The following is a 121,896-nucleotide window of genomic DNA, read 5'->3' on the forward strand; positions in this document are numbered from 1 at the left end:
CCTGGGGAATAGACCTTGGAGCTGATTCACTCCCTATCCTATCGCCGCCTCTCTGCTCTTCTGGGGTTACTGTCTATGATATGGGTGGCATGGTGGCTCAGCACTGCTGCCTCACAAGCGCCAGAGACCTGGGTTCAATTCCTGTCTCAGGCTTGCATTTATCTAGCACCCTTCATGACCTCAGGATGTCTCTAACTCTTTATTGGAGGAGAAAGTGAGGTCTGCAGATGCTGGAGATCAGAGCTGAAAATGTGTTGCTGGAAAAGCGCAGCATCCAAGGAGCAGGAGAATCGACGTTTCGGGCATAAGCCCTGAAGAAGAAGGGTTTATGCCCGAAACGTCGAATCTCCTCTAACTCTTTATTGTCAATTAAGTGTTTCTTGAAATGTAGTAACTGCTGTGTGAGGGAGCTTTCAATGTGTGGAGTTTGCACATTCTCCCCGTGTCTGCATGGGTTTCCTCCCACATTCCAACAATGTACAGGTTAGGTGAGTTGACCGTGCTAAATTGCCTGTAGTATTTGGTGTAAATGTAGGGAAATGAGTCTGGGTCGGTTGCTCTTTGGAGGGTCGGTGTGGACATGTTGGGCCGAAGGGCCTGTTTCCACACTGTAAGTAATCTAATCTAATCCTCTCATCTCAGGGATAGTTGAGCATTACACACCATTTAAGGATTGCATGTTTGGATAATTATTTTGAAGCATCATTGAATACAAGGAGGCAAGCCAGGTGCTGGAAAATGGGATGAGAGTGGATAGGTACTTGACAAATGGCATGGACATGATGGGCTGAAGGGCCTCTTTCCATGCTACGAAAGCCTATGACTGCTTTATGCTTTCTGACAGTCAACGCTACATGAACTAAAATTTCTCTAAAGTGTTTTTTGGTTAAACCACCATCTTCAACACTTGTTCTGGAGCTCCATAACCCCGTCCCCCCTTCTACCTTCCAATTTCCAGTCCATTGCTCCCATCCTCAGCCCCTGTCTTGGGCAGAACCAAAACGTGTGAAGCCCAGGAACCCTGTGTGACACTGAGCGGAGATAACGTGTGGAAGAAAGAGAGAAAAAGGTCATAGGAGATGTAGGAATAGAAGCAGGCCATTCAGCCCATCAAGCCTGCTCCATCATTTGATGAGACAGTGGCTGATCTGATTATCCTCAACTCCACTTTCCTACCTTTCCCCTGTAACATAAGAACAGATGCAAAGACAACTTGCATTTATCTAGCACCCTTCATGACCTCAGGATGTCTCTAACTCTTTATTGTCAATTAAGTGCTTCTTGAAATGTAGTAATTGCTGTGGGAGGGACCTTTCCGTGTGTAAATTGTTTCTTTTCATTACAAGGATGGCTACGTTTGAAAAATACATCATTGTCTGTCAGTTTCTTTGAGAAATCACTGACACTTTGTAAAAACAATTTCTTTACTGAGTTCACAACTGGTGAAAAAAGCTGTGTTGCTGTAAATCAGTCCTTAGTCATTGAGAGAACCAGGAAAACAAACCTTTGCGTGTGTCTGTCTGTCAGTGTGTGCGTGTGTGTGTGTGTTTTTCCTTTTTTTAAAGAGTGTATCTGTTTACATAATAAGCTGGTTAGACTCTGTGTGTATTTGTATTATCACTGGGATATGTTTCCATTTGTCTGACACAGTTTCTGGTCAGGCAAAACTCTCACACATCGCTGACATCACCTCTCCAGGCAAGAGCATTTCAGTCCATGCAATGGGGTCCTGTTGTGTGTACAAACTTAATTTTGTTTGTCAAGGTGAGGGGATTGGGAAATGGAACAGCACTTTCACCTTGAGATCCAGTGCAGAGCGCTCAGGGAACTGTATTGATAGCAGCTGTCAGACTTGGCCTGCAATGCTGTCTCCCTCATGTCAAAAGGCATAGACACCTGAAATACCAGAGGCACTTTACATATGAATAAGCTACATTCCCCCTAGCCTGTGGTTGTGAATTCAAGCCCCCTCAGTGGGGTAAGGGTTAGGGTGTGGACATCTTTGGCAAGGCCAACAATTGTAGACCATCCCTAATTGCCCTTGCACTGAGTAGCTTGCCCAGCATCTCAGAGGGCAGTTAAGAGTCATGGAGCTGTACATAATGGAAACAGACCATTCAGCCCAACTCATCCATGCCGACCAGATATCCCAACCCAATCTAGTCCCATTGGCTAGTGTTTAGCCCAAATCCCTAAATGTTGTAACTGTACCAGCCTCCACCACTAAGAGTAAAAAAGATGTACAGCACGGAAACAGACCCTTCGGTCCAACTCATCCATGCTGACCAGATATCCCAACGCAATCTAGTCCCACCTACCAGCACCCGGCCCATATCCCTCCAAACCCTTCCTATTCATATACCCATCCAGATGCCTTTTAAATGTTGCAATTGTAACAGCCTCCATCACTTCCTCTGGCAGCTCATTCCACTCACGTACCACCCTCTGTGTGAAATCTTTGCCCCTTAGGTCTCTTTTATATCTTTCCCCTCTCACCCTAAACGTATGCCCTCTAGTTCTGGACTCCCACACCCCAGGGAAAAGACTTTGTCTGTTTATCCTATCCATGCCCCTATGATTTTATAAACCTCGCTAAGGTCACCCCAGAGCCTTTGACGCTCCAGGGAAAACAGTCCCAGCCCATTCAACCTTTCCCTATAGCTCAAACCCTCCAACCCTGACAACATCCTTGTAAATCTTTTCTGAACCCTTTCAAGTTTCACAACATCCTTCTGATAGGAAGGAGACCAGAATTGCATGCAATATTCCAACAGTGGCCTAACCAATGTCCTGTACATCTGCAACATGACCTTCCAACTCCTGTACTCAATACTCTGACCAATAAAGGAAAGCATACCAAATGCCTTCTTCACTATCCTATCTACCTGCGACTCTACTTTCAAGGAGCTATGAACCTGCACTCCAAGGTCTCTTTGTTCAACAACACTCCCTAGGATCTTATCATTAAGTGTATAAGTCCTGCTAAGATTTGCTTTCCCAAAATGCAACACCTCGCATTTATCTAAATTAAAGTCCATCTGGCAGCTCATTCCATACACGCACCACTCTCTACATTGAAAAGTTCCCCCTCAGGTCTCTTTTAAATCTTTCCCCTCTCACCGTAAACCTATGCTCCTCTAGTTTTGGGCTCCCCCACCCTGGGAAAAAGACTTTGACTATTCACTGTATCCATGCCCCTCATGATTTTATAAACATCTGTTCGGGCACTGCAGGGAAAATAGCCCCGGCCTATTCACAAACCACGTTGCTGTGACTGAAGTCACATGTAGGCATGGAGCAGGTAAGGACGGCAAATTTCCTTCCTCGAACCACATTAGACAGCCCAAAGACTTTTACTCAGGGCTTTAGTTCCACAGGGCACTAGTGAGGGATTCCATTTGGAGTGCTGTGTCCAGTGAATTCATGTATAAAACTCCGTTATCTCACTTTTTAGATTAGAATCAATCTAAACATCATGGCATAGACAGAGAACACAGGGGGCCAACACCTTCAACATATTGTCTAGCTATCACCATTGTTAACAGCTAACCTGAGAATGCAACTTTTTAAAAAAAGGTTTTGTGATTCACACATGAAAGAAGTGAAACTATCATGGTATTCAAACAGATGAAAGGCTTAACAGACAATCAATTTTTCAATGTATAATTTCAGTTACATTACACTGTAAATATTTGCAATAAATTCTGTGCGTTAGGATTGAGCCCTCCACTATCACCTGATGAAGGAGCGACGCTCCGAAAGCTAGTGTGCTTCCAATCAAACCTGTTGGACTATAACCTGGTGTTGTGTGATTTTTAACTGTTGAAAATGTGTTGCTGGAAAAGCGCAGCAGGTCAGGCAGCATCCAAGGAACAGGAAATTCGACATTTCGGGCATAAGCCCTTCATCAGGAATCCTTCATCGGGCTTATGCCTGAAACATCGAATTTCCTGCTCCTTGGATGCTGCCTGACCTGCTGCGCTTTTCCAGCAACACATTTTCAGCTCTGATCTCCAGCATCTGCAGTCCTCACTGTCTCCTCGAAGATTTTTAACTGTGTCCAGTATGTAAATGTGTTGGAGGTAGTTCAGAGAAGGGTCGTTGGACCAATATCTGGCATGATAGTCCTGTCTAAGGAAGAAAGGTTGGATAGTCTGGGTTTGTATTTGCTGGAGCTTGATTGAGAAAGAGGTCACTTGATTGAAACATACAAGTTCTGAGTGGGTCTGAGTCTCAGAGGAAGGGTCACTGGACCCAAAATGTTAACTCTGCTTTCTCTCCACAGATGCTGCCAGACCTGCTGAGCTTTTCCAACAATTTCTGTTTCTGTTTCTGATTTCCAGCAGCCACAGTTCTTCTAAATTTTTCTTTAAGATTCAACAGGGTGGGTGTGGAGAGAACTTTTCCTGTTATGGAAGAATCTAGAACAAGGTGTCGCTGTTTAAAAATCAGGCATTCTCCATTTAAAAGAAGGACGATGGGAATTTATTTTTTCTCTCAGAGTCTTGAGTCTTTGGAACTGTGTTTTCCCAGAGAGGTAGTGGGAGCAGAATACATTAATTTTTTATAAGACAATCTGAGTTAAGTATCAAATGGATGAAAAATTAACAGAGAGATTCAAAGTGGAGGTTAAAATCAAATCAGTCACAATCGTATTGCTCTTGGAATAGGCTTAAGGGACTGTATGGTCTACCTTTGCTGTGTAGTTTTACAACAATTGTCATCTACCCTCTTACTTTGAATCTCGGATTTATGAATTTGTTTTAAATTTGATTTGAAATCATGTTAAAGAATGTTATAGCCTCATTTTGTGAACTGTTAATCCAGAGAGATTACCAGCACAACACCATCGCTCCCACCACAATTCTTTACCAATGACAATAAAAGGGATTAGATAGATCTTTTTTATATGTAACTGGAGAATTGTGTTAGCGCCTGGAGTTTTTCCTGGCCCTTGAGTAGACTGCTCTGTGTTGGTCTCAATTCCTGTAAACTCCAGGGCCGTCCTGGTGAGGTGGAAGTTTTCTAATATTTTACAAGCACCTGATCCTGTTGTTTGTGGGATTTATTTTCCACTGTTTTGCTGTCCTTTAACAGAAAATCAAATGGAAGTAGTAAGGTGTGGGATCTTGTTGTTGCCAAATTCAAACCGAAGTCAGCAGCTGATCGAAAGTCCATAGCCCCTTCTGGTTTCTTCAAACATTTATGCAAATATTTAACTGCTCTCTCACGCAGGAGGAGTGAGAACCTCAGAAGAGACTGAAACATGAGAATAACCCTGCCATAAGTTACTAGGATACGAGGTTTCATTTTCACTGTTTGTGTCATCTGAAATTTTATTAAAGTGGAGATGTCGAGTTAACCTGTCATGAGCGAAATGGCCAAAGCCATTTATAATGAGGAGATTCTTCGTCTTTAACTACAGAGAAAACGTTTGTAACTTTTAATTTGAGTTTTTAGGAGCACATATTTACATTAGATGATCTCACCCACAAGTGGATAAATTTACATTTATCTTACCCAACCAACTTGTCATCTTAAAGCTCTCTCTCTCTGTCAGTATCTCCGAGCCCCAGTCTATGTGTCGTTTCCTGTTTAGTTATGAACCTCATTCTTTTACGCAGTTACTGCTTCTTTTATAATAGCACTGAATTTTTTTATAATTTGGAGATCAGAACTGTGCAGGTTAAGTGAATTGACCATGCTAAATTGCCCATAGTGTTAGGTGCATTAGTCAGAGGGGAATGGGTCTGGGTGGGTTACTCTTTGGAGGGTCGGTGTGGACTTGTTGGGCCAAAGGGCCTGTTTCTGCACTGTAGGGAATCTAATCTCAAATCTCAAAAACTGTACACAGTGCCTCTAGGAAGGGGCTGACTAAGGTTCAATATCATCTCTCCTTTTAAATTCGATCCCTTTGGAATGGAGATTGCTTTGTGTTTAGTGGAAGCCATGGTGGAGGTGCAGGTGTGGGACTGGGGCGGACAAGGTCAGAAGTCACACGATACCGGGTTATAGTCCAACAGGTTTATTTAAAATCACAAGCGTTCAGAGCGCCGGTCCCGTGACTCCACCTGACGAAGGTGCAGTGCTCCGAAAGCTTGCGATTTCAAATAAACCTGCTGGACTATAACCTGGTGTCATGTGACATCTGACTTTGTGTTTAATGACCTACTTAACCTGTTTTACTAGTTTTAATCATTTGTGCATCTGAGCCCTCAGCTTGCTCTGTTCCTCTGCCCCATTTAGTGTGCCTGAGATTCTCTCAGTCGCTGTAATCTTCTACTGTGAAGCCTTATCCAAGGATGCCCACCTGGAAAAGGTTCTCCTCCCTCCCTCCACAAGGATCTCAGTGAATCTGTCTCTGACTGTGCCCCCGCCCCCAGCTCATCACCTCAGTCCTGAAGCTCTTCAGCCAGGTTCTGAAGCCGACCTGTTACTACAGTCACATCTCCTTCTTCAGCACCTGCCTACGCAACTGACTTATCCCCCATGGACTCCAGACTATATTCAGACTGTCTCAGTTTGGACCTGACAGGGACAACCATGACCTCCGTTTAGTATGTGCCCTGCTTGTTCCTCCCACCAGAATGTAAAATCTCCATTTCATAGAATCATAGAATCCCGACAGTGTGGGAGCAGGCCATTCGGCCCATTGAGTTCATACCCACTCTCCGAAGTGCGTCCCACCCAAACCAGCCCTATAGCTCTAACTATGCATTTTCCATGGCTAACCTAACCAGCTTACACGCTGTTGGCAATTTCCATGGCCAAACCACCCTAACCTGCTCATCTTTGGACTGTGGTAGGGAACTGGAGCATCCAGAGGAAACCCACACAGACACGGGGAGAATGTGCAAAATCCACACTGACAGTCCCAATTAAAGTAATAGAGTCATAGAGATCTTACAGCATAGAAACAGGCCTTTTAGCCCAACGTGCCCATGTCAGCTAGTTTTCACAATTTAAACTAGTCCCATTTGTCTAAGTTTGGTCCGTATCCCTTCATACCTAATTATTGTACAATTAGCCAATTTGGGGGTCAGTTAGCTCAGTCGGCTGGATGCTTGGTTTGTGATGCAGAGTGACACTATCGGTGTGGGTTTAATTCCTGCACTGACTGAGGCAACATGAAGGAATCCCCTTCTCCTCCTGGGTGGCACGGTGGCTCAGTGGTTAGCACTGCTGCCTCACAGCACCAGGGACCCGGGCTCAATTCCGGGTCTCGGGTGACTGCCTGCGTGGAGTTTGCACATTCTCCCATATCTGCGTGGGTTTCCTCCGGGTGCTCCGGTTTCCTCCCACAATCTACAGTTGTGCAGGTTAGGGTGAATTGGTCGTGCTAAATTGCCTGCAGTGTTCAGGAATGTGTAAGTTAGGTGCATTAGTCAGGGGTAAATGTAGAGTAATACAGTAGAGGAATGGGTCTGGGTGGGTTACTCTTGGGAGGGTCGGTGTGGACTTGTTGGGCCAAAGGGCCTGTTTCCACACTGTAGGGATTCTATGATTCAATCTCTCCCCTTGTCTGAGGGGTGGTGACTCTCAGGTTAAACCTGTTGTCTCACTCTTTCTAATGTGAGAGCAGTCCTAGGGCTATAGTGACTTTGCAATAAATCATGTATTTTACCATTGCTCAGTGTGAAATCAGCTTTGATCAGCAATGTGGAACAGCGTCATGGAGAATTACTTGTGTTTTCTACAGTGTATCTGAATGGGGAAGAAAGGCAGGCAGCTCACAACAAGCTCACAACAATGATCACACTCGGCTGAAATTACCAGCAGAGCTGAGAATGTGTTGCTGGAAAAGCGCAACAGGTCAGGCAGCATCCAAGGAACAGGAGAGTCGACTTTTCGGGCATGAGCCCTTCTTCAGGAATGAGGAGGGTGTGCCAAGCAGGCTAAGATAAAAGGTAGGGAAGAGGGACTTGGGGGAGAGGCGTTGGGGATGCGATAGATGGAAGGAGGTCAAGGTGAGGGTGATAGGCCGGAGTGGGGGTGGGGACAGAGAGGTCAGGAAGAAGATTGCAGGTTAGGAAGGCGGTGCTGAGTTCGAGGGTTGGGACTGAGACAAGGTGGGGAGAGGGGAAATGAGGAAACTGGAGAAATCTGAGTTCATCCCTTGTGGTTGGAGGGTTCCTAGGCAGAAGATGAGGCGTTCTTCCTCCAGCCATCGTGTGGCGATGGAAGAGTCCAAGGACCTGCATGTCCTTGGTGGAGTGGGAAGGGGAGTTGAAGTGTTGAGCCACGGGGTGGTTGGGTTGGTTGGCCTGGGTGTCCCAGAGGTGTTCTCTGAAACGTTCCGCAAGTAGGCGGCCTGTCTCCCCAATATAGAGGAGGCCACATCGGGTGCAGCGGATGCAGTAAATGATGTGTGTGGAGGTGCAGGTGAATTTGTGGGGGATCTGGAAGAAATTGCCAGCACTCCAGGATTGGCCTGGAGTCTCTCAGAATTGTAGATTATTATTCAGGAAACTGCAGGAGTCTACCCTGGGGATAATTCACAGGAATATAATTAAGCTGGAGAGGGCTCAGATGAGATGTACCAGGATGTTGCCGGATATGTACGGTTTGAGTTATAAAGTTCGGCTGGACAGGCTGGGACGTTTTTCCTCTGGTGTGAAGGAGGTTGAGAAGTGATCTTATTGAAGTTTATAAAATAATGAGGGGAATCGATTGAGTTAATGATAGGTGACTTTTCCCTAGGATGGGGGGGGGGATTTCAAGACTGGGGATACATATTTAAGGTGAGAGGAGTGAGATTTAAAAAAGACATGAGGGGGACATTTTTTATACAGATGGTGGTTCATGTGTGAAATGAACTACCTGATGAAGTGGTGCATGTGGGTACAGTTACAATGTTTAAAAGAAATTTGGATAAGTACATGAGCAGGTAAAGTTTGGAGGGATATGGGTCAGGAGCAGGCAGGTGGGGCTAGTTTAGTTTGGGATTATGGGCAACATGGACTGGTTGGGCCAAAGGGTCTGTTGCCAAGACTCTACATTAGAAAGGATCAACATTTTCCAGTCACTCTTATCGAAGTTTACCAGGCGTAAAAAGATTGCAAATGGGGGCAAGGAAAGGCCATTTGATTCTCAGTCAAACATCATCCGAATGGACAATGCTTTCCAATTGGCCTAGCAAAGGAGGTACATCACAGGATTTGGGGTGTTGGCTGAATGACCGCAGGAGCATTGGCAGGTTTGGTGTGGGGGGGAGGGGTCATCATGTGACAAAATCTCCAGGAATACGTCAAATCACACATGGCCATCCCAAACTGGTCAGAGATTTCTTTATGTCTAACAGTTTGTGGTAGCTAATGGTACTAGCCATCTAACTCGTATCCTGCACAGCATCAAAACTCAACAGAAGAAGGCAAACAAATGTAAGAATTAGGAGCAGAAGGTGGCCATTTGACCCCTCCACCCTGTTTTATCATTTGGTGCTACAACAGACCTAGATATAGCTGTGGCCTCAGCTCCACAATCCATGTCCAAAACACATTGACTCCTTCGTCAATCGAACATCTGTCTAAATCGATCTTGACTCAATGCTCCAGCCTCTACTGCTCTCTGGGGAAGAAAATTCCAAAGATTCCCAATCCTCTGAAAGAGAAACAATTCCTCCTCATCTGCACTTTAAATGGGAGATGGCTAATATAATTACACCTGGATATCCCCATGAGTGGGAACATCTCTCAATAGCCACCCTATAAAGACCTTGCTGAAGAAGGGCTTATGCCCGAAACGTCGAATCTCCTGTTCCTTGGATGCTGCCTGACCTGCTGCGCTTTTCCAGCAACACATTTTCAACCCTATAAAGACCCCTCAGTAAACAGATTGGTCAACTATACAGTGAGACAGAGATACTGCAAGAGACAAACGTGCATTTGTCTAGAGTCTGTCACATCCTTAGTGTGGATTTAAGTGCCTCACATTCAACAACATTAGTGAGGCCACTTTTCAAGTATCGCATGCAATTCTGGTCTCCATGCTTTGGGAAGGATGTTGTGAAACTTAGAAGGGTTAAAAAAAGATTTACAAGGATGTTGCCAGGGTTGGAGGGTTTGAGCTATAGGGAGAGGCTGAAAGGCTGGGCCTGTTTTCCCTGGAGCATCAGAGGCTGAGGGGTGACCTTATAGAGGTTTATAAAATCATGAGGGACATGGATAGGATATATAGACATTTTTTTTCCTGGGCTGGGGGAGTCCAGAACTAGAGGGCATAGGTTTAGGGTGAGAGGGGAAATATATAAAAGAGACCTAAGGGGCAACCTTTTCACACAGAGGGTGGTACGTGTATGGAATGAGCTGCCAGAGGAAGTGGTACAATTAAAGCATTTAAAAGGGATCTAGATTGATATATGAATAGGAAGGGTTTGGTGTCTAATTGCTGGCAAATGGGACTAGATTAGGTTAGGATATCTGGTCGGCATGGACAAGTTGGCAAAAATGAGAACTGCAGATGCTGGAGATCAGAGTCAAGATTAGAGTGGTGCTGGAAAAGCACAGCAAGTCAGGCAGCATCCAAGGAGCAGGAGAATCGACATTTCGGGCAAAAGCCCTTCGTCTGGAATCAAGTTGGGCTGAAGGGTGTGTTTCTGTCCTGTGAGACTCTGTGATGCTAAAGCACTGCTGCTCACTGTGTGGGCAAACACAGCAGCTACTCTATGCACATCAAGCTTCCACAGGCGTGATGATGACCATTTAGCAATGATGGTTAAGAGGGGAATGTTGGCTGGGACCCTGGGGAGAATACCCCTCGCCCTTTCAGGGAGTTGTGGGAGAACTGCTGCAGGACCTTTGACATCCAACTGAAAGGTCAGAAAGCAGCCTTATTCAACAGCAATATCTAAAACATGATGTCTCTGACAGCACACCTCAGCGCGATGACTTGATTTTCTTAGCTGGAGGCCTGTGTTATGACAGGGAATCACAATTTCCCACCATTCCGCCTGTGTTGGCAGGTTAAGGCACTAATGAGATAAACAGAGATCAACTTGGCAACACGTGCTGCAGGATTGTGGTTTTTTTTGTAACAGAGTGAGGGTGGAGTCACTACAATTCTGGCCTCACTTCTCTGAGCGAGAGAGAGAGAAAAAGGTTGACTCATTGTTTCAAAGAACGTCAATGACATCACTCATTTGTTAATCTGTATGTGTGAAGCGAAAACAATAACAGCCCCTGACAAACAACACTGAGATCATGGTTTAATTTAAACTGTTACTGAGTGCAGTTAATGTGAGGTCATTCATTCCCCAGGTGATTGGCTGAGGATTGAACCTCTGCTGTATCTATGGCTTAACAAGAGTCAATGAATTTCTGATTCCGAGAGAGAGAGAGAGAGAGAGAGAGAGAGAGATAGACAGAGAAGGAAGAGAGATAGAATGAGTGAGAGGCTACCCAACAAAGACACACAGAGAGAAAGAAATGACCAAGTACCTCTGACAGTGATACATCAGGAGATAGACAGAGAGAATGAATATAGGGAGACAGGGAGACCAGAGGGAAGCAGAGACAATCAGAAGACAGGCAGAGAGGGGGAGAGAAAGAGAGAGATAGCACAACAAGGAGAGAGAAAGTGACATCAGATACAGGCAAAGTTAACCAGAACGACAGCGAGAGAGAGGAGTGAGATAAAAAAGGATAGAGAGGGGGAGAGAAGATGCATAAAGAGAGATAAACAGATGAGTGAGAGGAAAGGAACAAACAGATAAAGATAGAAACAGAAGTGAAAGAAAAACAGAGAGATAGTGGGGGAGACTGAGTAAAAGAATTACTGAGAGGCAAATACAGAGAGAAAGAGGGAGAGCATTTTGCAAAAATTGTAACATAAAAAATAAAGCCGTCAGCCCAAAGTGTTTTTCTGTACAATGCCTTCATCAGATCCTTGCTGTTCCAACAGTTTTCCCTGTTCCCTCCTGAAAACCCACTCCTGAAACACATCATCCTGAGTGACCATTGCTATGTGGGAGCTGTGGCTGGGAGAGACAGGGGTGGGGGAAGGGGAATGAGTCTGCCATTGATTGCAAACGAGTCTTCAAGATCCAGTGTATGGGTCTTCCCCCCGCACAGGGGTCTAGCGTGGAGGCAGGGGGCGGTTGGCAGGGACTGGGTGGGGTTTAGCTTCTTGCACGGTGATCAGGAACAGCACCCCATAGACTGTCTAGTCTCTCGGTCGGCCTTAACTCAACGAGGGTCTGCGCTCCAGCACAGAGTACGTTTTCCAAAGATGTGGAGCTGCCAGTGTTGGATTGGGGTGGACAAAGTTAAAAATCCCACAACACAACGTTAAAAATCACACCATAACAGCAGCACTCCGAAAGCTAGTACTTTTCAAATAAACCTGTTGGACTATAACTTGGTGTTGTGTGATTTTTAGCTACATTTTCCCAGTATGGTTTTGTGAAACTTAAAAGGGTTCAGAAAAGATTTACAAGGATGTTGCCAGGGTTGGAGGATTTGAGCTACAGGGAGAGGCTGAACAGGCTGGGGAAGGTGATAGGTCAGAGAGGAGGGTGAAGCAGATAAGTGGGAAGGAAGATAGACAGGTAGGACCTTTCAAGAGGGCAGTGCCGAGTTGGAGGGTCGGATCTGGGGTAAGGTGGAGGGAAGGGAAGTGGGGAAACTGGTGAAATCCACATTGATGCTGTGTGGTTGGATGAGGCTTGTGATCCAAGGGGACCGAGTCCAACTACACGGTGTCAATGTATTGATACCGTTACCGTTACCACCTGATGCCTGGAGGAAGAACGCCTCATATTCCGCCTTGGGACCCTGCAACCACACGGGATGAATGCGAATTTCAACAGCTTCTTCATTTCCCCTCCCCCCACATTATCCCAGTCCCAAACCTTCCAACTCAGCACCGCCCTCTTGAACGGTCCTACCTGTCCCATCTTCCTTCCCACCGATCAACTCCACCCTCCTCTCCGACCTATCACCTTCCTCCTCCCACCTTCATCGACCTATCACATTCCCAGCTACCTTACCCCCAGCCCCACCCCCACCCCTTCCCATTTATCTTTCAGTCCCCTGGCCCAGAAGCCTCATTCCTGATGAAGGGCTTATGTCGATTCTCCTGCTCCTCAGTTGCTGCCTGACCTGCTGCGCTTTTCCAGCAACACACTCTCAACTCTGATCTCCAGCATCTGCAGTCCTCACTTTCCCTAGAGGAAGTGGTGGAGGCTGGTACAATTACAACATTGAAAAGGCATCTGGATGGGTACGTGAATAGGAAGGGTTTAGAGGGATATGGGGGGGCAAGTGCTGGCAAATGGGACTAGATTAATTTAGGATATCTGGTTGGCATGGACAAGTTGGACTGAAGGGTTCTGTCTCTGTGCTGTACATCTCTATGACTCATTGATGAGTGCTAGCTCACAGCTGCAGTTCTGTCTTCATTTGGGCTTTGACCAGTTTCTCTTTAGATAGAAGTTGTCAGTGTGCCCATCTGCTCCCATGAGGGGCATTTACATAACACTGAAGACTGACTAAAACCAGTGAATTGTGCAGTAATTTCTAAAAAAAAACTGATTAATCATCTTGAGACATAACGAGAACTGATATAGTTTAATGTATTAATTGATTTGATGCAATTCAATGCATTTCCCCAACGTACTGTATACCGCACTCATGCCTCATCCTCTCAGCCCAGTCTCTGTCTCAGTTTCAGAATCCCGGAGACCATAGCCCAGGCAGTCTGTTTGAATGCAGGATCGAGGGAGTACTGCTTTGCTGTCTTTCAGGGGGGAATGTTGAACAAAGGGGAGGTGACGGCCTGATAGTTTTACGGCTAGATTATTCATCTTGAGACCGAGGTAGTGTTAGACCATAACATCACAAGTAATAAGAACAGAATTAGACCATTCAGCCCATCAAATCTGCTCCACTGATCGTGGTCGAAATGTTTCTCAACACCATTCTCCTGCTTTCTCCTGTAACCTTCAATCCCCTTATTATTCAGGAACCTATCTGTCTCCATCTTAAATGCACCCAATGAATTGGTCTCCACAGTTCTCTTGTGGCAATGAGTTCCACAGAGTCCACACCGTCTGGCTGAAGAGATTGTTCCTCATCTTCACGCTAAAGGGCCGTTCCTTCACTCTGAGGCTGTGCCCTCGGATCCTAGTCTCTCCCACTATTGGAAATATCTTCTCCAGGTCCACTCTGTCCAGGCTTCTCAGTATTCTGTAAGTTTCAGTCAGACCCCACTCCCCCCCCCCATCCTTCTAAACCATTGAGTACTGACCCTGTGTCCTCAACCACTCCGCATATGACAAGTGATTCATCCCCTTGTAAACCACCCCTCTAACCCTTTCTTCAGTATCCTTCCTGAGATACGGGGCCCAAAATTGCTCATAATATTCCAAATGCAGTCTGACTCAGAGCCTGATACAGCCTCAGCAGTGCATCTCTGCTCTTGTACTATAGTCCTCTCAGAATGAATGCTAAATAAATGTTCTGGGGACCGAGGTTCAAAGAATCTGGAATTAAGAGTCTAATGATGACCATGAAACTGTTGTCAACTGTCAGGGACAAACCCATCTGGGTTACCAATGTCCTTGAGAAGGCAATCTGCCATCCTTACCTGGTCTGGCCTACATGTGACTCCAGTCCCACAGCGATGGAATTGACTCTTAGTTAGGGACATGTAATAAGTGCTGACCCAGCCAGGGACTCCCACAACCCTTCAGCAAATTAAAAGTTTTTTTTAGATTAGATTGCTTACAGTATGGAAACAGGCCCTTTGGCCCAACAAGTCCACACCGACCCGCCGAAGCGCAACCCACCCAGACCCATTCCCCTACATTTTAGCCCTTGACCTAACATTACGGGTAATTTAGCTTGGCCAATTCACTAACCCGCACATCTTTGGACTGTGGGAGGAAACCGGAGCACCCGGAGGAAACCCACGCAGACACGGGGAGAACGTGCAAACTCCACACAGTCAGTCGCCCGAGGCAGGAATTGAACCCGAGTCTCTGGCGCTGTGAGGCAGCAGTGCTAACCACCGTGCCACCGTGCTGCCAAACAAGTCCGAGCTGCCACTTCAGGATATAAAGGGCTCGTTGTCACTGTTTGACAGATAGGGGTGGGGTTTCCAGTGACCAGGTCAATGTTTACCCCCCAAAACTGTCCAGCCATTGACCACATTGTGGCTTATGGGATCTTGCTCTGTGCATTTGCAAACCCGCCTTTGCAACATGGACTCCATTTCCAAGCCAATTGGTTGAGAAAGCCCAGTGAACAGCTGCACACAAATGCAAACCTCTCATTCAATGTCTTGCCATTCTCACTCCCCAACTCCCACCACCACCACCCCTGGGGGGGGGAGCATCTGCCCGCCCCTTGCCATCGGCCCCCAACCACGTGGTGGAAATCAGGAAGAGCAACTGTGTGGGAACAGTGGGTGGTAGCTTTTTAAAGAGGAGTCCCTTGGGGAGGTGTGATGCGGACACGCCGACCTTTCAACTCTTGAATCTGTTGTGAAATCCACCCAACCCCCAACTGAGGAGCTGAAACGTACTGAGTGACTACTGCCCAGAAGGGTGCCATTTGGCCCACTGAGTCAATGCCAGCCCTGATCAAGACGTGTCTCTGAGCTGCCCGGTCCATTTTTTCTTTTCACTCAGAGGATGTGGTTGTCTCTGGCTAGGACAGCATTGATTACCCATCTCTAATTGCTCAGAGGGGCAGTTAAGAGTCAACCACATTGCTGTGGGTCTGGAGTCACAGGTAGGCTAGACCCAGTAAGAATGACAGTTTCCTTCTCTAAAGGAGATGTGTGAACCAGATGGGGGTTTTTCCAACAATCGATAATGGATTCCAGATTCTAATTTGAATTGAAATTGCACCATCTGCTGTGGTGGGATTTGAACCCGGGTCCCCAGAGCGTTAGCGGAGTTTGCTTGATTAATAGTCAAGTGGTGATACCAGTTATCCATTGCCTGTCTCTAACGAGCATTCCCGTATTGATAGGTTTAGGGAAGGAGTTGCAAAGTTTAAGAGCACGGATAAGTGAGGGCTAGACTGTCCTCACTGGTACAAGTAAAATCAGTGATCAGATCTTATTTTTAAAGCATCCATCTCTCCTGTGCCTTTCAAGAGTACAGGGAGCTGAGAGGCGCCTATCAGCCAGTGACGTATAGTCAGTGTTGCAATGTATGAATCACAGCCACCAATCCGTGCACAGCGAGATCCCACCAATCTCGGTGTGGTAACAGCCATATCAACTGTTTCTGTGAGTTTGATGGAGGGGGAGGGGGATCTTCTACTTGTTTCTGAAATAAGGAGATGGGCCAATGGGACTTTGGTTTAACATCACTCAGCCATTTCAATAAGAGGAGACTACTTTGAAAAAGTTTCTAACTTTACTGAACTGTGAGCCATCTCCAGTTTCCCAGGGAACCCTAGCCCTCATTGCCTATGTCCACACCTCTGTGCGGCGAGAGAGGCCATTCTGTTGTGACAGAATCAGCCTTGAAACTTATCCCCTCCTGAGATTGTAATGCAAACCTAATAACAGAGCACTGACAGGAAGCTAATGGGTTGTTGACGGGTACTGACTGACAGCTCTCTGACTGACTGACAACATATTTGGTGGTTTGGCTGACGTACAGTAACATCTGTAATATAACCTGTCATCTGTGAACCATCTTCACTCCCACCCCTGAGTCCAAAAGTTGGAAATTCAAGACCCACTACAGCGTCAACACCAAAGACCCCTCCTACTCTGGTTATGATCTCTTCCAACATTAGATTAGATTTCCTACAGTGTGAAACAGGCCCTTTGGCCCAACGAGTCCATACTGACCCTCCGCAGAGAAGCCCACCCAGACACATTTCCCTCTTACTAATGCACCTAACACTACGGGCAATTTAGCATGGTCAATTCACCTAACCTGCGCATCTTTGGATTGTGGGAGGAAACCGGAGCACCCGAAGGAAACCCACACACACATGGGGAGAATGTGTAAACTCCACTCAGACAGTTGCCCGAGGTTGGAATTGAACCTGGGTCCCTGGTGCTGTGAGGCAGCAGTGCTAACCACTGCACCACTGAACATCTTGTGTTGGGCAGAAGATACAGAAGCTTTAACACACGTACCACAGAGTCAAGAACAGCTTCTTCCCTGCTGTTATTACACTGACATTTCACATCTAATGTTGATCTTGGTTTGTGCACGTCCTGTACAGCTGTAACTCTGTGTGCCTTGCTCCATCGGAACACCCAATGATCTGCATCTCCTTCTTTGCTATGGTCTGTCTCTTAAAACAAAACTTTTCACTGTACTCAGGTACATGTGACGGGAATAAATCAAACCAAAACTGATCCTACTATTGTGTCACTGTGGGACAACTGCTTCGTTCGAGGAGTCACCTCATCGATTAAACCAATTTGCCCTGTGAATTGACTGTAAAAGATCCCTGAGCACTCTTTGAGAAGCAGTATGGTACCCGCCACTGTCATGGTCAATATGAAAGCTCCTTTTCAATCATTGTAATAGTTATTTTAATGATCCAGAACTTCACATAGCTGCAATTCCAAAGCCAGTGTGTCACTACAAAGCCTTCCGAGGTGGTTATATACAAATGAACTGCACATGTGCAGAAAGGAAACGCAGTATTGAAATGATCGACCAGACAGGGGGAGTGAGGAGGGCCAAGGGGAATGAGGGTGTTGGGGGGGCTTAGTGAGTGAGGGGAGTGGCTGAATCCCCCCACGATCAACATCCTGGGAATTACCATTGACCAGAAACTCAGCTGGACTCACCACATAAACACAGTGGCTACAAGGGCAGGTCAGAGGCTGGGAATCCTGCAGCGAGTAACTCCCCTCCTGACCCCCCAAAGCCTGTCCACCATCTACAAGGCGCAAGTCAGGAGTGTGAGGGAATAATTCTGACTTGCCCTGGATGGGGGCAGCCCCAACAACACTCAGGACGCTTGACACCATCCAGGGACAAAGCAGCCCCCACATGATTACCACCACATCCACAACCACCCCCTTCCTCCCCCACCGACACTCAGTAGCAGCACTGTGTACCATCTACAAGATGCCCTGCAGAAATTCACCAAAGATCCTCAGGCAGCACCTTCCAAACCCACAACCACTTCCATCTAGAAGGACAAGGGCAGCAGATACATGGGAACACCACCCCCTGCAAGATCCCCTCTGAGCCCCTCACCATCCTGACTTGGAAATATATCGCCGTTCCTTCAGTGTCACTGGGTCAGATCCTGGAATTCCCTCCCTCAGGGCATTGTGGGTCAACCCACAGCAGGTGGACTGCAATGATACTCTGGGGTAATTTAGCATGACCAATCCACCCTAACCTGCACATCTTTGGACTGTGGGAGGAAACTGGAGAACCCAGAGGAAATCCACGCAGACACATGGAAAATGCACAAATTCCACAGAGACAGTCACCTGAGGGTGGAATCGAACCCAGGTCCCTGGCGCTGTGAGGCAGCAGTGCTAACCACTGAGCCACTGTGCCACCCCAATGTAAGTGTTCATTCATCAAACTGACCCCTATGTACTCTCCTCCACCACGCCTCATCAGCACAGGAGAGACATGGGTAATATTGCTCCCAACAGACAGTCCCTGCGTCTGGGGATATGGGTTCAAATCCCACCACAGTAGCTGGTGAGGTTTGAATTCAATCAATAAGAGCCTGGCATTGAAAGCCAGTCTGAGTGACTGTGAATGTATTGTTGTAAAAAATCCATCTTGATTCACTAATGTCCCTGTCAGGAAGGAAACCTGTTGTCCTTTATTCAGAACAGAGATTGGTAGAGAAACTCAGTAGGCCTGTGGACGGAGAGAAACAGAGTCTGATCTGCCTCTTCTTCAGCATACTGCTGTATTTCCTAGGTCTCGAGTACATGTGACTCCAGCCTCACACGGATGGGGTTGACTCTTAACTGCCCTCCGAAATGATTGGGCCATCCATTCCATTCAAGGGCAATCAGGGATGGGCTGCAAATACTGTCCTTATCAGTGACACTTTAATCCCAGAAAAAAATGTCCTTCTATTTCTTTCTCCCTTGTGTCCTTCAACATACAGACACAGAGATATACCGAGCAGAAACAGACCTTTCTGTTCCACACGTCCATGCTGACCAGATAACCTAAATAAATCTACTCCCATTTGCCAGCACTTGGCCCATATCCCTCCAAACCCTTCCTATTCATATACCCATCCAGATGTTTTTTAAATGCTGTCATTGTACCAGCCTCCACCACATCCTCTGGCAGCTCATTCCACACACGCACCACCCTCTGTGTGATAAAGTTGCCCCTTAAGTCTCTTTTATATCTTTCCACTCTCACCCTAAACCTATGCCCTCTAGTTCTGGATTCCCCCACCCCAGGGAAAAGACTTTGTCTATTTATCCTATCCATGTCCCTCATGATTTTATAAACCTCTATAACGTCACCCCTCAGCCTCCGACGCTCCAGGGAAAACAGCCCCAGCCTGTTCATCCTCTCCCTGTAGCTCAAATCCTCCAACCCTGGCAACATCCTTGTAAATCTTTTCTGAACCTTTTCAAGTTTCACAACATCTTTTTGATAGGAAGGAGACCAGAATTGCACACAATATTCCAACAGTGGCCTAACCAATGTTCTGTACAACATGACCTCCCAACTCCTGTACTCAATACTCTGACCAATAAAGGAAAGCATACCTAACGCCTTCTTCACTATCCCATCTACCTGCAACTGTACTTTCAAGGAGCTATGAACCTGCATTCCATGGTCTCTTTGTTCAGCAAAGACCTAAATTAAGTGGATAAGTTCTGCTCTGATTTGCTTTCCCAAAATGCAGCACCTCGCATTTATCTGAATTAAACTCCATCTGCCACTTCTCAGCCCATTGGCCCATCTGGTCCAGATCCTGTTGTAATCTGAGGTAACTTTCTTCGCTGTCCACGACACCTCCAATTTTGGTGTCATCTGCAAACTTACTAATTATACCTCTTATGCTCACATCCAAATTATTTATATAAATGACAAAACGTAGTGGATCCAGCACCAATCCTTGTGGCACTCCACTGACCATCTGATCAAGAGCCCATTATACTCTTCTGTAACCCTCTTTGCTGTCCACTACACCTCTACTTTTGGTGTCATTTGCAAGCTTACTAACTATACTTGGAGAAAGTGAGGACTGCAGATGCTGGAGATCAAAGCTGAAAATGTGTTGCTGGAAAACCGCAGCAGGTCAGACAGCATCCAAGGAGCAGGAGAGTTGACGTTTCGGGCATGAGCCCTTCTTCAAACGTCGACTCTCCTGCTCCTTGGATGCTGCCTGACCTGCTGCGCTTTTCCAGCAACACATTTTCAGTACTAACTATACTTGCCAACATTTGGCCCATCACCCTCTAAACCCTTCCTATTCATATACCCATCTGGATGCCTTTTAAATGCTGCAATTGTACCAGCCTCCACCACATCCTCTGGCAGCTCATTCCATACACGTACCACCATCTGTGTGAAAAAGTTGCCCCTTAGGCCCCTTTTAAATCTTTCCCCTCTCACTCTAACCTATGCCCTCTAGTTCTGGACTCCCCCACTCCAGGGAAAAGACTTTGTCTATTTATCCTATCCATGTCCCTCATGATTTTATAAGCCTCTATAACGTCACCCCTCAGCCTCCAACGCTCCAGGGAAAACAGCCCCAGCCTGTTCAGCCTCTCCCTATAGCTCAAACCCTCCAACCCTGGCAACATCCTTGTCAATCTTTTCTGAACCCTTTCAAATTTAACTACATCCTTCATATAGCAAGGAAAGCAGAATTGAACACAGTATTCCAAAAGCGGCCTTACCAATGTCCTGCACAGCCGCAGCATGACCCTTCCATCTCCTGTACCCAATACTCTGACCAATAAAGGCACAAGTGCAAGTTCCACTTAAGCCCATTAACAGTAATCAGCTCAACATTGTGGGAGTAAGTTCCATTGCCCACTGTCTGGGTAAAGATGTCTCACCTCAATTCCCAATTGGATTTATTTGTGACTGTCTTTAGATTTAACCCCACACCACTCCCCAACCCCCAACCTCCAGGTTCTCATCCTCACCTCCCACCAACCTGTACAAACATTGCTATTTCCTGAGTTCTGTCTGCGTCAGCTGTTATTTTGATATTGGAAAGATGTCTGAACAAGAGAAGACACTGGTGAGAGAGGAGGCACAGGGTTATGTTGTGCTGTTGTGGGCGTGTTATTGATCTGCTAAGAATCCCTCTTTGTTTTTTCGCACTCAGACACCTGGACCATGTAAGTCTATAATGGGAACAAGTGACTACAGCGTGGGCTTGACGGAGGATATTTTTGAGCTGCTCTTTGGGTAAAAGCCGTTAAACCATTTCCTCAGAGTCAGGCCAAGCAACGTGGCTGACCTGTGACCCCTGTGGTCACCAAATGATTTGAGTTAAACCGATGACTCGTAGGTAGGAAGTGATATCACACTGTGGTCTGAGTTTGTGTGATCGGGAGTTTCATGATTTCACAAGAAAGGTGAAAGGATTTTTCACAATAAAAATACAAATGCCTTAAAAAAGTTGCATTTTTTTTATTGAGAGTATTGTGTGAGAGCTGTTTACTGTCCACGGCATAAATACATGAAATATAATTCACAACAAACTAACCAATAGCCACTTTCCAGTAAATGACTTGTTTCCAAAGTGCATTAGAACTTGTGAAATTGGCGATAATGCTGTGCACATTCCAAAATCCCAGTAATAGGATATTCACAAACGATGCCCACAGTCCTTTCTCTTGTTTGACCACAGGTCTTTTTTGATATACATTTACGGGATAAGGGTGTGACTGGTTTGGCCAGCACTTACTGTCCATCTCTAAATGTCCAGAGGCCAGTTCAGAGGCAACATATTGCTGTGGGAATAATTGTGGGAAACTGCTCTGTTTTTCAACCGTTGTGCTCTGGAATAATTTCTGAGTAAGCATTCCCAGCTGCAGGGAGAAAGCCTCATCAAAACGATGCCATCGCCTGCAGTGTGGCACTCCCTCAATCGCACATCGCTGTGGGATGATAGATTTCCACAGGGCTGGCAGTGGGGTAGTGAATCTCGATGCCACAGCCTTCAGATTGGAGAGTGTGACTTACAGATCTAAAAGTTTGAAACAAACTGTGTGCACTGAAATGTCACACACTAGGAATGTCTGACAGCAACCTAACGGACAATACAGGCCAATTCTTCATTATGGGCACTCAAGGAGTACCACTGACTGCAGTGGTTCAAGAAGGTAGCTCACCACTGCCTTCTCCCGGGGCAGTTAGGGATGGGCAATAAAGGCTGGCCCATCTGGCATTGACCACATCCTGTGAACAAATGTCAGCAGAAAAGAAAAATCACAAAACACAACAGTATGTGGTCACTTTGTTTGGTTGTGGGCTCTTACTATGCTGCCATTGTTTCCACCTTCTCCGGGGGCAATTAGGAACAAGCAATGAATGCTGAACCAACCAGCGACATCCACAGCCTCTTCAACAACTCCAAAAAAAATCACGAAACGCTTCACTTAACTTGCTTGTGGGATCTTGCTGTGCGGCCCTTGTTTGCTGCATTTCCAGAGTGCCTGCACTTCACTGGGGGGGCTGTAATGAAGCTCGGTAAGGTGTCTGGGCATGGGATTTGTGACGTGAATGCAAGGTTTTATTTCATTGGAAGTAGAGGGTCAGTGCAATCGTTAAAGATAGCCCTGCTGGGGTCACTCACCTGAGGTGCTCACAGGATTTTAAAATTTTAGCTTGGACGATTATTTCAGTATCATGTTGACACAACCCCACACCCTGAGCTCCAATTCTCAGTCTGTCTTCGTTCCTCTTTTTGCCAAAGAATGAGGATGTTTGTCTTGCAAAATTGTTCACTATTAATAACTTGGGAACTAATAGGTTCTGACCTTTTCCACACTAATGAGTCATGGGGTTTAGGAAAGTACCAAACTCAATCTTGGCCTATGTTGCGTTGTTGGTCCTAGTAAGCATGGGATTATTCAGATTTTCTTAAAATTAGACCCCTGGACTCAAAGGGAGAACATAATCTACATAATCCACTATAGGATTATAGTGGTATTATTCCTGATGGATTCCTGATTAGATTAGATTACTTGCAGTGTGAAAGCACACCCTTCGGCCCAACAAGTCCACACCGACCCGCCAAAGCGCCACCCACCCAGACCCATTCCCCTACATTTACCCCTTCACCTAACACTACGGGCAACTTAGCATGGCCAATTCACCATTTTTGGACTGTGGGAGGAAACCGGAGCACCCGGAGGAAACCCACGCAGACACGGGGAGAATGTGCATGAAGGGTTTTGGCCTGAAACATCGACTCTCCTCCTCCTCGGATGCTGCCTGGCCTGCTGTGCTTTTCCAGCAACACACTCTCCACTAGCAGTATTATTGCTAGACTGTTAATCCAGGGACCCAGGTATTGCTCTGGGGACCTGGGATTGATTCCTGCCATGGAGATGATGGAATTTGAACCAGTAAAACTTGGGAGCAAGGGTCTAATGCTGACTGTGAATCCATTGTTGAGGGAAAATCCATTTACGTCTCTAATGTCCTTTAGGGAAGGAAACTGCCACCCCTACCTGGTCTGTGCTACACGTAACTCCAGGCCCACAGCAATGAGGTTGACTCTGAACTGCCCCCTGGGTAATTAGGAATGGGGTAATAAATGATGGGCCTAGCCAGAGATGCCATCATCCCATGAATGAATAATTTACAAAGAAAAAGGGTTTTTGTCTTACCCTAACTTCCACCACGACCTGTTCTTTCATCACTTTTCTGTTTTCGGTTATTCAACAGTGACTCAGATTTTTGCCTGGGATGGAGCAGTTTAGCTCTGGGATGGGGGGAGGGGGTGCGGATAGGCTTGTGTTATTTCCGCTGGAGCTGAGCAGTTTGAGGGGGTCCTGACTGAGGGTCTGTGAGGTTATGAGGGGCTTGGACAAGGTAAAGAGGGAGCAGTTGCTCCCCTCAGGTGTAGGGTCAAGAACATTTCTGAAGTGAAGGCAGAAGGTTTAGAGGGAGATTTGAGGAAAAGATGTTTCCCAGAGGGTGGGCGGGGGTCTGGAATGCACTGCCTGGGAGGGGAGTTGAGGCGGGAAAATTAACAATGTTTAAAAGGTATTTGGATGAGCACTTGGAGGGTCATAACACTCAAGGTTATAGCCTAGTGGTGGAGAGTGGGACTAGTGTAGGGAGAGGTAGTAGAGACTCAATGGGCTGAAGAGCCTCTTCTACACATTATGATGCTTTGATTCCTTCTCCATAGACCCTTGCTCTTTATGAACTGTGTAATTTCCTCCAGCCCCACAACCCTCCGAGATCTCCGTACCTCTGCAGTCTGGATGCCTGACTATTCCCAATTTGAATTGCTCCAGCGTTGGTGAGCCTGTCTAAAGTTGCCTGGGCCCTGAGCTCTGCACCTCCCTCCCCTCACTCGGACCCTCCAAATAATCTATCCATTGGAGTACATGTTTTGATCACCTGTCTTAATATCCGCCTGTGTGGTCAACTTTGGAGGAAGTGAGGACTACAGGTGCTAGATTTCAGAGTCGAGAGTGTGGTGCTGGAAAAGCACAGCAGGTCAGGCAGCATCTGAGGAGCAGGAGAATCAATGTTAAGACCTTCATCAGGAATGAAACTTCTCCTCAGATGCTTTCCCAGCAACACCCTCTTGACTCTGCAACAAACTTTGCCAGATAATGCTCCTAGGGAGCAGCTTGAGATGCTCGGCTACAGTAAAGGTGCTATACAAGTGGAAAATAGCTGATTCTTGCTATTGGTGGATACTCACGTGGGAAAGTGAGGACATGAACTGAGTAAATGGCTGATGTCCTATTAAAGTGGACTTGGGTGTCAACGATCCCATTCTGCTGAGTATCAGTCTCTAAAGTTAGAAAGGAGATGGAGGCAATAGAGGGTGGGATTCTCTTTAGGGGTGAATTAGGAGATTAGAATATGTTGGGGCTCTGTGTCAGGAGGGGACAGCTAAACAGGGGCAAATTTGTCTTGTTTGTCCCTCAAGGCAGTGAATGCCTTCAGCCCAGTAAATAACTGAAGACCACAGAGATGTACTGGGGCCCACACAGAGATGTACTGGGGATCACACAGAGACGTACTGGGGCCCACACAGAGATGTACTGGGGCCCAAACAGAGACATACTGGGGACCACACAGAGACGCACTGGGGCCCACACAGAGATGTACTGGGGATCACACAGAGACGTACTGGGGCCCACACAGAGATGTACTGGGGCCCAAACAGAGACATACTGGGGACCACACAGAGACGCACTGGGGCCCACACAGAGACGTACTGGGGACCACACAGAGACGTACTGGGGCCCACACAGAGACGCACTGGGGCCCACACAGAGACGTACTGGGGACCACACAGAGACGTACTGGGGCCCACACAGAGACGCACTGGGGCCCACACAGAGATGTACTGGGGACCACACAGAGACGTACTGGAGACCTCACAGAGATGTACTGGGGCCCACAGAGAAACGTACTGGGGCCCACACAGAGACGCACTGGGGCCCACACAGAGAAGCACTGGGATCCACAGAGAAACGTACTGGGGACCATACTGAGATGCACTGGGGTCCACACAGAGATGTACTGGGGTCCACACAGAGACGTACTGGGGACCATACTGAGATGCACTGGGGTCCACACAGAGATGTACTGGGGTCCACACAGAGACGCACTGGGGTCCACACAGAGATGTACTGGGGTCCACACAGAGACGTACTGGGGACCACACAGAGATGTACTGGGGACCACACGAAGACGGACTGGGGTCCACACAGAGATGTACTGGGGTCCACACAGAAACGTACTGGGGTCCACACAGAGACGTACTGGGGTCCACACAGAAACGTACTGGGGACCACACAGAGACGTACTGGGGTCCACACAGAGACGCACTGGGGACCACACAGAGACGTACTGGGGACCATACTGAGATGTACTGGGGTCCACACAGAAACGTACTGGGGTCCACACAGAGACGTACTGGGGTCCACACAGAAACGTACTGGGGACCACACAGAGACGCACTGGGGTCCACACAGAGACGTACTGGGGACCACACAGAGACGCACTGAGGTCCACACAGAGATGTACTGGGGACCATACTGAGATGCACTGGGGTCCACACAGAGACGCACTGGGGACCACACAGAGACGTACTGGGGACCACACAGAGACGCACTGGGGTCCACACAGAGATGTACTGGGGTCCACACAGAGATGTACTGGGGTCCACACAGAGACGTACTGGGGACCACACAGAGAAGCACTGGGGTCCACACAGAGACGCACTGGGGCCCACACAGAGACGCACTGGGGTCCACACAGAGATGTACTGGGGTCCACACAGAGATGTACTGGGGTCCACACAGAGATGTACTGGGGCCCACACAGAGATGCACTGGGGTCCACACAGAGACGCACTGGGGTCCACAGAGAAACGTACTGGGGCCCACACAGTGACGCACTGGGGACCACACAGAGACGCACTGGGGCCCACACAGAGACGCACTGGGGCCCACACAGAGATGTACTGGGGTCCACACAGAAACGTACTGGGGTCCACACAGAGACGTACTGGGGACCACACAGAGACGTACTGGGGCCCACACAGAGACGCACTGGGGCCCACACAGAGACGCACTGGGGTCCACACAGAGACGTACTGGGGACCACACAGAGACGCACTGGGGTCCACACAGAGACGTACTGGGGACCACACAGAGACGCACTGAGGTCCACACAGAGATGTACTGGGGACCATACTGAGATGCACTGGGGTCCACACAGAGACGCACTGGGGACCACACAGAGACGTACTGGGGACCACACAGAGACGCACTGGGGTCCACACAGAGATGTACTGGGGTCCACACAGAGATGTACTGGGGTCCACACAGAGACGTACTGGGGACCACACAGAGAAGCACTGGGGTCCACACAGAGACGCACTGGGGCCCACACAGAGACGCACTGGGGTCCACACAGAGATGTACTGGGGTCCACACAGAGATGTACTGGGGTCCACACAGAGATGTACTGGGGCCCACACAGAGATGCACTGGGGTCCACACAGAGACGCACTGGGGTCCACAGAGAAACGTACTGGGGCCCACACAGTGACGCACTGGGGACCACACAGAGACGCACTGGGGCCCACACAGAGACGCACTGGGGACCACACAGAGACGCACTGGGGCCCACACAGAGACGCACTGGGGACCACACAGTGACGTACTGGGGCCCACACAGAGATGCACTGGGGACCACAGAGAAACGTACTGGGGCCCACACAGAGACGCACTGGGGACCACACAGAGATGTACTGGGGACCACACAGAGATGCACTGGGGACCACACAGAGACGAACTGGGGCCCACACAGAGACGCACTGGGGACCACACAGTGACGTACTGGGGCCCACACAGAGATGCACTGGGGACCACAGAGAAACGTACTGGGGCCCACACAGAGACGCACTGGGGACCACACAGAGATGTACTGGGGACCACACAGAGACGCACTGGGGACCACATAGAGACGCACTGGGGCCCACATAGAGACGTACTGGGGCCCACATAGAGACGCACTGGGGCCCACATAGAGACACACTGGGGACCACAGAGACGTACTGGGGACCACACAGAGACGCACTGGGGCCCACACAGAGACATACTGGGGTCCACACAGAGACATACTGGGGACCACACAGAGATGTACTGGGGCCCACACAGAGACGCACTGGGGACCACACAGAGACGCACTGGGGACCACACAGAGACGTACTGGGGTCCACACAGAGACATCTTGGGGACAACACAGAGACGCACTGGGGACCACACAGAGACGCACTGGGGCCCACACAGAGATGCACAGGAGACCACGCTATGTGGAGGCTAACACAGAGGATTCAGGACTGCCTCAGACCCTGTGAACACTACACCCACCTTGTTTCGACAGTTTGATATGACTCAGCATTGTTAAATAAAATGTTCTCCACCAGATTAAGCTCATTCACAAACTCAGGGTGTCCTCAAAGGTTTCACCATTGATATTTTAACGTCACTGTTTCCATGTAGAAAGTGAAGCAGAAGATTGTACACAGCAAGATCCCATTATTAGTTTGTTGATGTTTCTTGTGGTCGGAACATCGAGCCAGCGCACCCTCCCGCCCTTCGTGTCAAGACTGCATCTCCCTCCTCAATACTGCCTTTCCGACAGCACTGACCCTCTGACAGTGCGGCACTCCCTCAGCACTGACCCTCCGACAGTGCAGCACTCCCTCAGCACTGACCCTCCGACAGTGCGGCACTCCTTCAGCATGGACCCTCTGACAGTGCGGCACTCCCTCAGCACTGACCCTCTGACAGTGCAGCACTCCCTCAGCACTGACCCTCCGACAGTGCAGCACTCCCTCAGCACTGACCCTCTGACAGTGCAGCACTCCCTCAGCACTGACCCTCCGACAGTGCAGCACTCCCTCAGCACTGACCGTCCGACAGTGCAGCACTCCCTCAGCACTGACCCTCTGACAGTGCGGCACTACAAGTGTCTGCATAAGTAAAGTGTTTAAGTGTCTCGAGCGGGAATTGAGCATGGGAATCTCAGATACAGAGGAGAGAGCACTACCCACTGTTGCTCTGGTACAGACCAGTCACCCATCCTGTATTCTGTCAGATTGTGACATTGGAGAGGGATGTGGAGATCTCTGTAACAGTGAAGACTTTATTTTTGATTAAGGCAGAGTCGAGTGTGACATCTGGGTGTTGGGAATGTCACTGTCTCAGTCTGTGGCTAGATTTAGATGCTACAGAACACAAGCTCTGTCTGTGTTCACTCAATGGCTGTCTGAAAATGTTACTGCCACAGACCCAGCCCATCCTATGGGATCTCCCTTGGTAACAGGTGGACAGCTGACCCCTGTGACCATTCACATTTTACTGAACCTCTCAGTCTGTGCCAAACACACTCATACTGACACCACCCCATCCAATCCCCCCAGTCTGCAGTCTGTCAGTGAGATACCATTATTAAAACACAATAATTCCCGATCCATTCCCCAATGTTGCACTGTGTGTGTGTGTGTGTGTGTGTGCGTGTGTGTGTGTGTGTGTGTGTGTGTGTGTGTGTGTGTGTGTGTGTATGTGTGTGTGTGTGTCTACCTGTCTGTCTGTGTGCGTGTGTGTGTGTCTCTATGTGTCTGTGTGTGTGCGTCTGTGTGTGTATATGTGTCTGTGTGTGTGTGCGCGCGCGCGTGTCTGTGTGTGTCTGTGCGTGTATGTGTCTGTGTGTGTGTCTCTATGTATGTGTCTGTGTGTGTGTGTCTCTGTGTACATTGTCTGTGTGTGTGTGTCTCTGTGTATGTGTCTCTAGGTGTGTGTCTCTGTGTGGGTGTGTGTCTCTATGTGTGTGCATGTGTCTCTATGTGTATGTGTGTCTCTGTGTGTGTGTCTGTGTGTATGTGTGTGTCTCTGTGTGTGTCTCTGTGTCTGTGTGTGTGTGTGCGTGTGTCTCTATGTGTGCGTATATATATTATATATACACACACACAAAACAACTACCTGTATTTGTGTAGCCTCCTTAATCTACTTAACATTCCCAAGATGCTTCACTGCAAAATTAACAAGTAAAATGGTGACCTCGTATCACAGAGGGAGATATTTGGTGAGATGAACCAAAGATTTAGCCGAAGATGTCAGTTTTACGTTCCTTCTCAAAAGGGGGAGGAGGGGGGTGCTCCAGAGCTTGGACACAGGCAGCTGAAGGCACAGATGCCAATATCGCAGCAATGAACATCCCAACGCCTACATAAATTCCCAAGTCCCAGACTGGCCTCGCCCTGTCCAGGCAAAGAAAGAAGGATGTGCATTAATGTAGCACCTTTTGCAACCTCAGGATATCCTTGATCACTTTCCTGCCAACAAAGTAGTTCTGGAGTGCAGCTACTGTTGGAGTGTAGCATGCACAGCACTCACTTTGAGCACAGGAAGCTCCCAAGGACAGCATTGTAGTAACAACCAAGAAAACCTTGCTTGAACCATGTGGATTGAGAATTAAATGTGCCCTGGAGCCCAGGATGTCTTCCTCAGCGATGCGATTAAATAGTGGCCATGCAATCTTTATTTTCCGCCCATCCTCACAACTCAAGAGTGTAACAAGGCTTTCACCTGAGAGTCTGGGTGTAGGTAGACATCTGCAACTGAATTGGAAATCCAGGTCATCAGAGAAGGGTGATTGTTTTGGGGGGAAAACGTGGAAGTAATGATGCCACGGTCAGAGCCACAGTTTCTCTCTAATCCTCTGGAATTTTCCTTTCCAAGCTCAGGGTGTGGTCATCTTATAACAATATGAAAGGAATGCTCCCGGGATTAGAACTTCCGAGTGAACTCATCCCTGTTCCTGAAGAAATCACCTCATTCCCTGCATAGTTTCAAAGCAAAATGCCCACCCACTGCCCCTCTGTTCCCGGATGTTGCGATGGGTGTGCATGCCACAACTATCTGCATTTGTGTACCCTCCTGAATATATTAGAACATCCCCAAGATGATTCCCTGGAACATTCTCAAATACAATGTTATGGGCGGCACGGTGGCACATTGGTTAGCACTGCAGCCTCACAGCGCCAGAGACCTGGGTTCAATTCTGCCTCAGGTGACTGTGTGGAGTTTGCACGTTCTCCCTGTGTCTGTGTGGGTTTCCTCCGGGTGCTCCAGTTTCCTCCCACAACCCAAAAAGGTGCAGGTTAGGTGAATTGGCCATGCTAAATTGCCCGTAGTGTTAGGTGAAGGGGTAAATGTAGGGGAATGGGTCTGGGTGGGTTGCGCTTCAGCGGGTCAGTGTGGACTTGTTGGGCGAAGGGCCTGTTTCCACACTGTAAGTAATCTAATCACTGTACCAAAAAGAGAGAGATTTGGTGAGGATGACCAAAGATTTAGCCAAAGAGGTCAGTTTTAAGGGAAGGAAGTTTCAAAATGGGAAGGAGCAGGAGCAGGGAATTCCAAGAGGGAATTCCTGAGCTTGGGTTCCAGGCGGCTGAAGGCCCAACTGCTAACCCTGCAGTGATTAAAATCAGAAGGCTCAAGAGTCAGGGATTGGGGAAGCGCAGACAATATGGAGGGTTTAGGGGACTGGGGATAACAGAGATAGGGACGGATGTAGGGACTGGAAAATGTTCCAGAATAAGGAGGGAGGTAGGCACTGTAGGATGTCACAGAGTTAGGGAGGAATGTAGGGACTACAGGGGGTTACAGTGTTAGGGAGGAATGTAGGGGCTACAGGGTGTTACAGAGTTAGGGAGGAGTGTAGGGACTACAGGGTGTTACAGTGTTAGGGAGGAGTGTAGGGACTACAGGGTGTTACAGAGTTAGGGAGGAGTGTAGGGACTACAGGGTGTTACAGAGTTAGGGAGGGGGTATAGCAGCTGAAGGCAGTTAAGATTTAGGGAGGGATGTTAGGGCTGGGGGGGGTGACAGAGATAGGGAGGGGGTGTAGGGGCTGGAGGGGGTTACAGAGATAGGGAGGGGGTGTTGAGGCTGGAGGGGTTACAGAGATAGGGAGAGGGTGTTGGGGCTGGAGGGGGTTACAGAGATAGGGAGGGGGTGTTGGGGCTGGAGGGGGTTACAGAGATAGGGAGAGGGTGTTGGGGCTGGAGGGGTTACAGAGATAGGGAGAGGGTGTAGGGGCTGGAGGGGTTACGCAGATAGGGAGGTAAACACAAGATCTCGGAGTGTGAGCAGATGAAGCATCAAATCAGGGAGTTCCCCAATTTCTACCCTTTGTGAGGGTTGCATTCACCTATTTGAATAATTTGGAGATCTCTGGGCTGGGAAGGGGGATACTATTGAGCTTTCCTCATCCCGATCCTGATCCATGTTTTAACTGTTTACTGTTGCTGGCATCGAGTGAGAATGTGATCACCCTGAACTCTGTTAGTCATCAGGAAATGGGCCTCCCAGGGTTCACTGCTGTGTAACCGCAAGGACTAGGGTGAGTCATTACAAAGAAAGACTGGCATTTCATTTTTGTTTTCTTTACTCTTTCATGTAATATGGGTGAGCAAAGAGCAGTGGCTGTAAGACTATAATAGGTGGGAACAGAAGCAGGCCATTCAGTTCATCCGATCCACCATTCGATGAGATCATGATTGATCTGATCTCCCCTAAGGCGAAAGTGAGAACTGCAAATGCTGGAGCTCAAAGTCTAGATTAGAGTGGTGTTGGAAAAGCACCGCAGGTCAGACAGCGTCCGAGGGGCAGGAAAATCAACATTTCAGGCAATAGCCTGATTCCTGATAAAGGGCTTTTGCCCAAAACGTCGATATTCCTGCTCCTTGGATGCTTCCTGACCTGCTGATCTTGTCTAGCTCCTTTTCTCCATAAGTCTCGATTCACTTCCTAATTAAGAATCTTGCCCTCCAAGCCTTGAATATATTGAATGACCCATTCTTGACTGCCCTTTGTGTAAAGAATTCCGCAGATTCACTCCCCTCTGAGGGAAGATGTCCTTCCTCACCTCTCACTTCAATGGGTGACCCCTCACTCTGAGTTGATACCTTCAGGTACCAGACTCTCCCATGAGGAGAAACAGTTTTTCCACATCCACCCTGTCAAATCCCCTCAGAACTTTGGATGTTTCAGGAAGGTCACCTCCCATGCTGCTTGACTCCAAAGAGCCTCCAACCCATCTCGTCCACAACCCGCACCTCTGCCCTCATACCCCACCCCTCCAACTGTATCAAGGACAGAACGCCCCTGGTGCTCACCTTCCACCCTACCAACCTTCGCATAAACCAAATCATCCGCCGACATTTCCGCCACCTCCAAAAAGACTCCACCACCAGGGATATATTTCCCTCCCCACCCCTTTCCGCCTTCCGCAAAGACCGTTCCCTCCGTGACTACCTGGTCAGGTCCACGCCCCCCCTACAACCCACCCTCCCATCCTGGCACTTTCCCCTGCCCCCGCAGGAACTGTAAAACCTGTGCTCACACCACCTCCCTCACCTTTATCCAAGGCCCTAAAGGAGCCTTCCACATCCATCAAAGTTTTACCTGCACATCCACTAATATCATTTATTGTATCCGTTGCTCCTGATGCGGTCTCCTCTACATTGGGGAGACTGGGCGCCTCCTAGCAGAGCGCTTTAAGGAACATCTCCAGGACACCCGCACCAATCAACCACACCGCCCTGTGGCTCAACATTTCAACTCCCCCTCCCACGCTGCTGAGGACTTGGAGGTCCTGGGCCTCCTCCATCGCCGCTCCCTCACCACCAGACGCCTGGAGGAAGAACGCCTCATCTTCCGCCTTGGAACACTTCAACCTCAGGGCATCAATGTGAACTCCAACAGTTTCCTCATTTCCTTTTCCCCCCCACCTCACCCTAGTTCCAAACTTCCAGCTCAGCACTGTCCCCATGACTTGTCCGAACTTGTCCTACCTGCCTAGCTCCTTTTCCACCTATCCACTCCACCCTCTCCTCCCTGACCTATCACCTTCATCCCCTCCACCACTCACCCATTGTACTCTATGCTACTTTCTCCCCACCCCCACCCTCCTCTAGTTTATCTCTCCACGCTTCAGGCTCACCGTCTTTATTCCTGATGAAGGGCTTTTGCCCGAAATGTCGATTTCGCTGCTCCTTGGATGCTGCCTGAACTGCTGTACTCTTCCAGCACCACTCATCCAGAATCCAATTAGAATACATGTCAACCTCCACTAAGCCTCATCTACAGTTACACTCCCTCCCTACTCAGAGTCAACTCAACTGTGGAGAGTACGTTTCTGCAGGGTGGACGGATCACAATGGAGGGATCAGTGTGGGGGGCATCAGTGTCAAGGGAATCAGTGTGGGGGGGTCAGTGTGGAGAGGATCAGTGTGAAGGGGATCAGTGTGAAGGGGATCAGTGCGGAGGGGATCAGTGTGAAGGGGATCAGTGTGGAGGGGATCAGTGTGGAGGGGATCAGTGTGGGGGTATCAGTGTGGGGTGTATCAGTGTGGGGGGATCAGTGTGGGGGTATCAGTGTGGGGGGTATCAGTGTGGGGGGATCAGTGTGAAGGGGATCAGTGTGGGGGGATCAGTGTGGGGGGATCAGTGTGGGGGCATCAGTGTGGAGGGGATCAGTGTGGGGGTATCAGTGTGGGGGGTATCAGTGTGGGGGGATCAGTGTGAAGGGGATCAGTGTGGGGGGATCAGTGTGGAGGGGATCAGTGTGGGGGTATCAGTGTGGAGGGGATCAGTCTGGGGGGGATCAGTGTGGGGGTATCAGTGTGGAGGGGATCAGTGTGAAGGGGATCAGTGTGGAGCGGATCAGTGTGGGGGTATCAGTGTGGAGGGGATCAGTGTGAAGGGGATCAGTGTGGAGCGGATCAGTGTGGGGGTGATCAGTGTGGAGGGGATCAGTGTGAAGGGGATCAGTGTGAAGGGGATCAGTGTGGGGGGGATCAGTGTGAAGGGGATCAGTGTGAAGGGGATCAGTGTGGGGGGGATCAGTGTGAAGGGGATCAGTGTGGGGGGGATCAGTGTGGGGGGTATCAGTGTGGGGGGGATCAGTGTGGGGGGGGTCAGTGTTGGGGGGATCAGTGTGGAGGGGATCAGTGTGAAGGGGATCAGTGTGAAGGGGATCAGTGTGGGGGGTATCAGTGCGGAGGGGATCAGTGTGGGGGGTATCAGTGTGGAGGGGATCAGTGTGGGGGGGATCAGTGTGGGGGGGATCAGTGTGAAGGGGATCAGTGTGAAGGGGATCAGTGTGAAGGGGATCAGTGTGGGGGGGATCAGTGTGAAGGGGATCAGTGTGAAGGGGATCAGTGTGAAGGGGATCAGTGTGGGGGGGATCAGTGTGGGGGGGATCAGTGCGGAGGGGATCAGTGCGGGGGGGATCAGTGTGGGGGGGATCAGTGTGGGGGGGATCAGTGTGGGGGGGATCAGTGTGAAGGGGATCAGTGTGAAGGGGATCAGTGTGAAGGGGATCAGTGTGGGGGGGATCAGTGTGAAGGGGATCAGTGTGAAGGGGATCAGTGTGAAGGGGATCAGTGTGGGGGGGATCAGTGTGGGGGGGATCAGTGCGGAGGGGATCAGTGCGGGGGGGATCAGTGTGGGGGGGATCAGTGTGGGGGGGATCAGTGTGGAGGGGATCAGTGTGGGGGGGATCAGTGTGAAGGGGATCAGTGTGAAGGGGATCAGTGTGGAGGGGATCAGTGTGGGGGGGATCAGTGTGGAGGGGATCAGTGTGGGGGGGATCAGTGTGAAGGGGATCAGTGTGGGGGGGATCAGTGTGGGGGGGATCAGTGTGGGGGGGATCAGTGTGAAGGGGATCAGTGTGGTGGGGATCAGTGTGAAGGGGATCAGTGTGGAGGGGATCAGTGTGGGGGGGATCAGTGTGGAGGGGATCAGTGTGGGGGGGATCAGTGTGAAGGGGATCAGTGTGGAGGGGATCAGTGTGAAGGGGATCAGTGTGAAGGGGATCAGTGTGGGGGGGATCAGTGTGGGGGGGATCAGTGTGGAGGGGATCAGTGTGAAGGGGATCAGTGTGAAGGGGATCAGTGTGGGGTGGATCAGTGTGAAGGGGATCAGTGTGAAGGGGATCAGTGTGGGGGGGATCAGTGTGAAGGGGATCAGTGTGAAGGGGATCAGTGTGGGGGGGATCAGTGCGGGGGGGGATCAGTGTGGGGGGGATCAGTGTGGGGGGGATCAGTGTGGGGGGATCAGTGTGAAGGGGATCAGTGTGTGGGGGATCAGTGTGGGGGTGATCAGTGTCGGGGGGATCAGTGTGAAGGGGATCAGTGAGGGGGGGTTCAGTGTGGGGGGGGATCAGTGTGGGGGTGATCAGTGTGGGGGGGATCAGTGTGGAGGGGATCAGTGTGGGGGGGATCAGTGTGGGGGGATCAGTGTGGGGGGGATCAGTGTGGGGGGGATCAGTGTGGGGGGGATCAGTGTGGGGGGATCAGTGTGGGGGGGATCAGTGTGGGGGGGATCAGTGTGGAGGGGATCAGTGTGGGGGGGATCAGTGTGAAGGGGATCAGTGTGGAGGGGATCAGTGTGGGGGGGATCAGTGTGAAGGGGATCAGTGTGGGGGGGATCAGTGTGGGGGGGATCAGTGTGGAGGGGATCAGTGTGGGGGGGATCAGTGTGGAGGGGATCAGTGTGGGGGGGATCAGTGTGGGGGGGATCAGTGTGAAGGGGATCAGTGTGGGGGGGATCAGTGTGGGGGGGATCCGTGTGGGGGGGATCAGTGTGAAGGGGATCAGTGTGAAGGGGATCAGTGTGGGGGGGATCAGTGTGGGGGGGATCAGTGTGGAGGGCATCAGTGTGGGGGGGATCAGTGCGGAGGGGATCAGTGCGAAGGGGATCAGTGTGAAGGGGATCAGTGTGGGGGGGGATCAGTGTGGGGGGGATCAGTGTGGGGGTGATCAGTGTGGGGGGGGATCAGTGTGGGGGTGATCAGTGTGGAGCGGATCAGTGTGTGGGGGATCAGTGTGAAGGGGATCAGTGTGGAGGGGATCAGTGTGGGGGTGATCAGTGTGGGGGGGGTCAGTGTGGGGGTGATCAGTGTCGGGGGGATCAGTGTGGGGGGGATCAGTGTGGGCGGGATCAGTGTGAAGGGATCAGTGTGGGGGGGATCAGTGTGAAGGGGATCAGTGTGGAGGGGATCAGTGTGGGGGTGATCAGTGTGAAGGGGATCAGTGTGAAGGGATCAGTGTGGGGGGGATCAGTGTGAAGGGGATCAGTGTGAAGGGGATCAGTGTGGGGGGGATCAGTGTGGAGGGGATCAGTGTGGAGGGGATCAGTGTGGAGGGCATCAGTGTGGAGGGCATCAGTGTGGGGGTGATCAGTGTGGGGGGGATCTGTGAGGAGGGGATCAGTGTGGGGGGGATCTGTGAGGAGTGGATATGTGCCGAGTGGAGCCGCGCGGATTAGCGTGCGCCCGGTGCGATGGTGTCGAGCGGTGCGGACTGGGACAAGGCCCGGTGCGGACTGGGACAAGGCCCGGTGCGGACTGGGACAGGGCCCGGTGCGGACTGGGTCAGGGCCCGGTGCGGACTGGGACGAGGCCCGGTGCGGACTGGAACAAGGCCCGGTGCGGACTGGAACAAGGCCCGGTGCGGACTGGGACAGGGCCCGGTGCAGACTGGGACGAGGCCCGGTGCGGACTGGGTCAGGGCCCGGTGCGGACTGGGTCAGGGCCCGGTGCGGACTAGGACGAGGCCCGGTGCGGACTGGAGCAAGGCCCGGTGCAGACTGGGTCAGGGCCCGGTGCGGACTGGGTCAGGGCCCGGTGCGAACTGGGACAAGGCCCGGTGCGGACTGGGTCAGGGCCCGGTGCGGACTGGGACAAGGCCCGGTGCAGACTGGGTCAGGGCCCGGTGCGGACTGGGTCAGGGCCCGGTGCGGACTGCGACGAGGCCTGGTGCGGACTGGAGCAAGGCCCGGTGCAGACTGGGTCAGGGCCCGGTGCGGACTGGGTTAGGGCCCGGTGCGGACTGGGACAAGGCCCGGTGCGGACTGGTACAAGGCCCGGTGCGGACTGGGACAAGGCCCGGTGCAGACTGGGTCAGGGCATGTAATGGTGATCTTTTTATTTCTTTATTTTTCTAATTTATTCCTCAGTTGTTGTACCTGGGTAACTTTGTACCTCAGATTGTGCCCTAAGTGGTGACTTTGTAAACTTTTCACCGTACTCACGTGAGTTTATGTGACAGTAACTCTAACGGTAATTCTAATTCCCTGGATTACCTTTAATGCCAGTATAAGTTCCCTTAGGGGCACAGTATTCTAGCTGTGATCTGACATTGGTGAGGCCACTTTTGGATTATTGTGTGCAATTCTGGTCACCCTGCTGTCGGTAAAATAGTGTTAAACTCGAATCTAAGTACAGAAAAAAATTTACAAGGATGTTGCTGGGACTGGAGTGTTTGAGTAATAAGGAGAGGCTGAATAGGCTGGGACATTTTTCCCTGGAGCGTCAGGGGCTGAGGGGTGACATTATAGAAGTTTATAAAATCATGAGGGGCATTGATAAGATAAATAGACAAGGTCTCTTTCCCTGGGGTGGGGGGAGTCCAGAACTATTGGGCATGGGTTTAGAGTGAGAGGGGAAAGGTTTAAAAGGGACCTAAGTGGCAACTTTTTCCACGCAGTGGGTGGTACGTGTATGGAATGTGCTGCCAGAGGAAGTGGTGGAGGCTGGTACAATTACAACATTTAAAAGGCATCTGGATGAGGACATGAATAGGAAGGGTTTGGAGGGATATGGGCCAAACGCTGGCATATAGATCTCTGTGACTCTATGACTCTAAATGGGACTAGTTCACTTTGGGAAGGCCGGTTGGCACAGACGAGTTGGGCCAAGGGGTTTGTTTCCGTGCTGTATGACTCTTTGACTCTCTGACTCGTGTCTTGTTTAAACAAAGCCTCTCTGCTTTTATATTCTATTGGTGTTGAACTAAAGGCCAACATTCCATTTGCCTTACCTCACCCCCATTAAACTTGGTTGCTGGGTTTTTTTTGTGATTCATGCACAAGGAACCCCAACGTTCCTCTGCACTGTCACTACTTGCAGTTTGACCTGGTAGAGATGGCGTGTCACAAGGCCATACGGCATGGAAACTGACCCTTCGGTCTGAACAGTCTAGGCTGACCATGTTTACAAACGAAACTAGCCGAAAATGTGTTGCTGGAAAAGCGCAGCAGGTCAGGCAGCATCCAAGGAGCAGGAGAGTCGACGTTTCGGGCACAAGCCCTTCTTCAGGAATCTTGAAGAAGGGCTCATGCCCGAAACGTTGACTCTCCTGCTCCTTGGATGCTGCCTGACCTGCTGCGTTTTTACAGCGACACATTCTCAGCTCTGATCTCCAGCATCTGCAGTCCTCATTTTCTCCTACAAACGAAACTAGTCCCACTTTCCTCTGTTTGACCAATATCGCTCTGACCTTTCCTATTCATCTATTTATCCAAATCTCTTTGAAATGTTGTAAATGTACCTGCATCCATTCCACACATGAACCACTCTCTGCGTGAAAACGTTACCGCTCACGCCCTTCTTAAAACTTTCTCCTCATACCTTAAAAATATGTCCCCGAGGGAAAAGATCCTCGCTGTTCACCTCAGCTGTGCCTTTCATGATTTTATAAAGCCCTCAACCTCCTACGTTCCAGTGAAAAATGTCCCAACCTATCCAGCCTATTTTCATAACTCAAACCCTCCATTGCCAGCTACATCCTGGTAAATCTTTCTGAATCCTCTCCAGTTTAATAATATCCTTCCTATCACAGAGCGATCAGAACTGGAAACAGTACTCCAGAAGAGGCCTCACTACTGTCCAGTAGAACCTATACAGAAACACTTGCAGTGAAGGAGGGTAGGAATGTAGCTGGGAGTGGAGTAGAACAGTTTTTACTCACTTTGGGAAATAATCCAGAGATTTACCTATTTGCTGAGTTACTACTATACTGGAATTAGCAAAAAGACATTCCAGCTCATCTTCAACTTTAGTGAAAGGATTCAGTACCAAAGGGTGGAATACTGTGTGTAATTCTGGTTTCCCTGCTGCAGGAAGGATGTTGTGAAACTTAAAAGGGTTCAGAAAAGATGTTGCCAGGGTTAGAGGGTTTGAGCTATAGGGAGAGGTTGAATAGGCTGGGGCTGTTTTCCCTGGAGCGTTGGAGGCTGAGGGGTGACCTTATAGAGGTTTATAAAATCATGAGGGGTGTGAATACGATAAATAGACCAGGTCTTTTTCCCAGAATAGAGGAGTCCAAAGTTAGACGGCATAGGTTTGAGGGCAAAGGAGAAAGATTTAAAAGGGACCTAAGGGAGAACTTTTTAACACAGAGGGTGGTATGTGTGTGGAATGAGCTACCAGAGAAAGTGCTGGAGGCTGGTACAATTGCAACATTTAAGAGGCATCTGGATGGGTATATGAATAGGAAGGGTTTGGAGGGATATGGGCCGGGTGCTGGCAGGTGGGACTAGATTGGGTTGGGATATCTGGTCAGCATGGACGGGTTGGACCGAAGGGTCTGTTTCCGTGTTTGCAGTTCTATGACTCTCTGTTGGGTATATGATGTGGAGGTGCTGGCGTTGGACTGGGATGGACAAGATCAAGAGTCACATGACACCAGGGTATAGTCCAACAGGTTTATTTGGAGTCACAAGCTTTTGGAGTGGTGGCCCTTCACCTGACGAAGGAGCGGCATTCCGAAAGCTTGTGATTTCAAATAAACCTGTTGGACTATAACCTGGTGTCCTGTGACGTCTAACCTTGCAGGAAACAGTAATGCGCAGCGCGGCGAAGGACAGGAACGGAAATGGATGGGTTTTGAAGGTGAATCGAAAACAGGCACCATTTCCGTTCTGAAAAGGGAGGAACGGATTGATGGAAGTTATTTGCAAGTTTGGCAGCCCTTCCCTGCAGTGCCAAGGCTACTCTCTCACTGCGCTGACCACAGACACGCAGAGATTGTCAGCAACATACACTCGCCCTCTCCAACCGCCTTGCAGCTGACACTGGTGTCGTCTCTGAGACTTCCACGTTGCTATATCTGGAGAAATTAACGTTGATAATCGAGATGTGGAATTTCTTTGACGGGTTCGGGGGAGACAGCAATCACAAAGAAGAGCTTTCTTTGTACCACAACGTCAGCTGTTAGTATGTGAAACAGAGCCCAGCGAAATAGCCAAGAGGGACCTCAAAGGGGACGATGAGAGTGTGGCCTTCTCTGGTCAGTGCTACCTTTGCTGACTGCAGACATAATAGAGTCATCCAGCAGGGAAACAGACCCTTCGGCCCAACCAGTCCATGCCGACCATAATCCAAAACTAACCTATTCCCACCTGCCTGCTCCTGGCCCGTATCCCTCCAAATCTTTCCTATTCATGTACTTAGCTGAAAATGTGTTGCTGGAAAAGCGCAGCAGGTCAGGCAGCATCCAAGGAGCAGGAGATTCGACCTTTCGGGCATAAGCCCTTCTTCAGGAATGAGGAAAGTGTGTCCAGCAGGCTAAGATAAAAGGTAGGGAGGAGGGACTTGGGGGAGGAGCGATGGAGATGTGATAGGTGGAAGGAGGTCAAGGTGAGGGTGATAGGCCGGAGTGGGGTGGGGGCGGAGAGGTCAGGAAGAAGATTGCAGGTTAGGAAGGCGGTGCTGAGTTCGAGATTCATGTACTTATTCAAATGACGTTTGAACGCAGCTGTACCTGCATCCACCACTTGCTCTGGATGTCCATTCCACATCCAAAACATTCTCCCAGGAAAAGAGTTGCCCCACATGTCCTTTTTAAAACTGTCTCTTTCCATCTTAAAAATGACGCTCCCGAGATGTGAACTCCCTGCCAGGGAAAAGATCCCTGTCATGACTTTATAAACCACTGTAAGGTCACCCCTTAACTTCCTATCCTCTCCTGGTCCAGAGTGGGCAGCACAGTGGCACAGCGGTTAGCACTGCTGCCTCACAGCGCCAGAGACCCGGGTTCAATTCCCGACTCAGGCGACTGACTGTGTGGAGTTTGCACGTTCTCCCCGTGTCTGCGTGGGTTTCCTCCGGGTGCTCCGGTTTCCTCCCACAGTCCAAAGATGTGCGGGTCAGGTGAATTGGCCATGCTAAATTGCCCGTAGTGTTAGGTAAGGGGTAAATGTAGGGGTATGGGTGGGTTGCGCTTCGGCGGGTCGGTGTGGACTTGTTGGGCCGAAGGGCCTGTTTCCACACTGTAAGGAATCTAATCAGTAGAGACACTATCACTGCATCATAGGAGAGCCCAAAGACAATGTTTTAATTGCTGATTTGTTAACTGAATTTAACTTCACTCAGCTGCTGTTCTGGAGTATTTGGCTTTGGACTCCTCATCCAGTGACTCTCTCACTCCATCCCTATCATCCTGCAACATTGATACTGACAAGGGTTAGTGTTGGATTCGGACACTGGAGAGCTATCCAGGGAAACAGTTGCAGGGATCTCATCCATTTAACAGAGAAGACAAATGTATCCTGTTAGTATCTTGACCAAGGCAGGTCAGATAGAGGGAGATGAATTGCTCAAGTGTAGAGCTGCAGTGAGTCAGAGGAGGATTGTGGTGATCTCTGGCCATACCAGTGTTTATTCCCCGTTCCGTATTGCCCAGTGAGTAGCTCTGAATCAATCATCTTGCTGCACATCTGGAGTCACATGTTGGCCCAGACCTGGTAAGGGAGGCAGATTCCCTTCCCGAAAGTGAAGCAGGTGGGATTTTACAACAATGGGTAAATTGAATTTGAAGTGAAATTTCACCATATGCCGCAATGGGTTCAATACTGGCTGGAGGTTCTGGATTGCTAAACCAGTGACATTACCACAACACCACTGCCTCCCCCGGAAGGATTGAAAATCCAACCTTTCCTCAGTGCCACTGCCCATCCCTGTATCTTTAAGGTCATCTGTACCCTTCTTTTCATCTATTACCCACATTGTGCTGTAATACCCCAGAGACATAGAGACAATACAATAATATCACTCATTTTCTCTCTCCACAGGTGCTGCCAGACCTGTTGAGTTTCTCTGCATATGTTTAATACAATGATATCATCAGTTGCCATCACATGTTGAGTTGTATGTGGATGGTCAGGATTAACCAGGCAATACAGCAGTCATTTTGTGGCCCTGGTTAATGTTATCTAACACCACTCCCTCTCGTCTCTCTGCTTTCGTCTGAATGAATTCTTACCTTGTTCAAATGACCCTGGTCTGAATCCCTTGAACTCAGCACCGCCTTCCTAACCTGCAATCTTCTTCCTGACCTCTCCGCCCCCACCCCACTCCAGCCTATCACCCTCACCTAGACCTCCTTCCACCTATCACATCTCCATCGCCCCTCCCCCAAGTCCCTCCTCCCTACCTTTTATCTTAGCCTGCTGGACACACTTTCCTCATTCCTGATGAAGGGCTCTGGCCCGAAACGTCGACTCTCCTGCTCCTTGGATGCTGCCTGACCTGCTGCGCTTTAACCAGCAACACATTTTCAGCTCTGATCTCCAGCATCTGCAGACCTCACTTTCTCCTCAAATGATCCAGGGTCATGTGACTGACACCACAGCAACATCTACAGAACAAAAGCTGGAGGCTTTTAGGTGGTCTCGTTCACCATCCCCTCCCACACTTCCTGTGTATCTCCTTGCCCAATCCCAATGAACGGGGAGAGTGCAGGAGCTGGGAGTGCTCGGAGAACCCAGCAAGTTCGAAGGAGATTTAATCAAGGTGTTCAAATTCATTGAAGTGAGTTAGAGAAATATGTTTTCAGTGACTTCAGGACCAGAGGCACTAATATAATTAACAGGTTAGAAACCAATGCAGAGGTAAGAGAAGGAATTTACTGAGCAAGTTGTGATCTAGAAAGCATTGTTGGAGTTTGATACAGCAGTAACTAACAAAAAGGAATCAGACACAGTCAGAGAGTCATAGAGATGTACGGCATGGAATCAAACCCTTTGGTCCAACTCGTCCATGCCGACCAGATATCCCAACCCAATCTAATCCCATTTTCCAGCACTTGGCCTATATCCCTCTAAATCCTTCCTATCCATTTTCCTGTCCAGATGCTTTTTAAATGTTGTAATTGTACCAGCCTCCACCACTTCCTCTGGCAGCTCATTCCATACACGCTCCCTTTAGTTATACCGTAGGTCCTTTTAAATCTTTCCCCTCTCATCTAAAACCTATGCCCCTCTAGTTTTGGGCTCCCCCACCCCACAGAAAAGACCTTCTCTATTTATCCTATTCATGCCCCTCATTATTTTACAAACCTCTATAAGGTCACCCCTCAGCCTCCCATACTTCAGGGAAAAATGTCCTACTCAGCCTCTCCCTATAACTCACACCCTCCAGTCCCAGCAACATCCTTGTAAATTGTTTTCTGTACTCTTTCTAGTTTAACACCATCTTTCCTACAGCAGGGTGACCAGAATTGTACACAATTATCCAAAAATGGTCTCACCAATGTCAGATCACAGCTGGAATACTGTGAACAGTTTTGGGTCCTTTACCTAAGGTCAGGCAGCATCCAAAGAACAGGAGAATCGACGTTTCAGGCATAAGCCCTTCTTCAGGAATGAGGAAAGTGTGTCCAGCAGGCTAAGATAAAAGGTAGGGAGAAGGGACTTGGGGGAGGGGCATTGGAGATGCGATAGGTGGAAGGAGGTCAAGGTGAGGGTGATAGGCCGGAGTGGGGTGGGGGCGGAGAGGTCAGGAAGAAGATTGCAGGTTAGGAGGGCGGTGCTGAGTTCGAGGGATTTGACTGAGACAAGGTGGGGGGAGGGGAAATGAGGAAACTGGAGAAATCTGAGTTAATCCTTTGTAGTTGGAGGGTTCCTAGGCAGAAGATGAGGCACTCTTCCTCCAGCCGTCGTGTTGCTATGTTCTGGCGATGGAGGAGTCCAAGGACCTGCATGTCCTCGGTGGAGTGGGAGGGGGAGTTGAAGAGTTGAGCCACAGGGTGGTTGGGTTGGTTGGTCCGGGTGTCCCAGAGGTGTTCTCTGAAACATTCCGCAAGTAGGCGGCCCGTCTCCCCAATATAGAGGAGGCCACATCGGGTGCAGCGGATGCAGTAAATGATGTGTGTGGAGGTGCAGGTGAATTTGTGGCGGATATGGAAGGATCCCTTGGAGCCTTGGGGGGAAGTAGAGTTACAGTTAGAGTTAAGTTTTACTGTCACATATATTCACATGAGTACGGTGAAAAGTTTACAAAGTCACCACTTACAACACGATCTTAGGTACAAAGTTACCCAGGTACAACAGCTTAGGAATAAATTAGAAAAATAAAGAAAAAGAAAGTTCAACATTACAGTCCTTCAAACAGACTGCACTGCTTCCTATCCACACTGAGCCTACTCAGCCTCTCCCTATATCTCAAACCCTCCAATCCTGGCTGCATCCTTGTAAATCTTTTCTGAACCCTTTCAAGTTTCACAACATCCTTCCTATAGTAGGGAGACCGATATTGAATGCCAGATTCCAAACGTGGCTTCACCAATGTCCTGTACAGCCATAACTTGACTCCCAACTCAATGAGGTATAAACAATGACTGCAGATGCTGGAAACCAGATTCTGGATCAGTGGTGCTGGAAGAGCACAGCAGTTCAGGCAGCATCCAACGAGCAGCGAAATCGACGTTTCTCTTGGATGCTGCCTGAACTGCTGTGCTCTTCCAGCACCACTGATCCAGAATCCCAACTCAATGCACTGACCAACAAAAGCAAACGTACCAAACGCCACCTTCACTAACAAAAACAGAAATTACTGGAAAAGCTCAGCAGGTTTGGCAGCATCTGCAGAGAGACGTTTCAGGTCCAGTGACCCTTGCTCAGAACTCCCTTTATTACCCTGCCTGTCTGCAATTCCACTTTCAGGGCATTGTGAACTTGCACCCCATTCAATGGGGAAAAAAAAGAACAGGGTTACAGGAAATGAGGGAGGCAGCATGGGACTATTGCGTAGCTCTTTCAAAGAGCTAGTACAGACACAATGGGTCTTGCTCCATGCTGTATCACTCTATAAACTGGTCAGTGATCTGCTCTATCTGTGGCATGTAGACGTTCCAGTGGTTGCTGTATTTGCCTAAATTACAACAGCCATCAAACTTCAAAGAGTGATTCATTGTGTAAATGGCTTGAGCCTTCGGTTAACCAGGCAACCAGCAACTTGATTAAAAGGCATGGCATTGTACAAACACAAAGTTTATTTTAGATTATATCCTAATGCAAAAACCAAATACAGTCGAGACTGGAAATGTGCAATGAGAACAAAAGAAAACTGCTGGAAGAATTCAGCAGGTCAGACAGCATCTGTACTGAGAACATAAGTTAACTTTTCAGGTTGATGGTCTTCTATCAGAACTTTTGACTTCTTTTTGTTGTTATTTTAGAAGGATTTTGTTGTTATTTTAGAAGCCTAAGGTTCACGCTGGTTTAGGAGCCAATTGCAGTAATTGTCGCCACCTTGTGGTTATAAGTAGTACACATCTCAAACAATCAGCAACTTCCAAAGTGAACCATCGAGACATACAGCATGGAAACAGACACTATGGTCCAACTCGTCCATGCCGACCAGATATCCTAGTCTAATCTAGTTCCATTTGCACCCTTCCTATTCATATACCCATTCAGATGCCTTATAAATGCTGTAATTGTACCAGCCACCACCACTTCCATACACACATCACCCTCTGTGTGAAAAGGTTGCCTCTTAGGTCTTTTTTAAATTTTCCCCCCTCACCCTAAAACAATGCCCTCTAGTTCTGGACTCCCCCAACTCAGGGAAAACACCTTGTCTATGTACCTCTCCATGCCCCTCAGACTTTCAGTAAAGTCTGATGTTACTCTGATCATTTTTCAGGCCTCTTGTTTAAATGGAGATATGCAAGTCCAGGCTCAGTAGTGAGGGAAAAAGTGAGGACTGCAGATGCTGGAGATCAGAGCTGAAAAATGTCTTGCTGGAAAAGTCCAGCAGGTCAGGCAGCATCAAAGGAACAGGAGAATCGACATTTCAGGCATCGACATTTCCTGAAGAAGGACTTATGCCCGAAACGTCAAATCTCCTGTTCCTTTGATGCTGCTTGACCTGCTGTGCTTTTCCAGCAACACATTTCTCAGTAGTGAGGGACCATATGCTTCTCACCCATTCAGGATGCTACCAGGGTTGGATGATTTGAGCTATAGGGAGAGGTTGAATAGGCTGGGGTTGCTTTCCCTGGAGCGTTGGAGACTGAGGGGTGACCTTACAGAGGTTTATAAAATCATGAGGGACATGGATAGGATAAATAGAGAAGGTCTTTTCCCTGATGTGGGGGAGTCCAGAACTAGGTTTAGGGCGAGAGGGGAAAGATTTAAAAGGGGCTTTAGGGGCAACCTTTTCATGCAGAGAGTGGCGATGTGTGGAATGAGCTGCTAGAGGAAGTGGTGGAGACTGGTACAATTACATTTAAAAGGCATCTGGATGGGTATATGAATAGGAAGGGGTTAGAGGGACATGGGACAAGTGCTGGCAAATGGGACTAGATTAATTTAGAATATGTGGTCAGCATGGATGAGTTGGACTGAAGGGTCTGTTTCCATGTTGTACATATTTTAGTCCCAAAATCAAGATGTGGAGGTGCCAACGTTGGACTTGGGTGGACAAAGTCAGAGCCGAAAATGCGCTGCTGGAAAAGCGCAGCAGGTCAGGCCGCATCCAAGGAGCAGGAGAACCGACATTTCGGGCAAGAACCCTTCTTCAGGAATCCTGAAGAACGGCTTATGCCCGAAACATCGATTCTCCTGCTCCTTGGGTGCTGCCTGACCTGCTGCGCTTTTCCAGCAGCGCATTTTCAGCTCTGATCTCCAGCATCTGCAGTCCTCACTTTCTCCTGGACAAAGTCAGAAGTCACACAACACCAGGTTATAGTCCCACAGACATCACAAGCTTTCAGAGCCTGACAAAGGAACAGCGTTCTGAAAGTTTGAGATTTCATATAAACCTGTTGGACTATAACCTTGTGTCATGTGACTTCCCAAAATCAAGGCTAATTCTCCTACTGGAGTGCAGCACTGCTGCAGAGTACAGTGTTTCAGATGAAGTATTGAACTGAAACTCTGTTTGGCTTCTTGGGTTGAGCTAAGAATCCTGCAGTACCACCTTGAATCAGAAGAGAGCACTCATCCTGCTGATGCGGGCAACAGTTATTCCTTCAATAAAAATCGCAAAAACTAAATCAGTCGACCTGCTCATTATCATCAAGCTGCTTGTGGTATCTGTGTACAAATTGGCTGTCATGTTTCACAGGTAACTACCCTTCACAAAGTAGCTGATGGGCTGTGCAGTACTTTGAGACGTCCTGAGGTTGTGAAAGGCGCTACAAAAATGCAAGAAATTGTTTGTTGGTTTTCCTCCTCCTATTGTAGACCGACAATCTGACCTTTACAGTTTAATATCACTTACTACGTGAATCCGCCTGTCCAGCCAAATTCCTTAACACAAGTGTAAAAACAGAAGGACACAATGTATCAGGAATGATTTGCTCCCATATTTTGCTACTCTGCTGTTCTGTCTGGAATTACCCCAAAGCACACTCCTGGATGTTCAAACTCTCTGATACTCTGTGTCGTACGTTACACACAATGAGATCTGCTTCCCCCCAGTTGTTTCCAGTAATTGTATCCCCAAAGTGACAAATAAACTTTGTGACAATATCATGTTGCCAGTTCAGTTCCGTTCACAAACTGTGTCATCTTCATCAGCACCTGATTCTTCTCAGCTTCCCTTCCTGGCTCGTGGGGTGAAGAGCGAGGCTTGTCCTGTCCATTCTGCTGATTTGCTGCTGAAACCCTCATCCCCACTTTCACTCCAGGTGTCACTAGTCTAATATAACCACAGCTGCTCCCCCACCCCCTAACTTGCATCATCCCTAGGTTTAAACTCATCCAAAACAACCCCTCCTTGTCTTAATATTCACATTTTAACCACCTTCACACCCTCATTCTCCCCCCATCCTCTGTTCCTGGCCCCGCCAGCTCATGGTTGGGCAATACTTTGATTGAAAAATTCTTATCCTTGCTTAACAAATCCCTCCATGGCCTCACTCCTCCCCTTGCCTCTCTCAACTTCCTGCATTCCCGTAACCAGCCGAGATCTCTATACCCATTCCTGAAGAAGGGCTCATGCCCGAAACGTCAATTCTCCTGCTCTTTGGATGCTGCCTGACCTGCTGCGCTTTTCCAGCAACACATTTTCACCCCTCTCATTCTGGCATGTTCAGCATCCCCCAAATTTAAGGGGCCCACCAGTCACAGCCCAGACCTGAAGCTCTGAGATTGCCTCCTTCCACATCTCTTCCCCCGCCTCCTCTCTTGTTTTTCTCTTTTAAGACAGCCCTTAAAATCTCCCCCTTTGACCTAGATGTTGTTTTGGCCACCCTGCCCTAATACCTCCTGATGTGGCTCAGGCTCTAATTTTATTTAATAAGGTTCCTGTAACACCCCTTGAGACTCTCTACTACATAATTGCAGCAGCTATTGTTAAATTGTGCTGTCTAACCAAACCACCTTATGCGGTTTCTCTACTGGGAAGACTGTGCTTTGAGGTGGCTGGAATTAAATGCCAAGATTAAATCAATAAAGATTTTTGCTGAACTCCCAAAGCGGTCACTGTCCAGCGATCTCAGCTGGAGTGCCTCATTATAGAGATGGTATGGTCAGAGCCTGGGACAAAGGGGTACAGTTGGCACCAGAGAGTCTAGGGAACCCATGGGGTTCAGCTTGGGGGTAGCATTGAAATTTTTGTGATTTCTGTGCCTGCCCAGGGAACTATAGATTTTGAATCCCTTTCTCTCTTACATACTCTCAACTCACAACTGAGAGAGTCTAGGACCAGAGGACATAACCTCAGAATCAGGGACTGTCCATTTAGGATAGGGAGATGAGAAATTTCTTCTCTCAGAACTTTGTGAGTCTGTGGAATTCTTTACTGCACAGGGCTGTTGAGTCATTAAGTATACTCAAGGCTGAGATAGACAGATTCTTAATTGGTGAGGGAATTAGGGAAGGATTATGGGAAAAGGCAGGAAAGTTGAGTTGAGGATTATCAGATCAGCCACGATCTCACTGCCTGGTGGAGCAGGTTTGATGGTACAAAACTTAGTTCTAGATTAGAGTGGTGCTGGAAAAGCACAGCAGTTCAGGCAGCATCAGAGGAGCAGTAAAAATCGACATTTCAGGCAAAGGCTCTTCATCAGGAATCCTGACAAAGGGCTTTTGCCCGAAACGTTGATTTTACTGCTCGTCGGATGCTGCCTGAACTGCTGTGCTTTTCCAGCACCACTCTAGTCTAGAATCTGGTTTCCAGCATCTGCAGTCATTGTTTTTACCCGGTACATAACTTAGGTACAAGTATTAACATAGAGATACAAAGTTAAAAACAGAGCATTACCATTTTCTTAATATGAGTAGAAAAACAAAGTTGAAAGTTAACGTTGTAGTCCTTCTGAACATTAATTGGAAAAATAAGGAATAAACAGTTTTTCTTAATGCTCTGGTTCCGTCCCACAGTCTAAAGATGTGCAGGTTAGGTGGGCTGGCCAATCTAAATGTAGAATGTGTCACCCTTCAAATGGTTGGTGCGGGACTCGATGGGCTGAATGGCCTCTTGACGAATGTGAACCAGGTTACAGGGGAGAGTCTCCCTGATCTTCTTGAAACAGTGGCCAGGGGATCTTTGAACACCCACCAGAATGGGCAGGAATGGTACCCACGACTGAGCAGTCTTCCTTCAGCCCTGCACTCTGAGAGTCAGCCTTGGTGATCTTAGTGATTCGAGGAGAAAGTGAGGTCTGCAGATGCTGGAGATCAGAGGTGAAAATGTGTTGCTGGAAAAGCGCAGCAGGTCAGGCAGCATCCAAGGAGCAGGAGAGTCGACGTTTCGGGCATAAGCCCTTCTTAGATCTTTGTGATTCCTTTGAGGTAGGGGATTGAAGCACAATTGCAAATGTGTTGCTGGTCAAAGCACAGCAGGCCAGGCAGCATCTCAGGAATAGAGAATTCGACGTTTCGAGCATAAGCCCTTCATCAGGAATAAGAGAGAGAGAGCCAAGCAGGCTAAGATAAAAGGTAGGGAGGAGGGACTAGGGGGAGGGGCGATGGAGGTGGGATAGGTGGAAGGAGGTCAAGGTGAGGGTGATAGGCCGGAGTGGGGTGGGGGCGGAGAGGTCAGGAAGAGGACAATTGTCTGATAGCAGAGCCCCTGCACAGACACACACTTTAACCATGTGTGTGTGTGTGTGTGGGGATAGGAGCAGGTCACAATTTGCTCACCCTCCCAAGTAAAACACTGTATGAAGTTCCGGGCAGTGGGGTCTGATTTGCCACATCCCACCTTTGAGAGTGAAAGTGTCGAAAACTACTGCATAAAACAGAAAGAGGGAAAACAAAAATCCTCAGTGAGCGGCCTTTTCTCCATGAACTAATTAATAAAGATCAATTGCAAACCGACAGAAAAACATTCCAAAGGGAAAGACAAATTGTTGTGGGTTTTTAATCGCACATTATTTTCCGGGCAGGCACAAATTCAATTCAAGGACTTTGCCTTTAAGATATTTTCCCTTTTATACCAGCCAGCTTAAAGCTCTTCGCTGCAGATATTGAAGTCCTTTTGATGGACTGTAAGGAAATGGCTTAGAGCTGGCAGAGTGACACTTGGAGGAGGTCAGCCCTCATTGCCCGAGGTTTAATTTTTTTTATGCAAACCTCCTGGTTACAGCTGATCCCTTTAAGGGAAGTGAGTGCTCAGTATTTGGCAGGAAACGTGGGAGCTTAGTGAGTGTGTGTCTGTGTCTGTTTAGGGGAGAGGTGCACGATTTGGCAGCGCTGGGATCTAGCCACTGGCCTGGTGCAGGAGCCGACAGCAGTGAGGGAGAAGACGGTGAGACTTTGGGCAGAGGGAGGGGAGAGTGGGGAGGGAGCACCCTGAGCTGCTGCTTTCCCCCTTCCCCAGCTCAGGGGCATGGGAAGGAGCAGCAGGTACCAGGCCAGAACCTCCTTCCTCTGAGTCAGAATCCTTCCCAGCTTCAGGACAGCAAGCTCCCAGTTGCATTGGAGCGGGGGAGGCTGTTGGCGTGTTGTTATTTGGGGGGGGAGGCTGGAAGGAGAGAAGGCAAACTCTTTTTTAAGACAGAAAGTGCTTTGCTCTGGGCTTTTTGCAGGGAATCGATACGCATTGTACACCAGAGGCAGCTATAGGCCTGTCCTTTCGGCCTCCCTCCCTCTGCCTTTTTATTGGCAAGTGTCAAAATATTGGGGTGGGGAATTGGAGATCTGCCCAAGTTGTCCCCAGCCAACCCATCAGGGGTTGGGGCAGGAGGGGGGGGAATGAGGGAGGGGGCTGAGGTTGGGGGAGAGAATGGGGGAAAGTGCTGGGGAAGGGGGAAAGAGGGAGCGAAGGGGAAGGAAGGGGTGTGTGGGGGAGGGTGTTGTGTAGGGGGTTGGAAAGTGAGGTGGGTTCTATGAGACAAGGGTGTTCTGAACAGACGGATTCCACCATCCCACGTGAGTCACACCACAAACTTCAGTGGAGGGACAGTGATAGGGAGGTTAGGATTAGGGTTGGGGCTGGGTGGGCCCGGTGGGATAGAACTGGAGGCTATAAATCTCCTCCTCCTCCCCTCCCTGTCAGTGCTGGAGGTGAATAATGTGAAAGACTCCAGCTCCTGAGGCTTTTGGAATTATCTGGTGATTGGGGGGGGTGGGGGGCTCATATGGAACAGAAACAGCCAGCATGGGACAGCTGAGCTGAATGACCATGTGAGCTGGAACATTATTTGACAGGTTCTAGTCAGGCTGTTTTTAAAAAGCACCTGGATTGGTATATGAATAGGAAAAGGTTAGAGGGATATGGGCTGAAAATGTGTTGCTGGAAAAGCGCAGCAGGTCAGGCAGCATCCAAGGAACAGGAGTATAAGCCCTTGAGTTCCTGAAGAAGGGCTCATGCCCGAAACGTCGAATCTCCTGTTCCTTGGATGCTGCCTGACCTGCTGTGCTTTTCCAGCAACATATTTTCAGCTCTGATCTTCAGTATCTGCAGTCCTCACTTTCTCCTCCTTAGAGGGATATGGGCCAAGTACTGGCCAATTAATTTAGGACATCTGGTCAGTATGGATGAGTCCATCTGTAGGGTCTGTTTCTGTGCTGTACATCTATGACTCTGTGACTACCCCAGCCAGTTGCCCGTTTCTCAAGCATGAGGTGGTCTAACCTGTGGTTTTGTTTTATTCTCTTCAGCAATCTGTACATGAGAGACTGGGTTGGGGGTGGGGGAAGTGTTATGCTGACTGGATAATCCCAGACAGTTGGAGTGTTTGACTGATCTGACAAGGCAGGTCATGTCACTAATCTCCTGGGTTGAGATTTCTGTCGAGTACTGTGCGTTTTGAGGTTAAGTTGACTTTGTTCCCGTTATTTTGTAAGGGGACAGTGCGATTGATTACTGAGCTTTGGATCAGCTCTGGCTGCCTCGGAGTACAAAATTGGGGAGTGAGGGAGACCATTTGCAGATGCCTTGTGGGAAGAATTCAACGTCTAAAACAAAAGATAGCCTAATTTTTCTAATTTTCTCCCCTGCCCAGGGTTTTGCAGTGTGGGGTTGGGGTGTAAAATCTCAGCAGCAATCCATGTCATCTTTTGCACTTACTGCTCAGTGGCTAAATACTCCATCCCAGGCTGTTAACATCACTCGGCCCACTGACAGTGTGATTCTCATCAGACTCTGACCTTACCAGGTATGAAGGAATTGAAATCTCCCTCCCCAGTCCCACCAGAAAATGTAGAAATAGGCACACAAGAAGGCCATTTGGCCCTTCGAACCTGCATCCCCATTCAATATGATCCTGACTTGTCCTCGATTCAATGCAACCTTCCTGCTTTATCCCCGTTCTAAATGATACCTTTACATTCTAAAGGTGTATTCATCTTTTTCTTGAATATATTCAGTGACTTGGCGTCCACAGCCTTCTAGAACACAGAAAAGTACAGCACAGAACAGGCCCTTCGGCCCACGATAGTGTGCTGAGCATTATTCCTAATCTAAAATAAAATAACCTAATCTACGCATCCCGCAACTCACTGCTGTCCAAGTGCATGTCCAGCAGTCGCTTAAATGTCCCTAATGACTCTGCTTCCACCACCACCACTGGGAACGCATTCCATGCATTCACAACTCTGTGTAAAGAGCCTTTTTCTGACATCTCCTTTATACCTTCCTCTGAACACCTTAAAACTATGACCCCTTGTGCCAGTCAATCCTACCCTGGGGAAAAGTCTCTGGTTATTGACTCTCTCTAAGCCTCATTACCTTGTACACCTCGATCAGGTCACCTCTCTTCCTCCTCCTCTCCACAGAGAAAAGTCCAAGCTCAGTCAACCTCTCTTTGTAAGATAAGCCCTCCGGTCCAGGCAGCATCCTGGTAAACCTTCTTTGTACCCTCTCCAAAGCCTCTGTATCTTTCCTATAACAGGGCAACCAGAACTGGACACAATATTCCAAGTATGGTCTCACCAGGATTTTGTAGAGCTGCAGCAAAACCTCGTGGCTCTTAAACCTGATCCCCCTGTAAATGAAAGCCAACATACCATATGCTTTCTTAACAACCCTATCCACTTCAGTGGCAACTTTGAGGGATCTGTGCACTTGAACACCAAGATCCCTCTGTTCCTCCACACTGCCAAGAATCCTGTCTTTAACCCTATATTCAGTATTCAAGTTCAACCTTCCAAAATGCATCACTTCGCATTTATCCAGGTTGAACTCCATCTGCCATTTCTCAGCCCAGCTCTGCATCCTGTCAATGTCGCGCTGCAGCCTGCAGTAGCCCTCGATACTATCAATGGCACCTCCAACCTTTGTGTCATTGGCAAACTCACTAACCCGCTACTCATCCACCTCATCCAAGTCATTTATAAAAACTACAAAGAGCACAGCCCTGTGGGACACACTCACCACTGACCTCCAGGCAGAATACTTTCCATCTACAACCACTCTCTGCCTTCTGTCAGCCAGCCCATTCTGAATCCAGATAGCCAAATCTCCCTGTATCCCATACCTCCTGACTTTATGAATGAGCCTACCGTGGGGAACCTTATCAAATGCCTTGCTGATATCCATGTACACCGCATCCGCTGATTGACCTTTATCAGCCTGTCTCGTCACCTCCTCAAAGAGCTCAATAAGATTTGTGAGGCATGACCTGCCCCTCACAAAGCCATGCTGACTGTCTTTAATCGTGCTATGCTTTTCCAAATAGTCATAAATTATATCATGCAGAATTCTTGCCAAAGCTTTGCTGACCACAGATGTAAGACTGACTGGTCTGTAATTGCCAGGGATTTCCCTATTCCCGATCTTGAAAAGAGGAACGACATTCGCCTCCCGCCAATCCTCTGGTACAACTTCCGTGGAGAGTGAGGAGGCAATGACCTTCGCCAGCGGTTTAGCGACCTCCTTTCTCGCTTCCCGGAGCAGCCTCGGATACATCTGGTCTTACCCTGGGCACGTATCAATCTTAATGTTTTCCAAACTTTCCAGCACATCAACTTCATCAATCCTAATCTGTTCAAGCCTGTTTCCCAGCTCCTCAAAGTTCTCATTCACAACAAGGACCCTTTCCTTGGTGAAAATCAAAGCAAATAACTCATTTAGGGCTTTCCCTATCTGCTCAGACTGCGCACACAAGTTCCCTCCGCTATCCCTGATTGGTCCCGCCTTCTCCCTGATCATTCTCTTATTCCTCACATGTGAGTAAAATACCTTTGGGTTCTCCCTAATCCTTCTTGCCAAGCCTTTTTTGTGCCCCCTCCTGGCTCTCCTCAGTCCATTTCTGAGCTCCTTTCCAGTAAGCCTGTAATCCTGTAAAGCTGTGCTAGATTCTTGCCACCTCCACCTTACGTAAGCTGCCTTCTTCCTTTTGACGAGAAGCTCCTCTGTTCTTGTCATCCAAGGCTCCTTAATCTTACCCCTTCTTACCTTTCTCAGAGGAACAAATTTGTGCATCACTCGCAACAACTGCTCCTTAAACAGTCTCCATGTTTGTTGTGTCCTTTCTGTGGAACAATTGTTCCCAATCTGTACTTCCCAACTCCTGACTGACTGCGTCATAATTTCCTTTTCCCCAATAAATATCTTCCGATGGTAACTGATCCTTTCACTCTCCAAGGCAATGGTAAATGTGAGGCAGTTATGATCACTGTCACCAAAGTGTTTCCCCACCGTGAGAGCTGACACCTGTCCTGGCTCATTGCCAAGCGCCAAATCCAAAATGGCCTCTTCCCCCCATCGGCCTGTCTACATGCTGAGTAAGGAAACTCTCCTGAACACACCTGACAAAAACTGCACCATCCAAGCCATCAGCACTAAGGAGGTTCCAGTAAATATTGGGAAAGTTGAAGTCACCCATAACAATAACCCTGCTACACCTGCATTTTTCTAAAATCTGCTGACCTATGAGTTCATCAATCTCCCTACTGCTATTTGGGGTCTGTAGAAAACCCCCAATGTGGTGGCTGCTCCCTTGCTGTTCCTAACTTCCACCCATACTGACTCAGTAGACATACTTTCCTCTAAACCTTTGTTCCTGTAGCTGTGATCCACTCTCTGATTAACAATGCTACATCTCCCTCTTCTTTTTCCACCCACCCTGTTCTTTTTAAAAGTTATAAATCCTGGAACGTCTAACAACCATTCCTGCCCCTGTGAAACCCACATCTCCGTTATGGCCACAACATCATAGTCCCAAGTACTGATCCATGCTCAAAGTTCTCTGTGGCAGAGAATTCTAAATGTTCAAAGACTTTTTTCCCTTCATCTCAGTCCTAAATTTCCCTAAGACTGTCAGCTTTTTTTTGTAGAATTCCTGCAGTGTGGAAGCAGGCCCATCAAGTCCACACTGACCCTCCAAACAGCATCTCTCCCTCCCTGTTCCCGTAACTCCACATGGCTAACCCACCTAGACAGCACACTATGGGGCAGTTTAGCACGGCCAGTCCACCCCAACATGCATATCTTTGGACAGTAGGAGGAAACCCACACCAACACTGGGAGAATGTGTAATCTCCTCCCGGAGAGTGAAATAGAACCTGAGACCCCAGTACTGTGAGGCAGCAGTCCTACCCGCTAAGCCACTGTGCTGCTGCTGTGTTTGTAGACTCCCCCAACCAGAGCATCATTCTCCCTGCATCCGGTCTGTCCCGCCCTGTTAGAATTTTATGTTTTGTGTTCCAATTAGATTCCCTCTCATCCTCCTGAACTCGAGTGAATACAAGCCCCGTCGAACCAATCTTTCCTCGTAGGTGCAGACTGCTGACTGCCTGTCTGCCGCCCACAGGCAATCCCTGCATTCATCCCTTTCCCAATCCTGGTCTTCCCAGCAGGTTCAGCTGGGAAGCTGGCCCTGGGGTCTGGTAGCAGGAATAGTCCCAATTCACTGGCCTCGATGCCCTGTTCGTTAAACAGTTCCATGGTGCTTCTCGTTCGAGAGAAGTTATTGACACGGTCAGCTGGACATACCACAGCAACCACCTGCATTTATAAGACCATAAGACATAGGAGCAGAAATTAGACCATTCAGCCCATTGGATCCTATCCACCATTCAATCATGGCTGATAAGTTTCTCATCCTCATTCTCCTGCTTTCTCCCAGTAATCCTTGATCCCTTTGATATTCAAGAGCATTTCTATCTCCATCTTAAATATACTCAGTGACCCGGCCCCCACAGCCTTCTGTGGCAATGAATTCCATAGATTCCCGACTCTCTGGCTGAAGAAGTTTCTCCTTATCTCCGTTCCAAAAGGTCTTCCCTTTACTCTAAAGCTGTGCCCTCGGGTCCTGGTCTCTCCTACCAATGGAAACACCTTCCCAACGTCTCCTGTGTCCAGGCCGTTCAGTATTCTGAAAGTTTCAATTAGATCCCCCCTCATCTCCCTAAACTCCATCGAGGGTAGACCCAGAGTCCCCAGAAGTTCCTCGTATGTTAAGCATTTCATTCCTGGGACCATTCTTATTATATAATGTCTTTTACCAAATTATAAGGGTGGCACGGTGGCTCAGTGGTTAGCACTGCTGCCTCACAGCGCCAGAGACCCAGGTTCAATTCCCACCTCAGGCGACTGTTTGTGTGGAGTTTGCACATTCTCCCCATGTCTGCGTGGGTTTCCTCCGGGTGCTCCGGTTTCCTCCCACAGTCCAAAGATGTGCAGGCCAGGTGAATTGGCCGTGCTAGATTGCCCATAGTGTTAGGTGGATTAGTCAGAGGTAAATGTAGGGGAATGGGTCTGAGTGGGTTACTCTTCGGAGGGTCGGTGTGGACTTGTTGGGCTGAACGGCCTGTTTCCACACTGTAGGGAATCGAATCTAATCTAATCCTAAATAACAGCTGGCAGGAGTGATTACAAATCGTAAATTTCACATTGTCTGCGGAAAGGTGACCAAATGCTTCATCTAAGAGTGGGGTTTCAAGGAACATCTTCGAGATAGAGAGGGGAGGAGACAGCTGTAAGGAGAGGCAGCCCCAGGCAGCTAAAGGCAGTAGTGGAGCGGTTAAAATCCCGGATGTGCAAGAGGCTGGAAATAGTGGAGCACAGCGATCTCGGAGGGTTGAAGAGTAGGAGGACATTAATGATGAGGAGCAGCAGGACCACTGAGGGATTTGAAAAGATGGATGGGAAGTTTAATATTGAGGTGTAGGTGCCAGTCTGTGAACATAGGGCTGAGGTGTGAATGGGAGCACAAGTGAAGCAATGAGGGGGGGTGGGGAGAGCAAAAAAAAGTGGACGGCACGGTGGCACAGTGGTTAGCACTGCTGCCTCACAGCGCCAGAGATTCGGGTTCAATTCCCGACTCAGGCAACTGACTGTGTGGAGTTTGCACGTTCTCCCCGTGTCTGTGTGGGTTTCCTCCGGGTGCTCCGGTTTCCTCCCACAGTCCAAAGATGTGCGGGTCAGGTGAATTGGCCATGCTAAATTGCCCGTAGTGTTAGGTAAAAGGGGTAAATGTGGGGGTATGGGTGGGTTGCGCTTTGGCGGGTCGGTGTGGACTTGTTGGGCCGAAGGGCCTGTTTCCACGCTGTAAGTAATCTAATCTAATCTAAATTTGGATGATCGAATTCATTACATGAAGAAAGTCTCATTTTTGTATGAATTGTGGATAAATATATTAGATTCTTATTCAGTACAGCAAGTGAACTGTACAAATGTAAAATTAATGCTTTGACCATCCCTATTTCCTGTTAGTATCCACTAAAGACATTGTTTAATTTACTGTTTGATTAAATGCTTTGATATGTTGATGGATGAATCCAAAGACCAGCAGCTGCATTTGTTTAATGTTGAAAGCTTCAGTTATAGCGAGAGCCAGTGCCATTGCTTTAAAAAGACAAAATAATATCCGTTGCCAAGAGCAACCAGTCTCTTCGTGAATCTGGAGAACATCATTTTAACCAAATGTCCCGTGCGTTGAAAGAGCCCACTGATAAAGCAGACTCACCCGAGATCACAGAAAGTGACCATTCAGCCCATTCCTTCCTGTGCTAGCCTCTTTCAGGCTGCTGTGGAGAGGAAGTGACATCATGGTCATGTCACTGGACTGGTCATATGGGTTCAGATCCAACCAAGACAGATGGTCAAATTTTAATTCAAAAATATCTCCCGTTTTGACTGAGTGGTTAGCACTGCTGCCTCACAGCGCCTGGGACCCAAGTTTGATTCCACCCTCAGTCTGTGTGGAGTTTGCACATTCTCCCCGTTTCTGTGTGGGTTTTCTCTGGGTGCTCCGGTTTCCTCCCACAGTCCAAAGATGTGCAGGTTGGGGTGGATTGGCCATGGGAAATTGCCCCATGGTGTGTAGGGATGTGAAGGTTAGGTGGATCAACCATGGGGAATGCAGGGTTACAGGGATGGGGTAGCGTGCTGGGTCTGGGTGGGGATGCTCTTCAGAGAGTTGGTACAGATTCGATAGGCCAAATGGTCTCTCTCACTGCACAGTAGGGAGCCTATGATACTAAGGTTCGAGGCAAAGCATGTGCATTGTCAAATGGCGATCCTTGTCAAATGTCATTAAAACCTCAACTGGTGCCTTTTGAGGGAAGGAAATCTACCTGGTCTGGCCTACATGTGACTGCAGGCCCACAGTGATGCTGGTATCTGGAGTGGCCTAACAAACCCCAGACCGGGAAGAAATAACCACCTTGCCAGTGACTCCTGCTTCCCACATACAAATAATTTTAAAAAGAATCCCATTAGCCCCATTCCCCTCAGCCCTAACCTTTGTTCCTTTCCAAGTGTTGGAGATCAGCGTTGAAGAGTGTGGTGCTGGAAAAGCGCAGCCAGTCGGGCAGCATCCGAGGAGCAGGAGAGCTGACGTTTCAAGCGTAAGCTCTTCCTGATGAAGTTGACTCTCCTGCTCCTCGGATGTTGCCTGACTGGCTGCGCTTTTCCAGCACCACACTCTTCAACCCTTTCCAAGTGTTGTATTCATAGATTGTCAATGCTGGGAGAAAATTCTCACTGGACTTGCTTGATGCACAGAAATCCCTTTCCATATGGATCTGTAGTTTCTGCTCATCCTTGTCCAAATGACGTTTTACCTAAACAATGTGGCTCTCACTAGAGAGCACTTCAGATGACCTCAGTCTGATCGTAAACATATGTTTTCCTGAATCCCTACGACAGAATTCCTCACTAATCTGGGAGCAACGAGACCAGTCTATCATCGTGGTGGCTGAGTTGAGTGAACGTCAGAGTGGAACAAATCGGGAACACTGCCAAACTCTTGGGGGCGCAGTGCCGTTTTTTTAGAATGTGTGATCTCACTCACGGTGTGAGCCTGTTTAATATCTCCCTCAGCTGCTCCCTCTCCCTCTCAGCTCAGCAGGACACCAACAAACTTATCACAGTCTCACAAGTTGAACAATCTGTTTTGCTCTTGACTGCACAAACTCAGCTCCTTTTCACTGTTATTAAAACTCTATAAATTTCTCAATTCTCTTTCCATATTCTGCAGGGGTTTAAAGTGAGCTCAGAGTTATTACCGACACACAGCAAGCCGTGATGGTAAGTGCCCAGGATATAACCCAGTATAAAACTAAAGTCGCCCCAGCTTTACCTTTGAATCAGTGCCTTAACTTTGTCTGTCTCCTGTTCAAATTGATCTTGTTTGCAAGTTTTTGATTTCCGACACACACACACAGACACACACACACACACACACACACAATTCTTCTAATCCCTCCCCTGTGATGACAAATGTTGGTCAGCGATTTGGCCAGTTTGAAGATTGTGTGCATTTTATTTTGAGCAGAGATGACCTGCTGGTGGCAGGGGCTGTGAATCCCAGCGGACTGTGTTCCTTGACTAACCCAGAAACAGCAGACTTGGTTGGTTGTCTGAGGAGGACTTGATAACCACTCAAGATCCGCTCAGGCATTCGAGACCAGGATGAGATCGGTGTGGCACTGGAACACCCAGTGGAGTAAGCCAAAAACTTTGAGCACGATTTCCCCCCGTTCGGGGAATGTGAATGCAGGTGGACGGGCACCAGTTTGCCAGTATTGGCTGGTTCACCAGCTCTTCCCTCCCTCTGGGAAATTCTGGCCCTTTTTCTCCCCCAGAGGTGGGCTTGCTCATGGCCGATGGAGGGGCCAACCGAGCGACCATCAAAATACACTAATGGTGAATTGAAGCTGGTGTCTGACTGGGATTTACTCCACTCGGTTACGCAGACTCCCAGAATACCGAACGGCCTGGACAGAGTGGATGTTGGGAAGGTGTTTCTATTTGTAGGAGAGACAAGGACATTAGAGTAAAGGGAAGACCTTTAAGAACAGAGATAAGGAGAAACTTCTTCAGCCAGAGAATGGTGAATCTCTGGAATTCCCTGCCACTGAAGGCTGTGGAGGCCAGGTCATTAAGTATATTTAAGATAGGTTTCTCAACCCCATTCACCTGCCTTCGCCCTGTAACCCTTAATACTCAAGAAACTATCAGTCATGATTGAATGGGCCGAATGGCCTAATTTCTGCTCCTATGTCTTATGGTCTTATCCCAGTGCTGTTGAGGGTGGGTCCACCTGGCTGGGACACAGCAGGGCCTAATGGCTACCATTCAGAAGGCTCCCTCTGGCTATATTTTAACATGTTTGGGGTTTTTGCTGAGGACATGTCTCTGTTGCTGTCTCAGCCTGAGGTCCTCATGTTGGTTCCCGTGCTCTGAGTGACATTCCCATCATGGATTGGTTAGTAAGAGTACTTCCTAGATGCCTATTACAAAAACAGCTGAAAACCCACCTCCACGCCCCCACCTGCTCCTGACACACTTTTAGTTTCAGTAGCTGACCCCTGAGACCTGTTAACCCCAATGTAAAGGCTTTTGACCTATAATCTTGCTGCTTTGTCATTTTTACATTGTCCGACTATATCCTGAAATCAAAATACTCATCAATCCTGTTCACTGGCTTTGTCTCTCTCTCTCTGTCTCTCTCTCTGTCTCCGTCCCCAATTTCTTCCAATCTTGTGCTGCTCATTTGGCTGGACGGCTGGTTTGTGATAGAATGTCACTAGCAGCGTGGATTTGATTCCCACCCCGGCGAAGATCGACCATGAAGGACTCTCCTTCTCAACCCTCACCCCCACCACCCCCACCCTCGCCTGAGGCACAGTGACACCCCCTGCCCCAAACAGGTTAAATTCCATCTGTTTTCTCTCCCATGCTGTCTGTCGTGTGCTGTCTTCGCTCTCTCTTGCGTTGTCTCTCTCTCTCTCTCTCGTGTTGTGTCTGTCTCTCTGTCTGTCTGTCTGTCTGTCTGTCTGTCTCTCTCTCTCTCTTGTGCTGTCTCTCTCCCTGTCTAATGAGAGAGCTGCCCTATGGTCCTCTGGAACTATGATAACTTTACCATTCCACCTGTAGGAAATCTCTGCCCTTCCTCAACTTTGGTCACTTTCAGTCTGAGTGCTTTGATTTAAAAGTTCCCTTGTTTTATTAATCCCTTAGTGATGTCTTCCCATCTCTGTAACCTTCTCCAGCCCAGCGACCCTCTGAGATCTCTGCACTGCTTTCACTCCATGTCCTTGAGTATTCCCTCCCCAAGGGCAGACTGTTCCTTCAGATACCTGGGCCCTGAGTTCTGGAATTCTGTTCCTGATCCCCTCAAGACCCACTGAGAGACCCAACCCTCTCCATGTCACCATCTTGGTCAGTTTGTCTTTGATGTGTCCTGGGATGAGTTACAACATTGAGGTGCGATGTGACTGTTGCTGACGTTTCCACCCCTTCCCTTTCAGTCGATGACCATCGATCCTGATTTAAAAACACGGGAGGAGAAGGATGCGGAGCTGGACCGGAGAATTGAAGCTCTGCGAAAGAAGAACCAGGCGCTGATGAAGAGACATCAGGTGAAGAGTTGATGTGCCGGGGTGGGAACTGGGGTCCTGGGAACCACTTTGGGGAGTTTTCAATTTGCGATGCGTCACAGCCAAGCTCCCCCCAACCCCGGTCATCAAGTTACCCTGTCTCCGTCCCCCAGACCCCAAATCCCAATCAGTTTGGCCAGTTGCACCCCACTCCCTGGCCAATCTCATCAAGTTGCACCATCATGAATGCCAATCCTTTTCAACTCTGACCCTACCCTCAGCCAATCTCTTGACACCACGTGGGAGATGGATCCTTTACTCTCCCACCACCCAACCTCCCAAATGTGAGCTGTTGGACAGCAACCTGCAAAGCCCCACCAGGCCACTCATTCTCCTAGCCCAAGCCCAAAGTGGGACAATTTGCGGCAGCCCCCAAAGATAATAGAGGGGTTAGGAGGGTTGGCGGTGGGTAGTTGGGGGCTGCAGAATAGGGGTGGGGTTTGAGGTGTGTGGGGGTAGGTACAGTGGCGAGCAGAGGCTGGTCAGGGACATGGGTTCTCATTCGTTGTCACTTGCTCCCCCCCTCCCCCCCCGCCCCCCCAAACCCACCCACCCCACCTCGGAGCATCTCACACAGAGAGACAACAATGTCTGAGCTCCAGAAAAGTTACAAATGTTCCTCTCAGCGGTAGATATTTTTCTCGAATTTTGTTTTCTTGGACAGTTCAGGTTCTTTTTTAAAAATTTGGATTTTTTTTGTTTTGGAAACAGGAAATTGAAGAAGATCGGAAAAAGGCAGAAGAGGACGGGGTCTCTGTGACCAGTCGGAAACAGAAACACGAGGCAGAACATGAGCGCAAGTGGGGGGGCAAGGAGATTGTGATGGACATCGCTGACCTGAGTAAATCACCAGCTGTGAGTGTTTGTTTTTTATTTACTGAGACCGAAGGGGCAACTTTTTCACTCAAGAGGGTGGTACGTGTGTGGAATGAGCTGCCAGAGGAAGTAGTGGAGGCTGGTACAATTACAACATTTAAGAGGCATTTGGATGGGTATATGAATAGGAAGGGTTTGGAGGGATATGGGCCGGGTGCTGGCAGGTGGGACTAGATTGGGTTGGGATATCTGGTCAGCATGGGCGGGTTGGACCGAAGGGTCTGTTTCCATGCTGTACATCTCTATGAGGGTGTCACTAGCTAGGTCAGCATTTATTGCCCATCCCTAATAGTCCAGAGGGCAGTTAAGTGTAAACTCCATTGCTGTGGGTCTGCAGTCACACGCTATCTGTGTAAACTCCAAACAATGGAGCAGAGGAAATAATTAGATTCACAGCAACTTCACGATCAGAAGCAGAGAACCTACAGCAGCAGGAACAGGTTATTGAAACCATCATCCTCGTGTTAGCAATAGATTCATGGTCATCATTAGGCTCTTAATTCCATCTGGTGTTGTGGAACTTGAGCCTGGGTCACCGTTACCTTGCTCCCTCAGCGCTGGCAGCGTTGCGTTGGCATCGTGAGTGAGGAGCTGTTGTGTTGAAGATTCAATGCAGACATGATCCCTCGAGCTCCCAACCCAATCCTGTGCCCGTGTTCCCGAAAAATACCCTTTTGCTGGGCACTGATGTTGAATTGTTTTCTCTCCTCTTGCTCGCAGGAGAAGCGGTCGGTGAGCAATAGGAAGACGGCGAGCTCTTCCCGGGGATCCCTGGAACCTCACGGGAGAAGGTCATGGACGTCAGGCCCCAGGCAGGAGGCTGAGGACTGGGATGGCCACCAGCGCTCCCCAGGGAGCAGAACGGACAGGATGACGTGGGGGGATCACCCGAACAGGAGCCCCCGCAACGTCAGCGGACACGTGAGCCCGGCTGGAGAGAGACTGAGCCGGGGAGAGCGGGGTGGCCGTGCCAGAAGAGGCCGAGCGGGAGGAGGTGGACCTGACGGAGGAGGCCGGGGATTGGGTACTGCTTCACAGCAGGAGAGGCGAGTCAAGGTGGGTGAGGCTGGGAAGGGGTTTAACTGAAAAATGCACACAAAAGGGATAAGATAGAGCCAACGCAGAGAGGCCCTTCAGCTCATTGAGTCTGCATCCGTCAAAAGCAGACTGTTCTACTCCCATTTTCCAGCACTTGGTCCATACCTAAATATTTCTACAACGTCATGTGGGTTCGTGCCTCTCCCACCCTCACAGGCAGTTCACCACCAGCCTCTGGCTGGATGTCTTTCCTCACATCCCACCAAAACCTCCTGATGCTTACCTTAAATTGATGCCCTCCCTCCCACCCCTGGGCATTGAACCCTCCATCAAGGTGAAACCTTTCTTCCTGTCTACTTTACCTACAATTTTTTTCATCTCAATCCTGTCTCTTCTCAATCTCCTCTCTCCAAGGAAGACCACTCCAGTCTGTCCAATCTCCCATAACTGATTCCCACCCCCAGCCCAAGGCAACATCCTGCTAAATCTTCTCTCTACCCTCTCCAGTGCCTTCACATCCCTCTTGTCATGTGAATTCCATAACTGCACACAATACTCAAGCTGGGGACAAACCAACTTTGTAGACAGTTTCAGCAACACCTCCCTGCTCTTAAACTGCTCGCGCCAACTGCCCCATGCTGACATTTCTGATCAGCGTGCGGTCTCTCCTGACTTCCTTAATCCTATGTTCTGATGAAGGAGTGATAGCGATTCAACATCTTTACTGTAGGAAAGTCCCTCCATGATCTGTGTCAGCATAGACAATATCAAGTTAACCATCTTCTCGAACTGTATTTCACGAGACAGTGGAATGGTTGGCAGGCACTGCTCGCGATTACAAATCCGGTTCAAAACTGGATAAGGGGAGACAGCAGGGATGGGCACGAAGTAATGGTGCTTGGTTATTTGAGCTATAGGGAAAGGTTGAACAGGCTGGGGCTGTTTTCCCTGGAGCATCGGAGGCTGAGGGGTGACCTTATAGAGGTTTATAAAGTCATGAGGGGCATGGATAGGGTAAATAGACAAAGTCTCTTCCCTGGGGTGGGGAAGTCCAGAACTAGAGGTTTAGGGTGAGAGGGGAAAGATATAAAAGAGACTTAAGGGGCAACTTTTTCACACCGGGTGCATGTGTGGAATGAGCTGCCAGAGGATGTGGTGGAGGCTGGTACAATTGCAACATTTAAAAGGCATCTAGATGGGTATATGAATAGGAAGGGTTTGGAGGGATATGGGCCGGGTGCTGGCAGATGAGACTAGATTGGGTTGGGACATTTGGTCAGTATGGACGAGTTGGACCGAAGGGTCTGTTTCTGTGCTGAATATCTCTATGACTCTGTGGTGCAGGCAAGATGGGCTGAATGGCCTCCATCTGCTTTGTCACAATTCTCTCATTCTATTATCTTGAATTATACATGATAATGAACCATGCAACTCATTTATTTCTGTTCACAAACCCTCTTTTTTTTTAATGTTCTTACACAGAATCATAAATTTTGGCCAATTGTTTGCGAAAGACAGAATGATAGGACACAGGAGGAAGCAATTAAAGCCCATCATGTTTGTGCTGCCACTTTGAAAGTGCAGTTCAATTAGTACCACTCCCTGGCTCTTTCTCCAGAACCCTGCATGTGTTTTTTCTGTTCAATGTTTTCGCATTTCCCTTTGCTGTTAACCTTGCTGTTAAGAGAGTTCACCTTTTAGCAGTGCTATATGTGCTTTGGGTGTAATGTTGAGACTCTGGAGACCAGTTCACTGAAGCCTTATAACACAGAAGGAGGCCATTTGGCCCATTAGGAGAACGGAATTAATGTTCTTGGCAAAAGACCAGTGGGTTATAATAATCAGGGACACACTGCCTGAGAGTAACTTTCAGTGCGGTCTCATTTTAACAATAAGGTGAAGTTGCTATGGTCTTACCAATCAGTAGGGTGAGAGAAATGGACAAATGGTGGTGATTTAACCTGTGGGTCACCGCACCTCCGGTGAGGGGAGAGGTTGAGAAGGAGACACAGTGACATCAACCGACATGGGAATTGAACCCACATTGTTGGCATCACACAGCAGCCATACTGCCAACTGAGCTAACTAACCCGTGTTAAGGATAATCAGTTATTGGTCAAGGATTGTTTGTCCCTGTGGGCTGGTGCATTTAAAACAGTAAAACCCATCACCAGTTAAGATGCATATGTTACATCAACTGAAGGAGGCCATTGGGCCATCATGTCTGTACTGGTTTCACAGATTAGCATCATTACCTGGTACCGGTCTCTTGCTTTTAGTCCCATGTGCCTTGATATTAAATAACCATCGAATTCTCCTCTTAAATGCCTCAATTGAACCTGCCCCCACCACATTTCTGGGCAGTGTGTCCTACAACCTAACTACGCAGGGTGAAAAGGCTTATTTATCTCATGTCACGCTCCTTTTCCGTTGCAAATTATCTGAAATCAATGAAGTTAGTCATTTTGAGGGTTTGCAAGCGCACGCAGAAATCAGTTGGTGTACTATATGCTTCTGAACTTGTGATGTGTTTTACTGTTTTAAGTAGCCCATAGAGTTGAACAATCCCTGACTGACAATCGATTGTTAGGCCATGATCAATTACAGGGGTTCGTCAGTCAGTTGATGGAGAAGCCAGATTGATGTCAGCAGCATGGATTCAATCCCCGTGTCAGCTGACAGTACCATGAGGGACTGTTCATCTCAACCTCTCTCTTCGCTTGAGGCGTGGTGACCCCCAAGTTAAACCACCACCATTTATCCAGCTCTCTGCTCTTTAACGACTGTGCAGCATAGGCTCAGCTAAGACTACAGTAACTTTACCTTCTCATTAACATGATATCCTTAAGTTACTCTCAGGCAGTGTGTTCCTGAATATTATAAACCACTGGTTCTTTTGCCAAGAACTTTTGTTCTGTTCCTCTGACTCCCGCAGACCCAGGGGTAGTTACTTTGATCAAAGATATTGTGGCACTTCCAGCACAGATGACACTTGAACCCTGACTTGCTGGCCTAGAGGCAGGGGCACTGCCACTGCACCTCAAGACAGGATGGACACAGATGTAAGATTGTGTTTATGATTGTCAGATGCCTGTGTGACATCTATCAGTGATCAGGAAACCATTTAAAACCAGCCAGGTTCTAGATCTTACCTCACACAGTTGCCTCCTGCAATAAATCTCGTGCCTGTTATTCCCTCGGGTACAGTCCCTCTCTTTCAGTAGAAAAGGTTTCTGGTTTTGAATCTGTTACAAAACCTTGACTGAAACTGACACCTGACATGTCTTAACATTGCTGTCTTGCGAAGGAAGGTAAGAATTCGCTGGAGATTAATTTGCTACTTTTTGCAGTGAACTGGGACCTCCCAAAGGCTTGGGAGGGGAAAATCAGTTCTAAAATAACAAGAGTGAAAGTGCACCTTCTATTGATTGGCACTGGGGAAAGGGCTTCGTGATGCATTCGTGGCGAGGGTTCACACATTCTCTCCTCCCTAAAAGAAAAGCAAAATCCTGCTGGAAACCTGAAATAAAAAAGAAAACAGTGCTAGAGAAATTAAGCAGGTCTGGCAGCATTTGTGGAGAGAGAAACACACCTGCTGAGTCCAGTATCTCCCTCATTTGGAGAGATGGACATGCTGGAAGGTTCCATTGAAGCTCAAACACCCTTCTCCTTTTCTGTGTAGGTATTTAACAGCCTCTAGGACTCCATATTGAAGTCAACAGCTTCAGAGTGTGAACTCTGTCCTCTAGTTCTGTTATCCCCTGTTGATTTTTCTCCAAAGTTAAAAATCACACAAGAAACTTGTTTTAAGAAACTTGTTGGACTATAACCTGGTGTTGTGTCTAACTTTTGTCCACTCCAGTCCAACACCGGCTCCTCCGCATCATGGATTTTTCTCCAGCATGTTCTGCTTTAACCCTCATCCCTTTTCTGTTTAAAATTCCTTGTTGGAACTCTTAGGACTTGCTGTTTCCTTCAGTGTTGGAATTGATGCATTTAAATTGCTTAAACTACATTGCATCTGGAAAGAGAGGACAGGATAACCCAGACTGTGGGTCACAAATCAAATCTTTCAGGCTGCAGTTCTGAGGCAGCGGTACTAACAGCAGCATGGCCCCCTCTAAAACCTCGACCTATTTATGAGGAGTATGTGTTGCCTCCCTTGTGGCCTGATTCCTGACCTGCAAACCCAGGTGGAAAGGAAGGTGCATGTTACTTAAATCCTCTGTGGATTTAACACATCAACAACCCCCCCCCCCCCCCCCAACCCCCTGGAACTTTCACGGCTCCTTCACCCACTCTTGTCTTGCTGTCACAGGCCCCTGCCCACCCCCATCCCACAGGTAACCCCTATTGGGGGGTGAGGGGTGGAGGAAGGACTGGGAGGTGCTAGGATAGTGCCTTTGCTGAAGCTGCTTTTTATCTGGAGGGAAACAAACTGTGTGTGTGTGTGTGTGTGTGTGTGTGTGTGTGTGTGTGTGTGTGTGTGTGTGTGTGTGTGTGTGTGTGTGCGCGCGCGCGCGCGCGCCTTGGTTTGGATGTGGTCCTGTTGGTTGCCAATACTGGCAACATGATGACCAACGCCAGTCTGAGTATGACTAACTGATCCTTGTTGCTATCCAGCCTGCACCTCTCAATGAGGTCACTTGCCCAATGTTTGGGTTTTAGCAGCTTCTCTGGGTCAGGGCATCAGAACGAGTTGCAATCCAGTCTCTACCGGATCTTAACAGTTTTGTTGATCGGGTTTGTTGCTTTTTTTTGTTCTTTGGGACACAGGCAGAAGGTCACCTGACTGGCAACATAGTTTATCAGACGGGAGTTCAAATCCCACTGTGATAGATGGTGAACTTTGGAATCAATAAAATTTGTTATGAAAAGCTACGTTGTTGTAAAACTCTATCTGGTTCATTTGTTTGGAGGGAAATCTGTTGCCCTTACCCAGACTGGCCTGCACGTGACTCCAGACCCACAACAATATGGTTGACTCTTACCAGCACTTGGAATGCAAGCTTCTTGCTTAGAGGTAATAAATGCTGGCCTAGCCGATGATGGCCAGCTCCCGTGGGTGGGTGAACAAAAAACATTGTAACCCTCGCTATGGTAATGATGGAGGATGGTGCCTCTGGGGTGTGAGGTTGCGAGGCGGAATTAGCTGAGATGTCAAGGTTGTCTCTGCTTTTACAGGAATGGGAAGAAAAGCGAAGACAGAACATTGAGAAAATGAACGAAGAAATGGAGAAGATCGCCGAATACGAAAGGAGCCAGATGGTGAGTTAACGAGAGTGAGTTTGTCACTTAATCTTCCAGTTTCCGTTTGGGTTGTGTCTAGAGGCCAGAATTCTGGAGGGATGTGCTGAGGCTCTTGCTTGTTCAATCCTTTCCAAAATCAGTAACTAAAGTTTGTTTAGGGTATAGAGTCATGGAATCAGAGCTGTACAGCACAGAAACACACCCTTCATGCTGACCAGATATCCTAACCTAATCTGCCCCATTTCCTAGCAGTTGGTCCATATCCCTCTTAAACCCTTCCCATTTATATACCCAGCCAGATGCCTTTTAAATGTTGTAATTGTACCAGCCTCCACCCCTTCCTCTGGCAGCTCATCCCATTCATGCACCACCCTCTGTTTGAAAACATTGCCCCTTAGGTTCCTCATGTCCCCTTTTTGCCCTCCTGATTTCTCTGTTAGGTATACTCCTACTGCCTTTACACTCTTCTAAGGATTCACTCGATTTCTCCTGTCCATACCTGACATATGCTTCCTTCTGTTCCTTAACCGAGTCCTCAATTTCTCTAGTCATACAGCATTTCCTACACCTACCAGCCTTTCCTTTCACCCTAACAGGAATATATTGTCTCTGGATTCTTGTTAGCTGATTTCTGAAGGCTTCCCATTTTCCAGCCGTCCCTTTACCTGCAAACATCTGCGCCCAATCAGCTTTTGTCTACTACTGTCACACTTTGCCTTCCTCCAATTTAGATCAGATCTAAAAGTTAAAGTTTATCTTTTCCATCACTATTTTAAATCTAATAGAATTATGTTCACTGGCCCCAGTGACACCTCAGTCACCTGCCCTGCCTTATTTCCTAAGAGTAGGTCAAGTTTTGTACCTTCTCTAGTAAGTACAACCACATACTGAATCAGAAAATTTTCTTGTACACACTTAACAAATTCCTCTCCATCTAAACCCTTAACACTATGGCAGTCCCAGTCTACATTTGGAAAGTTAAAATCCCCTACCATAACCACTCTATTATTCTTACAGATAACTTGAGATCTCCTTACAAGTTTGTTTCTCAATTTCCCTCTGACTATTAGAGAGTCTATAATACAATCCCAATAAGGCGTTCATCCTTTCCTTATTTCTCAGTTCCACCTAAATAGCTTCCCTGGATGTATTCCCAGGGATATCCTCCCTAAGTACAGCAATAATGCTAACCCTTATCAAAAAAGCCACTCCCACCCTCTCTTGCATCCCCCTCCCTTTCTGTCCTTCCTGTAGCATTTGTATCCTGGAACATTCAGCTGCCAGTCCTGCCCATCCCCTGAGCCATGTTTCTGTAATTGCTGTGATATCCCAGTCCCATGTTCCTAACCATGCCCTGAGTTCATCTGCCTTCCCTGTTAGGCCCCTTGCATTGAAATAAATACAGTTAAATTTTTCAGTCCTACCTTGTTCTCTGCTTTGTCCCTGCTGGCCTGGACTGCCTGACTCACTCCTTTTACCAACTGTACCATCTTGGATTGATCTCTTTCCTCACTATCTTCCTGGGTCTCCACTAATCCCCCACCCCGCACACCAAAAAAAAGCCTTCCTAGTTTAAATCATCCCGAGCAGCTCTAGCAAATCTCCCTGCCAGTATATTAGTCCCCTTCCAATTCAGGTGCAATCTGTCCTCCTTGTACAGGTCACTTTTACCCCAGAACAGTTTCCAATGATCCAAAAATGTGAATCCTTCTCCCCTGTGCCAGCTCCTCAGCCACACGTTCATCTGCTCTATCCTCCTATTCCTACCCTCATTAGCTCTTAGCACCGTTAGTAATCCAAATATTACTACTCTCGAGGATCTCCTTTTTAAATTCCTGCCTAACTCTCTGTAATCTCGCTTCAGAATCTCATCCTTTTCCCTCCTTATGTAGTTAGTTCCAATGTGTACAATGATCTGCTGGTCCCTCTCCCCCTTGAGAACATTCTGCACCCTCTCTGAGACATCCTTGATCCTGGCACCAGGGAGGCAACACGCCATTCTGATTTTTTGCTGCTGGCCACAGAAACATCTGTCTGTGCCTCAGATTAGAGAATCCCCTAACACAATTGATCATTTGGAACTCAACGTTCCCCTCATTACATTTAGAACCAGTCTTGATACCAGAAACTTGGCTGGTCGTGCTGCGTTCCTCTGAGAGTCCATCACCCCCTGCATTTTCCAAAACAGCGTACTTGTTTGAAATGGGGATAGCCACAGGATACTCCTGCACTACCTGCCCACCCCTTGAGTTAACCCATCTCCCTTTCTATAACTGCCATCCATCAAACCCACTGGCTCTTGTAAATTCCTCATTGCCTCTAACTGCTGCTCCAAGCGATCTGATAGGATTTGCAACCAAAGACACTTCCTAGTGATGAAAAAGTAACGTTATTGTAGATTAAACAAAGAATGAAGGCGAGTCTGAAGTGATGGGTGGAAATCCAACACAGGGTTCAATCAGTACAAGAGGACATTTGACCCATCATTCCTCGTGCAAGCTAGTTTAAATTGGTAATAGAATCATAAATTCTCTGCGGTGTGGAAGCAGGCTATTCAACCCAACAAGTCCACATCGACTCTCTGAAGCAATTCCCACCTACAATCATCCCCCTATCCTATCCCTGCAACTCTGCATTTCCCATGGCTAATCCACCTAATCTGCACATCCCTGGACACTACGGGGCAATTTAGCATGGCCAATCCATCTAACCTGCACGGGATAGGGTGGGGGGGGGGGGGGGGGCGGGGGCGTGGGGGCGTGGGTTGGGGTTTGGGTGGGATGCTCTTCAGAGAGTCAGTGTGGACTCAATGGGCCGAATGACCTGCTTTCATGCTGTAGGAATTCTATACTGCCTTGAGCTTTGAAGGTTGAAGTGTCCAAAATGATAAAATTACAAACAATGGCATTGCTACAAAGAAACTGCTTCCTCTGTCCAGACGTTGAGGGCAAAAGCCCTTCGCTGCTCGTTGGATGCTGCCTGACCTGCTGTGCTCTTCCAACACCATTAATCCAGAATCTGGTTTCCAGCATCTGCAGTCATTGTTTTTACCCTACAGACGTTGAGGTATCACCTTTAAAATCTTCGGGAGTCAGTCGGTTTATAGTAGATGTCTGTGTTGAGTCGGTCGCCCGAGATAGAAATGGAAAGGTCTAGGAAGGGGAGGGAGGAGTCTGAGACAGTCCAGGTGAATTTGAGGTCGGGATGGAAGGTGTTAGTAAAGTTGATGAACTATTCAACCACCCCGTGGCTCAACACTTTAACTCTCCCTCCCACAGCAGGTTAGGCAGCATCTCAGGAATAGAGAATTCGACGTTTCGAGCATAAGCCCTTCATCAGGAACAAGAGCTTATGCTCGAAACGTCGAATTCTCTATTCCTGAGATGCTGCCTAACCTGCTGTGCTTTGAACAGCAACACATTTGCAGCTGTGATCTCCAGCATCTGCAGACCTCATTTTTTAACTCTCCCTCCCACTCCACCGAGGACATGCAGGTCCTTGGACTCCTCCACCGGCAGAACATAACAACACGACGGCTGGAGGAGGAGCGCCTCATCTTCCGCCTGGGAACCCTCCAACCACAAGGAATGAACTCAGATTTCTCCAGTTTCCTCATTTCCCCTCCCCCCACCTTGTCTCAGTCGGTTCCCTCAACTCAGCACCGCCCTCCTAACCTGCAATCTTCTACCTGACCTCTCCGCCCCCACCCCACTCCGGCCTATCACCCTCACCTTGACCTCCTTCCACCTATCACATCTCCATCGCCCCTCCCCCAAGTCCCTCCTCCTTACCTTTTATCTTAGCCTGCTTGGCACACTCTCCTCATTCCTGATGAAGGGCTTATGCCCGAAATGTTGAATTTCCTATTCCTTGGATGCTGCCTAACCTGCTGTGCTTTAACCAGCAACACATTTTCAGCTATCACCTTTAAAAGTCAGCTCAGTGCGGTGTTGTGGATTAATCTTCCACTGAAGGGGAGGAGTAGTTTAGCGTCTCTTTCCCCCTGCTCCCTGAAGGGATTTTGGGGTTAACTGCAACTGTCAACAGGGAGATTTTTATTTGATTAGCGAGTGATAGCGAACTTGGGTGGCTAAGTGGAACTGTGAGACAGACCACCTTGTGTCTAATTGATAGGAAGGTGTCGAGGGGCTGAATGGCCTAACCTGATTTTGATTAAAAAGGGTTGGGGGTGGGTCTTTTTTGGTTTTGGCTCACAGAGGCTGGTCAGTACAGTATTGATGAGCTGGTGAAACTCTACTCCAACCAAGAGTTAATGCTTTGAGTCTATGTCAGGCAGCTTTGATTAGCCGGGTGGAACCGAGCACTGTCTCTCCTCTGGCTTGTTAATACACCTGCTGTCCTAGGTTGCTGACATCCTGTGTATTCATGAGCCATCTCCTGAGAGAAAACCTCAACTCTTTACTAACAAATACCCAGCTGTGTTTAAGGAGTTGTCCTCCACGTGGATGAGCTCTTTAGTTAATAGCCTCTGCTGAATAGAGAGTGTGTTGCTGGAAAAGCACAGCAGGTCAAGTAGCATCCGAGGAGCAGGAGAATCGATATTTCAGGCATAAGCCCTGATTCCTGATGAAGAGCTTATGCCTGAAACGTTGATTCTCCTGCTCCACAGATGCTGCCTGACCAGCTGTGCTTTTCCAACACCACACTTTTCGACTGTGATCTGCAGTCCTCACTTCCTCCCAGCCTCTGTTGGTTGGCAGGGTTGGGACTCAGTGCGTGCGTATGCATGTGCTGTGGGAGTGCGGAACTAAACTGAAGAGTCAGACGAGGTTTTGACCTGAATAAGTTTGGGGATGGAGGCCAACACAATGAAAGCAGTCCATGACTAACCTTAAGGAATGAATATTTTGACTTTCCTTTAACCAGTCTCGTCTAAAGATGACCACGTAGCTCACCTTTGGTGTCCTCAAGGTATCTAAGGACAGGTGCCGTTTTAACTGCGCAATGAACAGAGATACATTGCCAAGTTAGGATAGCAAGTCACTCAGAGTGGAGCTTGCAAGTGGTGTTCCCATGTATCCTTTGGATGGTTGAGGGATGGGTTTGGGAGGTACTGTCTTAGGACCCTTTGGGGATTTGCTGCAATGCATCTATTCGTAAGCAAATCAAGAGTTTTTGAATTTGTTGTCCCTTCCATGGGAATATCAATGCAGATTTTGCTATGCACCATCAGGACTGACCCACTGTCACTGAGTTGTGGTTGGCAAATTAAGTTTTCTTATGCCGATACTGGATAAGGTGAGGTTTGGCTTGGTTTTTATAAAATTATGGCGTTTTGAACTAAAAGAGGGACCCTGGTTCATCTTTCAAGGACGGATCTGGTGAGAAAAACCCGGTGCGGAACTTTCTGGATGACCCGCGGCGTTTGGGATCCCTCCCTGACTGTGACCGTAAAGATGGCAGCCGGCGGCATGTCCGGAATTGGGGAGGTCCTGACTTTGACAAGGTGAAGACCGGATTGGATCGCGGGGACAAGGAATGGCAGGTAGGCCAGTATAGGCAGCGCCTGGAAACTCTCCGTGAGACTCCTTCATCTTGTCACTCAAGCAGAAGCAGCCAGCAAATATGTCCCTGATTACAGTGACGTTAAAGCCAGCAAGGGAAACTGGGATAAAGCTGGAATGTGGTATTGAGTTAGCAATGGTCATACTGAATGGCAAAGCAGACTTGAAGGGCCGAATGGCCTATTCCTGCTACTGGTCTCAATGAGGACTACACGTCCTGCTGGGGAAGTGAAACAGTGAGTTTTGGAGTACTGTGTACAGTTCTGGTCACCCTCCTACAGGAAAGATATCATTAAACTGTAGAGTGTTCAGAAAAGATTTACCAGGATGTTTCTGGGAATAGAGGGCTCGAGTTAGAGGGAGAAGCTACGTAGACTGGGACTTTATTTCCCTGGAGTACAGGAGGTTGAGGGATGACCTTTTATAGAGGTTTATAAAATCATGAGGAGAATAGTGAAGGTCTTTTCCCTAGGGTGTGGGAAAACCAAGGGGCATATTTTTAAGGGAAGAGGAGAAAGGCCCTTGTTTAAATTAAAGGGCCAATGTTTTCATACAGAAGGTGGAATGAACTGCCAGAGGAAGTGATAGATGCAGGCACAGTTACAACATTTAAAAGACTTTTGGACAGGTACATGAATACAAAGGGTATACAGAGATATGGGCCAAATGCAGGCAAGTGGGATTAGGTTACTTTGGGAAATTGGGTCAGCGTGGACTGGTTGGACCAAAGGGTCTGTTTCCATGCTGTATAACTGTTCCCCCTCCTTCTGAGAACCTGTGATCTAATCGTGCAGTCAGAGTGATCTCTGCTTCCCCGCTCCCCCCCCACCCCCTCCACTATTGTGGTTCTCTATGGGGCGAATGTGCGTTGGTGCTACATGTCACTGCATTGGCCAGTCAGAGGGCCAGCTCAGGTTTTGGGAGGGTCGTGGTTTCAAAACCCACCACAGCAGCTAATCGAATGTCAATCCAACTGGTGAAAAGCTGGAATATAAGACTGTTCTCAGCAATGGTGATCTGACCAGCATTGTCCGTTTTCAAAGAAAATCAAAAAAACTTCTTACTCGTTCATGGGCTGTGGGCATCACTGGCTGGGTCCGACTTTATCTCTTGACCAGCTGTTCTGGCAAAGGCGGTGGTGAACTGCTGCAGTCCATGTGCTGGCAAAGCTGCAATACTTTTACCAGTTGGAATTCTACGATTTTGACTAAGATTTAGGGACAGCCGCAGTGCTGTTAGGGAGGGAATTCCAGGACTTTACTCTGGCGAAACTTATCGGATTCTTAAGGGGCTAGACAGGGTAAATGCTGAAAGGATGCTTCCCTCTTGGAAGTGTCTGGGTCCAAGGGGCATAGTCTCCGGGTAAAGGGTCACCAATTTCAGACTGAGATTGAGGAGGAATTTCTTCACTGAGGGTTTGAGAGTCTTTGGAACTCCTTGCCCCAGAGAGCTGTGGGTGCAGAGTCCTTGTGTATATTTAAGGCTGAGATAGAGAGATTCACGATCAGTCGGGGAATCGAGGGTTACAGGGAAAGGGCAGGTAAATGGATGAGGAATTTTGGCTCACCCTTGATCCTATTGAATGTTGGAGCAGGCTCAAGGGGCTGAATGGCCTACGCCTGTCCCTATTTCTATGGTCTCAACACCGAAGGATCAGTGATATGTTTCCAGGCAGGATGGTGAGTGGCTCGGAGGAGACCCCCCAGGGGATGGTGTTCCCATGTATCTGCTGCCCTTGTCCTTCTAGATGGAGGTGCCTGTAGGTTTGGGAAGGTGCTCTCAAAGGTTTGTTGGAAAGCCTATCTGGTTCACTAATGTCCTTTTTAGGGAGGGAAATCTACCATTCATTATCTGCTCCGGCCCACATGGGGTTCCAGAGCCACAGCAATGTGGTTGACCTTAATTGCCCTCTGAAATGGCCAAGCAGGCCATTCGGTTCAAGGGGCAATTAGAGATGGGCAACAGGTACCAGTGGGGAACAGATGGGCAACAGGTACCAGTGGGGAACAGATGGGCAACAGGTACCAGTAGGGAACAGGTACCAGTGGGGAACAGATGGGCCACAGGTACCAGTGGGAAACAGATGGGCCACAGGTACCGGTAGGGAACAGGTACCAGTGGGGAACAGATGGGCAACATGTACCAGTGGGGAACAGGTACCGGTGGCACCCATATCTCATTGAAAAAATAAAGGCAAAACCAATTCAGCTGATGTTTGTTCCCCCAGGGCAGACGGTCAGGCTCCAAGGGTTCTGTCGACATGACTATGTCGATGACTGGTCGTGAGAGAGCGGAGTATGTGCGCTGGAAGAAGGAGCGGGAGCAGATTGACCAGGAAAGGCTTGAGCGTCATCGGAATGCCATGGGACAGTGGAGACGTGAGTGGGATGCAGAGAAGACTGAATCCATGTACGTGTTTATCGAGAGAGTTGGGCACTGCCAAGCTGTTTTTCACCCCCCTGGCTTTTCTAATTAGAACCCCAGCATTCATTTTCACACCACTCATATTCTCAGGACAATTTGTTCACACATTGAGTGTCAGCTGTTGTTATAATCCCTCTTGTCAAAATGCTGTATTGTGTGTGTGTCTATGTATATCTGGTCATTTGTTTTCAAGTCCCTCGCTTTATAATGTGGTAATTGTGACTTTATTTTGGCTAACGGTTGCAAATATGATCGGTTTTAATTTTGGAAATACCTCTTTTAGAATATTTTTGGAAATTTTTCCCATTCAGTGTTTTCTGAACTGTGGATTCTAAAATCAGTTTTAAGGCTGACACAGAACAGAACTGAGATCTTCTCATTAACAATCCAGTTACAGATCACTGCTACTATCTGAGCTGTGTTGAAAATGTGGTGCTGGAAAAACACAGCAGGCCAGGCAGCATCCGAGGAGCAGGAGAATTGACGTTTCGGGCATAAGCCCTGGTTCAGGAATCAGGGATTCCTGGAGAAGGGCTTATGCCTGAAATGTCGATTCTCCTGCTCCTCAGATGCTGCCTGGCCTGCTGTGTTTTTCCAGCACCACATTTTTCAACTCTGGTCTCCAGCATCTGCAGTCCTCACTTTCTCCTACTATCTGAGCTGTTGTTGTTGTTTTAATTATCCTTAACTTTAAGGAGAGGCTAGATAAACAAGCAAGGGAAGCGACTGGAAGATTATGTTAACAACTGTTGGGCTCAATGACCTGGTCCTGTCTGTGCCTTTCAAATAATTCTTCCAGTATGGGATGTTGCCAGCATTTATTACTCATCCCTAGTTGCCCCTTGAGAAGGTGGGGGTGAGCTGCCTTCTTGAACCGCTGCAGTCCCCCTGCTGTGGGTTGACCCACAATGCTCTTAGGGAGGGAATTCCAGGGTTTTGACCCAACAACACTGAAGGAACGGCGATGTATTTCCAAGTCAGGTTGGTGAGTGGAGTGGAGTGGAGGGGTGGTGTTCCCGTGTATCTACTGCCCTTGTCCTTTGAGATGGAAGTGGTTGTGGGTTTGGAAGATGCTCTGTAAGAATCTTTGGTGAATTTTTGCTGTGCATCTTGTAGAGAGTAAATAATGCTACAACTGGGGAGTGGTTGTAGGAAGGTACGATGATCCTTTTAAAGACCTTTTGTCATCTTGAATGCAGTCTGGTCAACTATGCTCCAGTAAAAAATCTATTCTTGTTTAATCCTTTCTGCCTCAGCTCCTAAGCACAGTTCAAATTAACTATTTAGATGGCTTCTGACCAATGTTAATCATCACCAGTGGGCTATGTTTGATTTGATCTGCTTGAACCATTTTGCTCAGCTCCAGTAGAGATGAGAGTCGACTCTCCACCTATTCATCAATTTTATTTTTTCTTTTCCCTTTTCCTTTGCCCCGATTTCAGGTTCAAAGATAACCCAGTTCCCACCGGGTGTGCTGACGGCTACAGTAAGCGAGGTAGGTTAACCTGCTGGGGGCCTTTCTATTGCATAAGGAGGAGAAATTCTGAACATTACCATCCATGAACGTTCCCATCCCGTTGGCATGTACCTCAACATGAAAGCTGGAAGGGTTAGAGTCACAATTGTTCAACTGATTTCATGTGCGTAGAATGTACAGCACAGGAACAGGCCATTTGGCCCATCAGTCCTTGTTGGTGCTCCACTTAAACCACCTCCCAACATTTATCATCTGAATCTTTCATTGTCACCATCTCAATGGGTTTACCAGGAGGTCTGGATTCAGGTTCCACCTGCTCCAGAGGTGATAATATCCCTGAACTGGTTGATTAGAAAATTAGGTTTGCCTCATGCCTCCTTAGATGCTTCTACATTACTCAAAGAGCTAGCTCAAGAATGATGGTTTCAATAATCCACTCTGTGTTGCTGTAGGTTCTCTGCTTCTGATCATGAAGTTGCTGTGAATCTAATTATTTCCTCTGCTCCATTGTTCGGAGTTTACACAGATAATGTTTGCCAGAGATCATTCCTGACACTGCACCAGTTTGATTGTCCCTTGGTGTCTTCCTGTCTGGTCTTTGCCAGTGTGGTTTGTTCCCTCTGTGCCAGGTTTCTATACCCATTTCAAGGAGGCAATAGTGTGTGGTAATGTGTCTGAGTTATTAATCCAGAGCATCAGAATAATGCACTGGGGGATATGTGTTCAAATCCCACTATGACCTCTCATTGCATTCAAATTTTATTATGAATTTAAATGGAAACTGAAGTTGAAAGTTGGAGTAATCGGTCATAGTGATGGTACCAATTGGCACTAATTGTTGTGAAATCCAATCTGGATCATTAGTGAGCTTCAGGGAAGGAAATCTGCAATCTTTACCCGGTCTGGCCTACATGTGACTGCAGACCCACAGCAATGTGGTAAATGCATAATTACCCACTGAAATGATTCTAGCAGTTGAACAAACAAGGACTAGTGACAAATGCTGGCTTTGTCAGTGATGGCTAAATCTGACTGAAAAATGTTTCAAAAGTGAAGAGCCAAATTAGGGTTCCTTCCCCAGGAATAGCAAATAGCACCTGTTCCCCAGCACAGGCATGGATAACTTTATCAGCAGTCTGTCTTGGGTTCAAATCCAGTGAATGGACCATCAAAGACACCATGGCAATGATCTTTTTGTCTTCACTGTCAACGGGGGTGGTACCAGGGGACTGGAGAGTGGCGAATGTTGTGTCCCTGTTCAAAAAAGGGAATAGATATAACCCTGGGAATTACAGGCCAGTTAGTCTTACTTCAGTGGTAGGCAAAATAATGGAAAGGATACTGAGGGATAGGATTTATGAGTATCTGGAAAGACACTGCTTGATTAGGGGACAGCCAGCACAGATTTGTGAGGGGTAGGTCTTGCCTTACAAGTCTTATTGAATTCTTTGAGGAGGTGACCAAGCATGTGGATGAGGGTAGAGCAGTGGATGTAGTGTACATGGATTTTAGTAAGGCATTTGATAAGGTTCCCCATGGTAGGCTTATGCAGAAAGTCAGGAGGCATGGGATAGTGGGAAATTTGGTCAGTTGGATAGAGAACTGGCTAACCGGTCGAAGTCAGAGAGTGGTGGTAGATGGTAAATATTCAGCCTGGAGCCCAGTTATGGAGTACCGCAGGGATCAGTTCTGGGTCCTCTGCTGTTTGTAATTTTTATTAATGACTTGGATGAGGGAGTCGAAGGGTGGGTCAGTAAATTTGCAGACGATACGAAGATAGGTGGAGTTGTGGATAGTGAGGAGGGCTGTTGTCAGCTGCAAAGGGACTTCGATATGATGCAGAGCTGGGCTGAGGAGTGGCAGATGGAATTCAAACCTGTCAAGTGTGAGGTTGTCCATTTTGGAAGGACAAATAAGAATGCGGAATACAGGGTTAACGGAATGGTTCTTAGTAAGGTGGAGGAGCGGGGGATCTTGGGGTCTATGTTCATAGCTCTTTGAAAGTTGCCACTCAGGTGGATAGAGCTTGTAAGAAGGTCTATGGTGTATTAGCGTTCATTAGCAGAGGGATTGAATTCAAGAGTCGTGAGGTGATGTTGCAGCTATATAGGACCTTGGTAAGGCCACATTTGGAGTACTGTGTGCAGTTCTGGTTGCCTCACTTTAGGAAAGATGTGGAAGCTTTGGAGAGAGTGCAGAGAAGATTTACCAGGATGTTGCCTGGAATGGAGAATAGGTCGTACGAGGATAGGTTGAGAGTGCTAGGCCTTTTCTCATTGGAACGGCGAAGGATGAGGAGTGACTGGATAGAGGTTTATAAGATGATCAGGGGAATAGATAGAGTAGACAGTCAGAGACTTTTTCCCCAAGTACAACAGAGTGTTTCAAGGGGGCATAAATTTAAGGTGAAGGGTGGAAGGTATAGGGGAGATGTCAGGGGTAGGTTCTTTACCCAGAGAGTGGTGGAGGCATGGGATGCGCTGCCTGTGGGAGTGGCAGAGTCAGAATCATTGGTGACCTTTAAGCAGGAATTGGATAGGTACATGGATAGGTGCTTAAGCTAGGACAAATGTTCGGCACAACATCGTGGGCCGAAGGGCCTGTTCTGTGCTGTATTGTTCTATGTTCTATACAAAGCAGTCTGCTGAGTTTTTAAAAAGTTAGTTTAAACTTATTCCTCTGATTTTGCAAGAGTGCTGACTCTCTCTGAGATGGAAAGGGATTTTTTACACTGGGTACTTGTAGCTGACAGTGCGACATTGCAGACTGCAGAATGAAGATGACTGAATCATCTCTAAAACCCGCTTGTTGGCAACTGGAACCTTTGGTCTGTAGTTTGTACAAATCAACAGCAACTCCAGAAACTGCATTTCTACCACACAGGCAAACATGCACGACACTAACCCATGCTAATGCTTCACAAATAGTACTGTCTGGAGTGCCACTGATAAGACAAGATACTTAAAACTCAGGACCTGTCCAATCTGTTGGATAAATGGATGTGGTGGATTCCATATCCAGTGTTTCCAAGAGGGAAGTGTGGAATCTTCCTCCATGTCCTGCCTTAACTGCTTCATTGGGGAAAGAATGTGATTCCTTTAAAACAGTCACATTGAAAATGCTGTTACATTTGCATGGATTTTAGATTTTATTGTCATGGATACTCAAGTACAGGAGTGCAGTGGAAAGTGTTTAATGTTTAGATTAGATTAGATTCTCTACAGTGTGGAAACAGGCCCTTCGGCCCAACAAGTCCACACCGACCCTCCGAAGAGCAACCACACAGACCCATTCCCTATGTTGCCCCGCACTGCGCCATCTTGGGTACCTAACTACATAGACTTCGGGTACAAAGGATTAGAAGAAACGGGACTTTATGAAGTAATGCTTTTTTTTAAAATGAATTGTAGGAAAAAAAGAATTAGGTAATAGTTTACATTGAACTGGTTTAGGGAACACTGATGTTGTGCAAGATGCTATAGCAATGCAAGTCTGAAATTTTGGTTTATGCATATATGTTGGACAGGTAGACCATCTCGACTGGTCCAGGATTGACTTGCACACTTTTGTCTTTTAAGTATATGTGTTCATTGTTTTTTTTCTTCTCTCTCTTCCTATTCCTGTTCCTTTTGGCTGTCTTTCCGACTATAGGACTGAGGAACTTTAAGAGATTAAATCTGAGTGCCAAACATACAGGTTTGCTGCATTGCTCTCCTGCACGTGTTTGGTTTGTGCTTGTGAATTCTGACATCTCCCAAATTGTTTTTTAAATCAGCCCTGGCACAGCGGGTACACGCTCCCCTCGGGTGAGAAGGCAGTGGGTTCAACGATGAGCATAAAATCTAGGCTGACACCTCAGTGTAGACTCGATGGGCCAATGGTCTGCTTCCACGCTAGGAGTTCTATGGAAAACAAATCTATGATTAGCGATAAGCAGGGCCGCACTGAGTATGCTGTTTGGAAATTCCCAAGTGCACTGTGCTGTCACAGAGCGACTAAACCCCATTGCTGGCAAATTGAGAAACAAAGTGAAAACCTGAGATTGTGGGGGTTGGCTAGGGTTGAGTTTAGTATTGGGAGATGTTGGTTTTGGGGATTGTTTGTGTTTGTATGTGTGTGCGCTTTGGGGCAGGGGTTTGGGGAGGACGTTTAGCTTTTGGGGGGGTGGGGAGGGTAGGTGGGGTTTGCGTTTTGGTTTTGACATTTTGTTAACAATGACGGAAGATCAGATTACTTACAGTGTGGAAACAGGCCCTTCGGCCCAACAAGTCCACACCGACCCGCCGAAGCGCAACCCACCCATACCCCTACATATACCCCTTACCTAACACTACGGGCAATTTAGCATGGCCAATTCACCTGACCTGCACACCTTTGGACTGTGGGAGGTAACCGGAGCACCCGGAGGAAACCCACGCAGAAACGGGGAGAACGTGCAAACTCCACACAGTCAGTCGCCTGAGTCGGGAATTGAACCCGGGTCTCTGGCGCTGTGAGGCAGCAGTGTAACCACTGTGTGACCGTGCCACCCACAAAGATCTCTAGCTCCTAACACCCTCTTCCTGTTTCAGATGACCACCGTCCTCCAAAGCCGCCAACCATTTCAGACTTCATCCCTGCATCCAGAAGTAAGGATCCAAAGAAGGGGAGACCGAAGCAGGAAAATAAAATTTACAGGTAGGAGGAGTATTTGAGTTCTTGGCTGATGGGACATTCAGCTTTTCTAGACTTCCCCTTTTGAGCTTCCCAAATCAGGAGGTCACCTCCTAACTGCGGCTGGACCTGATTGAACTGATCTCCCTGAGAAGGTGAAACAAAACCGGAAATTGCTGGAGAGAGGCAGCAGGTCTAGTAGCATCTGTGGAGAGAGAAAACAGTTAACTTTTTTGGTCTAGAGACCCTTATTCAGTATCATTTCCATTGAAAGTTGACCACACTTCCCCTGGATTGGGAGCAGGGAGGCTCTACGAAAACTGTTGAAAAGAGCACAAGTGCATAGAACCAGGCTATTTGGCCCATTTGGGATTCTGTTCCACATAGGATCTTGGGTTGGGGGGCTGCATATATGGAGTTCCCTGATTTTTGTGAACGTGGATTACTAAACTTCTTCCACTAGAGCAACAATGCCTGCCAGTGGTCTGACTGTAGTAAACCTTGATTATATTCCACAATTCAGTTTCGCCTTCACATGGTTTGTAGAGTCATACAGCACAGAAACAGGCTGTTTGGTTCAACCAATCTATGCTGACCAAATTTCCCAAACAAAACTAGTCCCAGCTGCCTGCATTTGACATGTATCCCTCTAAACATTTCCCATTTGTGTATCTATCCAAATGACTTTTAAATGTTGTAACTGTACCTGCGTCTACCACTTCCTCTGGCAGTTCAGTCCACACACGAATCACCGTCTGTGTGAAAATGTTGCCCCCTGAGTCCCTTTTAAATCTTTCTCCTCTCGCCTTTTATGCCCTGTGGTTTTGAACTCCTTCACCCACCCCCCAAACTAGGAAAAAGACCTGTGCTACTGCTCGCTGCCGTGAGAGTGGGATGGTCAGAATTTATTTGGCTTTTAAAATGCTGAGAGGCGTGGAGAGGCTGGAGAAACAGACTCTTTGCCAGGGTGAAAATGTCAAATATAGGGAGCGTAGGTTTAATGTGCAAAGGGAAAGTTTTTAAAGGAGAACTGCAAGGCATGTTTTTATCTAGAAGGTGGTAGGTGCCTGGAATGGGCTGCTATGGGAAGTGGTATAAACAGATACAATAGCAACGTTTAACAGGCATTTAGACCAACACGTGAACAGGCAAGGAATAGAGGAATACAGATCATGTGGAGGCAGATGGGATTATTTTAAAATGGCATCATGGTCAGCACAGACATGGTGGGCCGAAGGGCCTGTTCCTGTGCTGTACTGGTTTACGTTTTTCAAGAGAGACTGGGAAGCTGGTGTAAAGCAGCCAATCATCTAATGGCCTCTCCATTTATGAAGGTGGGGCATGGACAATGCACTAAGGGCCCATGTGATACAGAACCCCACCATTCAGAAGTGCCTTTTTATTGTATTTGGTCACGAGATGTCAGTGTCACTGGCTAGGCTGGGATTTATTACCCAGAGGGCAGTTAAGAGTCAACCCCATTGCTGTGGGTCTGGAGTCACATGTAGGTCTGACTGGGCAGTTCCTTCCCAAAAGGACATTAGTGAACCAGATGGGGTATTCCCCCAACAATTTAAAATGACTTTCTGGCCATCATTATACATTTTAATTCCAGACTTTTTATTTGAATTCAAATTACACCATGTTAGGGATCGAACCCAGGTCCCCAGAACACGACCTGGGCAGCTGTAATAATAGGTAATATCACTGTGCCTTAGAACATAGGACAACACAGCGCAGAACAGGCCCTCCAGCCCTCGATGTTGCGCCGATCTGTAGACTATTCTCAGCTCGTCCCCCTGCACTATCCCAAAATCATCCATGTGCTTATCTAAGGATTGTTTAAATCTCCCTAATGTGGCTGAGTTGACTACTTTAACAGGTAATGCATTCCACGCCCTTACCACTCTCTGAGTAAAGAACCTGCCTCTGACATCTGTCTTAAATCTATCACCCCTCAATTTATAGTTATGCCCCCTTGTACAAGCTGACATCATCATCCTAGGAAAAAGATTTTCACTGTCTACCCTATCTAATCCTCTGATCATCTTGTATGTAACCTTTCATCCTCTAGAGAGTTGCGCTCCTCAAGACAGAGTTCCCAGTCTCTCACCAGATTGGTAAATAGTGTAGGCTCTATTTACTTGGAAATTTCAGGCAGGTTTAAACCTAACAGACAAACTCATTCACTGTTACTGAGGAACTTGTATACAGAACTCCACGTGGCTGTTGCTCACTGTCATCCCGGATCTTAATTCATGGCATATTCAGCTCCTAAAGCAGCAACAACACCACAGGATGATGTCCAATCTAATCCCATCAGGCTCTGCATTAGTGTTTTGGGGTTTTTGTTTGACTCTGAGGGGATGTTGAATCATTGAATGGTGGAGCAGACTCAAAAGGCTGAAGGTGAAAACAATGACTGCAGATGCTGGAAACCAGATTCTGGATCAGTGGTGCTGGAAGAGCACAGCAGTTCAGGCAGCATCCAACAAGCAGCGAAATCGACGTTTCGGGCAAAAGCCCTTCATCAGGAATCTGATGAAGGGCTTTTGCCCGAAACGTCGATTTCGCTGCACTTTGGATGCTGCCTGAACCGCTGTGCTCTTCCAGCACCACTGATCCAGAATCAAAGGGCTGAATGGCCTACTCCACCTAAATTCTATGTAAATGGAAACATTTAGTCAGAATTCCTGGTCTTGAGTGGCAGCTTGCCTCTCTGAGGGGGGAGTACTTTCGTCTTCCCTGGAATCTGAAACCTTTCAATCAACGATTGTCCATACACACACCAGCTACATCCTCCCCTATTGCTGTTAGAGCTGCAAGTTCCTTTTTAGTGTCAACTCCAGAGAGTTGAGAGCCTGAAACTGCTCCAGAGTTGTTTCAGATCAGCTCACGCTCATTGGATTTTGAATTTGAGTTCTTTCTATCACTTTTTTTTATCTCCGTTTTCATTTAAAACAAACCCCCCCCTCACTTCTGATGGTTGGCATTGCCAGTATTGAGGCCAGAAGTCTGATGACACCAGGTTATAGTCCAACAGGTTTATTTGAAGTGACTTCACCTGAGGAAGGAACAGTGCTTTGAAAGCTTGTGATTTTAAATAAACCTGTCGGACTATAACCTGGTGTCGTGCGACTTTGTCCACTCCAGTCCAGCACCTCCATATTTTTGCCCATAATGGGCTTTACTCTTAAATATCTTCGAGTAAAAAGTGAGGTCTGCAGATGCTGGAGATCACAGCTGAAAATGTGTTGCTGGTTAAAGCACAGCAGGTTAGGGCAGCATCCAAGGAACAGGAAATTCGACGTTTCGGGCCAGAGCCCTTCATCAGGAATGGCAAGGATGCCTTCCTTGAAGAAGCTCTCTTCCTCCCTCTACAAGGATTTCAGTGAGTCCCTCTCTCACTGCACCCCCCAGGTCATCTCCTCTGCACAGAAGCTCTTCAGCCACGTTCTCAAACAGACTCGTTATCACAGCCACATCTCCTTCCTCAGCACCTGCCTACGGAACCGACTGATCCCACACGGATTCCAAACTACATTCCAACCAACAAAATTTGGACCCAACCAGGACAACCTGTACCTACAACAAATCCGAAGCCTCCAGCAACAGACCTCCCTCCGGATCCTCCGCTCCACCCTTGCAGCCATGCGTCGCTACCTACATTCCCTGCAATCAGCCCTACCCCAGCTCAGGACAATGCATTCCTGATGAAGGGCTCTGGCCCGAAACGTCGAATTTCCTGTTCCTTGGATGCTGCCTAACCTGCTGTGCTTTAACCAGCAACACATTTTCAACTTTACTCGTAAATATCTGATCGGTTGCACAGGTGATTACTGCAGGTAGTTACAAGGAAAAATGGGGGAGGGGGGGACAGAAATGTCATGGTGGTTTTGGTGGTGGGAAGATTGCTCCGTTTGTGTGTGTGTGAGTGAGAAAGAGAGAGAGAACACTTGTGGATATAGAGGGCAAAAAGGGAAAAAAAGAAGCGTTCTTTATCTCCTCTTCCATCTCCCTCGCCATTGATGGTCTGCTTTGCCCTGGAAGGGCTTCATACATAAATCAGTTGGAGCGCACGGCTCACTTACTGCTGGTTAATAGATGTGGGGAAAAAGCACAAGTGGTTTGGTGATAGGGCTCAAAAAGAACTGTTCAGTCTTTAAGCAGTACTGGATATACAACGACAAGAACTGGGTAAAATTTCCCCTTGCAATTTCATTTTCACAGAATCCCTTCGGCCCAACCAGTCCACACCAACCCTCAGAAGAGTAACCCACCCATAACCATTCCCGTACCCTATTACTCGACATTTATCTCTGACTAATGCATCTAACCTACACATCCCTGAACACGAATGGGCAATTGAGCACGGCCAATCACCCTAACCTGCACGTGTTTGGACTGTGGGAGGAAACCCACGTAGACACGGGAGAGAATGTGCAAACTCTACGTAGACAGTCACCAGAGGCTGGAATCGAACCTGGGTCTGTGGTGCTGTGAGGCAGCAGAGTTAACCATTGAGCCACTGTTGATTCTATCTCAAAATGCACTCTGTCACATGCACACTCTCCACTTTTCCCCTACCCTGATGGGTTTTGCATATAAGTTGTTGGGTGAGTCAGAAACCCGGGTGAATCTGCGATGAAGCAGAATCACTGGAGCATAAAAAGCATCTCTGGTTATTTTTTTAAAAAAGCTATGCTCTTAGGACTGTTGTGGCAGAGTGATAGTGTCCCTACCTCCAAGCTGAGAGGACCAGTTCAAGTGTTACCTGCTCCAGAAGTGTGTAATAATAGATCTGAACAGATAACCCCATGTTCTAGAAAAATCGTGCTTTAAGTATGGGCAATATAATCACGTTACAGCCAACATACGTTTGCAGTTTAGAAACAGTGTTCTAACATGACAATGGCATTATATCAATTCCACGTTGATCTATTATAGCAGAACGACATGGAGAGAGGTGGATTCTTAATGCTGTAATGAGACAGTTGTAGTGTCCCTGTCTGAAAATCAGGAGGCTTGATTCAAGTTCTACCTGTGGTGGACATGTGTCATGGTATGGCTGAACAAGTTGATCTTTTTTTAAAAAAAACACAAAAGAACTATGTTCTTCCCCAGTGGGAAATTGATTTCTGGACACTGAAAAGTCCAGAAGGAAAGGTGGCTGCTGGTTTTTATGCTTAATCATAGATTTCCAATAAAGTCCTGGTAATTTCTGAAAATCTTTTGCTGCATAATTCAATGTATGAATATTGCTAAATCATGGATCATATTTAATAGATCAGTGAAAGAGTTCCAGTGATATAAAACAGAAACTACCTGGAATGGGAAGTGGGCAATACTTGCATTAGCAGCTCCCTGTGTGTATTGGAGTTGTAGGTTTTGACGCTGAAATGTATTCTGTTCTTTCTCTGTAGCATGCACGACAATCGATGGGAAACGTGTGAAGCCAAACATGAGCAGAAGGAAATAAGTGAACAGCAAAAGGTGGGGCTAGTGGTGGAAAATTCGGATGGTTCCAACTGTATAAAGATGTGATGGGATACAATGTGGGCCAAATGCACTTAATGTATGTCTTATGATGAATCTATGAAATGGCTACGTATTTATATCGGGGGATATCCTTTTATTTGCAGAAGGTTTTTGCATAGGAGAAGGCCATTCAGCCCAATGTCTGTGCTACAAAAGCTGCTGGTTTCACCCCAACTACTCTCTCACCCTTTTCCCCCCAAAGCTTTGTATTGTGGATACATATAGTGACTGGGGAGGGAATGGTAATACAGAGAGGGAGCGAGCTGATTGGACGGGGTCTAGGTGCACAGGGACTGACAGGGAAACCAGGTTTAGACTCCCTGTCAAAGGAGTTCATCGAGAGTGAGTTCATCGGGATGTGGCCAATTTCGAAGGTGAGGTTGCAGACATAGCTCAGACCAGTGAAGTCACTGGATTATCACACGGACCGTTCATCCAGAGACCCAGATGCATGATGGCGATGCTGATGAGAATCATAGACTCTGTACAGTGTGGAAGCAGGCCATTTGGTCCATCAAGTCCACACCGACCCTCCAAGGAACATTCCGCCCAGACCAATGCAAGATACATTAAAAGCATAAAGATTAGGAGCAGGGAGAGGCCATTCAGCCTCTCGAGCCTGTTCTACAATTCCATAAGCTCCTGGCTGGTTTGTTGGGGCCTCAGATTCCACGTCCCTATCTGTGCCATGACCCTTGACTCTCTCTTGTTGATCAAAAATGTATCTAAAATTAGCCTTGAATATATTCAAACAGCCAACCTCCAATGCTTTTGAGGGAAGAGAGTTTCAAAGAATAGCAATCCCTTAGAGAGAAGAAATGTCTCCTTCCCTCAGTCTTCAATGGGAGACCATTATTCCAAAACTGTGGCCCCCCAGCTCTAGTTAACCCCACATCCTCTCAACACTTATCCCATCAAACCCCCTCAAATTTAATGTTCAGGTAAGATCACTTTTCATTCTTTTAAACTCCAGTGAACCAAGACAGACCCCTCCTCCTCAAAATCAGCCGAGTGAATTTTCTCCAAACTGTTTCCAAGGCAAGTATGTCCCTGCTTAAGTAAGGAGGCCAAAACTAAAAACAGTGTTCCAGGTGTGGTCTCGATAAAGGGCATTTGGAATGGCCCGTTAGCTCATTTGGCAAAACTGTGTTGCAGATAACGTCCACAGTATGGGCAGACCTTGGAGCCTGACCTCTTGCCCAGTCCATGGTGAAATCATGTCATAAACTGTGATGGACAGCCAATGAGGGTGCTACCCAAACAGAGAGGGCACAACTTCTCATCATACAGATGTACAGCATGGAAACAGACCCTTCAGTCCAACCCGTCCATGCTGACCAGATATCCCAACCCAATCTAGTCCCATTTATCAGCAGTTGGCCCATATCCCTCTAAACCTTTCCTATTCAATATCCATCCAGATGCCTTTTAAATGCTGTAATTATCCCAGCCTCCAGCACTTCCTCTGGCAGCTCATTCTGTACACACACCACCCTCTGCGTGAGAAAGTTGCCCCATTTGGTCCTTTTTAAATCTTTTCCCCTCTCACCTATGTCCTCTAGTTTTAGACCCCCCTACCCTGGGAAAAAGATCTTGGCTATTCATCCTAATCATTTACCTCCATGATTTTATAAATCTCTATAAGGTCACCCCTCGGCCTCTAATGCTCCAGGAAAAATAGCCCCAGCCTATTCAGCCGTTCCCTTGCAGAGGTGGAACTGAGTGATACATGTGGATGTGGAAATTGACCCCCATGTTACTGAGTGCTGTTGCGGCATTAAGGTGTTACTGATGGGAAGCAATACTAATTGGTATAGAAGATTGACGTACAACCAATTGATGTCTGTGTGGCCCCAATGTCAGTAAATGGCTTTGCTCACGAGTAGCCAGTATTTTGTTGGTTCAATCTATTTAAAAATGCAAGGCTGGAGAAAGTGGGTTTGCTCTATCGTAATCCACCTGTATATGGATGTAGGTACGAGTTGTACTCACTTCCCAAGTTTAATACTTGGCCAGGAGCTTGCAGTTACAGGGCAGGCGATGGCCTAGTGGTATTATCACTGGACTGCTCATCCAGAGAGCTGGGGAATGTTCCAGCGACTTGGGTTCAAATCCTGACATGGCAGATGGTGAAATTTGAATTCAATAAAAAAAATGTTCTGTTTAAAATTAAGTGTCTAATAACGAACGTGAATCGGTTGTCAGAAAAATCCATCTATCCTTCACTTAAGGAAATGGCCATCCTTACTGGTCTGGCCGATGTGCAACTTCAGATTAAGTTAGGAAGTTAAAAATCACACAACACCAGGTTATAGTCCAACAGGTTTATTTGGAAGCACTAGCTTTTGAGACAACCACCTGATGAAGGAGCAGCACTTTCAAATAAACTTGTTGGACTATAACTTGGTGTTGTGTGATTTTTAACTTTGCACACGCTAGTCCAATAGCAGTTCCTCCAAATCAGACTAAGTTGACTTTTAGTTCTTCTCTGGGCAATTAGGGATGGGAAATAAATGGTGGCTTAGCCAGCAAGGCACACATCTCATGAATTTAATTAAATAAAATCTAGAATCATAGAACCCTAAGCTGGGTTAAGCTTATCTCTTGTATTTGGGCAGCACAGTGGCTCAGTGGTTAGCACTACTGCCTCACAGCACCAGTGCAATTCCTCAAGCGACCGTCTGTGTGGAGTTTGCACATTCTCCGCCCCATGTCTGTGTGGAGTTTGCACATTCTCCCCCCGTGTCTGTGTGGAGTTTGCACATTCTCCCCCCCGTGTCTGTGTGGAGTTTGCACATTCTCCCCCCCGTGTCTGTGTGGAGTTTGCGCATTCTCCCCCCGTGTCTGTGTGGAGTTTGCGCATTCTCCCCCCGTGTCTGTGTGGAGTTTGCGCATTCTCCCCCCGTGTCTGTGTGGAGTTTGCGCATTCTCCCCCCGTGTCTGTGTGGAGTTTGCGCATTCTCCCCCCGTGTCTGTGTGGAGTTTGCGCATTCTCCCCCCGTGTCTGTGTGGAGTTTGCGCATTCTCCCCCCGTGTCTGTGTGGAGTTTGCGCATTCTCCCCCCGTGTCTGTGTGGAGTTTGCGCATTCTCCCCCCGTGTCTGTGTGGAGTTTGCACATTCTGTCCCCGTGTCTGTGTGGAGTTTGCACATTCTGTCCCCGTGTCTGTGTGGGTTTCCTCTGGGTGTTCCAGTTTCCTCCCACAGTCCAAAGATGTGCAGGTTTGGGTGGTTTGGTCTGGTAACTGCAGGATTACTGGGATAGGGCAGAGGGGTGGGTCTGTGTGGCATGCTGTTCAGAGTGTCCGTATATCAGCTGAATGGCCTGCTTCCTCGCTGTAGGGATTCTGAGGTTTGAGCGACTGTTTATAGTTGTGGTCAGGTTGTGTAACACTGAGAAGCTGACACATTCACCCCTCTGTTTGATTATTGCAGGAAAAGGAGTTGAAAGGGAAACCTGTTCAAGATCAGAACGAGGGGAAGGTCAATGTGGGCGAGCCTCCTGCAGATGAGGCAGATGATGAAGATGAATGGGAAGACGCTAGTGACGATGAGGAGGAAATAGTGGGAGAGGATGTATCGGACAGTGAGGACGAACTGAAGGAAACCAAGGATCTTGAGGAGGAGGAGGAGAAGAAAGATGGTGCGGGAGTAATGGAGGATGTGGCAAAGGGAGCTGAGCTGGTGCAGTCCCCCTGCAGAAGCCCAGAGACCAGTGTTCAAGAACAACAAGCTAGGAAACCCAGAGAAACACCCAAACTTCACATCCCTCCACAGGATATAGCCATGCAACCGAAGGAGTCCGGAAGCAAGCCACTCAGTCCGTTCTCCCTAGAGGAGTATCGTCCAGTGAAAGACTGGGCAGAGGAGATGGAAACAACATCACCAAGAGCCACTGTGCAGCTGAACCCCTTACAAACAGTGAATGCAGCAAAGGAGGAGCAGAAAGGTAAGGTTTGGTTCTCGGTGATGTAGCATTTCTCTTTATTTATTTATGTATTTCTTTCTTATTAAATGTGCCTTTAAACCAAATAAGCAGCTCTCACATCTTGGGCAGCAGGTTGTGTCAGCTTTACAGAATGGTGGAGAAAGCTGCGTGGAAACTATTTCATAATGTTTCGAGCTTTCGTTCTTTTCACGTTTTCGTGCCCCCTCCCTCCGGCTGAAACCACAACCTCTTCCAAGTAAGGTCACGATGCCCTCTTTCCCATGTTTCTGCTGGTGAGACTCTTGAGTTGAAATCTACTCAATTTCTGGAGCCCAGCCTTTCCCCTCCAGAGATGAGACTCTCAACACGCTCCAGAAATCCCCGGCTGTTCCTGGGCCTTGGGTGTCTCGAGCGGGTTCATTCAGTTTGAGTTAACAAACCGTGCTTTTGTTTGCAGTGGAGGTCAAGTCTGGGGACAGTCCCAATGTTGGAGAGTCGGATTTAGAAGCTGGGAAGGAGCAGGAAGCCATGGCTGACCAGGCACCTCCACAAAATGTCAGCGGAAGCTGTAATCCTGCTGATGAAATCCTGAAAGAGCAGGCAGAACTGGAGATTGACGATGCTAATAAGACCAGCGACACTGCCACCATAGTGGTTACACAAGCAACAGCAGAGAAGCAGCGTAATCAGCAGGAGGCCAACAAGACAACAGGTTGGTGGGTTTTGTTCACTACAGTTGCACCTTCAGTCAAAATTACAAGCTTTAGTGAGTTGTCCTCAGGAGTTCCAGATATGCTTTACAAATTATCCTTTTGTCCTTTCCCTTGTTTAACAGGCCCATATGTTGAACTAGGCAAGAAGAGACTCCGATATTCACCTTGTAAATCTAGTTTAACGCCAACACCAGTTTCCACCTTTCCCTGGCCAGAAGCCAACTGGGAAGAACCCAACTCTCTCTCAATAGAACAAATTAACCAAATTGAACCCCACTGAGGGTGCTGTGACATTAATTAAATACAGGAATTTGCAGAAATTCAACAAAGATCCTCAGACAGCACCTTCCAAACCCTCGACCGCTTCCATCTAGAAGGACAAGGGCAGCAGATACATGGGGACACCACCCCCTGCACGGTCCCCTCTGAGCCCCTCACCATCCTGACTTGGAAATATATCGCCGTTCCTTCCTGGATCAGAATCCTGGAATTCCCTCCCTAAGGGCATTGTGGGTCAATCCATAGCACATGGACTGCAGCAGTTCAAGAAGGCAGTTCACCCCCACCTTCTCAAGGGGGGCAACTAGGGACAGGGTAATAAATACTGTGCCCAGCCAGTGACACCCGCATCCCACAAATTATTAAATTTTTAGAAATCTTAAAGAAAACTTTAGAAAATTTGAAATCAAAATCTTGGGGTAATCACACACATGGTGGGCATTTATCATGAATCCTCCTAAATGCACCATATTCCCTTGCCAAGCGAACCTGGGTGCAGGTGTAACCATGATAGAGGGGCAGGCAGTGGGAGTTATGACCCTGAACTCTGTTATTGATAGCTAGTTTTGCTAGGCCAGGAATAGACACACAAGGAGATCCTCTGCTCCGCCACACCAGATCATAAAATTGATTTTTTAAAGAAAGAGAAAGCTAATGAGTTCAGGCATGTTCAGGTGCAGCTTGAATCTGCATTGTCTAACCCAGACGTTAGGAATCGACCACTGCATCACGAGACCCTCCCAAGAATCCTCCTCTACTTAAACAAGACAGCCAGTCATCAAATTACTGCAGACACTGCCCACCAAGGTCAGGGTAACAATAACAAAAGACTAACAAAGAAAGGCAATAAATCAGAATCGCAATGGAGGGGGAGATAATGCAATTCAACCCCAAAGGTTCCACATCTCCCTGAAACACCACATTTTGTTCTCTTACACCTTCAGTCTTTAAAATGTAAAGTTGCTTGCAAAATGACCATGCTGGTGTCTATTTATTAAAACTATATGTTTCTATCTTGAAGGAGATGTTTCGGAACCCACGACAAGGACAAAACAGAGGACAGATTGTGTGGAAGGAAATGAGCCCAGCTCAGGTGCTGTTCAAATCACTAGCTATGAGACTGTTTGCTTTCGTAAAGCTGCTCTCACTCTGGGCTAAAGCTCTAACCTTCAAGCCTTGCTTAATCAGACTAGACAATGCACCTAACGGCTCTAACCTTCTACAAGCCTGAGCGAAGGGCAATTACTAACCAGCTGCAGGATACTAACATCACTATCCCAACTGCTGATGTACTGAGTAGAGGGATTGGGATAGATCCCAGACTATCTTCTCTGAACTGTGATTCCTGCTGTCTACTCTTCTTCAACTCCGTTCTCTCTCCTGCACTCTCTCAGGAAAGCATGGGCTGCACCGGTTTCAGATCTTTCCCTTTCCTGCACTTTGTATCTCTCTGAATAAGGGAAATTTTCTGAAGGAATGACTGTGGTTTCACTCGTTTTGGAGTTAGTTACCACTTGTTTGGTTTTGGACACTTTGGATCTCTAGTAGGCCACTCAAAAGATCATTGAATGTAAATTTTGGACTGTTTTTAGTCTTTGATGTGATGTACAAGATATTGGAGAAATAGCCAGTTGCTTATCGACAGGGCACGTGCAATTTGAGCTATAATTTTCTTTACCTTGGCTACATTCTGTCTTCAGTCCAGTTTTGATCTTTACTCCAAGGTGACTATAAACCATATCAAAGCCAAGGAAGCAATGGGCCACAATATTGATGGAGACCAGGAGAAATTTGTAAATGAATTGACGCTTTTTTTTCATTAGGATCAGCCAGTCAAACTTGGAATAATTGAATATTTAGGATTGGTGTTCTTTTTCCTCCATTCTCGATTGTAATTTTACCCTTTGTTTTGCTGCAAAGTTGCTCCAGTTACATTTGGATGTTAGTGTTTTTCATCAATTTTTAGATATGTCCAAAACGTTCACCTTGTATACAGATGTAGCCTTTATCCATATTTTGTCTTATTTATGCTACGACATTTGAACAGTGATATTGATGGTATAATGACTCAAATTGTTTTGTTTAGAATTTTCCATAGAGTGTGGTGTTTACCAGATGCAACAATTTAAATCCATGGTGAAGTTTGCTGCTGATGCCCGAGAGTATTTTTTTTGTCCCTACTACCATCCCACTTCCAGCTTTCCTGGTCATGGGACTTGTTCAGGAACCCACTTGCTTTAATGGATTTTCACCATTACTACCCTGTGTTCCTGATCTCCATATTATTCCTGTTGCCATAGAATGCTACGTAGACCAGGAAGGAAGAAGCATGCATTTATGTAACACCTGTTTGTGCTTTATGACCATCAAGCTGCTTTTTGAAGTGTAAATATCGTTTGAGATGTAGCAAACAAACTAATTCATGGACTGCAAGCTCAAGATAAAATTATTTTAAGTTTATTTGTTTTAGTAATTGCCGAGGAATAAAAATAGGCCAGGCCACCAGGAAGTGCATCCCTACAGAATAATGTTCTGAGAGGTATTGCAGATCTGAGAGGACAGGCGAGGGGCCCTCATTTAGTATCACATCCACAAGGTAGCATGTCTGACAGTGCAGAACTCCCTCAGTACTGCATTGATCTGCTAGCCTGGATTGTGCTTCTGTCTGTGGAGTGGAACTTGAACACATGACCTTCTGAGCAGCAGCAGATGCAAATGCAGTGTGTGGTAGTACTTGAGATTCATGGAATCTGTGTAGTGCTCCCCCTTGACTAGTTGTCAAGTTTTGACAGGAGGGCAGGGCTGGTTGCGTACAGAATTTCTAGTTCCAATCCAGTGATTATTAAGTTGAATGCAGGCAGTATTAGGACTCCAAATGGGGACTGGATCGGAGCTCCACGCAAATATCCCAATTTATTGACAGTTAAAGGTTTGCTATTGTCCATAAAGGAGTTTGACAATCTCAGTATTAACTGCATAGCCAGAGGTAAAGAATTGTGTAAGATGTAGAATATTTTTGATGTATTTTTAATCTTAAAATCTATATGACCACAAATATTAGGTGAGAGGCGTTGTTAAACTGGAGGCTGTGGGTATATGAGTCTCTGGCAGATTGGATAAAATTGTCAACAAGTACACACCAAACTTTGTAAATGTTGGTGACTGTTTTAAGAAAACTTTTCCAAGCATTCCAGATGCTGAATTTATAAATATTTAACCTTTGTACGTTAGACTTGGAGCGTGTTATAATTCTTTTAAATGGAACATTGGCGCCTAGGGGTCACCATGCTGAAATAAGACGGCGGTTTGGGCTCTTAACGTTGCTGTTTTCTTGATTTATACTTTCTCTTTCTGTTGAATGCTTTCTATAACCTGAATGTTAACCAAGTGCTTAAACGCACCCACGTGACATTTCCTCTTTATCTGTTATTGAAATGAAATCACTCAGCAAGTCGGTGTGAAATCAAGGCTTGTGTCAGGACATCGAAATATTGTACCATGTTTAAATTAACTTGCCTACTTGTGTTGCTGTTGTATTTATTACACTTGATGTTCCAAAAATGGATTTGTATTTTCTCAACAAATGGACAAGAATATTAAAAAAGAAAGCCTGCTTGTTCCGAAATATCTGTCTAGCTGCTTGAGATTTTCAATCAAGTCATTTCTTTTTCTCTCTTAGCCAGAGAGTGTGAATGTTAATATTCAGTGGCCATTGGCTGTTCACTAAAAATGCGCAGTCGAGCCTGTTAGGTTTAAACGCAAACTGCATGTGCAGTTGCTAAATGGTGATCAGGAGCCTAGAAATAGGATGTGGCCATTCAGCCCCTCAAACCTATTCCAATAGTCTTTTAAATAATGGCTAATCTGTATTTTGTCTCCATTTGCACGCCTTTAGTTCCATCACCCTTTAATGCCGTCTCCAACAAAAGCCCACCTGTCGAATTTGGTAAGCCACTGTAGCAGCTGGTCATAACTGTGGTTAGTAACTTTCAAAAAGCAAGATACACACTCCTGTCCACCTTTGTAAAAGGAGCTATGAGAGGTCAGCTCCAGACAACATTGTAGGGCTGACTGAATCGACCAGTTAGCCTTTACCTGCCCATTGTTCTCCAGTGGGTGCTCTACACTTGTTCTCTTGTTTGCTGTGTATTAGAGTGGAGGGAGTCACTTGCACTATCCAGAGATCTCGACAGCTTAAAAGTCGGTCACGGGTCAAGGTTTCTGCTCTCATTGTATGTGAAACTCAGAGGAGACACCACTTCATGTGGTGAACTGTTACAGAGTAAAGGCAGGTTTTAATGGAAATCATCAACTAATGAAGTCTAATGCAGAGCATGTGGGGGTGGTCTGTATCACTTGTATGCGCTTGGTGTTAATGAGGCTACCTCCGTTAAAAGGGAAGAGATCCTGGATTTTGTTGGCATGCCAGCAATCATGAGCTTGGTTTTTGGAGATATCAGGGAAGGAACAGGAAAGTGATGCTGAGACAGAAGATGAACCTTGATTGAATTGAACAGCCTCCAGAGGGTTGAATGGTCTATTCTTGGGAATTTTTTTTAAGCTCCATTACATTTTGTACAAATTGGTTGGGAAGCTGGTTACAGGCAGAGTGATTATTTGACTTAAGCCTTTAGAATTTGCTGGTTACTTATCAAGGATTATGAATATTTCTTGACTTATCAGTACGGTAGCAGCTTTAGAGTTAGAGGCCAACAACAGCTGTGGGACTTTGGGAAAAGATTCTCAAGAGAATGAGTAGTGTAGAAGTTCAAATCTCTACAGTAAAGTATCATGAAATATTAATCACAGACACAACTGGCAGAATGAAAGAACAAAGATTAAAACTAGCAAAAGACAGATTTGAAAAGTACGTGGCAGTTTAGTAGTGTGATGGCTCGGGTTGTTACAAATATTTATAATCCTTCAAATAAATTCACCATGATGGGGATATGTCACTTCCTTCAAGAAGGATGGACTGCAAAAGCCAAGTGCCTTTTCACTTGGCTCGTGAGTATTGGGAAATGGTCGGTGTAGCTGATGGAAATCCTCTTTGTAAGTGGAATTTGAATTTTCTGTGACAGTTAATGGAGCAATTCTCAGTTTGTGTTTTCTGCTAAACTTGTGTCCATCTTATTTACAGGTTGACCAGGACCACTGGATTGGAGACTGTCCACTCGGTTAGAGAAAGTCGCATCAATCCACACGTGGGAAGATAATTGGTGTACCAAAAACTGCCATTAAATGAGTTCAGAACTAGCCAGAGCAGAAGTTGTGAAAATCTGATTGGTGTCGGAAATTACTGGGCCTGGGGTTGAAGGGTCAGATTAGAATTCTTGAAATGTCATCGGGAATGACTATAATCTTTACACGAAAAGGTTTTGAGAACTATAAATGTATATATTCAAGTAGTTGCAAGTGAACTGGCGGCCTCCCCAACCATAACATTGAACAAACTGGGTTGAAAGGGTCCTGCCTTTCGGTTTGGGGAGAGAAACTATTGGTTGAATGTTATTTTTGCAACACTAAATAATGCATTACATCTCTATCATTATAATAAACATGTTCTGGACCAAATTGCATTCTGTTGGGCACTTGTGGAAAAAAAAAGACTGAATTTGTTTTTGAAGATGCAACATGCCCATTTTAAAAACTGTGGCATTTTACTTATAATCCACATTTTATTACAAATACTCACTTTAATGCACATTTCCCTAAGGTCCCTTTCAGATGGCAGTGGTGAGTGGAAAGCACTCCTGTGAAGTGCTTCAGTCTATGGGATTGTGGTGGTCCCATTGTGTAGTTCAGTAGAGTTCAATGATATTGACCCAGCAGTCATGGAGAAATGATGATTTGTACATCTCAGATGAGGACGGTGTGTGACTTGGAGATGTGGCTAATCCCATGCACTTACTATCCTTCTGTCTTTTAAGATTTGGAAATTAATAAGATATTTGCGCCAAGACGGTTTCAATGTTTTTCCTCCTGTGTTGACAAGCTTTCTTCACCCTTTTCTGCTTCACAACTGACATCAGCCATTTCTTGGATAGACTCCATCCAATGCACACTGACCTAATTGTGCTGTCCGATGTCGGATCCATTCTGTCTGTTTGTATCCTTTTTGTTTTCTCCCAACAATGTTTTAAAAGGTGATTGGAGCAAGGGTATTTTAATTCCATCTATCTGTTTCAATCCTAACGTGCCTGGCAATATAATACCTCTTTTATTCTCTAGTTTGAGAAGGTATGCAGCACAGATTAGTATCAATCTTGCCTCCGTAACACTCTTGTTGCTGGGACAAGAAGGGAAGAAAGTAAACAGGTTAACCAAGCTTATACTTCAGAGCAACTTTGAGGGAATGTTGTATTCTTGAAGGTACTGTGTTAAACTGTATTTGTCCCCTCCATTGCATGTAAAGCAAAATCCAGAGTGCTAGTCAACGCAAAGCAGAACAGATTAGTACGCTTAATGCTCCCATCTGTGACCAGAGCTGAAAATGTGTTGCTGGAAAAGCGCAGCAGGTCAGGGAACACCCAAGGAGCTGCTCCTTGGATGCTGCCTGACCTGCTGCGCTTTTCCAGCAACATATTTTCAGCTCTGATCTCCAGCATCTGCAGTCCTCACTTTCTCCCATCTGTGACCAACCTTGTCTTGGCTGAGGCTTTCCTATGACTCCTCGCTTGCTTTTTGAAATGTGGATGGCATTTGGCAGCATCAGTTACAGAAGGAGGTACAATGGTTGGAAACATATGCACACAACCATCCCACCTTGATGACAACAATCAAAATACTTGGTTCTGTCTGGCTTCCATATCCCTTTCCTGTTAAACCCACCAAGGACCAATTCTGCAATAGATCACCTTCAAACTGTGTTTTGAGATATTTTGAAGTATACTTTCACTGATACCTTGTGTTCTCTTTTTAAAAGTAGACAACTTTTAAAACAAAAGATGACAACACATACAGTCAACAGGAAATTGAGAAACAAATTTGTAAGGTGGTCTCTGTTATTTGTAAGAATAATAGGGTGGTTATGGTAGGGAATTTTAACTTTACAAACATAGACTGGGACTGCTATTAAGGGTTTAGTGTTAAGGGTTTAGATCCAGTGGAATTTAAGTGTGTACAAGAATTTTTTTCTGATTCGGTATGTGGATGTACCTACTACAGAAGCTGCAAAACTTGACCTACTCTTAGGGAATAAGGCAGGGCAGGTGACTGAGGTGTCAGTGGGGGAGCATGTTGGGGACAGCAACCATAATTCTGTTAGTTTTAAAATAGTGATGGAAAAGGATAGACTGGGTCTAAAAGTTGACATTCTAATTGGGAGGAAAGCTAATTTTGATGGTATTAGGCAAGAACTTTCATAAGCTGTTGCTTTTGGTGCAGATGTTTGCAGGTAAAGGGATGGCTGGAAAATGGGAAGCCTTCAAAAATTAGATAGAGAGTCCAGAGGCAGTACATTCCTGTTAGGGTGAAAAGAAAGGCTGGTAGGTGTAGGGAATGCTGGATAGCAAGAGAAACTGAGGTTTTGATTACGAAAAAGAAGGAAGAATATGTCAGGTATAGACAGGATAGATTGAGTAAATCCTTAGAATATACTTAAGAGGGAAATCAAGAGGGCAAAAAGAGAACTTGAGAGCTTTGGCAAATAGGGTTAAGGAGAATCCAAAGGGATTTTATACATGCATTAAGGAAAAAAGGTAACTGGAGAGAGAATAGGGCCCCTGAAAGATCAGCAAGGCAGCCTTTGTGTGGAACGGCAGGAGATGGGGGAGATACTAAATGAATATTTTGTATCAGTGTTTAGAGAAGGACATGGAAGATACAGAATAGAACATAGAAAAATACAGCGCAGTACAGGCCCTTCGGCCCTCAATGTTGCGCCGACCGAATCCTACCTAACCTACACTAGCCCAATAACTTCCAAATGCCTATCCAATGCCCGCTTAAATGACCATAAAGAGGGAGAGTTCACCACTGCTACTGGCAGGGCATTCCATGAACTCACAACCCACTGTGTAAAGAATCTACCCCTAACATCTATAGAAAGCCTTTGGATTTTCCCTAATCCTACCAGCTAAGGACTTTTCATGTCCCCTTCTCGCTGCTCTTAGCTCTCTCTTTAGATCCTTCCTGGCTACCTTATAACTCTCAATCGCCCCAACTGAACCTTCACGCCTCATCTTTACATATGCCGCCGCCTTCCCTTTCACAAGGGATTCCAATTCCTTATTAAACCATGGCTCTCTCACAAGACCTTTAACTCCATGCATGATTGGTACATACTTATCAAGGACACTCAGTAGCTGTTCCTTGAACAATCTCCATATATCATTAGTATTCTTCTCTTGAAGCCTGTTTTTCCAATCCACACATCCTAAGTCATGCCTCACCGCATCATAATTTCCCTGCCCCCAGCTATAACTCTTGCCCTGCAGTGCACACTTATCCCTCTCCATCACTAAAGTAAAAGTCACCGAGTTGTGGTCACTGTCCCCGAAGTGCTCACCTACCTCCAAGTCTAACACCTGGCCTGGTTCATTACCTAGAACCAAATCCAGTATAGCCTCACCTCTTGTTGGCCTGTCTACATATTGTGTCAGGAAACCCTCCTGCACACATTGGACAAACACCAACCCATCTAACGACCTCGAGCTATAGCTTTCCCAGTCAATATCTGGGAAGTTAAAGTCCCCCATAACAACCACCCTGCTACTTTCACTCTTCTCCTGAATCATCCTCGCAATACTATCCTCTACTTCTCTCGGACTATTAGGAGGCCTGTAGAAAACACCTAACAGGGTGACCTCACCTTTCCTATTTCTAACCTCAGCCCAAACTACCTCAGATGGCAAGTCTTCCTCCATCGTCCTTTCCACCGCTGTAATACTATCCTTGACACGTAATGCAACACCTCCCCCTCTTTTACCCCCATGGGTAGAATGTGGAGAAATAGATGGTGACATCTTGAAAAATGTACATATTATGCAGGAGAAAGTGTTGGATGTTTTGAAATGCTTAAGTGGATAAATCCCCAGGACCTGATCAGGTGTACCCTAGAACTCTGTGGGAAGCGAGGGAAGTGATTGCTGGGCCCCTCGCTGAGATATTTGTATCATCAATAGTCACAGGTACGGTGCTGGAAGACTGGAGGTTGGCAAACGTGGTGCCACTGTTTAAGAAGGGTGGTAAAGACAAGCCAGGGAACTATAGACCGATGAGCCTGACCTCGGTGGTGGGCAAGTTGTTGCAGGGAATCCTGAGGGACAAGATGTACATGTGTTTGGAAAGGCAAGGACTGATTAGGGGTCGTTAATATGGCTTTGTGCGTGAGAAATCATGTCTCACAAACTTGATTGAGTTTTGTTTTTGAAGAAGTCACAAAGAGGATTGATGAGGGCAGAGTGGTGGGCATGATCTACATAGATTTCAGTAAGGTGTTCCACAAGGTTCCTCATAGTAGACTGGTTAGCCAAGGTAAATCTCCTGAAATACAGGGAGATCTTGCCATTTGGATTCAGAACTGGCTCAAAGGTAGAAGACCGGGTGCTTTTCAGACTGGAAGCCTGTGACCAGTGGTAAGCCACATGGATCAGTGTTGGGTCCACTACTTTTAATCATTTATATCAATTATTTGCATGTGAACATAGGAGGTATAGTTAGTAAGTTTGCAGATGACACCAAAATTGAGGTGTCATGGACAGCGAAGAAGATTACCTCCGATTACAGTGGGATCTTGATCAGATGGGCCAATGAGCTGAGGAGTGGCAAATGGAGTTTAATTTAGATAAATGTGAGGTGCTGCATTTTGGAAAGGCAAATCAGGGCAGGACTTATACACCTAATGGTAAGGTCCTGGGGAGTGTTGCTGAGCAAAGAGACCTTGGAGTGCAGGTTTATAGCTCCATGAAGGTGGAGTTGCTGGTAGATAGGATAGTGAAGAAGGCGTTTGGTATGCTTTCCTTTATTGGAAAGACATTTGAGCAGTTGGGTTGGCAGGTCATGTTGTGGCTGTACAGGACATTGGTTAGGCCACTTTTAGAATATTGTTTGCAATTCTGGTCTCCTCATATTGGAAGGAATGTTATGAAACTTGAAAGGATTCAGAAAAGATTTACAAGGATATTGCCAGGGTTGGAGGATTTGAGCTACAGAGGGAGGTTGAATAGGCTGGGGCTGTCTTCCCTGGAGTGTCGAAGGCTGATGGGTGACCTTTATAGAGGTTTGTAAAATCATGAGGGGCATCGGTAAGTTCATAGACAAGGTCTTTTCCCTGGAATGGGGGAGTCCCAAACTAGAGGGCATAAGGTGAGAGGGAAAAAATTTAAAAGGGACATCAGGGGCAACTTTTTCACGCAGAGGGTGGTGCATGTATGGGATGAGCTAGCAGAGGAGGTGGTGGAGATTGGTACAATTACAACATTTTAAAAGGCACCTGAAAGGAAATATGAATAGGAAGGGATTAGACTGATATGGACCAAGTGCTAGCAAATGGGACTAGATTAGGTTAGGATATCTGGTCGGCAAAGACGTGTTGGACTGATAAGTCTGTTTCCATGCTGTACGTCTCTAAGACTCTATAAGCATTTGTTAGACTCTAGATCAAGTATTGTAGCTACTTTGGGCACCATATTTTAGGAAGGAGATCATGATCTTTTTCAATACTACAGCGATTCACAAAAATAGTATGAGGTATAATGGATTTCAGGTTATGTGGTAAAATTGAAGAAACTGTAGTTGTATTTTGGCCAAAAGAGGTTAAGATTATAAGAAATATTAACTGCCATTCAGTAGGATCATGCTTGATCCAACATCCTCGCATCCACTTTTGTACCCTTCCCCATCACCCTTAATTCCCCAACTAATCAGGAATCTGTCCATTTCAGCCTTAAAAAACAAAGTTCTCTGTGGAAAGGATTTACCAAGACTCTTCACTGTCTGAAAGAAGAAATTCCTCCTCATCTCAGTTGTAAATTGGTGCCCCTTTATTCTGAGACTGCCCTTTGGTCTTGACTCTCCCATGAGTGGAAACATCCTCTCAGCATTGACCCTGTCAAGCTCCTTTAATAATCTGATATGTTTCAATGAAATCACCTCTCATTCAACTAAACTCCAGAAACTCAACCTGTTCATCTTTTGTTTATAAAACTCCTTCTATATCTGGGATAATTCAATTGAATCTTCTCTGAACAGCCTCCAATTAAATAACATATTTTCTTAAAGGGAACTAAACCTGCTCACAGCAGATGTGGTCTCACCAGCACCTTGTGCAGTTGTAGTAAGACATCCCTATTTTATGTTCCAACCCCCTTGAAATAAGGACTAACATTCTGTTCGCCTTCCTGATTACCTGCTGCACCCATGTTTTGTGCACAAGTATCCCCAACTCCCTTTGTGTCACAGCTTTCTGTAGTTCTTCATTTAAATAATATTCTGTTCTTTTATTCTCCCTTCCAAAATTAACGACTTCACATTTTCCCACCCGATATTCCATTTGTCCACTTTTTTGCCCACTTTACTTATCCTGTAAGTATCTCTCTTTAAATTGTTTGTATCTTCTTGCAACCTGCCTTTCCACTTAGTTTTGTGTCGTTAGGGTAGATTAGATTACTTACAGTGTGGAAACAGACCCTTCGGCCCAACAAGTCCACACCGACCCGCTGAAGCGCAACCCACCAAGCTCATTCCCCTACATTTACCCTTGCACCTAACACTACAGGCAATTTAGCATAGCCAATTCACCTAACCTGCACATTTTTGGAGTGTGGGAGGAAACTGGAGCACCCGGAGGAAACCCACACAGACAGGGGGAGAATGTGCAAACTCCACACAGTCAGTCACCTGAGGCGTCTGCAAATTTGACTGCAAGTTAAGTTTTATCGTGGTCTGACATATACTGAAAGAACAGTGGAAATAGAATCCATAATAATGTTTTCTTCTTTTCTTTCAACTCCCTCAGAGCCAACTCTGAGTGAACGGGATGTCTAACAATCCTGGTTTTTATTGCCCAGCACCCATGTTGTGTGTGTGTAGGTGTGAGACACAGTGAAAGACACAAGGTGCACAAATCTTTATTTGCTTTCCACCACCGGAGAAAAAAGAAACACGCCAGTGGCCAGTGACAAGCAGTGCCCTTCACATCAAAGGGCAATGCTGCATCATCAGTGAAGGGGAGGGCAGGGCAGGGATTAAATCCGAGTTGGACGGGGAAATAACACACTCCACTCACCATTTTTAAAAAAAAGTTATTATAAGTACAGTAAAAATGCAGAGTTAAGTGGAGAGATTAGAAAGCGCTAGTGCAACCATAATGGGCCGAACAACCATCTACCGCGCTGTGTCGTTCTGCGCATCTGGCTATTAATCACGAGAGGTAGTAAAGAGCGATTGCTGTTTGGGGGGTTGGGGGCAATCGCCCTTTAATTTTTGATCATTGCGTGTCTGTTTTAGCCAGCAGAGGTGGGCTGGAACGTTTTAAATTACATGCTGCCGAGCTAACGAAAGCTTCCTCATTTTGACACGAGCCAACTGCTGGAGCCTGGAGGCGGGACGACTTCTCTGGCTGTCGCTGTAAACAAAAGCATGTTTCTATATCAGTCTCGCTGGGGAAACTGAAAAGGTAAAATAGGCTAATAATAAGAGGTTTAAGGACATGCGAGCTATGACGAATTAGCCCCGCGTTTTTTTTTTCTCCGAGTAATGAAGTGGCCATTACTTAGTTTCGCTTTGCAAGCTTAAAGGCCGAAATGAAAAACAGAGCATCTGATGGGATTGGGAAGCAGATGAGAGGTCCCAGCTTTACGGGAGATAAGAAAGCGAAAATCACAGCCAAAACCCAAAAGACGTGGATGAGACTTGCAACGGTCTTTGCGTATCTGCTGTGTGTATCTTTGACTGCGGTGATTCTGGTGATCTATTACACTTTAATTTGGGAGCCGGTCCGCACGAAACCAGGACCGTCCAACAGCAACTTAACCGTGGCCAATGTAGAAACCGGCAACTCCAGCGTCGGGCAGAGACGGAGAGGTGCCTTCAACGCGGTAAGGAGCAGTCCAAGGGGTCTCAGCAATCCGCGGTACGAGAGGAGCCATTTGAGACGCTCGGGCGGTCGGACGAGCGATTTTGTGAACTCACCGAGGCGGGGGTCCGGGACGGGGCACGGTGCTGAAGCCGGCGAAAGCACCACGGCCAACAGCGGCACCGATCTCATGCTAATCACCGAGAACGGTGAGCCCAGGGCGATTGGCAGCAGCATCCCCGCTGCTCGCAGTCGTATTGACGCGGTCACCGACAACAAGGCGTTCAGCACCACGGACAGCGACAACCAGGGGACCACCAGCAGCGTGGAAGCAACCGCCGGGAGCATGGTATTCAGGACCATGGACAGTGACCAAGGGGGCACCAGCGGCAAGGGAACGGCTGCCATGGGCCGTGCGTTCAGCACCTCGGACAGCGGCTCGCTCAAGGCTCCCAGTTCCAGCTCTCCTCTCGCCGAGAGCGGAAATGTCAGCACCACGGACAGCGGCATCGGCGTCGCTGCTCGGGGCATTTCCAAGCTGCAGGCACCCCGAGTGGCCGGCCAGAGGAAGGTGATCAACCCACCTCCCAATGGCCCGAACCGAGCAGGCAAGAGCGAAGCAGCGAGTGTGGAATCAAACCGGTGGGCCATCAGTGCCTCCAATGTAGGGGAATTGGGAGTTGCATCGACTCTCTTAGGCCTGAATCAACACGTCAAAAGCGATACCGACAGCACAACGAAGGGGATCAAAATGGACAGTCAACACACAACCCAGTCAAGACATGGCTTTTATATCAAAAGTAATATGGAGTCCACCCATGCTATGAGTCTATTGACAGATTTGATTTATAATAACTGGCATGATGAGGTACTTAGAAATAAAATGGATGGAAATGATGAGAGTTCGGCTGTAAGCTCTGCTAGCAATGCCAAAAGGACTGAGAACATTCCAACTATGGCCAAACCTACAACTGACCCAGGTCTGTTTAACACTGCTCTCCCAAGTGTAGGTAACAGTGAGTTGGGCACTCAACGCTCTTACAAAAACCTCAATCTGACAGATAAGTACAATGTATTTGCTAAGCTAAGGATTTTGGACATAACACCAAAGAATCAAGAAAGGGAAAATTCCATTGGATCACACAGCGACAGGTTAGATTGGATGCTCACCAAGGAACCAGCAAGTACTGTTACTCACATACCCAGATTACCATTACTTAGCCCCTCCAAGCCAGCAGAAGTCTGGGAGAACAAGGAGTTGGGTCACACTGGGACAACTGATCTTGAAGATCACCATGTCCTGCAAAATCTCAATATCAATAAGGAACAGCCATCTACCACTTGGAAGCAAAGCCAGGTCAATGCAGAGGACACATATAAAAATACTGTAACTAATTCTTTACCAACACTCCCAATAACATAGCTTTGCAACTGAACTGTTCTTATCTTAGGAGAAAGACACTTGGCAATATCTTTTAAATAACTACCATAATTACTGCTAATATTGATTGCAATACATTCTAATTTTTAACAATCTTTTCCCCTTTTGTGTCAAATAACATTTAAAGAAAAAAAGTAACAAAACCAGAAAACACAATAGCTTTTATTTAAGTTAAATATTTTCTGATACTTACAGTTCTTCACAATGTGTCATTTTACATGCTCAGTATAGTCTTAAGAGTATCACACTTAAAATATTTTGTATTACAAACCTACAAGATATTAAACAATTTACCTGCCTGCGTTGCCTACCTTTTTCTTTCATTTTAAAGTTCAGTATCCACACTTATAATAGAAACTTTCTATTTAAACTTGCTATTTGTAATTACACTGTTCGCACCAGTGGATGTAGTGAGCTCCTTACAGGAAGCTGTCCTTACAGTGTTACAAATTTGAATAAATAGTTTTATTGTGTATATAAGTATGGTGGTTTATAATGAATTCATAAACACGAGAACAGAACAGGTCATTATTCCTGTTGGTGCATTTTGGCAAAAAGACTAGGGTGTGGGCAGAATGGATAGGGTGAGGCATTGTAAACTTGATGGCACAATTCTAAAGAGTTTGACTTCTAAAAGCATACATGTGGTAGGTTAAATGTCCTTAGTTACATCCACTGTTGAGTCATTGAATTCTCCACAGCATCAGTAACATTTTTGGGATCAATTTGTATTCCTGCAGCAGATTGCAAACATTAACGAGAAAGAATCAATAGACTATTGTTTTCACATAACTCTTAACTTTTTTTTATCATACTTTTCTCATCTGTTTCTCTAGAAATCACAAACTGTATAAAATGTACCAGTGTAAATCTCCCTATGATGCTTCGATTTCAATGACGGTTTCATTGCTGTTCCAGAATCAACACATAGTGTCTGTCTTCCAGCTTTTGACAATACCAAAACAATGAGAAAGAGAATGGGAAGGAGAAAATGGGCTGAAACTTGAAAATCAGATTTATCTCACCACACAAGCGTACAGCACATTGCCAAGATAGTCCTTTTTTGGCCAGTTTTTCAAAGGAGGCATTAATCTCTCCAGTTAGTAGTGCACAGAGGAGTTTAAAACAGCAGGCCTTCTGGAAAACTGAACACTATAAATTCCTGGTTAAGGTGTCTAATGCAACAATGGGGAATTCTGTGGCCTATTTGATATCCCGGTAAGTGGGTTGTTGCAAATTTTGAAATCACTGTAAGGTCTTTAAAATGAGGTTGTATGAATAATAATATTTGAATATTTAACACTTTCATTTCAAAGTTACTTTTGTTATTTCAATATGAGTACTACCTGACTGTGTTTGTCTTTGTCAAAATAACTGGTAAGAAACTTCCTAGAAATACACTGACTGCTAATATACTGGTGCTGATTCTCATAGAGTATTATTGTGATCTCTTAGGAGCTTGGTTAGTTCAGTTAGTTGGGTGGCTTATTTGTGAAAGTTCAATTCTTGCACCGGTTGAGATTACCATGAAAGGCTCTCCTTCACATCCTCTCCCTTCACCTGAGGAGTGGTGACATTCAGGTTAAAACACTACCAGTCATCCCTCTCTAATGAGAGAACACCCCAATTGTCCAGTAGAACTATTGCAAATTTGTCTTTATTGCACCCCCTCAACACTAGGATTATACATTATTGTTTTTATTTTGTTAGTTAATATTGTCACCATGAAAACAAGTAACAAACATGATAAAGGGAAAAAATGCTGAAAATTCTTAGTAGCCCAGGAAGCACCTGTGGAGAGAAATGGAGTTAGTTTTCCAAGTTTGTGATCTGATTGACAATATCATCACAATCTTACAAGATTTGCACTGTTTCTGTGACTTTTATATTTCCATTTTATTCAGGTTTAGTATAGGATGGAACATGTCCTTTTTGTAGAAGGGCTGATCACTGATCAAATGATTTCAGACACATTCAGTAAGTCTGGCAGTTTCTTGGAGACACATAAAAGTTAACATTTCATTAATCTTTCATCTGAACTGGGAGAATTTAGAGATGTAACAGTTTGTAAGCCAGAGAGTGAGGGGCACCACACGAAAAGAGAACCTGTAACAGCATAAAAGACAAGAGAGATTAAATAACAAAAGAGTTGATGATCAAGATGAAAGGGAGTGGTGATAGGACAATTCTAAATTGCAGGAGGATAGGGTATAAATGTAGGGAAGTTTTATTATAATTGTAAAGGGTATTGGTAAGACAATATCTAGAGTCCTGCATATAGGTTTTAGGAGAAAGTGAGGACTGCAGATGCTGGAGATCAGAGTCGAGAGTGTGGTGGTGGAAAAGCACAGCAGGTCAGGCAGCATCCAATGAGCAGGAGCGTTGAAATTTCAGGCATAAGCCACTCATCACGAAGGCATATTGTTTTTTGTCTCAGATAAGGAGGGATATACTTGCATCGTCAGACATTCAGAAAATTTTCACAAGATTGAATCATGGGATGAAGGGTTTGTCTTTGAAGAAAGAATGAGCAGATTAGGTTTAAACTCAATAAAAGACTGAGAGGTGATCTCATTAAGACATGTAACATTGTGAGGCAGTTGTATAGGGAAGGTGCTGAGAGGACAATTCTCAGAATGAGGCAAGGAAGGGAATACAGAACTAAGAGTTTATCTTCAAAATGATGGGTTTCTCATTTAAGACACAGATGAGGATGAATTCCTTCTCTCAGAAGGTCATTGGCCTTTGGAATTCTCCTTCCCAGAGAGTCATTGAATACCTTTAAGGTTGAATTATTTAGAATTTGAGTTATAAGGGATTGAGGGAATATATGGGGCAGACATGAAAGTCGAGTTGGAGCTGTAATCAGATCAGGCATCATCAAATTGAATGGTGGAGTGGGCCCAAGGAGCCAAATAACCTATTCCTGCTCTTTTTTCCTATGCCTTCAATATCTAGGGGAGGTGTGAATACCAGAATCACAAATAGCTGCTGTTTTTCAAGGCAATCTGGGTTAGAGACAAGATCTTTCTTTCAATTAGAATCCAGCATTCCACCTTTCAAGTGGTCTACGTACACCCACCACTCCTGCCTGACTTACCCAATTGCATGTGTGAATTTGTTTTAGTTTATTCATGAGATCTGGGCATCATTGGCCAAGCCAACATTTATTGCCCATCCATAATTGCCCTGGAGAAGGTGATGGTGGCCTTCTTCAACCACTGCAGTCTATTTGAAGTGGGGTCGATGCCCTCCAAGTGCTTTTGGGAATGGAGTCCCAGCATGTTGTCATTGCAACAATGAAGGTAGTACATTGTGTAATTCAGAGGAAAGTTTGCAAGTTGTGATGCTGCCTTTTATCTGCTGCCTTTGTTCTTCTAGATGGCAAAGGCTCTGGATTTGGAAGGTGTTGTCAAAGCAGCCTTGTTGCGTTATGCAGTGCATCTTCTAGCTGATGCACACTGCAGCCACTGTGGAGGAGAAAGGACTGAACATCCAAGGTGACGGATGGAATGCCAAACAAACACTCAATGTTTTGTCTGAAATATTGGGTGGGGACTGGTTTGGTTTTGGCCATGTTGCTCTTAATTAGCTTGGACACCTGCAGGGCCATACTCCACTATGGGAGTCAAGAGGAGAATACTTAAATCATAGAATGAATATAGGCCATTCAGCCCAATGTTTTCTGTGACTTTCTGCAAGAACAGATAAGCTAATTTGGCTGTCTTTCACAAAGCCATCACACTCTCACTGTTTCCCAAGGCTGAGAAGTGTTCGGTGAGTGAGATGGGGGGATGATCTGCCTGGTACCCTTCTTCTATCTGGTGGTCACTGATTGCCTCAGCCTGCACTATCTTAAACTACAGATTAATCCATCCCTGCAAAGGTGGTATTCATGAAGCTCTTACCTTTGGGAATACACAATAGTGCTTGGTTTGCTCCATCTGAAGGTATCTCCTTATCCTGGTCATCCAGATCACCAGAAACATCTAGGATTTCCCACATAGACATGGAAGTCATAGGTCACAGCTCCCTAGACAAAATCAAATAAAATATGGACCTTGCTTCTATTTTACCTTCATTCATACTATGGATAGACTAGAAAAAATAATTCGGGATCAGTGGTGCTGGAAGAGCACAGCAGTTCAGGCAGCATCCAGCGAGCAGCGAAATCGACGTTTCGGGCAAAAGCCCTTCGTCAGGAAAAAATAATTGTCGTTATTATCAGATAAATAACTAACACCCCTTAACTCTACTGAGCAAAGAAATTTAGTTTTGAATTTCTAAAATATTAATTATCCACATGAAGTTTTTCTGTTGTATTTATGGCCTTAAATCATTATCCAGTCACAAGAGAGAATTATCCACCAATTTCTTTTCCATTTTTTTTTTGCTTTGACCTTGGGATGTTTCATCATTGTACTCAATTCTAATAATTTAAAACTGGCATCTAGCCCTGACTGGGTGCTCAGCCAATTCAACTTCCAATTAGATTACAAAATTCTTCCTTTTCAGTTTTGGAAGCTGCTGTGTTTTTCTATGTAGACCTACTTTGACTAATAGCAATGCAGCTAACAGTTTGCAATTAAGATTGCTGTTGCAAAGTGACATTCAGTCCATTCTGCCTGATCTCCAATCCAATGTATTTAAAAACTCCAGAAACTTCGATTCCAATGTGGAATTCTGCTTTAAACCTGTTTATGACAATATTTTTTAAATTCACTAGTCCCACCCACAAAACATCATCTAACTGACTCAGAAAGATGTCTGATGACTACCCTTCGTGATGCCAATAAAACATGGCATGGTCCACTTTTAACTGAAGACAGTCCTTACTGAAAAGCACCAAGCTCTAGAGTCGTAGAGGTCTACAGCACAGAAAAGGGCCCTTGGGCTCAACGAATCTGCACCAATGAAAAGCAAACACCAAACTATATTTGAATACTATTATTCTCATCCTATTTTCTAGCACAAAAATAGGAATTGCTGGAAAAGCTCAGCAGGTTTTGGAAGGGTTCTGAGTAAGAGTCACTCAATCCAAAACTTTAACTCTGATTTCTTTCCACAGATGCTGTCAAACCTGATGAGCTTTTCCAGGAATTTCTATTTTTGTCTCTGATTTACAGCATCTGCAGTTCTGTCAGTTTCCATTCCTAGCACTTGGCCCATTGCCTTAAATGCCCTGCAGCGATATCATTCAGGCTGTGTACTTTCACAATGTCCCTATGACGTTTCATGCCTCTTTAGGAGAATGAAAGAAATCTTTCCCTCTTGTGCTGATCTCCCTGAGGAAATGCAGTTTTCATATTTATTGAACTACACATCCAAGCAGTTGTCGTTAACAAAGCCAATAAAAAATTCAAAATTGCTTTTCCTGCTATCAGTAAATCTTAATCCTGAAAACCTTGCTTCATTAGCTTCACTCTAGCCTTAGAAATCAACCCTTCAAGGTACACCTTTTTGCTGTATTATCCCATCTATCTAATGGGGCTAATTATCCCCAAACTGGCACCTCAGTGTAAATTCTAGATTCTCTCCAGCTTTGTAGTTCATGTTACTTGTCGGGTTTTCTGTCTATCCCCTGTCAGTTATTGATGAAAAATCTGCCTAACTCAGCTGAGAATATATTAAATGACACGGCCTCCACCAATACTCTCTCTAATTATTGTGTTGGTCTGCAGACCTCCAAAATCCATGTGCTGCTGTGGTTTCCCAAAGCAGAGGGCAATGTGTCAGCACATCAACTGATATGTGCAGAACTTTGAAGGAAGCCTCCAGGGCTTTTTGGAGAAGAGCTCTCCATAGACAAATGACATGCAGTGTGAAAAAGAAATCTCCATCTCTTTTCATTTTACTTTAATTTTCAAGCTGTCTTCCCCAATTCTAGACACTAAGAGTCTGGCAAGCTGAAGTAATGACAGAAATACTCAGCAGGGGAGACAGCATCAATCAAGAAAGGACTAGAACTAACAGAGTCCTCTTACCTTGCTCTTTGAACAAGGAAGAGATGGAATGGTGTTTAATCATACAGAGGCAGGGACAGACGAAACGTTATGGAGGCTGGAGAAGATTAAATAACCAAAGGATTTGGCGTGAGGCAAAATGAGATGGTGGGTTTGATTTTGAATTAGAAAGGAAACTCTCATGCCTCTGTGAGTTGAAGGGGGGAAGAGGTGAGAGCAGAATTGAACAGCCTGCAAATGAGATGAACATACTCAAGGAACCTCTTATCCATGGTGGAGGAGAATCCTCAACTGAGAGAAAAGGAAGGCTTATTGGAATGAAAGATTAAATACAGAGAAACTGGGAGAATGGAACTGAGTTCGAACCAAGTTAGCTCTAAAAGATCCATGGGCTCACTCCAGCTCTGAGTCCACAGCTGACTGACAGAACAGACAAAGTCAGAAGTCACACGACACTGGGTTATAGTCACCTGACAAAGGAGCAGTGCTCCAAAAGCTGGTGATTTCAAATGAACCTCTTGGACTATAATTTGGTGTCATGTGACTTCTGTCCTTCGCCACCCCAGTCCAACACCAGCACCTCTACATCATGCCAGAATGGAGTTTGAGATGGTGAGGGAAGGGATCCAACATATATATAAGATAAATGTGATTTGAGGAATTGGCAGCAGTTACAAAGAAGGCACAGGCCCAGCCACTTTTAAATTAGTGTTAGGCAAGAGCGTTCAAAATCCAATTGGGGGCAGATGTTCGCAGGTAAAGGGATGGCTGGAAAATGGGAAGCCTTCAGAAATGAGATAATGAGAGGCCAGAGATAATATATTCCTGTTAGGGTGAAAGGAAAGACTGGCAGGTGTAGGGAATACTAGATGACTAAAGAAATTGAGGGTTTGGTTAAGAAAAAGAAGGAAGCATATGTAAGGTATAGATCGAGTGAATCCTTAGAAGAGTATAAAGGCAGTAGGAGTATACTTAAGAGGGAAATCGGGGGACAAAAAGGGGACATGAGGTAGCTTTGGCAAATAGGGTTAAGGAGAATCCAAAGGAATTTTATAAATACATTAAGGACAAAAGGGTAACTAAGGAGAGAATAGGGCCCCTCAAAGATCAGCAAGGCAGCCTTTGCGTGGAGTTGCAAGAGATGGGGGAGATACTAAATGAGTATTTTGCATCAGTGTTTACTGTGGAGAAGGACATGGAAGATATAGACTGCAGGAAAATAGATGGTGACTTCTTGATAAACGTCCATATTACAGAGGAGGAAGTGCTGGATCTCTTGAAATGCATAAAGGTGGATAAATCCCCAGAACCTGATCAGTTGTACCCTCGAACTCTGTGGGAGTCTAGGGAAGTGATTGCGGGGCCTCTTGCTGAGATATTTGTATCATCGATAGTCACAAGTGAGGTGCCAGAAGACTGGAGGTTGGCTAACGTGGTGCCACTGTTTAAGAAAAGTGGTAGGGACAAGCCAGGGAACTATAGACTGGTGAGCCTGACGTCGGTGGTGGGCAAGTTGTTGGAGGGAATCCTGTGGGACAGATGTACATGTATTTGGAAAGGCAAAGACTGATTAGGGATAGTCAACATGGCTTTGTGCATGGAAAATCATGTCTCACAAACTTGTTTGAGTTTTTTGAAGAAGTAACAAAGTGGATTGATGAGGGCAGAGCAGTGGACGTGATCTATATGGACTTCAGTAAGACGTTCGACAAGGTTCCCCATGGGAGACTGGTTAGCAAGGTTAGATCTCATGGAATACAGGGAGAACTAGCCATTTGGATACAGAACTGGCTCAAAGGCAGAAGACAGAGGGTGGTGGTGGAGGGTTGTTTTTCAGACTGGAGGCCTGTGACCAGCAGAGTACCACAAGGATCAGTATTGGGTCCACTACTGCTCAGCATTTATATAAATGACTTGGACATGAACGTTGGAGGTGTAGTTAGTAAGTTTGCAAGTGACACAAAAATTGGAGGTGTACTGGACAGCGAAGAAGGTCACCTCAGTGTACAAAGGGATCTTGATCAGATGGGTTCAATGGGCTGAGGAGTGGCAGATGGAGTTTAATTTAAATAACTGCAAGGTGTTGCATTTTGGGAAAGCAAATCTTAGCAAGAATTATACACTAATGTTAAAGTCTTGGGGAATGTTGCTAAACAAAGAGACCTTGGAGTGCAGGTTCATAGCTCCTTGAAAGTAGAGTCGCGGTAGATAGGATAGTGAAGAAGGTGTTTGGTATGCTTTCCTTTATTGGTCAGAGTATCGAGTACAGGAGTTGGGAGGTCATGTTGTAGCTGTACAGGACATTGATTAGGCCACTGTTGGAATATTGCGTGCAATTCTGGCCTCCTTCCTATCGGAAGGATGTTGTGAAACTTGAAAGGGTTCAGAAAAGATTTACAAGGATGTTGTCAGAGCTGGAGGATTTGAGCTACAGGGAGAGGCTGAACAGGCTGGGGCTGTTTTCCCTGGAGTGTCGAAGGCTGAGGAGTGACCTTATAGAGGTTTATAAAATCATGAGGGGCATGGATAGGGTAAATAGGCAAGGTATTTTCCCTGGGGCTGGGGGAATCCAGAGGTTTAGGGTGAGAGGGGAAAGATATAAAAGAGACCTAAGGAGCAACTTTTTTCACACAGAGGGTGGTACGTGTATGGAATGAGCTGCCAGAGGATGTGGTGGAGGCTGGTACAATTGCAACATTTAAAAGGCATCTGGATGGGTATATGAATAGGAAGGGTTTGGAGGGATATGGGCCAAGTACTGGCACGTGGGACTAGATAAGGTTAGATATTTAGTCAGCATCGACAAGTTGGACCGAAAGGTCTGTTTCCGTGCTGTGCATCTCTATGACTCTATGACTCGAATAAAGCTTTTCCTCTCCACAGGAACTTCCTCCCACCACCCACCCCACCCCACCCCCGAACCCCTGACACCATTTCTCAGAACGACCAAATTTAGCCTGAGATTCACAAGTTGTGCCTTATTTATTCCTTGCATCATGTCTGCCTGACTCACATAATGCACACAAGCCCAGCGGAGGAAGTGAATGTGATGAATGCAGCGCATTAACACTGCTGAAAGTCACCCTGAAGGGAGGCGACATTTCTCGATCTTTGCGCTGGTAGCATATTTCATCTTTGACAGTTTCTGTTGTATAATTAGGTTCAGCTCCATATCTTGGCAGCAAGACTGATTGTCAAGGCCCATGCTGAGCAGCAGGCGATTTATTCATGAGGTGACAGCGATGGTACAACTTTCTGCACACGCTCCATCATGCATCTGTACAGCAACATAACAGCAATCGCCACTCGACAGATGAACCAGATTGGCAGTGATTAGCTTTGGAATAGCAGTGACCTGGATGCAATGATTGCCCTGATGACAAGGACAAATGCTGACCCTTCCTTGGGGTGGATCCATCTCAAAGTGCTTTGAAGCCAAGAAAGTGGTGTTTGCCTCTGTTATAAAGTGAGAAACATAGCAGTCAAGGTCCAGAGGTCAAAACAGAAACAGTAAATGATGGTAATACCCATCAGACTCTGTGAGTTAACATTTCGGGTCGATGACCATTCATTAGAATCAAAATAGGACCATCATAGTCCAACTGAGCCACAGGGCTACTTTCTCATCAGAGGAAGGCAGCCAGCACAGTTTAACCTGAGGGTTGTTATGCCTCAGGTCATGGTAACCTCAGCCCATGTTGGAATTGAGCTGATTCTGTTGGCATCACACAGTATTACATACTAGCTGAGCAGCCAACTGAACTAACCCGCCCCTTTGTCAAGGGACTTGGTGCTGTCAAACTCAGCCAGAAATGGTCTCGGTGACCAACCTGATGTGGGACAAAAAGGGGTCACTGGCATGCCACCATCCTGAGCAGTCAGAGATGAGAGCTATCTTCTGCTAGAAGGGGTGGTGGTGTCGTGGTAATGTCTAGTAACCCAGAGGTCTGGTCTTGTGTTCTAGGGATAGGGGTTTAAACCCCACTAGGACATGTGAGTTCAAAGCATTAATAAATTCAGTTCGTTACAACTCTGACATGTATATCTGGTCTTGGTGATGTGAAAAGATTGCTTCTTTAAACATTTAGCTCTCTGATGCCCTTAGGGAAGGGAATCTTACCCAATAGCTGAGAGTCACAGCAATGTACTTGGCCTTTAACTATCTTCAAAGTAGCACAGCAAGTCACTGAGTCCAAGGTAAATTAAGGATTGGAAATAAATGTTGGACTGCTCACCAACGCTTCCATCTCATGAATAAATAAGCAAACAATGTGTTTAAGCTTCAGTGGGAGTTACAAGAATAATGGAACATTTGAAATTTTTAACCGGCCCATTCCATTGTGAGCAGGCAGATTCAGAAAACCTTCGATTGAATCATAGAATTTGCGTCAAAATTGAACTATAAATAGAAGATGCTTGCTTTGACTTTTAAGGGAGGAAAATTACTAGTTTGCCAGATAACACAGGTCATTGCACTCAGAAACCTGATCAGATGAGCTGTGAGTAGGAATAGAAGGATAACGTACTAGAGAATAAAACAATTTCTGAAGAAGTCATGCTGGACTTGAAATATTAACTCTGTTTCTCCATCACAGATGCTGCCAGACCTGTTGAATTTCTTCAGTATTCTCTCGGCTTGTGGATGAATTGGACTTAGCTCCCATCAGCCCTGATTGTGCTGGAGGGACTTTTTGTTCACTACTGGGGCATAGCCTCTGCTGGTTGGACCGACAGTTAATGCCCGTCCCTAATTGCCCCTTGAGAAGGTGGTAATGAGCTGCCTTCTTGAACAGCTGCAACCACCTACTGTGGGTTAATCCACAATGCCTCCAGGGAGGGAATTCCAGGATTTTGACCCAGCGACAGTAAAGAAACGGTGATATATTTTCCATGTCAGGATGGTGAGTGGCTCGGAAGGGAAGATACATTCCCATGTATCTGCTGCCCTTTCGGATGCAGGTTTGCTCACTGAGCTACAAGGTTCATTTCCAGATGTTTTGTTACCTTACTAGGTAACATCTTCAGTGGGCCTCAGGCGAAGCAATGCTGAAAATTCCTGTTTTCTATTTATATGTTTGGAACATATATGTTCCATAATGTTTATATGTTCCTGCTGCCCTTGTCCTTCTCAATGGAAAAATGTTCATGGATTTGGAAGGTGTTGTCAAAGGATCTTAGGCGAACGTCTGAAGTGCATCTTGTGGATGGTACACTCTGCTACTCCTGAGTATCGGTGGTGGAGGGAGTGGATGTGGTGCCAATCAAGCAGGAGCTGTTCTGTCCTGGATGGTGTTGAGCTTCTTGAGTGTTGTTGGAGCTGTCCCCATCCAGGGCAACTGGGGAGTATTCCATCACACTCCTGACTTGTGCCTTGCAGATGGTGGACAGGCTTTGGGGGGAGAGTCAGGAGGGGAGTTACTCACTGCAGGATTCTCAGCCCCTGATTTGTTCTTGTAACTACTGTATTTATGCGGTGAATGTAGTTGAGTTTCTCATCAATTGTAACTCCCAGGGTGTTGATAGTGAGGGATTGGTCTTCACTCTCTGAAATGCACTTTGGAATGTCATGGGATTGTAAAGGGTGCTTTGACACTGTTATTTGTTGAAGTTACTAATAACTTAAAAAATCATAACAAGCGATTTAATTGGCAGCAAAATCAGTTTGACTGATCACGGTCAGGAGCTGAACACGTGAATCCTTACTGAGCTGGTATCAACTTGTACACATCGTCAGTGAAATTGTTGCTGAAATCGCCACTGTCGCTCCTTTAGAGCTTTTCATGAAATGTTTCAGATATTAAATATATTCCCAAATGATACCTTGTGGCAACAAGTGAGTACTTTTAAGAAATAGCTGAAAGTTCAGTTTAATCCTCCAGTAATTTTATTGCGGGTAGCTGTTTCGATGACAGGGTACAGTCCAGCAGTAGGTCTATGCCAGTGTATCGCTGTGTGTAAACTCTCTTGTCCAATGGCATTATCCAAACCCTTCCCCACAGCCTGTAATATTCCTTTTTATCCATCAATTTACTTTTAAAAGCCCTTATGGTTCTGTTTCACAAGTTTTTAACTGGGATTTGAACATTTTAATCACCTGTAAAGTACTTTCCTTGTATTACTCATCTTCAGTCATTTTCTCTCCAATCTGCATATTTTTTCCATCTCATACGGTCCATCAGGATTGAGGGTGACTTTATCCCAGTGGGTCTTGAGTTGACTAACATTCTAATGCTGGATGCACGGGTGCAGTGGGTGGTGGGGGATGCTCACCTTTTCATACTCTCCCTCCATTTTTGCACTTTTTCCTCAAGTTGGAGGTCTCTCGGAGACCCTCGAGATGCTCAGCACCTTTGTAGCTGCTCCTTCGCCAGTGCAGACTGACCCGGTCCATTTTTGCAGCTGAGCCGACCTCTACCGCACCTGCACCAGCTGGGTTGGCAAGGGTACACTCTTTTGTATCTCAGTACAGGCATGACCCAAGCTTCTCAACCACAAGCTTCCCAGCTACACTGAGCAAATTCTTTGAGTTTCTTTGAGGTCCAGCCCATAGCTGCAGCAGGGGGGGCATCAATCATTCCAAATGGGGAATGGATCATAAATGAAGGGGACGTTTTGCTGCAGCTTTACTGGCTGCTGGGGAGATCACATCTGAAGAATGTGCACAGTTTGGTCTCCTTATCGGGGAAAAAAATGATACATCTGTTTGAGAAGCAATTTAGAGAAGATTCATGTGACTCATTCCTGGGGTGAAGGGTTTATG

The 121,896-nt window shown here is 46.8% G+C and overlaps 1 protein-coding gene across 4 annotated transcripts; it reads left to right on the forward strand.

The window, feature by feature from the left end:
* Positions 1-51,211: 51,211 nt before the first annotated feature.
* Positions 51,212-100,288, forward strand: ccdc9 (coiled-coil domain containing 9). 4 transcript variants are annotated; one of them, XM_060855961.1, is made up of 15 exons: positions 51,212-51,273; positions 60,612-60,661; positions 62,887-62,997; positions 63,727-63,870; positions 64,612-64,947; positions 70,114-70,197; positions 75,512-75,685; positions 77,932-78,113; positions 79,571-79,623; positions 84,177-84,282; positions 89,682-89,751; positions 93,230-93,743; positions 94,180-94,434; positions 95,736-95,807; positions 99,855-100,288. In XM_060855961.1, exons 2-15 carry the CDS (start codon positions 60,659-60,661, stop codon positions 99,857-99,859), a joined length of 2,109 nt encoding a protein of 702 aa, XP_060711944.1. In that variant the 5' UTR covers positions 51,212-51,273; positions 60,612-60,658; the 3' UTR covers positions 99,860-100,288. The 4 variants fall into 4 exon arrangements, with proteins under 4 accessions (XP_060711944.1, XP_060711945.1, XP_060711943.1 ...); XM_060855962.1 differs by having other exon boundaries at positions 51,273-51,293; XM_060855960.1 differs by lacking the exon at positions 51,212-51,273 and adding an exon at positions 51,377-51,490.
* The last annotated feature ends 21,608 nt before the right edge of the window (positions 100,289-121,896 follow it).

This window comes from Hemiscyllium ocellatum, chromosome 47 (genome assembly GCF_020745735.1).
Source record: "Hemiscyllium ocellatum isolate sHemOce1 chromosome 47, sHemOce1.pat.X.cur, whole genome shotgun sequence".
Taxonomy (NCBI): domain Eukaryota; kingdom Metazoa; phylum Chordata; class Chondrichthyes; order Orectolobiformes; family Hemiscylliidae; genus Hemiscyllium; species Hemiscyllium ocellatum.

Excerpts from the sequence above, each read along its gene's own strand:
- ccdc9 (XM_060855961.1), top strand. Across the intron at positions 79,624-84,176 it reads TGACGGCTACAGTAAGCGAG|ATGACCACCGTCCTCCAAAG; the intron begins GTAGGTTAACCT and ends TTCCTGTTTCAG. Across the intron at positions 84,283-89,681 it reads CAGGAAAATAAAATTTACAG|CATGCACGACAATCGATGGG; the intron begins GTAGGAGGAGTA and ends CTTTCTCTGTAG.